Raw genomic sequence first — 124,297 nt, forward strand, 5'->3', positions numbered from 1 at the left:
ACAATGCATCAGCCTTGATGTTAGTAGATCCGGGTCGAAAAGAAATGAGAAAATTAAATCTGGTAAAAAATAGTGCCCATCGTGCTTGCCTGGAGTTAAGCCTCTTGGCCGATTCAATGAATGCCAAATTTTTGTGGTTGGTGAGGACAGAGATCCGGTGTTTGGCTCCTTCAAGCCAATGTCTCCAATCCTCAAAAGCTAACTTAATGGCAAGCAGCTCCCTGTTCCCAACGTCATAATTACACTTGGCTGAAGAAAATTTACGTGAAAAAAATGCACATGGATGGAGTTTGCCATCCAACGGATTATTCTGAGAGAGAATAGCTCCTGCCCCAATCTCAGAGGCGTCCACCTCAACCACAAATGGCAGATCTGGATCCGAATGTTTGAGAACAGGGGTGCTGGTGAAAGCAAGTTTGAGACTAGGCCAGTTAGAAGCATCCGCACCTTTCTTGGTTAACTCTACTATGGGGGCACCAATGGAGGAAAACGAGCCAATAAATCTCCAATAGTAATTGGAAAAACCAAGGAAACGTTGAATGCCTATCAATGTAGTAGGCTGAACCCAGTCAAATACTGCTTTAACCTTTCCAGGATTCATGGAGAAGCCATGAGGAGAAATAATATATCCAAGAAAAGATACTTGCTCCACATAAAACTCACACTTCTCCAACTTGGCAAATAATGAATTCTCTCTCCATTTAGATAGGACCTGACTGACATGCTGGACATGCTGGTGCATGGAGTGAGAGTAAATGAGGATGTCATCGAGATAAACAACCACAAAAATGACAAGAAACTCCCGGAGTACATCGTTCATAAAGTCTTGAAAGACTGCTGGAGCATTAGCCAATCCGAACGGCATAACTAGTGCCCCGTATGCATATTGAACGCCGTTTTCCATTCATCTCCGGTCTTGATCCGGATCAAATTATAAGCTCCACGGAGATCAATCTTGGAAAAAATGGAAGTTTGCTGGAGCTGATCAAAAAGTACCGAGATCAAGGGCAAAGGGTACGAGTATTTGATGGTGATTTTGTTCAATGCCCTAAAGTCAATGCAATGACGTAATGACCCATCCTTCTTCTGGACGAAGAAGAAACCAGCCCCAACCGGAGATTTAGAAGGACGGATGAATCCTTTAGCCAAGGCATCCGCAATATACTCCTCCATGGCCTTATTCTCAGGTATAGAAAGAGAATAGAGACGACCCTTGGGTAACTTGGCTCCTGGTAACAGCTGTATGGCGCAATCATATGGACGATGAGGTGGTAGAAAATTGGCCTTTGATTTAGAAAAAACATCTGCAAAAAGATGGTATTGAGCAGGAAGTCCTGGAAGAGACTCTGAGACAGCAGAGATAGCCGTCCGGATGGGTGTAGATAAACAGCAATTTTTACACGCTGGACTTCATTTGACAATATCCCCCGTAATCCAATCAATGACGGGATTATGGGTCATTAACCATGGAAACCCCAAAATGACGGAAGCAAAAGGACACTGGAGTAGCAAAAAAGAAATCATCTCCGAATGCAAAATTCCAACTGAGAGACGAAGAGGTGGTGTCTTGAACTTGATAAGACCATTAGCCACCAGACCACCATCTAACCCACAAATAGGAACCTCTTGAGGTAAAGGAACTGCAGCTAAACCTAAGGAATGAAAAAATGATAAGTCCATGAAGTTCCCAGCAGCACCGCTGTCCACAAACACCGATACGGAATGGATGGATTGCGACAGATGTACCACCGCAGGAACCAGCAACAAATTTTTTGAGGAAACAAATGCCAGGCCAAAATGTAACTCCTCTTTTACATTCAGACCCGATCTTTTACTGGCCTATGTGGGCAAGATTTCAGCAGATGACCTTTAGCTCCACAATATAGGCAGAGGCCTTGAGATCGTCGTCTTTGTCTCTCCATGGGCAATAGCCAGAAAGCTCCCAGTTGCATGTTCCTCAGAGTCCTCCGCCAGCAGCCAGGAAAGTGACTGAGGCGACTGTACAGAAAGACTGCATTCTCATTTGCGTTCTCGGAGGTGATGGTCAATACGGATGGCTGAAGAGATTAAGTCATCAAGGGACTCAGGTGATGGATGTTGGACCAAAATGTCCTTGATGGCATCCGAAAGACCCAAGCAGAATTGGCTACGCAATGCCAGGTCGTTCCATCCTGAATCCACTTCGCATCTCCGAAACTCTGAGGAATAATCCTCTGCGGGATTCTTTCCCTGCCGAAGAGCCCGCAGCTTGGATTCGGCCAAAGAACTACGGTCAGGATCTGCATATAATAATCCAAGAGCATTAAAAAAGGCATCTACTGATAAAAGCGCAGAATGTGTTGAAGCGAGACCAAATGCCCAAGTCTGTGGATCTCCTTGTAAGAGCGAGATCACTAATCCTACCCGCTGAGTCTCGGATCCAGAAGATAAAGGTCGGAGACGAAAATAGAGTTTACAACTCTCACGGAAACAACAACAAAAGAAAAATCCAAAGGCGCTACTATCTATAGACACAATAGGGGCCTAGTTTGAAACACACTCTATCTATTAACAGCTAGCCCTACCAATTTGGGAAAAACTGGATCACTCCCAAGAGAGAAATATCAAGAACAGAGAAAACGTAATCAATAGGTAATAAGTTTAATAGTTAAAACATGAAACATGCAGTGATCACGTTATCACTACAAGATCAGAAAACAACACAGAGTACATAAAATAAATGAAAATAAATAAATATGAAAAAAAAAATATATATATAAGTAATGACAGAGTAGAATATAGCTACCTAATTACATGAACACAGATATCACCATACATAATAAAAGCAGTATTAGATGGCATGAATATTGTATAGGCTCCTATGGAGCATAATTCAGTGCTGCTTATCAACATATATCATGAGAAAAACTGATGAATCCAGTTGTCATAACAGTGATTCCATCCTGAAGGAGATATAGACTAAATGTTATTTGAGAAAACTCGTATTCCGTAGTTCAACTCCCAAAAAAATGGTCAGTATGAAACCCAGAGACTCGTGGCCTTGTCAGCAGGTGAGCACTCGTGACGCATTTCTCCGCCTCAGGCTCATCGGCGGTTTCTTCAGACCGTCTGAAGAAACTGCCGATGAGCCTGAGGCGGAGAAACGCGTCACGAGTGCTCACCTGCTGACAAGGCCACGAGTCTCGGGTTTCCGTTTGCCATGAGTGTATCTCCCTGCTGCATTTGACAAAGATACAGCGAATGGTAACAATACTGCTGGCTTGTGCACCTGCCATGCAGCACCGCATTTGATATAAGGGATACCACTGTGGTGGTAAATAGAGTGGGATATGTATACAAAAAATATCCAACAAACATGCATGTTGTTTAAAATAACTATTGGAAACCTATCTTAAGACTCTGTAGCCTCACTAAACAGTGTTTCAACTGGACGTATACAAAGTTGTTTTTTTTCTTCTGCATGACAGTGGAATTGCTGCTCATTAGAAGAATAGGAGATTATATTCATACTGACCATTTTTTTGGGAGTTGAACTACGGAATACGGAGTTTTCTCAAATAACATTTAGTCTATATCTCCTTCGGGATGGAATCACTGTTATGACAACTGGATTCATCAGTTTTTCTCATGATATATGTTGATAAGCAGCACTGAATTATGCTCCATAGCAACTCTCACGGAAGTTCAGGAACTGAGTACGGTCTCCAGAAAACCTATCAGGGAGATTCATTTTAGGTTCCTTGGGAACGGCTCCAGGAGTGGATGCCCGAACATCCTCAAATCTTATAGAGAGCTCCTGAACTTTTTGGGTAAGCACTTGGATCTGTGCGGCAAGGATTTGTGCAGGTTTTGAGCCTGCTCCATAATGAAGGACATGGAACGCACAGACTTAAATACAAAGTTGGCCGGTTATAATGTTATGGAAAAGTGTCTCACCAGATAAGGCAGGAAAACTTGGTTTGTAGAGTAGCCTGCGAGGAGGATAACTTGGTTAGATGAGTTGCCTGCCAGGAGAGCAGGATTTCTTGGCTAGATGAGTTGCCTGCCAGGAGGGCAGGATTTCTTGGCTAGATGAGTTGCCTGCCAGGAGGGCAGGATTTCTTGGCTAGATGAGTTGCCTGCCAGGAGGGCAGGATTTCTTGGCTAGATGAGTTGCCTGCCAGGAGGGCAGGATAACTTGGCTAGATGAGTTGCCTGCCAGGAGGGCAGGATTTCTTGGCTAGATGAGTTGCCTGCCAGGAGGGCAGGATTTCTTGGCTAGATGAGTTGCCTGCCAGGAGGGCAGGATAACACAGGCTGAAAATAGTTCAGGTGTAAATGTACAGTTTGATTACACACAGTAGGGCTGAGAAAACTGTAGCTGCTGATTATACAGAGGAAGCACGGACCCAAAGGCTTGGGCCTGCATACACTGAGCACAGCATGTGGATGGTGAATAGTTCAGGTGTAAATGTACAGTTTGATTACACACAGTAGGGCTGAGAAAGCTGTAGCTGTTGATTATACAGAGGAAGCATGGACCCAAAGGCTTGGGCCTGCATACATTGAGCACAGCATGTGGATGGTGAAAACAGACAGCAAGCTAACAGCATTCAGAGCAGAGTGGAACAACAGTCTTGAATAATTGAGCTACCTGCTGAAGCCTGGAAGGCAGCGTGGAGGGAGACGGAGAGTGGTAAAGAGAAGCAGCGGCTGAAGTGTAGACAATCACGGAGGATAGCTGGAACAACCAGACCGAGCTGTAGGAGGAAACTCTATAACCGGCGAGGGGGAATGAATCTGGAAGCTACAAATAGGAGGAGCAGCCAATCAGCAGCATATGGAGTATGAGTCACTCTCTGCAGCATCCCCGGTGCTTGGTAATCAGCGGAACCGGATTCTGACTCAGTGTAGGTCCCGAGCCGATGGGAAACAAGCCGCTGCCACGGCTTGTGACAACTATCTTTTGAATAAATAAATGTCTGTTGTTAATTTTCCTTCTTTGTGATAAATTTTATCTCTCTATTTTTGCTGAAGTAATATGTTAGATGGTTTAACGTGATGAAAACATCTTTCGAATGCAGTTCAACAAATTATGAATGTAGTTAAAGTTTTAAAAAACAGCACATTGAACACAGTACATATATAATAATAATAATAATAATAATAATAATAATAATAATAATTTCATATAATGCTTTTTTCAAATAGTATGAACATAATTCATGTTTTGCATTTTCATAAAATACAGAAACCATGCATACAGTAATGTATAATACAAGGCATGGCAGCCATTTTGGGTCATCAGTTCCAAGTATTATTCATCCTACCCACAAAGGATCCAAGTGAGGCAGCCATTTCAGGCGTATAGGATTACACTGGACACAATCTCTGCAAGAGATGACACATAATGGGGAGATCAAAATAATTTTGTAGAAATGATTCATCTACAGTATACACAGAGAAATACAGCATTTTACAGCAAGGAGACTCTGGGATTAGTAAATCATACGTTACTATGAGCAGTGTTATTGCACATTCCGGAGATGATGCTGGATGTATACTGTAGCTGTAATCTGACTCTGAAGTTAAATGGATATCTGTGCCAAGTCAAGTAAGGACAACTGTGTTCTGATTCAGGATGTTAGACTCTGGGGACATTGGGGGAAGCTGAGTGATATACAAGCTCCATGTATCATCAGTAATGGGAACAGCTGGGAGAGGAGGGTTTGTATTGATATACTGTAGTCACTCATGAAACTTATGTAAAGAGTCATGCTCACTCAAATCACATGTATTGTTCTATACCCAGTACACATTGACAGATACCACAGGCCTTGGCACACTGATCTCAGTTGGCATTGGAAAGAATGCGTATGAATGTATGGTATACATGCCCAGGTAAAAGAAAGAGCAATTGCAGTGGAAAGAGGACACAAATTGCATTTCTGCCCACCTCCACATGAAATACAAGGAAAAGAGTGATAGAGCCTGTACCACACAAGCATTTCATCCCTCGCTCATATTTAAAGCATTAATGTATTTCACTTACACATTTGTAAGGTTAAACATGATTTTAAATAACAATTTAAGAATAAAAAAAAATCCTGGTTCTTGTTAGGTATATAGGGCCTGATTCAGAGCCGCTCGTAAGCAGCAGTACGCTTGTTCCGAGCGATGTTTGCACATCTGCGCATGCGTACGGATTGTAATACACATGCGCGAACCAGTCAGTGCGGCCGAAAATCGTTTGTTCGCTATATAGCGGAAGCCTGCTATTTTGAGTGACAGGAGGAGGCGTATGTGGGTGGTAACAGGGGAAGGTGCTTGAAAACGGGGAGTGGAATTCAGAACGCAGGCGTGCTTAAAGGTCAAAGCGGGCCTTTTATGGGTGTGCATAATTAATACTGGAGCATCATTGACCATGTCACTTGCTTGTTTTATAGTCAGAACTGCTCGCAAGATTGCGGTAGGAAAAACCAACCACAAGAATAGCGAGCAGTTCAAACGCTGTTCGATGTACTCGATTAATCAAATAAATAGCGGACATGACGTATTATGCGAGCGGCCAGGGGGGCGTTTTTTTCAAAATTTCGACCGCAAGTTTTGTTCGCTTGTTCAGACTTATAGGCGTGAATAGACCGCAATGAGCGAACGGTTCATTTGAATAGCCACCCCTTTTTTTAGAACGAACGACCGCAAATAGCGTCCGGCTCTGAATCAGGCCCATAGTCTGATTTCAGTATTGAGTTTAAAAAAGAAAACTATCTATGAAAATTGTTTAAAAAAATTACTGGACTACCTTCATTATAATTGTAGTCACCGTAGAGAATAGGTCAATAACAATCCAAAGAGGCACCTGAATAGACTACATAGGAATTGTACACAAGCAGACAAAATGAGTCAAGATTTTGTTGCACATGGATATCGCAAAGTAATGGTTGAAAAAGTAACAGTAAATCATATGTTTCAAAACAGCATCGACAAACTATTTTGGCAACTACTAATATGATATGTAAGAAGTTTGATTTTAAACAGAATAAAAGAGTTACCAATACAAATGGATGCTGAGTTGAGCCAAATCAATAATAACTATGAGTTACTTATAGTAGACCTACTATTATGTAAGGTGATAGAAGATAAACCTACTGTAGTTTTCAAATGTAATCAAAATCTGAAGAACTTGCTGGCTCCTAAAGTCCTCAAACAAGAAAAAGACAGTACAGTACAACCCACTTGGTTACCTCCCAAAGCTATAGGGTATTTTGAATATCATAAGTATGTATGACTGTGCTTATGGGACGTCTTCAATTTTAAATGGAGCATGCAGGCTTCACTGTCTCAAGGCTGAGAGGTAAATATTGACATACCTTACCTACCACAGAGAACATTGCAGCGACCACAATATCATGAAGAGAACATCACAGTGACAGCCATATAGCGCAGAGACCATCACAGTGAACACTAAATAATACATAGAATATCATAGAGATAGTCATTTAATGCAGAGAACATCATAGTGAATGGCAGATAATGCAGATAACATCACTGTTGTATAATGTAGAGAACATCCTATTGACCGCCATATAATGTAGAGTAAATCACAGTAACTTCCATATAATGTAGAGTAAATCACAGTAACCGTCATATAATGCAAAGTACATCACTGTGACCGTCCATCATATAATGGAGAGAACATCACAGTAACCATCATATACTACAGATAACATCACAGTTACCACCATATAATGCCGAGAATACAGAACATCTCGGTGACTGCCATATAATGCAGAAAGAAACAGAAATATAAACTGTAACATAAAGTTTAGAATCTGTGCCAAAAACAGCTTTCAACTACATAATTGATGGCAATAAAAGCAGGCCAACTCCCTGTCTGGCAGATAAACATTAAGAAACATTATACATAGAAAGTCTGCCATTTTGTCTGCATACCAGCCAGATAGGAATTATCCAAATTACATATATATAAATAACGACAAACAAAATGAAAGGTTAGAGAGAGGAAATAAAGAGGGTGGCACAAAGACAGGGCAGTCAGTAAGAGATACCGTGGCTCACATGGAAATCAAACATCAAGGCAGGCAGAATGCAATACAAGAAGCCATAGGTCAGGAGTCAGAGCTTATAGATTTGGGAGACTGAGTACTCAGGAGGGCACAGAATAAAGCATAATTCGAGATGCAGGAGGCAGGAGTGTCACTGCGGTCGGTGACACCCAATGCGGCCAAAAGATATCCTGTGTGCACCTAAAAAGGGGTGTGGTCTTGCATGCAATAGGGTGTGGCCATGCAGCACACCCCCTTCTCATGACTCTGAGGGTGTGCCCAGTACTCCTAGAGATGCCGGGCTGCCCCCAGAGACTCTCCCTACACTGCAGGCTCCTCTTCAGTGATTAGAAGCCGGGCGCTGCACAATAACCTCAGAGTGCAGTGCCAGGATCCCGTTCACTGAGGAGGAACCGGGATTTGGGGGTCACCGTCTTCTAGGGTGACCCCCAGTGCGGTCTGCAACCCCCTTCTGACACCACTGACGGGAGGTTCTTATGAAGAGTGACATGTGTATTGGTCATCTGAAATAAATGGCAAACCCGTAGATATATTTTCACTCCTCAGTGGCAGGGACATCCCAGGTCACTTTCAAGGACACAAAGGAGAGTATACCGCTAGATTCCATCGAGTGTCCAATCCTGAACACCCCCATACCCAACCAATGCCGGAACACTCTAGCATCTAGACAAGGGGAAACAAGAGGGTTATAAAGAAACTATGTCAGATGTAAGACCAGTGATGAAACAGAGACTTGGGTGGCCCTAAGCGACATCTGACATGAGAGTGTGGGAGTAATAGTTGGGTGGTGGAGTGGGATGTCATGGAGCAATATTCACTTGGGTGCGCATTGCTCAAACCATAACCACTGATTGTGGACAATTCTATTAAGTAGTGTGGCCCAATAATACCTATGTATGTACAGGAGTTGGAGGCCCCCATGTTGCTTACTTTTATAGAGAATATCTAGTTTCAAACAGAGGCGTCTGCTGGCCCAGAGTAATTCCCTGATTACAGTGTGAACTTCTAGGAACCATCAAGTGGAATCTGAATTGGCTAGAGCCTGGAGCAGGTACAGTATCTTTGCATATCACATATAATAAATTAAAAACAGATTGCCAGTAACAAAATATATGACTGTAACCCTTACAATATGATATAGAAATGAAAATAGATACAAATTCAATACTGTGACAACTGAAACTCAGTAGAAGACCTTGTCAATACACATAACAACAGTGAAACCCACAAGAACTGTAATTTATTTAATGAATAGGTCAGGAATTAAAATACCCATACCATAAGTGACCATACACGTACACGGATAGACCAACGTTAGTATGGAAAGAGAATAATCTTTTGGAGAAGTAAAGATACTAGCTGTATAATTTTATTTTAAAATCACTATTATCAAACATAATTAATTTACTATATTTTAATAGTTCGCTGCACTTTTTTTAAAAAATGCTGATGTATTTTAATTAAGATTTATAAAAGTAAAACTTACTAACTCATAAGGGTTTACATCTCCCTTTACCCCAAAAATATGAGCTCTATGTGAGAAAATTCATATAATATAAATAGTTGTAAATTAAGTTAAAGGTTCATTTGCACTAAGTAAGTCACCTCCTTTTCCCTTCATTGTCTCTAAGTCAAATTTGGGTTCTTCATTAGCACTCCTATATATTTAATAGAAAATAGGACACATTTCAGAAATCTCCATTAAGAGATCAGACAAAAGGAAGAATTTGGGAACCATTCCTTAGTACCCACTAGAGATCTATCTAGCCCATTTGGATGAACTATTGGTGCAGAAACACAACCCTTTTTTTTTTTAGAAATATGACAAATTAAACAATGTTTTTAACAAAAACATTCTGCAACAGAAATACCTATTAGATAATATCTTAGGTAATGCATTCTGAGACTCCCTTTGCACAGTCATGTGTGCATTAGCAGATGCTTTTGCAAGTTATCTCCATAACGCGGCCAGATTTAAACCTTATTTGTTGTCATAGTGCACAATGGACACCATTGGAGTTGAACAATAGATTTACTAGTCAAAATCGGCTGCAGAGATACAGTAGATACCAATATGCTGGTTAACTTAACCTATGCAAAAGTTATGCGGGCGGCATAGTCAAAGCAGTGGTGAACTTACGCCTATCTGCAAGCCAATGAGCAACCTGAAGGCATTTGTATTGGTCAGACTTTGGAAGGTCTTATGCAGTCTGGAGCTGGGCGAAGGGAGAAAGGGATCTAAAGGAAAGGACATCAGCTAGCGGAGAAGGACCACTAATCCGCCAGGAAGAGCGCTATCAAACAACTAAGGGCCTTCAAAGATAGGATAATTGTAGGCAAAGACCGTTCAGAACCCTATTATCACACACTCGCAGGACATCAGAAAGTGCAGTGATGTGAAAAGTGTCCGAAGCTGCTTTGGGGTCCACAGAACGTCTTGCAGAGGAAATTCTAACATTACAGCTCCTTTTAGGTCAACCCAGGGTTTTGAGGAAGGAGGAAAAAACCTAACCTACAAAGACAACTGGAGTAAACTTAAAATACTGTTTTTAAATGATCATTTTATATATTGAAGGAAAAAAACTTATCCAAGACCTATATCACTATTGTGAAAAAATATTTGCCACCCTAAACTTAATAACTGGTTTTGCCATCTTTAGCAGCAACAACTATATTCAAATGCTTTTGATAACTGGAGATCAGTCTTTCACATCGCTGCAGAGGAATTTTAGCCCATTCTTCTTTGCAGAATTGCTTTAATTCAGCCACACTGGAGGGTTACCAAGCACGATCTGCTTGTTTAAGGTCTTTCCACAGCATCTCATTTGGTTTCAAGACAGAACTTTGACTAGGCCCCTCCAAAACCTTAATTTTGTTTCTTTTGAGTCATTTAGAGGTGGACTTGCCCTTGTGCTGCATAACCCAATGATCACGGACTGATGATTGGACATTCTCTCTCAGAATTTTCTGGTAGATAGCAGAATTCATGATTCCAAGGGCTTTGCTATAGTGGGTGCAGGGGGTGCCATTGCTATGGGGCCCAGAAGCTTAGGGGCCCCTGGAACCAGTTTATATAGTTGTCTACCAAGTTCATGAATAGTCTGCTAAAAGTTTGGGGCCAGCCTATTGCCCAGTCCTGAAAGAGGGACTTGCAAGTGGCAATCACTGTCTCTCTTTCTCAGTAAAGCTCCACATTGATATGGTCCAACTCCCATACGCCTGTTTCACACTTGCATACACAGCTGAGCTAGTCAGTAAGCCCAGCACTGTCAGAGAGTAGGATTCACCTTGTCTACATCTTTTGTGAAGCTGGGGAGTGGTTATTGAGCTCTGAGATTAGGACTGTTCCAGAAAGGAACAGTATGCCTAACTTATGAAGATCTCCACTCAAAAGGGAATGTCCTGCATTAGGAAGTATCCCCCTCACATAGGAGCCGGTTGCTCCATGCCTCCTGTGTGACATAATGTGACTTGGAGGTACTGTGTGGCATATTGTGTACTGGCAGCACCACAATATGGCATATTGTGAACTGAGGGCAATACAATGTGGCATAATATGAACTGGTGGTACTGTGTAGTATAATGGAACTTTTATGGGGCATAAAATTAACTAGGGCACTCTTAGTTATCAATTGTTTTCACCTTGCAACTCTCCCATGGATAGAATTTACTGTATGCCCAGTCTTTTTCTTATGCAGGAATAATGAACACTGACATTAGCTGAGGCAAGACCAGTCTGCAGTTCCTGTTTTGTGACTTATTGGATGAGTCGATACACTCTTTTGGGTAGACTGGCCTTTCTGTGAAGATTCACCATTGTTTCTAGTTTTCTCCATTTGAAGATGATAACTCTCACTGTTCGCTGGAGTCCCAGAGCCTTAGAGATGGCTTTGCAACCCTTTCCAGACTCAATAGCTTTCTTTTTCATCTGTTCTGGAATTTCTTTTGATTGCGACATACTGTGTTGTTGACTGTGACCTTTTAGCCAATTTTACATTGCTGGAGAGATTTAAGTGATGTTTAGATTCAACAGGGTTGGCAGTAATCAAACCTCATAGTGTCTAGTCTAATTGAACCCAATTATCAATTCCATTTAGTTCATTGGTAGGATGAGTTTTTAAGGGGGAAATTACTATTTCACACAATTTAAGGGGGCAATTACTATTTCACACAGGGCCAGTTGGTGTTGGATAACCTCTTTCCTTAAATAAATAAAATTATTTTTTTTAAACTGTATTTTGTGTTTACACGGGTTGTCTTTGTCTTATATTCTGTTTTATTTGAAGATCTGAAACAATAAAGTGTGACAAACATGCAAAAATAAAAGGATCAGGAAGGGAGAAAAAACATTTCACATCACTATACCTCTATGACAGAGGTTCCCAAACTTCCTCATTACAGTCCACATTTTAAGAATATTCATGCTTGAGCACAGGTGACTTAATTAGTACTTCAGTCAATTTGATTTAACCATTTGGAATCAAGCATGGATATCTTTAAAACCTGGACAATAATGGTGGAGTTTGGGAGCCTCTGCTCTATGATATTGATCACAATGTGAGTCTGGCCCTGCAAGGGCATAGTTTTATCGGATGAATGAATTAATTAATCTTATGGTCTTAAATCTCATTACTTAGCTACAAGATTCCATGCTTGTTACACCCTACTGTAACTAATAAATCCAGCTGAACCATATATCATACAACCCAAGTGCATATGATTACATCTTCCATCTGAACAAATCAGGAATAGAGATAATATCATTGCCCATGATATGTGTGATAAAAATAAAGGGAATTGTTTATTAAAAGAATATGCAAAGTACATAGCAATGGAAATGCATATTACTTTGGTAGACACAGAGTGAGACTTCCAATAACCCATGTTTAACAAGTAAGCAGGACAATAACTGTGACATTGCCCAGAACGCCTAGTCCTGGGGGCGGCACCGCCTCTTCCCCAGACCATCTGCATGTGGCTGCAGGGTGGCAGGAACCACACCCTGCAGCCAGTAGATCTACTGCATAGCTGCTCGGAGCATATTTTGGAGATTTAAAGTTACCTACTGTTTTATGTTTAGATAGCAATGATTCATCTTTATGAATGTTTTATATTTTGCTTGATAATGTGAGAAAGGAATAAGTCACGTAAATAAATCAGTGATTAAAATACAGCAGCTGATTTAACAACTTTTGATTGGCTACACAGACTTTAAAAGGGACTCACAAGGGGCGGGATGTACTAAACGCAAAATGCGGTGAAAACCCTGTTTTCAGGATTTTACCACATTTTCCGTATGTATCATCACCTGGCTGCCAGGTCTCAGATGCGGAGGGTAATGCCAGCTATTGCTGGCTTTGCCCTATAGAAGACTATGGGCTTCTACCGCATCGTGCTGCTATGAGGGATCCGATTGGACCCCTCCCAGCATGCCCCATGGCCACTGCAACACACTGTCACGTCTGACTTTGGGACATCCCCTAGCTGAGGTCCTGGGGTGAGGGAGGAATCGGAGGCGTGGGACCTGTATATAAGATCTCCTCATCCACGAATATCGGATGTTGATGAGACCTGACCAAGGGTGCGGAATCTAACCTGCTGGGAGGTGTTTTCGAGTGACCCCTCCAAGCAGGATATGGGTTTAAGCTGCTCCCAGCAGGCAGGCTGCGGTCTCTTGGTCAGGTATCCGATACCCATGGGAATAGAGAAAATACAACAATGGCCCAAGAGGAATACTTCAGGAAGAAGTACAGCTGCACCAGGAGTTAGTATTTATACACAGATGATGGATTTTAGGTGCACTGCTGCACCAAGAGGTGGCACTAGTAACTGCACGCAGGCACTATGTCTTTGATGCACTGCTGCGCCAAGAGGTGGTACTTGTAACTGCACGCAGGCAAGGTGTTTGGACGCACTGCTGCACGAGGAGGAAGGTACTTGTATGGCACACAAGCAAGGTGTTCGGATGCATTGTTGCACAAGGAGATGGTACTTGTATGGCACACAGGCAAGGTATTCGGACGCACTGTTGCACAAGGAGATGGTACTTGTATTGCACACAGGCAAGGTGTTCTGATGCAATGTTGCAGAAGGAGATGGCACTTGTATGGCACACAGGCAAGGTGTTCGGACGCACATTGCACAAGGAGATGGCACATATGGACTCAATGGTATCACAATACGGGAACCTGGAACGAGGTGACGGCAAGTATACACAAGGTAGCGACAACGTTCCTGTTGTCCAGAGACTGACTTCATACCCTGTGGTGGCAGATCATTGGTGGACAGCGCCAGCTGACCACCGCCATGCTACCATTGGGTAAAGGGTAGTCAGGTGATGCAGAAAACAACAGTAACAACCACAGAGTCTAAAAGGCTGGTTAAATTTCACTCAAAACAGTTGAAGATTTAGAATACTGTAAATCAATTATTTAATAAAAAGCAATAATAAATGAAAAGCATGTATCAAACAAATAAAATCAGCTGTGTAATGCAAAACCATAGTAAGTTACAAACATATCAGCAAATAATAACAGAAGTTACAATTTAAAATGTCTGGAGTCTAGACCACTGCAATATACAGACAGGTTTATAATGTTACTTGATAGTAAGTAGTTCCAAGCTGGAAAAGTTATTAAAAGTACATGTACTTAATCAGCAGCATTTGTTGGACACATGTAGATGATCATTGTAATGACATGAGTATTACCTGCAGCTCAGGTGAAAATGTCCCGTAAAGAGCTGAGTGGGAGTCCGGCAGTAGCGGTGATGGCAGACCGCATATACGGATGGCTGGCTTCAGTGCTCAACCCATCCAGCGGGGAACACATTGGTGGTGAGTTGACAAGCCGCTCTGGTGTTTCCGTGTAGCTGGAAGAGTCTGGAAGGTCTTGAAGGTAAAGCCCGCAGATGGATTGTGTGGCTCATATAGGCTGTGGAGCCATGCAGGATAGGGGATAGGGGCAATTAAATCTGTCCCGGTTTCAATGGAGAGAGTGTGACCATTTGCAGTGGGTTCTCACAGGATGTAGTAAAACTGGATATAGCACCTACGCGTTTCGACGTCCTCCTGACATATTTTTCAAGGTGAGTGCACAGGCAACTTCCTGTTGTCCAAAGACTGGCTTTATACCCTGTGGTAGCAGATCATTGGTGGTAAAGGGTAGTCAGGTGATGCAGACTGTCATGGCTGCGTCCATGACGGCGTCCGCAGTAACCAAAGCATGGCACAGCTCATGGATGTCCATATGGCTCTAGATATAATGCTCAGCACGTCACTTGCCGCCGCACCTGATATCTGACCATCTGAGGGATCAGGGAAAGCCGGCGCTAGGGTGAGCTGATACTAGGCCGCAACCTGACACTATCTTTTGATACTAACAGATCATAAATAGTGGTACTTATTATTCCTTGTAGCAACAGGAGCTCCAAAACATATGAATGCCTTGCATTAATTCAGTGTCCATCAGCCAGACTGTGTGTGAAGCAAGTGCTATCTCTAGTTAGACACATGGAGCTAGCTTGCATACAGAGTAACTGCGGTTCCGGGTAAGATATATTGCCAGCTGTAGGCATCATGGTACTGTGCAGAGCCAGATTACAGACAATGCAGTACAGGCAGATGCCTAGGGCCAGTGGTCCCAGAGGGCATGGTGCCCACATGGACCTCTTTCCCATCAAGTCCTAACTTCCTTTCCAAACCCACCTGCTCCCTCCCCATTATTTGTATTTTCATGAGTCTCCTTTTGTGCCTACTTTTCTCCCCTCTGTAGTCTCCTCTCTTGCACTTCTCCTCTTCCTTCCATAATCTCCTTTCTTGTACCTCCTTCTTTCCTTAGTATTCTCTCTCGTTCCTCTTCCTCTCCTCCCATGAGACTCTTCTCTCATGTCGCCTCTCCCCTCCTAAGTCGCCTGCCTTGTGCCTACTTTTCTCCCCTCTGTAGTCTCCTCCTGCTCTCCCCTCCATAATCTCCTTTCTTGTACCTCCTTCTTTCCTTAGTATTCTCTCTCATTCCTCTACCTCTCCTCCCATGAGACTCCTCTCTCATGTCTCCTGTCCCCTCCTTAGTCTCCTGTCTTGTGCCTACTTTTCTCCCCTCTGTAGTCTCCTCCTGCTCTCCCCTCCATAATCTCCTTTCTTGTGCCTCCTCATCTCCCCTCTGTAGTCTCCTCCTTTGAACCTCCTCCTTTTCCCTCCATAATCTCCTCTCTCATACCTGCTCCTCTCCTTAGTATTCTCTATTGTGCCTCTTGCTCTCCCCTGCTTAGTCTCCCTACTCATGATTCCTCTCAGCTCTCCTTGATTGTTGTCCTATGGTTTCCTACATTGTGGCTGTAAGCTCCTCTTCACTGTTAGTATGCAAGATGTCATGCAGTGGAGAGCGCCGGGAGGCGGAGCTGCTCAGCCTTTTATTATGCATCCTGCAAGTATGAGGTATCTAAGGAGGAAGGAGGGCTGGAAACTGGCATCAGCAGAGGCAGCAGCCTGGTGGCCACTGCCAGTGATAATTAAGATGTATATATATATATATATATATATATATACATGTACAAAAAAAATGCAAATCCTGAGAGTTGGAACATGTTTTTCTTGTAAAAATAAGTAAAATTATTTATTTGGGCCTTAATTGAACGCATATCAGTAAATGTAGCTTTTTGATTCATGCCATATATAAGTAATTCAGATTAAACACACACACACACAAAGCAACTTAACTAGTAATTTGTACTTAGGGCCCGATCGATTCAGCTTTGGGAATAGAGTAAGTTATAACAAGAAACTGATCATCTTGGTAAAACCATGCTGCACTGCAGGTGGGGCAGATTTAACATGTGCAGAGAGAGTTACATTTGGCAGGGGTTTGTCCAAACTGACATCTAAATTGCAGTGTAAAAATAAAACTGTGCAGTATTTGTGGGCTACATGCAAAAGCAGCCAGTATTTACCCTACGTGCAATTTTTTTAAATGTATTTGCACCCCTTGCATTGCAACGTGGTTTGTCCAGGGTCACAGTTACTTGCTTTATCTAATACCCCTTTTATACCCGTTTTACACCAGAGCAAATACATGGGTTTTTGCTGGGTCTACCCAGGTCGCAGCTAATACCCCTTTTACACCGGAGCTAAAACCCGGGTTTTTGAAGGGTTAACCCGGGCAGCTCCCTGGTGTAAAAGGGTAGAGGGTTGGATCGCCAGGTCGAGTGACCCGGCAATCCAACCCAGGTAACTAGCAGGGTTTAACACGGGCGTGAGAACAGCGCACTCCGGGTCACGATGATCTGGAGTGCGCTACTAGCCGGCCGATTGGTCCGACTTCAGTGGTGCTTGGAGACGACGTCATCTCCAAGTGACCACTTTCACTCCGGAAAAGCCGGGTCTATGCAGACCCGACTCCGGTGTGCGGCGCCGACTTGGGAATATCCCGAGTCGGCGCCGGCAAAATTCCGGGTCTGATCCGGATAGTAACTTTGTTCCAACTCCGGGTCAGACCCGAAATTTAGGCGGAAAAGGGGTATCAGTGTAAAAGGGTCCCTGATAAATAACCCGGGTCAAGTGACCCGGCAATCCAACCCAGGTAGTTACCAGGGTCGGACCTCGGTAATGGTGCAGTGTAAATGGCGCAACCCGGGTTATCCGACCTGGGTCATGCCTAAAATTAGCTGATTGGTGGTTGTGGAGCAGTCACCTCCCACTTTTTATGACCTCACAAGTTTAGGAGGGCATACCCAGGTTCAGTGTGAATGGGGCTGACCTGAGAATAACCCAAATTGATGGTGCTGTGTAAACGGTGTCTGACCTGGGTTTGAACCGTGACTGGAAACCCAGGTCTGACCCGGTTTTTTGGTGGAAAGAGGTATTACTCTATTCCCTTAAAACCAGCTGCTGAAACACTGAATGCACAAATTGCAAGTGTCCACAAGATTAGACACTTACAGCAATTACTTGCTACAGGTTCATATTGCACCTTCTATTTCTCTCTCAATAATCTCAGATTAAATTTCAATTTGTGTGTGATATCTACATTTAGATAGAACAGGTGTTTCGAATATGTAGATAGCTCAACATACAGATATATAATTAGCTTTAGGAAGAGTATTTGAGTTTGCATATTGCTTGCTGTGTGTACAGACAATTTGCAAACTATAGCTTCACATGGGATTTTTAGGAAGTACTTGGTAAACAAATTAAATGTTAATACTGTAAAAGTCAAAAATGTTACTTATGTTAAAGTAGCAAGTATGAAAATGATGTCTGCATGCTGGCACCAGAGCTTAAATGTTTTCCCATATACAGAACATTATTATAGTAAATAATTGAGAAGTTATATATTTATTTATATTGTTAAAAAAGGTCATGTATTTTCTTTAATAAAACTTGCTAGTATTATTATTTGTTATACAGAAAGCTAATTTAATAGATAGATAGATAGATAGATAGATAGATAGATAGATAGATAGATAGATAGATAGATAGATAGATAGATAATATAACGTTAACATTGGATGATATACCTTATAGAGTGTGTTTGATACAAATATAGTGTGATTCTATATACATTTTCTGATTTTTGTTTTTCTTCTTTCACTTTACATATTTATTGCTATGCCCCAATTTTTTTATCTTTGTTTTATGCTTTTGGAATTTAGAAACGCAATGACAATGATAGTGATACAACAAGAGTAACTTACTGATATCTTCAGAGATATGCTGACAACCTTTTAATTGCATTTGACCATTAATTTCTACAGATACATAAAAAGTAAAATTTCAAAGTGTTTTACATGTTAGTGTATATGTTATTATGATGTTTTATCACTATAAGGGATAGGTGGAATAAATAAAAAAATGGACATAGGATAAGCTGTTGTCTTGTCGGGCCGGGACTCTACTGGAGAAGAGGACTGACCTGCACCAGGAGGTAGGTGAGTATTTTTTTTTTTAGGGATAACCATGGGTTTCTACTGGACAAGGGGACTGATCACCGTGGACAAGGTAAGTATGTATGTGTATGTTTCGTCTGTAATAAAATTTTACTTTCTACAGTGTGTGTGGACTATAATTTTTTTACTTTATTTTTTACTGTAGGGGTACCGGTGCCTGCCGCCTGCTGTCACTTGTAGTTCCATAAGTGCCAAAGGGCACTTTTCCCATATACAGTACATTATTATAGTATTATAGTAAATAATTGAGAAGTTATATATTTATTTATATTGTTAAAAAAAGGTCATGTATTTTCTTTAATAAAACTTGCTAGTATTATTATTTGTTATACAGAAAGCTCATTTAATAGATAGATAGATAGATAGATAGATAGATAGATAGATAGATAGATAGATAGATAGACAGATAATATAATGTTAACATTGGATGATATACCTTATAGAGTGCGTTTGATACAAATATAGTGTGATTCTATATACATTTTCTGATTTTTGTTTTTCTTCTTTCACTTTACATATTTATTGCTATGCCCCAATTTTTTTATCTTTGTTTTATGCTTTTGGAATTTAGAAACGCAATGACAATGATAGTGATACAACAAGAGTAACTTATTGATATCTTCAGAGATGCGCTGACAACCTTTTCATTGCATTTGACCATTAATTTCTACAGATACGTAAAAAGTAAAATTTCAAAGTGTTTTACATGTTAGTGTATATGTTATTATGATGTTTTATCACTATAAGGGATAGGTGGAATAAATAAAAAAATGGACATAGGATACGCTGTTGTCTTGTCGGGCCGGGACTCTACTGGAGAAGAGGACCGACCTGCGCCAGGAGGTAGGTGAGTTTTTTTTTTTTTAGGGATAAACATGGGTTTCTAATGGACAAGGGGACTGATCATCGTGGACAAGGTAAGTATGTATGTGTATGTTTCGTCTGTAATAAAATTTTACTTTCTACAGTGTGTATGGACTATAATTTTTTTACTTTATTTTTTACTGTAGGGGTACCGGTGCCTGCCGCCTGCTGTCACTTGTAGTTCCATAAGTGCCAAAGGGCAGGCACTCTGGCACCTGTAGTCCCACTGTAAAAAACACTATAGTAAACCTCTATTATTAACACTATTACCCCAGCACTCACTTGCCAGGGGTGCAGGGAAGAGCCCCGTGCTTTAGCCTATTCCTAGGGTGCTCAGGAGAGGGGAGACTCCTGTATTCTCTGGGATCCCCGGCCTTGGTTTACTAGATTGGGGTGTTAATGCTTTGGCCGGTGCTGGTTATAAAAATACGGGGTACCCAGGGGGCTTAGCTTGGTGCAGCATGGGGTAGGACCATCCCTGCCTGCTCTCCTGCTATAAATCTTGGTGGAAATCCTGAAGCTGCGGCATCCCAGGCTTCATACTTACCTTAAGCTCTGGTGAAAGTCCCCTGCTGTCGCTTTGACTGGAACCCTGGAGGTCTGCTGCGGTTTTTGGGCTGCTTGTGCCTCAGCAGCGCTACTCCCCTGCTTCCACGTGGGCAACTGCGGTCTCTGGGTCCTGGCTCTGCGGTGGTGGTGAAGTGCGCTACTTCTCCTATTGAGCTCTCCGGCTGTGGTGTCCTGCACTCGTCTTCCCCAGTGAGTCGGTTGCTGGGCTCTATTTTCTGCCTACTGAGAAGTGTGCTGCCTTTCACTCAACATTGACTGTCAGTGACCCCCAACTCTCCTTCACCCATGTTCTTAAAGCTACTGAAGCCTCAGAGAAGAGAGTTACAGATAAAATTGGTGAAGTTCAGGTTGACATTTCCTTAATCCGCCATGATCTTCAAAAAATAAGGGAGCAAGTGGGTGAGGTTGAACATCACCTTTCTGCTGTTGAGGATCTTACGGCACCCTTACCTGGTCAGATCACAGCCCTCTCGGCCGAGGTGGCCGTTTGTCGCTCTAAGCTCTCAGACCTGGAGGGTCACCTTTTTCTTTTCTTTTCTTTTCTTTATATGTTTAATTGTATGACATTCACTATTTGGGTGCATTTATTCTGCTATGTTATAATTGTTGATGGGAAAGTAATAGTGTGGTAGATTGAATGCTATTTTACCGTATGGGGTTGCCGCTCCATTAAGAACAAGTTTGGAGGGCCTTGCTAGTAATAGCTTAATTTCTTTGCCATTTTTGTGAAAGTTTTTATTTATTTATGTTATTGCTGGTGTTTTTAGGTGGTGTGGTGGTATTACAGCTAGATTGGCTGCTATTGCACTATCTGGGGAGCCTAGCAATCTTGTTTGATGTAGTTTAGAATAGGGTTTTTTCCTTACTACATTTTGGGATTAATGTATACCTTAGGTTTTATAGGGTATACAGGGTGGGATGTGGGTGTGGGTTAGTTTATTATTTTTTTTACATTGTTATTGTTTGGTTTATTGTCATGTATGGTGCCATTTTTTTTATTTTGCTGATATTGAGGTTTTTCTACCAGCCTATGTAGTACTTGCAAATGGAGGTGTCCTTATTTTTTTTTCTGTGTATTCTATTTTTTTCATCCTTTGTTTTTTGTATGTGATTTGTTAGTATGGCTTTAGGGGTTAATTCTGGGGGACTCCGTTTGCTCACCAGGAATGTTTGTGGCCTTGGTAATAGGGTTAAAAGAGCTTTGGTCTTGTCACAGGTCAAGACATTTAATGTGGATATTGCTTGTCTTCAGGAGACTCACCTTTTTGGTAGTCGTATAATGGCTTTGAAAAAGCCATGGTTGTAGTGGATGTACCACTCAATTTTCTCTCATAATTCTAGAGGTGTCACAATACTTGTTCACAAGTGTCTTCACTTTAATCTTGACACAGTTCAAATTGACCCATGGGGTAGATATATTTTCCTAAGAGCATTTATTAATTCCCTGTCAGTTCATATACTTGCAGTCTATATCCCTCCACCGTATTCTAATGAGGCTTTAAGCAAAGCTGCTGCTCTTATTGCATTTTCTCCTTCTGCCCCTGTTATTTGTTTAGGAGATGTTAACAATGTAATAGATCTATCATGAGACTGTTGGAGAGAGGCCATGTCTTCTGCACCCCATATCCCATCCCCTTTCTCTAAATTGATTACTGAATTGGGCTGGTTAGATGTCTGGCGTATTCGTTATCCTTTGGCCTCTGTCTTTTCGTGTCAGTCCTCCACTCATTGCACCTTTTTGCGTATTGACATGATTTTTCTTTCACTTGTTTTGATTCCCAGAGTTTCTGAAATTAATTATCTATCTAGGGGTGTCTCTGATCACTCTCCATTGTGCATTAGTATTGGTTCTTCCCTTTCTGAGGGTGGCCATTTTTGGAAGCTTAATCCATTTTGATTAGATCTTATGGGTGCCGGTTCTGAATTAGAGGCTGCTTGGGTGTCCTATTTTGCAGATAACGCCACATGTACTGATGTCTATCTCTTCTGGGACTCTATTTAGGCATTTCTTTATTAAACGTATTGCTGATATTAAATTGTATCATAGGAAATGGGAGACTGAATTGGAAACTGTTTATAGAGATACTGAGGCCCAATTTCTTAGATCCAGGGAGAACTCAGATTGGGAGACTATGCTCCATGCCCAGCGGGAGTAGTTGGATCATTTGTTTGATAAGCATACTGTAGATTGTTATTTTCCCGTCATATGCAATACTCACAAGCTGATGTTGGGATGGAGTTATTTGGCCTTTCTGGCAAAAGAGGATGGTGCTTCCTGGGTGGTCTCGGGTATCCTTGACTCCTCTGGGACTTTGCACTCCTCTGCTCGATCTATAGCGGCGGTATTCTTGCAATATTACTCCTTTCTTTATGCTTCTAAGGTGTCATACTCTCCCTCCCAGCTTCAGGCTTACCTAGATCTCATTTGTTTTCCTCGTTTGGACGCTGATGCAGTGAAGTTTTTAAAGGCTCCTTTCACAGAAGAGGAACTGGTGGCTGCTTTCTCCTCTTTTCCACTTTTCCACATTGTAAAGCTCCTGGAGTCGATGGTGTCCCAATAGAAGTGTACCAGAAATATAGAGTTTTTTTATCCCACATCACCTTTAAATTTTTGATGCTCTCTTTATTGCAGGTTGTCTCCCACCATCCATGTCGGAGGCCTTGGTTGTTGTACTCCCAAAGCCAGGGAAGGACTCCCTTTACCCAGAGTCTTATAGACCTACTGTATCTCCCTCCTTACTACGGATATAAAAATATTGGCCAAGCTTTTAGCTGTTCATCTTAATTTTGTTATCAGCTCCATTATACATTCTGATAAAAAACGGCTTTATGCTGGATAAATCCATTACCCAAAATCTTAGACGTCTCTACCATATGCAGATGTCCCATAGGGATGTCCCTGGAGCTGTGGTGGCTTCCCTAGATGCAGCCAGGGCCTTCAACTCGGTGGAATGGGAATATTTGTGGGAAGTCCTGGTTAGGTTTGGTTTTCAGTTTGATCTGGCTGATTTTGTGGAACTTAATGTGATGCCTATCACCATAGCATTTAAACAAAAAATTCATGTGTGGAAGAAACTTCCACTTACAGTCACTGGTTGCAATAATTTATTTAAAATGGTTATTTAGCATAAATATATTACAGCACTCCCCTGTATTTATCCCCAAAAAGATTTTTTCCCATATTGACTATTCTTTACTTTTTTGTGTGGGGGGAAAAGACTTCTGTTTGCACTTCGAACTCTATGCAGACCTAAACTTGTAGGTGGCCTGGCTCTTTCTAATTTAAGATTCTATTATATGGCCTCACAACTTTTGCATCTAGTTACCTGGTTGACAGCTGATACTTATACCACTTTGGCGGGATTCCTTTGTAAGCAGACGGGGACCAATTTGGCTCCCTTACAAGTTTTGCTTTCCGATAAAATGCCAGGTAGATCTCCTCCTTTCCTCCGACAGGCCCGACTGTTCTCGCGTTTTGCACAGGAGTTATTTGGGGATGAGGGTTTGGATCCTGATGTCCCACTTTGGTTTAATGGGGGTCTCTCTGATGGGATCAGAGACCTTTTGGATTTCTCATGGTATCAAAACACTTGGACATCTGTTTCAAAACGTGTCCTCCATTCCTTTGAATATTTTCATGTGGAGTTTGGCCTTCCTCATTAAGCCTTCTATCAATATCTCCTGCTCCATCATGCCCTGCATGCCCAGTTTGGATCTGACCCTATATTGTTATCCCGTTCTCTTCTTAAATTGGCACTCCTTCAAGTACCTTCTTGTAAGACACTCTCCTACCTCTACAGTGATCTCATCTCTCGCAATTTGCCGAATGCAAATCTCCCCTTTCAAAATAAATGGGAATTCAATTTGGGTCCTCTCCACGATGAGCAATGGACTTAAATGCTGGGCTCAATAAGGTACACCTCCCCCTGTGTCCATTTTCAACAAATCCATTACTTTATTATGAATAGGTCCTACCGTTTTCCTGTTTCTAATGTGCATATTGATAGTAATGCCCCAATTAATTGTCCCAAATGTCATGCATCTGGCTGTGATTTTTGGCATCTGTTATGGGAATGCCCTATGGTCAGTGATTTTTGGAAGTTAGTCTGGACGGATATTCAGTCTACACTTTCGTCATTACCATCATCAGAAGTTAATCATTGTTTGTTTGCTTTAGATTTGGAAGAATTGTTTAATGTTACTATTTATCGTTATGTTTTAGACTTATCTACCTTGGCTAAAGTGATTATTGCTTGTTCCTGGTGTGCCCCGGACCCTCCAAATATACACAAATGGGTGAGCGCTGGTGAATAATACAATTGACCATAAAAGCTATGTCTATACTAGCCGTAAGGCTCTTCCGAAATATCATAAACTATGGGAACATTGGGCTCTTTCTCCCTTGGGCCTTTGTAGACCAGTTGGAGATCCTCCCCTGTAATGTGTCTTCTTTTATTTGCAAACAAATACTTTTCTCTCTTGTGCTCCATTATAATTTTCTTCTGTGTTTGTTTTGTTCTTTGTTGTTTTTGTTTTGTTTTAACTGTGCTCCATTATAATTTTCTTCTGTTTGTTTTGTTCTTTGTTGTTTTTGTTTTGTTTTAACTCCATGCTCAGGTTGGGTATATGTTCCTGAATTGGTCCCAGGCCTGGCTTACTCAGGATATTCTTCTGTATGTGTATTTTGTCATTTTATGATGTGTTCTTTGTCTGCACCACATGTATGTTAACTATTTTATTGTGTACATATACATATTTTTTATGTTATTTATAATTTGTGAAATATTTTAATAAAAATTACTTGATTTAAAAAAAAAATATGGGGTACCCCACAACATTTTTTCCCCATATTTTTAAAACCAGGACTGGCTCACAGAACACAGTGCTGGTTCATAAAATACGGTGGACCCCTACATGTTTTGTCCCTTGTATTTTTAGAACCAGGACTGGCTCCTGGAGCCCAGGGCTGGTTATGCTTTTTGGGTGAAAACCCCACGTGCTTTTAAAAAAAATAATTAACCCTTTCTTTAAAAATTATTACACACAAGCAGCCTGCATGTATTTTATATGTGCAGGCTGCTTGTTCGGGAGGGCAAGACAGGCAGGTGATAACGCGATGTGTTCTAGATTACTTATAAACCTTACCCATCACAAAGAGAAATGAAATAATTCACACAAATACAGATTCTAAAATAAATGACAATGCTTTTACTTAAAGATAGCTTAATTATGCATGTATCTTGCCAGTGCAGACTCACAACAAAAACATAAATTATATTAACAACAGTAGGGAATCCTTGTAAAATAAATTTGTGACACCCAGTGCAGCATACCAGTCAGCCAATTTCATACATATGTACAGCACCAGCACCCCCAGATCCTCATTGTCTGCCCTCTCTCCTTTGTCCTCCGACTGCTCTCTCTCCCTCTCTCTCTGTTAAGTTTTATACTATCATTTTGGCTATACTTCCAGTTAACCCAATGGGGAATATTAATTTATTTAATATTCGTACGTGCTAGGCCTTAATTGGTTATGGGTGTCTTAACCATAATATTGACACTATTTGGTGTTATCATTCTGTTCACATGTAGCCTTCAGCTCCTGCTTCTTGCAGTCCAAGGCTATCTTGATTTAACTCTTTTTATTTATAAAATCTGAGACTTGCTGTCTACTAGTCTGTACATGCTAAAACTGACATTTTAAACCTACAATTCTTATGAATCCATAAAGTAGTTTTCACACTGCACCACAAAATTAGATGAAATTGAGCATCTCCTCGTTCTGTCCAATTCCTCCCACTGGCCAGTGCAAACTTCTTTTTTTTGCAGTTGTCACCATCTTGTTCTGTTACCCATACTTTTTGGTGTAAATCTAGGTGCACTTATGCAAATCAAGGAGCATGATGCTGCCAAAAAGTATTTGTGCTGGGTCTTGGTAGTTTTGTCATAAAGAGGCATTCTACTAGTCGTATACATTTTAGCAATCTGTAGCTCTTTTCTGTATGTGAGTGCCAAGGTTTAGTGAAATCTAGTACCTTGCTTTAGGTAGATTGTTCTGTGTTTACAAAACAGCAAATGCCCACAGGTTTCTACTTATTTAGTTATTCAGCAGTAGCATCCTTTTGTTCTGTGGTTGTTCTCTGCTATAGTAGAAGAACTTTTACATCTTATATATAAAATTAATTGGTCTGTTTGTTTGTTTGTTTGTGTGTCTATCTGTCCGGTTATGCATTCGGATACCCCCTGCACCGATTTGGATAAAACCAACACAAGGTGGTCCAGTTGGATCCTGGACAGATATTTCAGGTGGGTTAGGGTCCTTGTTGGACCTCCCATTTGTTTCGAGGTATCGATTCCTACCTATCAATTCCTACCTACCTATACCTTCTAAAATTGTCGTTATGAGTCGCACAAGAAATAAATGCTTTCAGACTTTGAGTGTGGTTCCAAAGCACAAAAAGTTATTATTCAATATAAAAACAGATGGTTACATGCTGTGAGCTAAATACAATTAGCGCAAATAAATTATACAGACCCAAGGTACAGTCGTTACATACACACGCGCTCTGGACCCAGATACCAGCATCAAAGTAGAAACCTCCATCAACAACAAAGCAAGCAGACTGGCATCCAGGTTTAGAGAGCCCACATATATACACTAGCAGAGATAGGCAATACAATAGAACAGTTTGGCATGATTCCATTGGTTCTTCTTCCTGGTTCTTCTATTATAGTACAGTTCATAGGTCAATTCGTATGGACACAATCCAGCCTCCAACAGCTCTTTGTGTCCTGTTTCCCGCTGCATAATAAATCTAAGCTGGCTACATTACAGAGTACATTTTAATGTTTAACTCTCTATAGTCCATAGTTTGCAGACACATGTTGCGGCCAGTCGCAAAATGGCGTCTCATGGCCATTCGAAAATGGCCTCGTGCAGATTTAATTTTAAACCGATCCTGTCTCAGCCAATTATCCGCCTTCAACAGTCCAACCTTTGATAGTAAACAACATGCTATCATACTCTGATTTTAAAATTAATTTAGGCTTGCATTATGACATATTTTTTTTATGTTCATTTATGGGATGACACAAGATGGTTCTTAATCCATCAATAATTTGTCTCTAGGAGGGGACATAAAACTACCCTTATACGCACACCGCGGATCTTGGGAGATCATGGGAAAGATGTGGGGATGCACCAATCGTATAAAGGAAGTCTTGAGGGGGGATAGGGACTTACATTATTTAAGATGTTTTAAAATAACATTTTAATAACACATTTTATGCATGTTTAAATCTTATACATTATACGATGGTACCTTCTAGTTCAGGGTTGTAATGCATTCCTACATTTACCTTGGTATTCATATTGTTACTACTGACCACCATCATAATTTCATTCCTTTGATTCACCTTATCTTTAAATTTTCCACATTTCAACACAGTAGGAACACACCTGACACATAAGCCAATTACTATGATGACAACCAGTATGAGGATCAGGAGTTTACCTATGCTCGCAATCATTTCCTGGACTCACTCTCCTAGACCTGAGAACCATTTCAATGGGTTCAACCAAGAAACCCATTCCTCTACCTTCTCCTCTACTTCAGCCACTGAAGCATTATGGTTCTTTCAAAATTCCCATTTAAGCTGCAGAATTTCATCCATCTTCTGGTCTATCACCTCCTTGGGATCGCTGGTATCGTTTGTAATGTAAGTGCAACATTTTACACCAAATTGGGTGGCCAAAGTTATGTAATACACTCCAGTGACAGCTGTTAATAATTTAACACTAATCTATGTTGCACAAGTTCTTTCTTGTAAGCTTGCAACTCCCTACCTGTATATCTGAATGTGTCATCATACATCTCGGTGATATTATCTATTAATTTAGCAAGATCTTGGATATATCTAAAATTTAGTGTACCCCGAGTGATCCTGGTGGGATCCAATGTTACCAAAACTTGAAAGCCAGTTGTCTCACTAATTAACTGTGTGGCTTTATGCATGTCACCAGGTATCATATTTGTTTTGTCTCTGTGTTCATACTGTGTATGAAGATATGGTGATGGTGTGATTTTATGAATACCAAGCATTTCATCATGTGTAAAGGTCATAACTTCTGGAACTACTCTTCCCAAGTAACACAAACCTACGGAACTCGGAGAGAGCCACTTCTACATATAAAATATACATCATCGGGCAGACCTTAAGGAATAGAATGCACCATGATCATCCAACACATTTCCCTCACAAATGATTCTATCTCGGGTTCTCCCATCTGGCTAATACATGTTTCTGGTTGTATAACCCTAGCACAGTACCCTTCTGGTATTCTGCCAACCATTTCTTTGGTGTTACTCAATGTATATTTATATTCCATCTGACCTAATTGTGCGTAACAGTTCATAATTCATAGGCTCACGATCAGCTCTTAGTGAGAAGGTCATCGTCTGGTTATTCCCAGTCACCTCCCAACTTCCTGGTTCATTGGAGTTGGTGATGTTTAAACATAAAAGTGTTTTATCTACCTGGTACTGGTGGAGTTTAAAATGGGGTGGTTTGGTGTTATGAAATTTTCCATCCAGTGTCTTCCCTTTTTGTAATTCTAAAATTTCAGAGACATTTATTGGGAATGGCACTAATCCTACATTACGCTGTCCTTGGGGCACGTGAGAGCACACCCAACAGTCGGTTTGGTTTAAAATTTTGCCCACCATGGTATGATAATCCTCTAAAGGATACCCACCCCAATACTAATTATACCTAGGTTATACTTAGGTTGACATCTTTGGATGCATCTCTCATCAATTACGGACCCACAGAACTCACACATACAATAATCCTCAGACGATAAACCTTCACACTGTCTCCGAGTATCCAGAATAGCAGATCTCTTAACAATTACTGTACTGGGTTTGGTCAGATACTGCCCTTGTGACTGTATTGCTCCTTCTCCCAACTCCACTCCATTGATATCACCATCAGTTCCCCTCTCCATCCTCTGTCCTCCATCACAGAATCCAGAGATCCTGAAACAAGCCAAAATAATGAGGACTCTGGGAGAAAACACAAAGATAACCACAGCAGACCAATCCATTGCTGAAAACACTGATCTACAAATTTCTTTAGCTCAGGTATCTCACTGTAACCTTTAACCTTCCCAAACAGACTCGCAATTGACAGGTCTACGTTATCTGTCTTGATTCCGCCTTGTTTCTCCACCGGTTGGTAGACCTTCTTACAGTGAGTGGAATGGACCCAGGTATCTCTCTCCGCCACCTTCAGTGAAGTTGTACTCATCAGCAACACCTGATACGGACCTTCCCACCGATCAGTCAAACAACCTGAATGCAAGAAATTTCTGATCATAACAAATTCTCCAGGTTCAACATCATGACAGTTTGTTTCAGGCATATCATGTGACAACAATTTCAGTTTCTGCTGTTGCTGTTTTATCTGTTTACTTATTGTTATAAGATACCTTACAGTTATCTCGTTGTTACCTTTTAAATCTTCCTGCGGACTTATAATCAAATGAGGTTGTCTACCAAACAGTATTTCAAAGGGGGACAGATTGAGAGGGGGTCTAGGATTTGTCTTGATACCATGAAGGACAAGTGGTAGTGCTTCTTGCCAACCCAGTCCAGTTTCCGACATGATTTTTCTTAATTTGTTTTAAAATAATCCCGTTCATCCTCTCCACCTTGGCACTGGCTTGCGGTCGGTAGGGGGTATGAAGTCGACTATTAATGCCCATCAACTTAAACATATTTTGGAAAACATCACCTGTGAAATGAGCACCCCTATCACTCTCAATAATTTTAGGGATACTGTATCTGCATACAAACTCCTGAACAATTTTCTTGGCAGTAAACGCAGCAGTATTAGTGGCAACTGGGTATGCCTTAACCCAATTAGAAAACACATCAGTGCACACTAATACATACTTGTGATTCCTGCAGGGTGGTAATTGGATTAAATCAATTTGTATTACCTGAAAATATCCGTCAGTCGGAGGAATGTGGGATGGCTCAGTAGGGATTGTTTTCCCAATGTTTTTCCTCAAGCAGGTCAGACAGGACATTGCTCTCTTCTCCACTTGAGAAGAATAACCCAGTGCACACCAGTATGCTCTCACCAATTTGCACATACCTTGCTTTCCCAGGTGAGTCAGACCGTGCGCTGCCTCAGCCAGGCTTGGGTAGTATGCCTTGGGAGCCACTGGCTTACCTTGTCCATCTCTCCAGTCCAGAGGACTTTTGCCCACATCCCTTGGACTTCCAGACTGCCTTCTCCTGAATGGAACACAAATTTTGCATCTCAATTAATTTCAGCCTATCAATCGTTTGAAAAGTCATCATTTGTTCAGTTGGTACATTCATTTTTAACCCTGCTGCCCATTTTGCAGCTTCGTCTGCCCTGTTGTTGCCCAGTGACACCGGATCATCCTCACATGTATGGGCTTTACCCTTAATTACCAACACTTCCTTAGGCATTGGGATTGCTGTCAATAGTCCTTTTATATGTCTGAAATGTGCAAGTGGTGTGCCTGCTGCTGTCATAAACTTTCTCAGATGCCATAGGGCACCAAAATTGTGTACTACCCCGAAGGCAAACCTAAAGTCAGTGTAGATATTATCAGATTTTCTTTCTGCTAATTCACACGCTCTCTTTAGTGCCGCTAGTTCCGCCACTTGAGCCAAGTGTGGTGGGCCTAAAGGTTCGGCTTCTATAACGTCCTCGTCATTTACCATAGCATAACCTGTATATAACTCTCCAGTGTCAGTTTGTCTATGACAACTCCCATCCGTGTAAAATGTCACATCTACATTTTCTAAAGGTGTATCCCGTATGTCAGGTCTTGCAGTAAAGGTTTGATTCAGAAACTTCATACAATCATATGCATCAATATACCTGCAGAACTCATTTTTCGCCAGCGACTCACCTCTCTCCACCCTTTGTGCATCATGTTGCACATATGGTAAATACGTAGCTGGATTTAACGTACTGCACCTTTTGATGGTGATGTTTGCAGGTGCTATTAAGGCTAGTTCCCATTTTGTGAATCTAGCTGAGGAGACATGTCTGGTTTGGGCAGAGTTTAGCAAAGCAGATACAGCATGAGGAGTATAGACAATCATATCATGGCCTAGTACAGTGTTGGCTAACCTTGACACTCCAGCTGTTATGGAACTACATAACCCAGCATGCACTGCTACAGTTTTGCTATTAGGGCATGCTAAAACTGTGGCAGGGCATGCTGGGATATATAGTTCCACAACAGCTGGAGTGTCAAGGTTAGCCAACACTGGCCTTCTACCACATCCTCACTCTTACTGACCAATAGAGCAGTTGCTGCTACACTTCTTAAACACGTTGGGAGTGATCTTGCCACAGTGTCCAATTGTGCACTGTAGTATGCTAAGGGCCTACTGGCATCACCATGTTTTTGTGTGTGGACACCTGCTGCACAACCATCAGCCTCTGTACAATATAAATCAAAAGGTTTTTTATAATCAGGTATTCCCACTGCAGGTGCTCTTGTCAGACTATCCTTAAGATTAAGGAAAGCCTGCTCTGATTCCTCTGTGTGTATGACACAATTGGGCTTTGAGAATGAGGCTAAGGACCTCATTCAGAGTTGGTGGTAAGCGGCTGCTCGGTCGTACCCAGCGATGTTCACTAAACTGCGCATGCGTAAGATTCGCAATGCGCGTGCGCAAACTAGCTGTTGCGATCAGAAATATCTCTCTCCTTGAACACAGCCATGTCGTTAGTTTGAGTTACAGAATGAGCCATTTGAGGGAGGTAACAGGGGAAGGTGCTTGTGAATGGGGGAGTGGAGATCCGAACGTAGGCATGCCTGACTATGCAAACTGAGTTTAATGGGAGTGCATAATTAAAAAAGTAGTGTCATGGCACACCTGACATGGGTGGTTTTTACAGTGGCTAGATCGTAGTGCTTGAGTGAGGGTATGGTCAGCCTTAAGCTCCGGAGCAGCTCCGATGGGTCCCGATGGTCTCAATTAATCCTTATATCCCCGGAGATGATGTGTGTTGCAATCACAAAGGGGGCTTGTTTTTAGTCTTACGTCTGCAACTTACCCTTGCTCGTTCAGCTAGCGAGCCCATCTTAGCGACGCATCTTGCGATCGCTTCATTTGCATATGCGGCCCCTTTTCCCTTACAATAGAGCAGACCTAACGACCAACTCTGAATGAGGTCCTAATGGCAAGGCCAAAATAGAAAAACCTGGGATCCACATTCTGCAGTTTCCAGACATTCCCAAGAAGGTACGAATTTGCTGTTGATTCTGCGGCAGTGTCATGGTCTGTATGGCTTGGATTCTGTCATTTGTCAGATGTCGTTAGGCAATGTCCCAAGTATTTACCCCTGGACTGGCATGGCTGTAGTTTGTCCTTAGCAACCTTGTGTCCTGTTTGCGAGAGATGAAGCAATAAAAGTTTAGTATCATTTAAACATGACATAAACAAATCAGGACATAACAATAAAACATCCACATATTGTATTAGAACAAATCCATTGGCAGGTTGAAAAGATTGTAAACAGTTGTGTAAGGCCTGGGAGAAGATACTGGGGCTGTCTATGAAACCCTGGGGCAATCGTGTCCATGTGTATTGTACACCCCTGTTTGTAAAAGTGAATAGGTACTGACATTCAGGATGAAGAGGTACAGAGAAGAAAGCAGAACAGAGGTCAATGACACTGAAATGGGTTGCTTTTGGTGGGATCTGCATAAAAATGACAGCTGGATTTGGCACTATGGGAAATTGGCTCTCTACTACCTTATTAACCCCTCTAAGGTCTTGTACCAGCCTATAACCCCTCCCACCACTCTTTTCACAGGAAAGATGGGACTTTTGGCTTGCTGTATGGACTAAAATTCCCTGCTGTAATAATCGCTCAATTATGGGATAAACCCCTAACTCTACCTCCTGTTTTAATGGGTACTAGGGAATTTTTGGAGCTTGCCTAACGCTTTTTAGCTTTTTAGTCCTGAACAAGCTACTTCCCTGTACAATTCCTCCCTTACTTCTGCTCTTGATTCTGTTGCTCCAGGAGCTACATTTGCCATTAATCCAGTGTCCTGTCCATCCTTGGTCCAAAGTGAATCTGGAATTTGGGATAACATTTGATCTAGCTGAGATGGATTTTTACCTGAACCGGTAGAGTGATACATTATCCTTTGGGGAGTGTCCAACATATCCCTCACCTCATGTGCAACTCTCTCTGGGATATCTAGAAATATACCATCAGGGGTACAATATATGACACATCCTATCTTACGTAACAAATCCCTTCCCAGTAGGTTAGTAGGAGCCGCTGCTGCCAGGAGAAAAGAATGCCTGCTATGCAATGGCCCGATAGTGACCTCTGTGGATTTGGTTAAAGGATAATGTTGCACTTTATTCATTACACCCATTGCTGGTAGTGTCTCACTGGTCACCAGTAAATTAGCAGGAGATTTTATCACTGATCTGGTTGCCGCTGTGTCTACAAGAAAAAGATGTTTAGTTCAAGCTACATCAACCATCATTACCGGTTCTTTGCTACTACTTCCTGTTAAACTGACTATCTGTAGACTACAGGTATGACCTGACCCCTAGCATTGACTTTCACTCTCCAATACAGCATTTAAGGCCACAATTGGAGCTGGTAACTGTTGGAAATTTCCTGTACTCTGTGTATATCCCTTATGTGGATATCCAGGTAGAGGCTATTGACACTGTTGCTTTTTCCTCCCTGCTGGACTCTCTTCTCTCCCCTATCATTTCTCTCTCCTGTCCTGAACAAGCTACTTCCCTGTACAATTCCTCCCTTACTTCTGCTCTTGATTCTGTTGCTCCAGCAATAACCACTCACCCTCGCAGATCCACCCCACAACCCTGGCATTCCAAATGCACCAGATACCTACAAAAGTGTTCAAGAATTGCAGAGCGTCAGTGGAGAAAGTCACGCTCTAAGGCTGACTTCCTCCATTTCAAATTTATTCTCTCTTCCTACAGTGCTGCCCTGTCTCTCTCCAAACAAACATATTTCAAGAATATCATCTCCTCCCAGTCCTCAAACCCCCGGCGTCTCTTTGCCACTTTCAACTCCCTACTCTGCCCTTCCCCTCCTTGCCTTCCCTCCTCGCTCTCTGCCCTCGACTTTGCCACCTACTTTACATCTAAAATTGACTCCATACGTGAGGACATCATATCCCATCAGACCCTCAGCACTCCTCCCCCTCCTTGCCCTTACCACCCCTCCCCTTCTGTCTCACCAACTCTGACATCCTTCTCCCCTGCTTCTGGAGAGGAAGTCATGGCCCTCATCCGGTCCTCCCCTCCTTCCACCTCCCCTCTTGACCCTATCCCTTCCCGTCTCCTCTCCCACCTGTCTGCCTGTTCCCATCTGGCTCACCTCAATAAACTCTCCCTATCATCTGGCATTGTCCCTTCTGCATTCAAACATGCTCTTGTCTCCCCCATTCTTAAAAAACTTACCCTTGATCCTAACATACTTTCCAACTATCGACCCATCTCTCTTCTCCCTTTTGCTTCCAAACTCCTTGAGCGTATTGTCTACAACCGCCTTACCACCTTTCTTTCCTCCCACTCCCTCCTTGACTCATTTCAATCTGGCTTCCGATCTCTCCACTCCACTGAAACTGCCCTCACGAAAGTCAGCAACGACCTCCTTGCTGCCAAATCCAAGGGCCACTACTCTCTGCTCATTCTCCTTGACCTCTCTGCTGCATTTGACACTGTAGACCACCCTCTCCTCCTGCAAATCCTTTACTCTATCGGTCTACGTGACACTGCCCTCTCCTGGCTTTCCTCCTACCTCTCTGATCGTTCCTTCGCTGTGTCCTCTCATGACTCCTCTTCCCCTCCACTTCCACTAAAGGTAGGAGTTCCCCAAGGTTCTGTTCTTGGACCTCTCCTTTTCTCCCTATATACATCCTCTTTAGGTGAACTCATTAACTCCTTTGACCTCCAATATCATCTCTATGCAGATGATACTCAAATTTACCTTTCCACCCCTGAGCTCACCCCTGAGCTCCTTACCCGTATCTCCAACTGTCTCTCTGCTGTCTCTTTGTGGATGTCCCAGCGCTTTCTTAAACTTAACATGTCTAAGACTGAGCTGATCATCTTCCCACCCTCTTCCACTTCATCACTTTCCACAATTTCATTATCTATTGATGGCACAACTATCTCCTCTAGCCCCAAAGTGCGCTGTCTTGGAGTTATCCTAGACTCCTCCCTCTCCTTTAAACCACACATTCAGCACCTCTCGCAGTCCTGCCGTTTTCACCTAAAAAATATCTCCAGGATTAGACCCTTCCTCACCCAGGATGCCACTAAAACCCTCATCCACTCACTAGTCATATCCAGATTGGACTACTGTAACCTTCTCCTAGCTGGCCTCCCAGTCTCTCACCTCTCTCCACTACAATCTGTTCTTAATGCTGCTGCTCGGCTCATCTTCCTCTCCAGACATTCTACATCTGCTTCCCCTCTCCTTCAAGCCCTACACTGGCTCCCCTTCCCCTTCAGATGCCAATTCAAGGTTCTTACATTCGCCTACAAAGCCCTCACCAAATCCTCTCCCGCATACATTTCTGACCTTCTCTCCCTTCACACTCCCGCCCGCCCACTTCGCTCATCTAATGCATGCCGCTTCTCTTGCCAACTGATTACTCCCTCCCACTCCCGCATCCGAGATTTTGCCCGTGCTGCTCCCTACCTTTGGAACGCTATCCCTCTCCCCATCAGACTCTCCACCTCTCTACAAATCTTCAAACGGGCTCTCAAGACCCACTACTTCATCAAGGCCTTCCAACACTCATCCTAACCCACCTCATGCTCTTTCCTTCCTATCTTCCCCTTCTGTGTCACGCCTGTCTGTCTGCCCCTCCCCTTAGAATGTAAGCTCTCACGAGCAGGGACTTCTTCCCTCATGTGCTTCTCTTTACATTTTCTTCTACTCTCTACTCCCCATTAGGGCACCTAACACGGGACCGCCAACTCCCGGCAGCTTATTGTGAGTGCTTTAATCACTATTTAAGCTATGTATATAAGTTGTGTCCTTGTCCTGCACTGTAATGTACTGTAAGTTACTTGTTTCTTGTTCACCTATTAGTTCTATGTACTATGAAAGGCACTGCAGAACACTTGTGGCACTATATAAATAAAGGATAATAATAATAATAATAATACTCCCTGGTTAGGGGGTCCTACCTTCTTCACCTTACAGTTCCTACTTACATGTCCCACTTGGTTGCAATTAAAGCACCTTCGTGAGTGGGGTGGGTGAAAGGGTTGCTGTGTGGGTTGAGTGGTAGAGTAAGATTGTGGGTGAGGGTAATATGGTGGTTGTGGATAGTATGGGTTTTGTGGCTGTGTGTGATAAGTGGGGTAGGGTTGTGTTTGCGGTGGTACAGGATTGGTGAGGATGTGTGGCTGTGCAGGTGCTGGTGTGTCTGGTGACTGTGATGTTACCGTCATTCCTTCTAGAGCTTGAATACTAACAGCCATTAGCTTCTTGCTCTGGGTCTCTCTCTTTTTGAGGATGTTTTTATCATGTTCAATAGCGGATTCTATGAGTGTGTCTACAGTAACTCCTCTCCAGACAGATAGTGAGGTCTGAACTCTGGTCTTTAGATTGTCTTTTAGATCATCCATAAGTACCGTGATGATCATTCCCCTGTGATGAGTGCTATCTTTAATATCCTCTATCCCAGTGTACTGGGTGATAGCCTGCAGAGCTCGGGTACAATAATGCTCTGCAGATTCACTCTCTTTTTGTTTTCTGATGAAAATTTTACACCAGTTAACTACTACTGGAAAATATACACCCAATTGAGTTATTATGCGGGTAATGTTACCTTGGTTACTCTCGTCTGTTAAGGGACCATCTCCATCCAATACGCAATCTGTGATAAACTTTTTGACGTCGATATTGTGTGGAAGACAAGCCCTTAACACCACTCACCAATCTTTATTGGTTGGCTCGTGATCACTACCCAAATTTTTAAAAAATCTTTGGCATTTGGCTAATTCCTTCTTAGGGTCAGGGAAATCATTCATTATGGAATTTAGCTCCGCTCTTGTCCAAGGACAATGCATTGCTACCTCCCTTGTGGGCACTACACCGTTTGCATCCGCATTCCCATTCGAAATGGGATGCAGATCGGCCGCACTGTTACTTTTGACCTTGTTACCTGGCTGGGGATTTAGTCTATTACTGCTACATATGTGGTTAACAACTTCCTCTACGGGTGTAGTGGATGTTAACACTTCCTGTAATATCACTGATGAAGATGGGGCCATCACTTGTGCTTGTTGTAATGGAGCATCTAACATGTGTACAGCATGGGAAATGGCAGACATAATGACAGGTTCATCATCCTCATCATAAACATTTTCTTTGTGATTACTCAAGAGAGGGTACAAGTTACTTGTTACATTTTTATGTGTTTTTACATTGACTGTACCTCCACCCCCATTCGCATAGGGCGGTGGTGGTGCACGTGAACCACTGGCAATACCTTCCGCAATGCTACCTTGCTGCACGTGCACGTTATTTCGCGGCGCGCACGCACCACAGTTTAGTGCTAGGTGCGCACTCTCCTGTAACGTGCTCACGACGCTAGTTTGCGTCGCGTGCACACCTTTAAGCCACGCATCCCCTTTTGCGTCCACAACTTTAAACACTCGTTATATTTTACCTTTTTCATTCGAGAATGCACCCTACAGATGCGGACATTGTTCAATACCTCCTTATCAAAGCTGCCATTTCTGGGGAAAGGTCAAACACTCTTCATCATCATTTTAAACCATATATCACAGTACTTAGTCGCATAAGCACCGTATTTAGTATACATAATATGCCGTGCCGACCCAAGAGGCGCTTCCAATGGCAGCAAATCATCTAACATCTCTACCATTTGCTTGTCTCCCATCTTGGGAGAACCCTAAGCTTTTCAATAGAGATTTATACTGGTGAAAGAAAGTCAAGATACTTTCACTTTATCTGTGGACGATATTAACAGGATGCGTCCACACACCTATGGAAGAATAACCAGGCTGCTTCCACGCACCTAATCCCTTTTTGACTACCTTTCAACTGCTAGCATGTAGGCATTCCAATAACACCTACCCTTTTCAGTGATTTCGTCCACCCTCTACTCAGTTCACAATCACAATTTTGCCACAACTGTGTGGTTCAATTACAATGCTCAAATAACCCTAACTGATCACTGAATACTGTAATCACACTGAGAGCCAAAACTACAACAAAGACAACAACTACACCTGCTTATGTTTATAGACTGCGGTATCTACTACCGAGCCACTAGGCCGACACCAGGCGCCTAGCACTTAAGGGTCCTACGATACCCTTAACTAGGGAACATGTTACCCCTACCAACAATATTCACTGTTACACACCCTTTTCCTGCGCAGAAAAATACACGTTTTCCCAGACTATGGCAACACTGACCAAGATATTTACAACAATGCTATCTATCAATGCAATCTCAATGGCTTTGTTTGAAACACATGGCAGCAATACAGGAAATATGTGTACGCTATTGTGCGACTAGTCGCATACACGATAATGCTACTACTACACAAATGTATTATTACCCTTACGCTATTGTGCGACTTCCTCTTTTTAACATAAAAATCTATCAATGAAGGAAAACAAACTTTTTCCTCCCTTGTCCCTGGATTCTAATCAGCGCTCCTTAAGCCACAATAATAACGGGTAGCGGACTCTCAGCAACAAAGTGGTAGCAGATTTTTGAAGGCACAATGCGTTCTCCTACTATGGCACATCCACCATTTTGCTGAGAGATTGCTGACTGAGTGTTACCAAGTGACCGGTAGCATGATTCACACTGCGAGCCCCAACTATCGATTCCTACCTATCAATTCTTACCTACCTATACCTTCTAAAATTTAAGCTATTTAGCGTTATGAGTCGCACAAGAAATAAATGCTTTCAGACTTTGAGTGTGGTTCCAAAGCACAAAAAGTTATTATTCAATATAAAAACAGATGGTTACACGCTGTGATCTAAATACAATTAGCGCAAATAAATTATACAGACCCAAGGTGCAGTCGTTACATACCTACACGTTCTGGACACAGATACCAGCATCAAAGTAGAAACCTCCGTCAACAGCAAAGCAAGCAGACTGGCATCCAGGTTTAGAGAGCCCACATATATACACTAGCAGAGATAGGCAATACAATAGAACAGTTTGGCATGATTCCATTGGTTCTGCTTATCATGTACTAAACCTTAGATATCAAATTACATTTATTTCACAACATTAATAATACTGAATAAACCTTGAATATTACACTTTAATGTTAGGGAACCTTTTTATGTAAGTGTGCAGTGTGTAAGTATTGGGGAATTGAGAAAAGACGGTAGTTAGCGTTGTGCGACTGCGTGTTTGTGGAGTACACCATGGTACGTGTTTTGCAGGGTTGATCATTTTAGATGTTTTAGTGACTGTCTGTATTTACTGTATATGGTGAGGACTTTTAACTTCTTTCTATTGCGTGGGAATCGCACGACGCTAAATAATAGCTTCGCCGTATGTACTTATAATGGGCGAGATTCACTAAAATGGCATTGGCAGCCAGTCGCAAAATGGCTTCTCATGGCCATTCACAAAATGGCGTTGTGCAGATTTAATTTTAAACCGATCCTGTCTCAGCCAATTATCCGTCTTCGACAGAGGAGCCTGTTCTGAGCTTTCCACTGGATTGATTTGGATGAAAACTTCACAGAGTGGTAACTTTGGATCCCAGAAGACACACTAGGGGGTTCAGGTCCCAGTCAGATCTCCTGTTGTTGCACGTTGGACAGAACTTTGACCAGGGACGCTGGGCAGAATGTTGAATGTTGACCCGGGGAGCCTATTCTGGGCCTTCCACTGGATGTATTTGGATGAAAGCTTCACAGAGGGTGGTGATTGGTCTAGGATGCCTAATTGGGTGATTGGGGTCCCAGTCGGACCACACACTAGAGTGTGCCAGGCAGAACTTTGACTCAGGGAGCCTGTTCTGGGCCTTCCACTGGATGGATTTGGACAACGTCACATAATGAAACTTTATAACTTAAAGATACACCCCTGCACCAATCGGGATGAAACCAACATGAGGTGGTCCAGTTGGATCCTGGCCATGTTTCAGAGGGGTTACGGTCCCGGTCGGACCTTTCCGTTGGTGTACGCTGGGCAGAACTTTGACCCGGGGAGCCTGTTCTGAGCCTTCCACTGGATGGATTTGGATGAAAACTCCACAGAGTGGTAACATTTGAATCTCAGAAGACATACTAGAGAGTTGAGGTTCCAGTCGGACCTCCTGTTGGTGTATGCTGGACAGATTTTTGACACGGGGAGCCTGTTTTGGGCCTTCCACTGGATGGATTTGGATGACAACTTCATAGAGGGGTGGCAATTGGTTTTGGATACCTCATGGAGTGGTTGGGGTCCAGGTCGAACCTCACGGCGGAGTGCGCCGGGTAGAACTTTTAACCAGGGAGCCTGTTCTGGGCCTTCCACTGGATGGATTGGATGACATTACATAATAAAAGTAATGACTTGAAGATTTAAACCCAGGCAATGCCAGATACTTCAGCTAGTTTTATATACACTTGATAGCCACACCCAAGGTGAAGGAGTTGCTCTCCACTATATTATTTAGTATGTGCTAAAATTAATTTGTTAAACAAAAAAAGTGGAAAACAAATGCCATTTTATGATGTTATGGGCCTATTAGTGCTCAATTGCACACATTTTACTAGAATGCATTTGGGTTTGGAGACCAAGTTGGCAGTGTGTGTGTGTGTGTGTGTGTGTGTGTGTGTGTGTGTGTGTGTGTGTGTGTGTGTGTGTGTGTGTGTGTGTGTGTGTGTGTGTGTGTGTGTGTGTGTGAAGAGGGGGGGGGGGTACAAGATTTTGCTTTGTTTTCCACATGCAAAAATCTAATTAGATTCCAGGACTTTGGTTACATTAGATCCAGGGGATGAAGAAGAAACATTTAAGTAAATGGCTACATTTATTTCCTGAAATTATTTAAGCACACAAATGTGACACATGTAAGAAACCTAGTGTCGTGTTACCCACACCCTCATGACCAAATTAAGATAATATTAAGTTCAATTGAATGAAGGGGATTGTCGAAAAGTATTAGTAGGATGGACTTTAAAGTCACATTTTCCATTTCACTCCTTGCATCTTTCTAGTTAGACCCACAAGCTCTCAAATGTTTTTCTGTTATAGCACTAGACAGGGATTTTGGTCTATTAACATATCAGCAATTGGCCTATCATCAATGAAGTACACTTAAATTGCTTAGTGGTAGGACTGTGATACTTAGGCTTTCACGCAGCTATTTTATAAAGTTTAATGAAAAACTTGATTAGCACCAAATTGGTTGTTCTAACTGCAACGATCTCAATGCCATTGTAGGGCAACAATTTGAAAGTCGAACTTGAATTTCAGACTACAGTATAACTATAAATCCCATTGGTGGCTTTCCGATGTCCAGGAATGATGTCTCCAGTGAGGATGCAGCAGATTCTAAGGCAGATATGGGTCACTATAATATGAAACTCTCTGAAATGTAGATGCTTCCTTGGCAAATGTTCACCTGACCAACACTCAATTATTATGTTGACAACTACTGTAGGTGTGAAGTTGATATGTCATTTTTGTGTGTGGTACCATGGTCTGATATTAGTGGTGTGTGTCAGCTTGCTTGACAGTCTCCTAGCCCCAATAGGGTTTTGCAAGTTGTTCTGTGTGGATATTCGCTGACATTGTTGCTGTGGTTCCTCTCATTTTCCAAACTCCTTTTCCTATTCCCCTCTATCTGACATCTGACTTCTAGCCCTCCTGATGAAGCTCCTAATCTCACTTTCCCGAATTCCTTTTCCTATTTTATTCTCTGACTAATGCTGACCCTTACATATATCCTTAGTATTACATACGCGTTGTGTGTCAAGGTGGTATTTACTTTTAGTGGCTGCTAATGCTCCTATTCATGTAAGTATGCTGACTGCCAAACTGACAAATCATTAGCATATGACTACCAAACTGACAAATCATTAGCATATGACTACCAAACTGACAAATCATTAGCATCAGACTGCCAAACTGACAAATCATTAGCATCAGACTGCCAAACTGACAAATCATTAGCATATGACTGCCAAACTGACAAATCATTAGCATATGACTGCCAAACTGACAAATCATTAGCATCAGACTGCCAAACTGACAAATCATTAGCATATGACTGCCAAACTGACAAATCATTAGCATATGACTGCCAAACCGACAAATCATTAGCATATGACTGCCAAACTGACAAATCATTAGCATATGACTGCCAAACTGACAAATCATTAGCCTCTAATCAACAAAAATAGCGCAATTGATAAATGTCCATAATTTCATAAAAATTCCACTGCCATAACTTCACAAATAAATCTATATCAAAGATCCTTAACAAAGAAACTTCTGTGTCAAAACGTGTTGGTGAACATTTATTCTGTGACTGCTGGCTACTTACCTGTTTCTTGCTTTCCTTAAGTACCAGCAATCCGGATCTGGACCCTTGTTAACCCATGCTGATTATAACATCTATTTCTGGTATAGTAACAAAATGTTCACTGTTATGGATTGCAAAGTCCCAATTTGTTTATGTATTTTTTACATGTGTAAAAATAAAATGTCCAGTTAAAAAAGGTAATGCATAAGATTTCCTTTTCTTTTTTGCATTTTATTTATATGATACCTGCTATCTGCACTGATAGAGAAGGTGACAAAAAAAATACAAACTGAGAGAACTTTTCAAGTTTTCTAAAAGTAAGCAGTTTGCTATAGGGTTGCATATCCCATAATATTCCTATGTCTGCACCTTTATTAATTTTTATTTCTGATCATTGGGTAATGCCCAAAGATTGCTTTTCTCTCCATTTTCACATATTGGAGAAACGTTTCCAAGATAGGGTTCAATCCAATTAACGGGAGACCAAATTTGAATAAAAGTGCTCACAGCCCCATAGGGCGCCGAGCAAAATTATGCGAATTCGGGCTTTGAGTGGGCTGGAAGGGGTGCGAGATGAGGTGCCGTTGCCAGCATTTTAACGCCGTGGCAATGGCACATCGCACTCTTCACAAACACTTGGATTGAGCCCTTAGAATCATTCTTCTACATCAAGGCCATATAGGACTATCTTTGATATACATTAATTTGTGATTTTATGCAGGGCTGAATTAAGGCTAGTGGGGGCCCCAGGGCAATTAAATTGTGGGGGCCCCCTTTAAGTCACATGGCGCCTATCCTCCTAGCCAACCAGAGCCTACCGACCCCTTACCCCCAAGCCACATGACGCCTATTGCTCCGCCGCTGATTACTCACCAACGTCGTGAGTGACCTCCCAGCAGATCTTTTCCCTAGTCCCCTCATCAGGGTCACCGACGTAACGTGTCACTGACTGTGCTGCTACATACGGTAACACAGAGCCGTGGCAGTGAGCCTCAATCCGGGAACTGGTGCCACTGGACACCTGTTCTCAGCAGGATCACACTGACCCTGTGTGGGGGTCCCTCCATGTGTGGGGGCCCAGGGATGACCGCCTCTGTCGCCCCCCCCCCCCCCCCAAATCTGTCCCTGATTTTATGGCAGTAGACTTCTGAAATTGTGGACAGTTAACATTTGCACTTGTATATTGTAAATATTTTTGTTGATTTGTGATAATGAAGTTAATGTATAAAGCAGTGAAAAGAGTGGAGAAATGGACCAGCGGAGAAGTTGCCTATAGCAACCAATCAGTTCCTACTTATTATTTTATAGACTGTACTTGATAAATGCTACTTGGAACTGAATGGTTAGTATGGGCAACATCCTCTCTGGTCCACTTCACTCTTTTCACTGCTTGATACATTAACCCCTATATGAATCTGGTGATATTCTGCATTGTTTTAATCTGAGGCTGAAATAAGTTTTGGTTCGCATCAAACTGATGTTCTCTCTCTTTCTCACTCTCTTTCTCACTCTCTTTCTCACTTCCTTTCTCACTCTCTTTCTCTCTCTCTCTCTCTCTCTCTCTCTCTCTATATATATATATATATATATATATATACATATACATATGGTATACAGTATATTGCTTGTCCCCCCTCCCTCTGGGACACCCCTGTGCTGACTTCTGCGCTCACCTATGAGCTGACTGACTAACTAAAATGGTTTCAGTAAGTTGCCAAAAGTTATTACTTGATTGACTAATAGTCAAAATATTAACTAGCTAACTAAATGTTATTAATCTCATATTGACCAGCAGACTGACAAGTCATTAATGTCAGACTAATTGGCTTTCCCTTGTACTGTTCCTTCTGTTTCTTTCTTTGACAGCCTTTGAAGTATTTTGCTTTTTGTCTCTATTCTCTCCTAGTAAACACTATTTTCTCTTTCATTAATTCCTCATCTCTTATTCATATTTTCTCTACCTATTTTCTATTCATATTTTTCCAATTATATTTTTGCCTCCTTTCCTTGAAACCTGAATCTCTTTTTTCTTGTATTTATTGGCTTTATTTATTAGTTATTTTCTTTCCGTATTCTCTATTTACCCTGGCTCGTCTCAAATCACAGCTACAAGGCACAAATCTTCCAGAAAGCATCATATCAGCACTTTCCTTCTGTCCATGGCAGAAAATGTAGTGCAGTTATTCAGCAGCTCCTGATCGTACAACTGGTTCTCACTGTCATAGAGTTTATGAAATTATGAATAAAGCCTTCGAAAGAGTGAAGTGGATAAGTTACCCATAGCAACCAACCAGCTTCTAGCTATCATTTATCAAGTACTTTCTACAACATGATAGGTAGAAGCTTATTGGTTACTTTGGGCAACTTTTCTTCTACTCCACTTGTCCGCTCGTTATGAGGCTTAATACAATATATCTCCCCCATAGCTGCTACCTCCCTACTCACATAGTATGGAAAGTTTATCCCACACCACAAGTGATTGAATTTAAACAATAAATATTCTGCCTATTTAAAGCCATTCATGGTTCTGTACATGTTTTTAGTTCCTTAACCTGTTCAAATATAACACTTTTATAAAAATATACCTGCAGAGCCAAGCATTGTGTCATTTCAGAGTTATCTTAAGTCTCAGCATATACAGCTCTATACTTCTCGTTGATGGACATTAATATGATTACGTCTAGACAGCTGAGGCTGAGACTGTAGAAAGGATTATGCTTGAAATAATGACCCAATTATAACTTTTAGATGTACAATTAGACATACAATTTCACATTGTGCATATAGGCTATTTTATATTTACTATTCATGTTATGTATTTTATATATGGGCTAAGACACTCACTACTGTAAAATATAAAGACCATAGAAATCACAGAGACCTTCCATGAGCATAAAAAGAATGGAGCCATAGGGCACAGAACTCTGGGGTAACTCCTATTATCTTTATATCTCAGAGTAGTAAATTCATAACATATTAATGTTGTATACTGTAGGTCATTATATTATGTTTGCTGACTAATAATGTCAGAAGTTGACAAATATAAGTAAATCTTTCACAATTGTTTGCTCAAGTTGTCCATCTACTCATGCGTAATGCCTTACATTCTTACAGAGATTTACAGTCTACTATACATGGTATTTTCTAGGCACTTGTTGCATCACCTGAATCATATACTGTAGATGTGGTGTTTATTACTGTTGCATTTCTATGAACCCTTTTGACTTGGTTACTTGTTACTGATCTTTTGTTTTTGAACTTTTATTCTTTGATTTCCCTTTCAAATTTATTTTTTAGTTTTTCATTCTTTAAATGCCCACAGAATATCTCCAGATTTAACTCAATCACCACCGTTTAATACTTCCAACAAATACCCTTTCCCTCAGTTGCTTATTCCTCTTTTATTTACCCATTTTCCTATAACTCTTTGGGCATCTTTCTTTGTTCTCAATGTCATCAAAGTATTGTTTGTTTGTTTAGTTTAGTGTAGATTCAATTGATTTGCCTGAAACCACCAATAAAACTAAAATGTGCATATATAGCTTAACCCCTGTTAAGGTAATGGAACATCTGCATGTACATTTGTGAATGTTACATAATGTTTTAGCATAATGCATCTAGTAACCTTTAAATCTTTCATTTCTTCGGAAAGTGCCTTACAGTATATAATATCACTCTCCCAAATGTCTGTTATGTCACATCTTTGTAAATCCATGTAATAAATTTGAAGCCACATGCCAGAACGCTGTGCAGAAAATTTATTTGCATCTAGAGACCACAGATACTACAAAGCAGACCACACATTTACAAAACAGCTCATATTTTATGAACATCCTTGTAAATATATCCTCCTAGGTCCTTCTCTCTACTCTTCTGCTTTCTGTGGAAAAAGAGAAAGGAAAATGTATTTTAGTAATTGATTTCACATTTAATTGTTTACATCAAGGAGTTTTAGGTGTAATCTAAATTATTATCCTTCTTGTATTGGTAGTAAGTCTTAATATTCTGGTAATCAAACTTGTTCTAGTCAATATATAAACTTCTGATAATGAAAATCTTAAAGTCATATTTTTATATATTATGGATACTTCTTATCACACCAGTGAAAATTTTGGAAAAGACCAATATTACCTTGCCAATATCGCGGCTCTTGACTCTTAGTTTGTTGACCTGTGATTCTGCAATGTCAGCACGTTCCTCAGCCTCCTCCAGCTCATGTTGGGATTTTCTGAATCGGGACAGATGTACATTGGCTTGTTCCTCCTAGAATACAAAAATAGTTTGTTAGGAAAAAAATATATATATAAATATGTGTAATCTATTAAGATCTAACAAGACATGGACATATTATTTTGTCAAAGTAATATACATTATACTTACAGACTCTTCTGCTTGTCTCTTATAAGCTTTGACCTTCAGCTGCAATTTGTCCACTAAGTCCTGAAGCCTGAACACATTCTTTTTGTCTTCTTCGGTCTGTTAAATAGAGTAGCACTTTAATAAATTGGTTCTGAAGTGGATACCTTTAGTTTCCAGTGGTTGTATTACATGTCAGATACCTGGTAAGTCAATTCCTTGACTCTCCTCTCATATTTGCGCACTCCCTTAATGGCTTCAGAACCTCTCTTTTGTTCAGCATCAAGTTCATTCTCAAGTTCACGCACCTGCAAAACAGTATATTATATAAATGTGAACTGGTATTTATATTGCTAAATGCTTTATGATTCAGCAACACTTTTTACCCTGGTCTCCAGTTTCTGTAGTTGTTTCTTGCCACCTTTCATTGCCAGTTGCTCGGCTTCATCCAGGCGATGTTGCAAGTCCTTCACTGTCTGTTCAAGGTTCTTTTTCATTCTCTCCAGGTGAGCGCTGGTGTCCTGTTCCTTTTTCAGCTCTTCAGCCATCATAGCAGCCTAGGGCAATCAAGAAGAACCATGAGTGTTTAAATGTCTTGTCAAATGACAATGGTATTCCATACCATTGGCTGGAACATGCCACTTTTGGAAACTAATTTGAATATATGCTTTGGAAATTCTTGTCATATGATAATGGTATTCCACACCATCGGCTGGAACATGCCACTTTTGAAAACTAATTTGAATATATGCTTTGGAAATTCTAAGGCTCTAAAATGATAACATATATTTACCTGTTTTATTTAGTCATTTAGATTACTTTATATTAAGGGATATCAGTGCACATACAGTATACATAGATAATTATGTCAGTACAGTACTTACATCTGTGATTGCTTTCTTGGCTTTTTCATCTGCATTCCTTGCTTCTTGGACTGCTTCCTCCACTTCATTTTGAAGTTGAGCTACATCAGACTCAATCTTCTTCTTGGTATTAATCAGGCTGGTGTTCTTTGGGATACATTGAGAAATGTTAGTGCTTGATAAGGCTTATTGTCTAAAATATATCTCATTGTGTATAAAGAGAACTGTTCCTCACCTGGGAGTGGAGAAGCTGAACACGCTCAGTCACGTCGAGCAGTTCTTGTTCAGCCACTTTGCGACCACGCTCAGTTTGTTCCAGGGCTGACCTCATCTCTTCAATTTCTACTGTCATGAGATTGTTTCTCCTTTCCACAATAGCCAATTGCTCCTTCAGATCATCATTTCCTCTAACAGCATCATCAAGATGCAGCTGGGTATCCTAAATCATAATGAATGCAATGTCATCAGCATTTTCTGATTTCTATAAGCAGAAGAGTACACAGTATATCAATGCATGCAAAACATTTATTTTACCTTCAATTGTCCCTGTATGTTCCTAAGTTGTTTCTGAGATTCTGCTGCCTGTCGGTTAGCATGGCTAAGCTGGATCTCCATTTCATTAAGATCTCCCTCCATCTTCTTCTTCAGTCTCAGAGCGTCATTTCTGCTCCTGATCTCAGAGTCTAATGTGCTCTGCATAGATTCCAGAGCTCTCTGGCTGTTTCTCTTAAGCTGCTCAATCTCTTCATCCTTCTCAGCAACTTTTCTATCAACTTCAGACTTCACTTGATTCAACTCAAGCTGGATACGCAGGATCTTGGCCTCCTCATGTTCCAAGGATCCCTAGGTTTTACAGATTAGCAGGTTTAGGAAATAAATGTGGCATATATCAGTTAGGTTTAAAACATAACATTTTATAGTTTACTTACTTCTGCTTCTTCAAGTGCAGATTGAAGGTCTGACTTTTCCTGTTCAACCTGTTTTTTGGCTTTTTCTATTTCATGGATGCTCTTTCCAGATTCAGCAACTTGTTCTGTTAAGTCAGAGATCTCCTCTACAAGCAAAAGAAAAGAACAAGTAAATCAATCACTACCAAGGTAAAAGAACTTCCCACCTATGCTTTTAAGAACAAAAAATGTAGTTACAACAAAATATTAGTTCTGACAAATGCAATATAATTTTAAGGAACAGTTTAGAATGACTAAACAGTAAAGGAGCCCACTATAGAAAAATGTACCTTTAAATCCTAATAAGGCTAATAAGGAAGACTTACTGTGTGTCTCTTACCTACACTACATTGCAAAGAGAAACTTACGTTGTAGGTTCTTATTCTCTCGCTTTAGGGTTTCAAGTTGATCAAGTGCTTCCTCATATGAATTCTTCATCTTGAAAACCTCCGTGCTTAGAGATCTTGATTCCTTCTGTGAAGCTTCAAGTTCGGCCTGGGCTTCCTCAAATTTCTGTTTCCAGTCTGATAGTACCTATAGTGCACAAGATAACATAGTTATATTAATGACATGTTAGGGCAATGGAAACAAAAAACATTCATACTGTACAGTACATCTGGTATTTTACTTATCTCTTTCACTGTTTCTTAATTTTAATTTTCAGACCATTTTCAAATGTATCCAACACTTTTTGCAAATAATAATTTTATAAAAAAGTTCTCGCTAAGTACAATGTTATCTGTTTTTAAAAACAAACCTTATCAAAGTTCCTTTGCTTCTTATCAAGTGCAGCACAGGCTGAGTTTGAGCGTTCTACATCAACCATTAGGTCTTCAACTTCACCTTGAAGTCTCTGTTTGGTCTTCTCCAGAGAAGCGCATTTTGAGTTGACAGCCTCAATTTGCTCCTCAGCTTCTTGAAGGCGCTGGGCAAGTTTTTTCCTGTTAGTCAAGTAAATAAAATGTAGGACTTCAATAATTTGTGAACTGAAAGGCAAGCCCACGTCACTTTACATTTATGCTGTCCATAAAAGACACCGTTGTCTTTCTCTGCTGTATAAAAAGTTTCTATTATCTATACGAAACAATCTTAGGGATTTGATTTACTTATAGTAATAGGAAACATAAAACAAGATTGTGTAGGAAAAATTGGGAGATGTAATTAGTCTAATAAAATTTTATGTTTATTTTATGCAAAGCTTGTTGTAGTCAATTACTGGAAATGTATTTTAGATTGATACAAGTCATATTTTTGTGGAATGACAGGATAGTACTGACATAGACTGGAATCCATAGCCACCATTATTAGCCAACATTCAGTCAGTCTGTCAGTTCTTGATAAATAAGACAATCCCAAAGACATATATATTATTATAACTAAATTTGCTGCTTCATGATTCTTCTTCATATAATGAAATTAGGAGTTTTAGATCTACCCTTGAAATTACATAAACTTACTTGGCTTCTTCCAGTTCCTCTGTACGCTGAATAGCATCTGTCTCATACTTTGTCCTCCACTGAGAAACTTCACTGTTGGCCTTGGACAATGAACGCTGCAGCTCAGCCTTAGCCTCCTGCTCCTCTTCATATTGTTCCCTCAATAGATCACAATCATGGCGCGCAGATTGAAGTCCATGAGCAAGTGCATTCTTGGCCTTGATGTTGGTAATTTAATTCAAGTAAGTAATAATGACAATAAGGAGCAGCCATGATACAGGTAGAAGTATTATTAAGAAGGCAATAAGTTAATGATAGACAATTTTCATGGTACAAGGGTGGACATTTTTGGATGAAATAAATGGTTATTTGTGGGCTTATTGATACTGGTGAGTCAGTGCTGATTTTAGACTATTAAACTATGTGTCAAATAGACAATATAATGCCCATTATTTAATTATCAATTAAACAATCCAAGTGAATACCTTGGTTTCCTCTTCCAGATGCCTCTTCAACTCTTCAATTTGTTGGGTAAAAGCCTGTTTACCCCTGGAAAGCTGGGATATTAAAGATTCTTTTTCCTCCACTTGGCGACAAAATTCACCTAATTAACACAATGAAATTAAAGTGAAGACTTGAACTGTTTGTTTTAAATTTTTCTATATTATTTTCATAGTCAAAAATTACCATTTTCTGTCTGAAGACGTGCTTTCTGAGTGTTCAAGTCGTTAAGGACTCTTAGATGCTCATCCTCCTTTGTCTTAGTTTCACTATACTGGTCCTCTAGAGTTCGGCAAATTTTCTCCAAATTTGACTACAAATTCAAAAAAGTTTATAATTCTATTATTCAAGAGTATGTAAGTTACTATGAACATTTTAATTGTCACTAAAATTTTAGTGTGCTTACTTTGGCTTTAGAGACAGATTCCATGTTACTGGCCAGATCATCAATCTCCATCTTAAATTCACTTTTTTCTTTCTCCAGTTTCTGCTTGACCCTCTGGAGGTTATCAATTTGTTCTCCAAGCTCGGCTACACTATCAGCATGTTTCTTTCGGAGAGCAGCAGCAGTGGCTTCATGTTGTAAGGTGGCCTCTTCCAGATCACGTCGCATCTTCTGAAACTCTGCCTCACGCTTTTTGTTCATCTCAATCTGAGCAGAAGTTGCTCCACCGGCTTCTTCCAGGCGCTCACTGATCTCTTCAAGTTCCCTAGAAAGGTCGGCACGTTGCTTCTCTGCCTTGGCACGAGCTGCACGTTCTGCCTCAATTTCTTCTTCAAGCTCCTCAATGCGGGCCTAAAAATAGACAGAAACTAGTGTTATCCTGTAAGTATTTTGCTAATGAAAAAGCATTATTATATTAATTGATCTAAGCTACAGTACCTGGAGCTCTTTAATTTTCTTTTGCAGTTGAGCTGCCAGAGCCTGTTCATCTTCAATCTTACTCTGGAGTTGACTTACTTCAAACTCCTTCCTGTTAAATTAAATTTAATCATATTTTCATGTTACAGGCCATTGTGTTCAGAATTGCTAACAACAAACTATATATACATATATATATATATATATATATATATATATATATATTATTGTACTGTATCCTAAATGTAATGGATAACATTATTAGAATTTCTTACTTTTTATACTTTTCATCCAGCTGTTGCTTATCATTTTCCAAGTCCATTGTAGACTCCTGTACCAATTTCAGATCACCCTCCAGCTTCCTCTTTGATCGCTCCAAGTCCATGCGGAGCTTTTTCTCTTGTTCAAGAGATCCCTCAAGCTATGAAAATACAAAAATGGTTAACCATTGATTTTTGCTTTTGACCTTGATTGGAGTATAATTGTCTTAAGAGACATCATATATAAGTTGATGTGTTTTAAAGCTTGTACATACATCATCAACTTGTTGTTCCAACTTAGTCTTAGCCTTTGTCAGGGTATTGACTTTGTCCTCTTCTGCTTGCAGATCATCCAAAGTCTGCTGGTGAGCTTCTTGAAGTGCTTTCTTTTCTTTTGTAAGTTTGGCTATGCTCTCATCGAGGACAGCCATTTCTTCAGTTAGGTTCTTAACCTATAGTTTGACAAAATAAATTATTCACAATTATACACAGAAATGTACACTTTGGAAACAATAAGTGATGTATGATTTTCTTACTCAGGTATACATAATTGTATTACATGACAGTCAGTTTAATATGGTAAAAAAATTACTTTGTTTTCTGTGGCATGTTTCTCTTTTTCCACTTTAGCCAAAGTCAGCTCAAGATCATCAATGTCCTTTTTAAGTTCAGAGCACTCATCCTCCAGCTTCCTCTTCTTGGCTGTTAGCTCAGCATTTGACTCTTCTTCATCTTCAAGTCTCTCATTAACCTCCTTGATTTTGGCTTCCAGCTGAATCTTGGCTTTAATGAGACCTTCACATCTTTCCTCTGCATCTGACAGGTTCTCAGATTCCTGTGAGGTACATTTAAAGTATGTTATTCATTCTTAATTAAATTATATTTGTTTTATAAAATGTTTTCCAAACTATAATATTTATATGGTGGCTACAAATGGTCAATCACTTACAGATGTGACTTGAAGTTGCAGATCATTCTTTTCTTGCAGAATGGAGACCATTTTCTCCTCCAACTCCTTCCTCTTTGCTTCTGACTTGACCAGAGCCTCCTTTGTCTTATCAAACTCTTCCTTCATGTTGGCCATCTCTTTTTCAGATTCAGCACTCTTCAGAAGAGGCTTGATCTTGAAATATAGTTTCATCCATGGCCAATGTTTAACATTCATGAATGAGCGAACATTGTATTGAATGCAGAAGATAGACTCCCTAAATTAGAACATATTTAGATTTGTTACTTTGCCAATGACTACATGATATTTTGTAACTATGTTTAAATGTAAAAAATACTGTACCTCCTCTCCATCATCCTCTTGAACTCAACTCTCATCAGGTATCCTCTGCAAATAGCCTGTGTACGAGTGATCAACTGTGCAAGCTTCTCATCACGCATCTCTTCCAGGGTACCCAGAAGACCAGCCTTAAAGAATACCTATAAACAAAGCAAATTGGGATACAACTATTTTAAAAATGGAACTCATCTGAAAGTAATCAATAAAAAGTAAACAATAACTAATTAAGTAAATACCTTAGTGTGTCCAAATTTATATTGTGTGTGGTCCACATCAATGGATCCAAGAAGCTTCTCAGAAGCCTTCTTGCTGTCAATGAACTGACCTTCTGGGATGGCACTTGCATTGAGGACCTTGTAACTGTATTGAATATACAGGGTGATGTGGTAAATTGAATTGTACAAATTTGTTTTGACTTAATAGCAAATTTATTATACTATGATTTCTGACAGCATTTGTAAATATCTAATGACATAGTTTGAAGTAGAATCTGACACTACCCAACAGAAATTCGTTTTATTGCTGCATAGACTTTTTCATGTTAACAATTAAATAGTACAAAATAATTGACCCATACCGTTGTTTGAAATCAGCGTAGATGATTCTGCTGGGAAATCCTTTCCTGCAAATCCTGATGCCTTCAAGGACACCATTACACCTGAGCTGGTGCATGACCAGATAATGATCCATAGCACCTAAAGATATCAAACCATTACTAAGACACCATTCATACAGGAAATGTGTGTTTTTTAACTAGTAAATGTTTAGCTCATCTTACCTGGAGTTTTAGTTTCATTGGGGATCAGACAACGTACAAAGTGGGGGTGAGTGCTTCTCAAATTGGACATCAGCTTGTTCAAATTTTCCTGAAGATGAAAAAATAATAATAGATATCATATCAGCATCACCAAGACAAGACAGTTAAATAAATATAAATTTGAATTAAAGGCAATGGCATTTACCCTAAAAAGAGCAGACACGGTCTGGAAGGAGGAACCCTTCTTCTTACCACCCTTTTTGCCTCCAGCTTCTACAAAAAGGAATATAATATGTTAGTGTCATGTATGTCAGTTGTTATTTACACTGATAATATTTATGTGGATATCATACCTGGAATATACAATATGTAAGATTATTGTTTGTGGATTATTGTTCTGCCTTCAACACTGTTATACCAGCTGTGTTAATTGCCAAGGTCTGAGATACTGGTTATGATGTGCCAATATGTAACTGATTGCTGGATTTTGTTGTCTGACCATTCTCAGTCAGTCAGGATAGTTGACTCACTTTTGTCTGTACTGGTATTAAATATTGGAGACCACCAAGAATTTGTATTAAGCCCTTTTTATATTATTTTTATACATATGATTGTGACGAAAGCACAGAGTCTAATTTGATTATTACATTTGCAGCCGACACTACTATAGTGGGTCTGATTAGTAATGGGGATGAGGAAAGCTATGGAGAAGAGGTAAAGGAGCTTGTTAAGTGGGAGGGGAGGAGAACAATTTGCATTTAAATAGTAAGAAAACTAAGGAAGTTGTTATAGACTTTAAGAGGTCTAGAAAAGCTGTGCATCAGCCATTATTTTTAAATGGGTTAGGTAGAGCTGGTTAGTGGGTTTAAGTTCTTAGGTATAAATTTTACTGATGATCTATCGTGGTCTTCACATATCTCAGCTGTGGTGGGTAAGGCTCTGCAATGTCCATTTTTCCTAAGAAGACTTTGCGCGAAATGGTTACATGTGGTAATTTCTTGTAAACTTTTACCATTGCATAATTGAAAGTCTCCTAACTTACTCCATAACTGTGTGGTATGGGAATACTAAGTGTTCAGACCATAGATCCCTAGCTAGAGTAGTTAAATCATCGTGCAACCTCTGACAAAGCTGGAGAATATTTTTGTAGAAGGTGTTTATCAAAAGTAAATAGGATTATGGGCAATTTTAGCCATCCATGCCACTCTCTCTTCTCCTTATTGCCATCAAAGAAACGTTTTAGATGCCTTGGGTGCAGCACTAGCAGATTGCGGAATAGTTATTTATTACATCTGTAATTGTAACTTTTTAAGACTCTGGTATTTTAGTAATTTATTGGGTTGTGAGTTTGCATTGTAATTTCGCTGCTTCATTGCTTGTAATGTGGAAGTGATAATAAATAAAGAATTGAATTGATAGTGATGGATGACAATAACAAATGTAATACCTGCTTCTGTGGCAGAGTAGGCAGAATAGAGGAAAGACAAAAGCTTCACTGAAGACTTCTGGTAGAGCCCAATGACAGTTTCATTCAGTGGGTCCTTGTTCTTGTCAAGCCATCCACTGATGTTGTAATCTACTGTCCCAGCATAGTGGACCAGAGAGAAGTGGGCATCTGCTTTACCTTTGCCAGGTTTTGGTTTTTGGAAGTTGTTAGACTTGCCGAGATGTTGGTCATACAGTTTGTTTGTGAATGAAGTGTCTGTTGCCTTGGGGAACATGCACTCCTCTTCCAGGATGGAGAAGATGCCCATTGGCTGTATAACAGATGGAAACTCTCAATAAAATGAATACTATGGGCCAAATGTAATAGGGTGAGAGTTTAGAATATTGTGAGAGTTTAGCAGTAAACTCTCACATTGGTCGTGTTTTATCTCCAAAATGGGAAAACATCTGGATGAGGGTTTAAATCGTGAGAGTTTTTTTAGTCTAAAAACATGTAAGTTTCCATGTTCTCGGACTCTGTTACATTGTGCGAGTTAAATAGTGTGAGAGGTTACTGTTAAACTCCCACATTTTCTAAACTCTCACCCTATTACATTTGGCCCTTAATGAGAAACAAACACAAGTTTTGGGAGGGTTATGCAATAGGGTTAAAGTTTTCAGAAGCAGCGTGATTCCAGCTACCTTGGCTGCAGATATTAAGAGGCAGTAATTTAAAAGACAAAACCAGGTTTTGCCTTTTAAATTATTGCTGCCTTAAATCTGCAGCCAAGATCACCATAATGACTCCCACTGCTTTTGAATACTTGGACCCAATTACATTATACCCTTGCACTGTTAGATGAAAAGCACTAGTCCTTTTAAATGTTAACTATTATATTGCAGCAAAATATAACTACTTATTTAATCGAATGTGTAGTTACTTTAGATTGTAATTGTAAAATCCTTTTTCTCTGCTTTGTATACCTTCTCAATAAGCTCAATGCAGGCAGCCAAGTCCATGCCGAAGTCAATGAACTCCCAATCAATTCCTTCCTTCTTATACTCCTCTTGCTCAAGCACAAACATGTGATGGTTGAAGAACTGTTGCAGTTTCTCATTGGTGAAGTTGATGCAAAGCTGTTCCAAGCTGTTGAACTATTCACAAGAAAGCAATTTACTCAATTGATGTTACATAAATGGAACTCAATCATATTTAAAAATACCAATTACTGTATGTTACTTACATCAAAGATCTCAAAGCCGGCAATATCCAAGACACCAATGAAATGCTGTCTTGGCTGTTTAGTGTCCAGCTGCTGGTTGATACGGATGACCATCCACAAGAACATTTTCTCATAGACGGACTTGCCCAAGGCACCAACTGAGTTATAAACCTTTTCAGAAGAGATGACAATGTCATTGTCATGTTAAAGCATAAATTAAATTAGGTTTACATTAAAAGAAAACACATCACTAAAAGATTTTTACCTGTTGGACAGTTTGACCTTTGGTCACAAATTCATTTCCGACTTTGACTCTGGGGTAGCACAAAGCCTTGAGAAGATCAGCTGAGTTGAGACCCATCAGATAGGCGGTCTTGTCAGCCACTGTAGAACAATTTATAATACTTTTATTAAAAACAATTGTATATCTTATTGAAGACACACAAGGGAGTTGGGGATGTAGTTGTGAGATCGGCGGCCATGAGGCCGCTCGTCTAAATCCCGACGACTGAAGCCTGACAAGGGACTTAAGATAGACGTCGAAATACTGATGCCTATCTTAATCCTAACACCGGAACACAGAAGGACAGAAGGACTTAATCCTAACACCGGAACACAGAAATACTGATGCCTATCTTAATCCTAACACCAGAACACAGAAGTCCAGGGCAACCTTAGTGTTAGCCGGGGGAGGGGGGGGTAAGGTTTAGGTTACATAGAGGGGTTAGCATTAGGCACTTTAGGGGGGAGGGGTAGGGTTAGGCACCTCTGGGGATGGTTAAGCACTAAGGGTGGAGGGTTAGGTTTAGGCATGAAGGGGGGAGACTTAGGTTTAGGCACTAACGGTAAGGGTTAGGGTGCGGAGTTAGGGAGGGTTAGGATTATGCTACAAGAAGCAAGGGTTATGGTTAGGGGGAGAAAGGGGGAGGGTAAGTATACTTACCAGACCCCTATCGGGATACCAACCATCGGGATGCCACTGTAGGTTTTGTGACAGGAGGCATCCCGACAGCCGGCATTACAAACTGATTTCAGTAGTTGTATAGGAATATGTGTGTTGAATAGGTTTTAAGTCAGGTAAATAACTTGCCTTTCCAGTTAAAAGAGATTTAATACCTATACATTTTTTATTTTAAACAAGGTTAAAGGGGTATTGTAAGTTTTGATACAGAAGGTTTTTGTCCACCAACCTTCTGTGCCATCAGGCTCGGCCTGCTCCTCTCTCTGTTTCTGCTTAAACTTCATGTTACCATAGTGCATTACTGCGCCAGTCAGCTTGTATATACCGATCTTTTCATCTGAATTGAAACCCAGAATATCGATGGCACTCTGTAATCAAAGAAAACAGTCATGATGGAACTCCAATGGAAGGTCATAAATTATACTGAAAATAACAAATGAAACTTACATCAGTAGCCATCAGCTCTTCTTGATCATCAATACTGGCCACTGTGATTTCACCTTGGCTGATATATGGGAAGTCATATGGGTTTGTTGTTATCAGGAGCTGGTCTAAAACATGAAATGTTTTTGTGATCATACAGTAACTATGCAACCAATTGCAATCCTTTTAAATGCATATATTGTGGTAACTTACCAATAAGCTCTGGCTTCTTGTTGGACATGATCTGATAGAAGATGTGGTAGCTCCTTTCTGCAGACAGCTGGAATGTTACTCTGGATTTTTCCAGAAGATCTGAACAAATTGGCAAACTTTAGAAAGAGCCTGGCCTTAAAATTTTTTTTTACAAAATATGTATGTAGTTTATATATTTAAACTTACAGGTTTCAATGTCAGCAGAAGAAAGTTTTCCTGTGGTCCCGAAGTGGATTCTGATGAATTTGCCCTAAAAAATTTAACATTAACAGAAATTTGTTTACTGGTTATTTTCTTGACTAGAAAACATTAAACATTTGTGGGCATAGGATTTCTGAGCACTAAACAACACATTTACGTTACTGACAAGAATGTATTTGATGTTTGTTTGATAGTAACCTACAGTAATACATTTATAATTGATGCAAAAGTGCAAACTGATCGTGAAATTTGGATGCTATAGTCAATTTGTACACAATTTTAATATATAACAAGATAATGATATTAGGGCAAACTTACAAAACGGGATGAGTTGTCATTCCTCACGGTTTTGGCATTACCGAAGGCTTCCAGTAGAGGGTTGGCCTGGATGATCTGATCCTCCAGTGTCCCCTACACAAGTTAAATATGCAAATAAATGATATTAGACAAATGTTATTAGATAAACATGGTAATATACAACAATAACTGACACATGTTTCATAAAATACAAATATAACTGACAACTCCAATAAATAATACGTTCTTAACATGAAGGAAATTCCAACAAACCTGGATTTTCCCAGGCGTTTCCTCTTTCTTCTTTTCACCAACAGTTGCAATTGTTGCAAAGTACTGAATGACACGTTTCGTGTTTACAGTCTTCCCGGCTCCAGATTCTCCTCTGTGTATGCAAAGAAAAAAATTGTAGCTGTTGAAACTGAAAACAAGCTATAGAAGTAGTTCAATATTTTATAACATTTTCTGACCATATCGCAGCCACATGCAATTGTCTACAAGATGCTTTACTTAAATATAATTGATCTGGAAATTAAGCAATGTATTACACTTTTTAAGTTACTCTTCCAAATCCTCATTCTTTCATTGACCATTTGAAAAGAAAGTTTCTTAATGAGTCTAGTATCTAAGTGATAAGCTATGACTGATATTAAAGGGACAGATGTTTAGTTCCACATATTATTAGTTTTTCACATTTTTTTTTTTATGTCCATAAAGGCAATGAATAGACATTTACTAATAAAATCAGTACTGATGGCCCTATTGCTGGTAAACACAAGTTGAGATTGTGCACAGTAATGTCTATGTCATGTCACAAATGTCACAGATGTTTAAAGTTTGTTTTTTTATGGAATACATTTTAAACCATTAAAGTAAATAATGTCTAACACTTACGTAATCAGGACAGACTGATTTTCACGATCTGTTAGAAAAAAAGAAAATGGAAATATATATTGTGATATAAAATATATATTAGTAGTAATAACAGCACAGTCTTAGACAGGCATGCTTTTTTTTACGAAGATACGAGACAACTTCAGCTCACCATTCAAAAAATAACTGTAGGGAATTTTTCAAAGTTTACAATTAAAGTCTATAGGGTAATAAAATGCATGTGGAGCGGGGGTAGAACACAGCATCACCAGTCCCTATGGCACTATTTGCAGGACTGCTCCAGGCTTGCAGTCTCTGCTCTTATCGAGATGTGCAGGTCTAAATCGGGGCTTCATTGCAAATGTGCCCAACTGCTCCATGCTCAGAAGTGGTCCTTGCTCTAATCGTCTGGAGGGTAACCTGGCATTTTTGTCTTTCCTTCCCTTCTGGGATCTGTAGTTGCTATATCCCCTATAGTAGTTCTGCAACTGTGTAGCAGCTAATTTACTAATCAAATTGACATTAAGGGGTATGTTTACTAAGCTGCGGGTTTTTAGAAGTGGAGATGTTGCCCATAGCAACCAATCAGATTCTAGCTATTATCTTCTAGAAGGTGCTAAATAAATGTTAAGTAGAATCTGATTGGTTGCTATAGGCAATATCTCCACTTCTATAAACCAGCACTTTAGTAAATATACCCCTAAAAGTCCAAAGATTACTTATCGCCACCTTGGTAATTTCTTCAAATGTCTAAACATCCATATAAAAAAAATGTACTTTACAATCTTAGTGGGCACATACTTTTGTAATATTTAAGGCTATAAAAATGTAATTCCAGAGTCTTCACACAGTAGATTCTAAGTAGTGCTCACCAGTCAACATGAACTGATAGGCGTTGTCAGAGATAGAGAAGATGTGTGGTGGGGCCTCCACTCGCTTTTTGCCTCTGTAGGCATTGACCACCTCGGGGTTGTACACAGGCAGCCACTTGTATGGGTTGACTGTGGCACAAAATAGCCCTGAATAGGTCTGGAGAAAGTAGAAAAATATAGACATATATTAGCTAAAAGTCTAATTAATATATAACAAACATTCTTATAACTGTTGTATTTATTTGAAATACTTCTACTCATTTCGCTTTAAGGAAAATAAAGAAGTCTATGAGACTTACGTAGATCATCCAGGCTGCATAACGCTCTTTGAGGTTATACAGGACAGATGGTTCGTTCAAGTGGGTCATCATCGCCATGTCTTCAATTTTATCGTACTTTGGCGGGTTCATGGGGAAAACTTCATCATCCTTCACTGTTGCAGTCTGGAAGGAACAAGCATGTTTGATAAGATGTCAGTGCTCAACCAATACTGCATTATCCTTCTAAGAGAGTAATTTACTCCAAATGTAAACTTACGGTGTTGTCTTCCTTCTTTACCGTTACTTTTCCACCCTCTCTAGATTGAATTACTCCTTTTACATACATCTGCTTCGAGTCAATCACAAAGTAAGATGTTTTGGCATCAAAGGGCCGATTTTGTGCCTCAAGCCTCTCTTTATCTGACTTTCGGAGGTATTGGGCTGCCTCCCCAAAAGCAGCCATTTCACCGTCACCCATGGCTGATGATTTTCTATATGGAAAGATTAAGTCAAATTTAGACCCATAGACCTTCCATTGTAATGTGTACTGGGAAGTAGGGCTGATAAAATTTGAGAAATAAAGCAAACTGTAGATTTAACTTAGCTAATACGGCTGTTTTGAATAAATGATTTATAATATTCATATGTCTATTTAGATGATATGACACTTTTTGTATTATTTTTATTAACATGCTAGTTACATATCACACCACGGCTATTTTTCTAAAACAACCAGAAAATAATAATAAAAATAAAGAATGGCTGAGTGCTCTGAAGTTATATAAATTCAGATCAGTAAAGAGTGTAAATTGGGTCTCATACCTGTTATTATCCTTCTAAGATGGAAAAATAGTGGTCAAAGGATTTTAGCTGTGGAAAAAGAATATAAAAGCCATAATGGTTTAGTATGTACTTATTTTTTCTCTAGCTCTCCCTTTCACTCATTTTATCATTCTTTTCTCACCTTCTGTTCTCTCTGGTGGTCTTTCTCTGGTGGTCTTTCTCTCTCTCTTTTGCTATCTCTCTCACTCTTTGTTTCCCTCTCTTTCTTTCTCTTCCTTTTACCCTGTCCCTCTCTTTCTTTCTATCTCTTCCTCTGTCATCTTTCACTGTGTATTTTGCCTTCTACAAATTATCTGCAGGGAGCTCTAGTTTATATAAATCTATTTATCCATATAACATAAACATTCCTATTACACATATGGACTATAAGAACAGGAGACAATTAGTCATGGTGTTATTCTGCTAATACATTATATTAATCTGGCTACTAGGGCATACAGGCAACCAGTATGCAGACCCACTTATACTAATATAATTAATAGGCAAAGAATGTAGTTGTTGTACAGAAGTAAGTTACTAAGAATACACACTACTTATATACATCATAACTAATATAACAGTATAACAGAAAAGATGCACAATAAGTAAGTGCAATAATGTTACAGAAAAGATACAGTAGTGATGAAAACTCCTTACACACACACACACACACACACACACACACACATATATATATATATATATATATATATATATGTTTATATATATATATATATATATATAAAGAGATGGATATATATTGATATTATCTATATATTTTTGTTTTACTGGGCTGTGATGCTGGGTTGACTGTATAACACACATCCGTGGACCAGCTTACCTCTAGGTGCAGAGCAGAAGGATAGATTCACTCTACTTTCCTAATACTTTTATAGGCTGAGATTTGCCACTCCAGCGTTATTGCTCTCTATATTTGGAAATTAATATTAAGGGCTCCCAGCTGTAAATGTGTTGATGCTGTAGTTTTACTTCTGTTCACCACTGTGAGATACAAGATACGCCCGGTACACGAGGGTAAGCATATGGACAAGCCATTTTTTGTATAAAGTGTCCTCTGCAATGTGTTTATGTCCAAGCTGCCCTGATTCCCAATATAGAACAGTGATCTGAAACAGAACAGGGATATCTGTGTCACTATGGACCAGAACAAAATTCCATATATTTCTCAATGAAGTTTTATTTCAGATGCATTCATAGTACAGGCAGGGTATCGTTTTCAGTGAAACAGATGCTTTGTGATGACAGTTAATGCGTATAAACTATGTAGTTGTGAGGCAGAATGTGTAATATGTAGCTATTCCTTTATTGCAGCTGAAAAGACAAGTTACTAACTACTTTGGATGTGAGCACTCCCTGCCATATTCCAGTTTGCTTTTAAACTATGTATTTTTTCCATTTTATTTACAGATTATTTTTATTCTATTTTAGATTTAAAGTAACTCTCTATATAAAGAAAAATATCAACAATGAAAGGCGCTGTGGTTAAATGAAATAGTGTGAAGTATTGTTAATCTACCCGCTGCTCTCTAAAAGTGGTGACTAGTCACTCCGGTGGGGAACCCAAAAAATGCAGAAATGGATGAAAGCGCAATGAGATATAACAATTAAATAATAAATGGTAATTTATTCTTAATGAATGATGAATGATAAATTATATTAAAACTAGCAATGTATCACAATAAATAAATAAATGCACAAGATATAAAATACATTTAACACTGTTGGCATCGATACAGCATGTACATGTATTAAAATTCAATAAAACACAAAATACTAAATATTCAATATGATATTTATGTTATAGTGAATTGTTAATGCGCCTCTGTCTGTGGAACGAGGTAAAATAATAGTCTCGAATAATGCAGGTAAAACAGTAAAAATAATCCTGGTATAAGTATATTAGCGGTGGTATTGTGCACAATACAGGCTGACCTTAAAGTTGTGGCTCTCTATATAAAGGCTGATGGTCTGTAATTAATGTTACTAAGAGTGCCTTGTACGGCTGTTACATCTTACATCCAGTTGTCTTATCTTACCTATATTTTACTAGAATTCCTCACATACAGTATGCCAGATATAGTTACTGAGCTACAAAAAGCACTACTTTGTGGAACTACTGTACAGTCTCCTACAGGTAGTGGACAAAAGAAAGGAAACAGCAATATAAAGTCAAGTAATATGTCATTGGGAATTTAATGTGGCCCCGGAAAATATTCCTAAAGTGGCCTCATGTGCTAGGTGTGGCCAAATTGCCTGGATCAAATCAGTGTAAACAGCATGCAATGTTTGCAGCTATCGCTTTAGGCAGTGTGAGACTACCAATCAACTTTTTCTTGATAACACTGGCAATCCAGCACGCACCACTGTTAGATTCATGCAGATCCCCCTTCAAGCAGGGTGATGTGAAGAGAGACCTCTCACTTTAACTATTGTCCTGTCCAAGTCCTCTGCAGTGGATGATCCAGGGAGGGGGAAGGGGTGATCCCCTCCTCCCATAACACTTCTTTTCTGCCCACTACAGCTGGCCGCTATATAGGAAGAGAGTAGAGCAGGGATGGGGAACCTCCTGCCCGGGGGCGGTATAAGGCCCTCTGGAATCATTTGGTCTGGCCCTCTGAGCATTTTTCTGCTAGCCTCATCTGACTAGCAGGGTGCCTAGAATGGCACCCTGCAGCCAGAATCTGTGCTGCAGTGCCGCCTGGAGGGTCCTTTGACGGTCACACCACTGCCCTTACAGCTGCCCTTATAGCTCCCCCGAGCATCCTCGGGATGCTCCAGGCATTGCTGTAATCACTGGCAATTGTGGCCCTGCCACCATGTGACGTCACGCGGAGGGGCGTGGCCTACACCGGGCCTGCGAATAATGTTATATATATGAAAATGGCCCATGGCAGAAAAAAGGTTCCCCGCCCCTGGAGTAGAGAGTGCTGCTGCTCAGCGGCAGCAGCATTCCTCCCCTGCCCGGTCCAGCACACTCCCTGATCGCCTCCCCCACCCCTTCCTGGAACTGTCCCAATCTTTCTTTTACCTGGTCTTACAGATTTTACTACCTGCTTGTGTGTTAAACTCAGTTGCTGCTTGCCCTAAACTTGGAATGTTGGGGCCCTGTTTGGAAAAGGAATAGATACTAATCACCTCCTGGAAGCTGAGCAAATGATATGTTCTAAGCCCTCAACCAGCTCCAACATTAAGTAGATCACACTCCATAGTCCATACATGCTAATAGTTGTTAATTCCCCAGCAGGAAATGTTCTGTAAGGGAAACAGAGGAGGTTATTTTTGGAGGGGGGAGGAGGGGGGGTGCAGGGCTCTGCTGACAGGAATCGCTGAGAATATGGTCTTCACGCAATCCATCTCATCTATATTACTGGGATATGGGCAAGATCTGGAATCTTGTAGATGTCCCCAGACAGTTATTATAAGTATGTAGCATTCACATTTTAACAAACATAGGGCTTGATTCAGGTTGGATCGCAATGCTGCTTTCACATGCAGCCGGCCGATGTTTGCATTCTATGCATGCGTACAAGACACAGTGCGTGTGCGCGAACCAAGTGTTGCAATCAGGAATGCGATCACAGCCAGTATGCAGAGCCATTACTCAGTGATTGACAGGAAGTGGCGTTTGTGGGTTGTTACGAGGGGGTGGTCGTGCGAACGCAGGCATGTCAGTGCGTTCGATCGCTGTTGCAGGGGCGTGCATAAATTATTCACAGCGAACCCATATGCAGCCTGAGTACTCACTGTGTGCAGGAAGTTTAGCAACTACTGCGGCAGGGTCATGTCAACAACAAATGTGCATGCAGCTCCGGTGTTACTTGATGTTACAGATGATTTTGCATACTTTCACAATAGTACGGATGTGAGAAGAGGGTAACGGGGCGGCATTATGTAGTTCTGGACATCTGCATCTTGTGCTGCGACGGTAGTGCGAATGCATTCATTAGTATATTTTCACAGTGGCCGGTTGCGTGCGAACGCAGCATTGCGATCCAACCTGAATCAGGGCCATAGTCCTAGGTCACTTCTTGAACACTGTCAGGTTGGCAGCTAAGCAACTTACCACTTTCTTGTGTGGCTTAGCACATCAACAACACAGTCCAAATATTGCTGGAGGACCCTCCTCTTCTGCCCTTATCATATGCACTCTCTATGTCTCTGTCTTCAGAAAATACATGCTACAGTCTCTCAGTCTCTCTCAGGACTCGTCACAGGCCTCTCTGACACACAGTGGCATCACTGGGTGCTACTGAGCTCTTCTTAGCCACATGCAAGTCTGTGTAATGGCCTCTTAAATTCTGTGGACATTTTGCTCTAGAAAGATAGAGTTTATTGAAGCCAGTGTGGGGGAGATCTGGGCATTAGCCCCCTCATTCTCTGGACATCTTAACACATTTTGAAGTACAGGGGGCTCATAATTAAAAAAAGGAGAGTAAAATTAGTGCTAGCATTTGAAAGATAAGGCACATTTAGTGCCCCCCTCTTCCCCATAGCGTGGCTCTACTAGTATGTCCACAGTACAGGAGGATATTGTCTGTTAATCACAGGTGATTACCAGACAATAGCCACTAAGTGGTTATATCATTTTAAAGATGGCACTCCACTCATTCAAATGAGGGTGCCACTGAGTTTATTGATGCCAAAATCCTTCCCAACCCCTGGACTCAATGGTTTCTGTAGTGTAGGTGTTTTTGTCTGGTGACCCCACTGATCAACTAACTATATTAAAAAAGGGGCCAAATGTGTGAAAGAGGAGACTCCCCTACACCAAGTGTGTTTGTGAGAAGATGGGGAAGATCAGGCGCATTTAGATGAGGGGCAGTTAGTGACCTCCCCCATACGCTGGCTCTTCCAATATTTCTGCAGTGCTTGATGATATTGTCTGGTGACCTGTAGAAATAAAACATTGGCCGCTTGTTTCCAAAATCGACTATGGGTATCAAATACAAATGAAAGCTCAGGAAGTTTAGGTTTGCTCACCAATGTGCAATTTCTCTAGATGGATTCACTTCAAGTTTCAATAACTTATTAGAATTGTGATAACTGGCCTCTGCCTTCACACCATGTTCATATTATCCCACTCAGGGTCGGTTCTATACCAAACGGAGCTTAGGGCAAATATTTCCTTTGCCAAAAAACAATATGTGGTGCAAGGCATGGTGCGGGACACAGCACACTGCCCCCCCCTGGATGTGATCATTCACACTGCTGATACAGTGAGGTGCACAAGTGTGCACATATAAGTAGGTGCGCAAGTGTGCTGTGTGACTGGGTGTCCCCACTCACACAGCAACCTACTTCCACTCACCCACCCCCACGCACCAATTATCTCATTAGGCATGAACAGATGATCTTTCACAACACTGGCTGGTGACTGTCACATAAAATAAAATAAAAAAGACAGCTTTTGCTATTCATCGGACCTCTCATGGAATGTCTGCTCAGGTGAACAGGGAGAGACGGGAGGAATGGGAAAGAACAGGATGATTGGGAGGAACATGGGGAGGGGGGATAGAGGAACACAAGAGGGCAGGGGGAGACAGGAGAAAAACAAATGGAAAACAGAGATGAGAGTAAGACAGGGGGAAGAACAGGGGGAGATAATAGGAAGATAGGGGAAAGAACAGGGGGAGACGATAGGAAGACGGGGGGGAGAACAGGAATATATTATAGATATACAGAGGGGAGAACAGGAGGATATGATATGAAGACGGGGAGATTGGAGGGAGACAATGGGAAGACTAGAGAGAGATGGGGAAGTCAAGAGGGAGATGGGAGGAAGACAGGGGTAGAACAGGAGGAGATGGGAGGGAGATGGGGAAGAACAGGGGGAGATGGGAGGAAGACAGGGGAGACTGGAGACTCCTCCACAACAGTGGCTGGTGACTCATATAAATAAAAAGCTGCAGCCGCGCATCGGGTCCCACGTGGAATGTATGCTCAGATTAACAGGGAGAGCTGGGTGGAATGGCTAAGAACAGGAGGAGATGGAAGGCACACAGAGAGAGATGGGAAGAACACAGGGGGCGAAAGGAGGAACAAAGGGGGAATAACGGGGAGATAGGAGAAAAGGAAATGAAAAAGTCCAAAATACAGGCATACACAACATAATAGCAGTGCCAGATAACACTAGTGTGTGTCAAATATATATATATATATATATTTATATATATATATATATATATATAAAGAAACAGATATATAGTGGGTTTTTTTCAGCAGGAACAAGCAGGAACTCAGCTCCCTAACCCCTTATTAGCTATGACGTAATGTCCTGGGCCAAAATGTATTTTCCATAAGATAAGTTTTATTTTAAAGTCCCGTATTTGATAAGTACTATCATATATGTATATACATAATGTGTATAATATATATATATATAAAAAATTATTTTTCTATATCTCCACCCCCAGCAGCTCCACCCACAGTTACTATATATATTATATATATATATATATATATATATTTACTGGTCGAACCCCAGCACTCACACGGGTAGGTAGTAAACTTGCTCTGGAACCTTCCTAGAGGGATGATACCCTCAACATTCACAGAAAAGTTAAGCAGGCGTCGCTCTGAGACTATAACCAATAGTGTAAACCCCCAACTGAGGTGTGTTTATTCCACGTTTTGGGGATCAAACAAAGGTTCTGTATGCGTGTTTCTCGAGGAAGGGGATTCGATCCCCGAAACATTGAATAAACACACCCCAGTTGGGGGTTTACACTATTGGTTATAGTCTCCGAGTGACGCCGGCTTAACTTTTCCGTATATATATATATATATATATATATATGAATACATACATACATACACACATGTACATAAGGAACTGTGTTGTTAAACTTTACATGACTCATTATTTTGTGGATCTCGAGTTGTACTTGCATCAATACAACTTGCATGTGCACTACTCTATGATAGGGGCCCATGATTTTTTGCTGTGGGGGTGCTGATTTGGCTAGCCAAGTATATTAGTGTCATAGCTCTGCTTCCGGGACCAGCCACAAATGAGCTATGTAGCTTTGAAAGCTCGTCCATCCCCTTCTGCCTATTCGATTTCCAAACACCCCTCCCCTCATCTCTAAACGGCGCTGCCTGCAACAGAGCAGACTCTTAGTGCCACTGGATCCTCCTAGTGCCCGGCAGTAAACAGAGGCAGGCGGCGCTGGCTGGATGACTGCGGCTGCTCCTCCAGGGCCGCATCACCCCGGGCAATAGCCCTGCCAGCCCGCTTTTTGAACCACTCCCGATCCTGTTGTTGTCACCTTTTAAAAAGTGACCAGCATGTTTGATCTCCCAGGTACTACTAGAGAGAACTGTCAGAATTACACTGGCCACACATGTACAGTACTGGCCTTGCTACTCTAGAGCAGACCAATAGAATCTCTGTCTTATTCAGTAAGACCTGTGGCATTATTATAGAATTGCTTACAGCTGCACTCTTTGGGCCTGATTCTAAGTCACAAGCAATGCCAATATTGGTGATAATGACCTAGGTTTTTCAACTGCATATACATCTATGTCCCTAAAAAGTCGTACAGCACCCGTGTACCACAGTTATGTGCACACACAGGCGGAGTTGTGATTTAGACACATGGTAACAGAAATGTATAGGACATTCCCGGACGGTGAATTGGAGGTTGATATTCAGAGCATAAAGATGGTCCAACTTATGGGCGTGTTATGGGCATGTCGCGGCAGCATGTCATTCAGTATCAGCTCCTATAGTGAAAAGATTCCTGTTTGTATACTACTTTAAAAGGCGCTTAGCGTCTATTTTAACAGGGAATAGAACATGATATGCCTTTTGATAAATATAGATCGACACTGCTAGGTTTTATTAGAGGTACAGTACTGCACTTATCATATCTCTGAAAATAAATGATTCCTCCCTACAGCATTAGTCAGACAGCAGCTATTACTTTACATTCACAGACTTTAAGAATTTAATAAACTATTAAGTGTAACTAGTTTCATGAAGTTTATGAGGTTTATAAAATAAAATTTACATTGTAATGAAGGTATAGTTAGTAAATTCCACATATGTATCTACTAATTGCAGGATAATTTAAGTTTTCTATTCCTAGATGGCTATGTAGAACTCTGGGGCAAGATTATTTAAGTGCCAGTGTCACGTTTGACTTGTGGAAATCCCCTACTGAGGGGATGAAAGCTGAGGTCCCAGGTTGAGGGATTAATCGGAGGCGAGGGGCCTGTATGTAAGATCTCCTCATCCACGAATATTGGATGTTGGCGAGACCTGGCCAAGGGTGCGGAGTCTAACCTGCTGGGGGGTGTTCACCAGTGACCCCTCCAAGCGGGATATGGGTTTAAGCAGCACCCAGGAGGCAGGTCGTGGTTCCTTGGTCAGGTATCCGATATCCACGGGAACAGAGAAAATACACCAATGGCACAAGAGAAATACTTCAGAAAGAAGTATAGCTGCACCAGGAGTTGGTATTTGTAGTAGTACACAGGTATAGGGTTTAAGACGCACTGCTGCGCCAAGAGGTAGCACTTGTAACTGCATGCAGGTACTATGTACTTGATGTACTGCTGACCCAAGAGGTGGCACTTGTAACTCTACACATGTAAGGTGTTTTGATGCACTGCTGCACAAAGAGGATGTTACTTGTATGGCACACAGGCAAGGTGTTCTGATGCACTGATGCACAAGGAGATGGCACTTGTATAGCATACAGGCAAGGTGTTCGGACACACTGTTGCACAAGGTGATGGCACTTGTATAGCTCACAGGCAAGGTGTTTGGACGCAATGTTGCACAAGGAGATGGCACTTGTATAGCACACAAGCAAGGTGTTCGGACGCACTGTTGCACAAGGAGATGCCACTCCAGGTAAGTATTTAAAGTATTTACTAACCTAACCCCCCCAACCCTCCCTTTGGGGTGCCTAAACCTAACCCCCCCCTTCCCCGCAGCCTAAACCTAAGTCTCCCGTGGGGGGTTGCCTAACCCTAACCTCCCCCCGGGGATGACTAACCCTAACCCCCCCTTCCTCTAGACTGACCCTAACCCTCCCAGGGGGGTGCCTAACCCTAAGTTCCTCTGGGAGCCCCTAACCTAACCCTCCCCCCCTGCGGCTGTCTGCTCCCACCGCCCGACTTACCTTTGATCGGTATACCAGGCGTCGGGCTCCCGGCAAAGGTAAAATGATAGGCGTCGGGATTTCGATGCCTATCATTAGACCCCTGCCGGGATTGGGCAATCGGGAAGACGGCGGTTGGCATTTCGACCGTCGGCTTCCTGATTGCATCCCCTTCTTCCTTTTCAAACTAAGGATTATTTTCTAATTAAGACTGCTGACAGTCTGAAACAATACATATACTTTCCCTTTTGAACTAAGGAGTTTGTTTGAATTAATACTGCTGACAGTCTGAAACAACACACTGCCCAGAAATTGATTTAGGCAGTGGAGGTTAGATACTGTGTGTCAATGTGAATTTGAATACATGATTGCTACAATTGTATCTGTATAACTATACAAACAGTGGAGGTTTTTCTGCTGAAAGAACAGGTTTGTATCTAAGACAGATTCAAATGTTATGTGCACATTGGCCCTCATTCAGAGCCGCTCGTTAGCAGCAGTACGCTCGTTGCGTTCCGATGTTGAGAAACCGCGCATGCGTCGGTGTAACACTGCGCATGTGCGTACGGCAGTTTGCGAGCTTTTTTCCACCGCTCTGGGGGCGAGCTCATATATTTGCCGGCTATGGTTTCGAAAATTGTGGTCCTGTGTGGGATATTTCACAACATCGCCATAAGGAGTGGTGTCCCAATGCAGCCAGAGGATGCCTTGCCTGAGGATGGCCCCCCCGAGGTTGGTCGGAGGTCAGTATGTGGGGGGGCCATACGCGATGATGTGGTGGCCAGATTCTTTAGGTAATTATTGACACAAAATAAGTTATTTGACACAATGTAGAAAGGTAATTATTTTTTAAACAAATTAATCGGTTTTTTATTTCCCATCTTGTGTTTTATTTCATAATATTTTGGAATGAAACGATGACTACTTCCTGCTCCCAAAAAATGACTTCATGTGGCCACATTGGATATATCTTCTGGACCCAATTTTGCAACGCCACATTTGTTGAATCATGTTGGCATGCTAATTCGTCAACCAGTTCTTGATTGTTTTTTTCCTTTTTTATTATGGTGTAGGCTAGATTTTTGAGATTGTTTTCACTGTGTGTATTGATTGTGACCCAACACTTTGGGTTTATTATTTTTGTTTAATAAATTTTCGCTTATTTTAAAAACATCATTTCTTTTCGACATTACAAGCAAGTGTAAGCTGGTTCACCCAAGGAAAAGTTGCTTAATGGCTAATCCTGTAATGTGTAAAATTGCTCAGTATTTTACTATGCTTTGTGGGTTAAAACCAACACCAAAAGGTATTATGTAGAATCAGTATGTTTTATCATCTCGGCCTAAGCAGGTTTAAAATAATATTTACCGAACCCAACAAAAATTTAAAAACACAAATGCTGGTAACTCTCCAAACCTATTGTTAGTGTTAGGTGTTTCATGTGCCTGCTTAAAACAATCAGCTTTACACAATCTTAGTTACATTACTTTCAAATACTTGCTGCAATAGTCTACTTATGTAAGTTTAAACAATCTAAGATTTACAGACAAGGAATGAGACTGTATTCAAAATTTAAATGTTTATTGTTTTAAAATATTTAGCAAACAAAAAAAAAATAAAAAATTAGTGGCGCAGGATCCCCGTCATTTTATCCAGGACCACCAGCAGGCCGATAACATGCCCCCGCAACATCTGGACACACCCGGCTAGCTCCGCCAACCGCCTCTGGTCCTCTGTGGGTTATAAAATTGTGGTGCTTACTAAAATGAATCCTTAATTTATGATTCTAAAAAAGTTCAAAAGCAAAATCAACTTAGCAAAAAGTGACAATTGTTTTAAAAAAAAACAAAAAACACCAATTCATTTTTGAAATAAAAAACTAAACCCCCCCCCCAAAAAAAATAAAAATAAAAAAAAAACATTCTTGCCACCGTAAACAAGAGATACAAGTATGAGTGTTTGGACATGTGTGATATGTGTATGGGGAAAACATCTGAGAAATTTTTAAACAAAGATATATATAACCAACCTTTTAAAATGATAAAAAAAGGAAAAGACACAGACAAAGGATTACATCAACACATAAAAAAAAAAAAAAAAAAAAAAAAAATGGTTAAAAGGGAAACATACCGTTCAGAATGACGCCTGGACCAGGAACCACACCATCATCCTCCTCGGAGGTGGGACAACTGACTAAGGAGGTCGGCGGGGTAATTTCCGACAGTGGTGATGGGGTGTTCAAGAGAGGGGTGGGTTGAGGGGAGGGAGAATTTGGAGGGATGGGAATTCTCCAAGAGGGAGGGGCGTCAGGGTCTGGGCAGGCTGGGGTGGAGGGGGAATTTTGGGAATTTGGTGGAGAGGAGGTTTGGCTAGGAGTTGGGGAGAGGGGACGAGGGCGACGTCTTCGCAGGCGATGACGCCGTAGTCTTCGCTCGGCCCCTAAATGATGGATAACAAATTGAGGTTAGTTTTTAAATTCACCTTTCTAAACGCTAATTGGTTAACAAACAAAAAGGAAAACATGCACAAGCAGAAATGTTTTAAAAAAAGAAACAGGCCAAACAAGATAACATGCACACGCAGATATGTGTGAAAAAAAGAAACAGGCCAAGCAAGAAAACATGCACACGCAGATATGTGTGAAAAAAAGAAACAGGCCAAGCAAGAAAACATGCACATGCAGATATGTGTGAAAAAAAGAAACAGGCCAAGCAAGATAACATGCACACGCAGATATGTGTGAAAAAAAGATTTGATAATTTGATAATTGGATCAAACATGTATTTTGGATAAAGAAAACCATTGTTTAAACCGTACGTATTCTGCGGGTAAACAAAAACACGGACAAGAGTAAAGTTTATTGAAAATGAAAAAAAAAGGTTTTGAACACATGTGAAGAGCAATTAACCTAATTGATATATTGATTGGCATGATACGATTGAAGTAGGTAGGCAGAATGAACGAGCAGGTAATCAAAATCTGACAGGCCCACTTCCGGTTTGTACTTGTGCGAGCGTTCCCTGCAAGCCACATTGGGGATGTACGCTCACTATTTGGCTCGCTCGTTAGCTAGAGGAGGGGTTGGGAGACTTTGGGGAGGAAGTTTAGCTGCGTACGAAATTACGAGCGAGCGCTTAAATTAACATATTTCGGCACGTACGCCGAACGTACGAACGGCCACTTGCGTCCTGGTCTGAATCAGGGCCATTGTTTTATGCTACAGGTCCGATTAAGGTTTAAATTAATTCTAGTATTTTAATATGTGTTGTGAGCCCATTATTTTGTGATATATGTTGAATAGTGAATATATAATTGTCGGCTTATATCTGGTATATGGTTGTAATACCACTATATTTTTATTGAACAAATAGGGATATATTAAAATATAATAAAATATATAACTGATCCAGCGCTTTCTTTTATTTTATATATTTTTTTCTTGTGTCTGAAAGGGCAGTTTGAGTAGACTGCCTGTATAGAGAGCTGCAGTTTCAGTATACATTGTTAATAAGATCAGCGCCAGGTTAAACTATTTGCTTTTACTACCCTTGTATAGCACACAGGCAAGGTGTTCGGACTCACTGTTGCACAAGGAGATGGCACTAGAGGCTCAACGGTATCACGATATGGGAACCTGGAATGAGGTGACGGCAAGTATACACAAGGTAGCGACAATGTTGCACAGGCAACTTTCTGTTGTCCGGAGACAGGCTTTACACCCTGAGGTAGCAGATCATTGGTGGACAGCGTCAGCTGGCCACAACCATACTACCATTGGGTAAAGGGTAGTCAGGTGATGCAGACTGTCATGGCTGCGTCCATGACGGCAACCGCAGTAACCAAAGCATGGCATAGCTCATGGATGTTCACATGACTCTAGGCATAATGCTCAGCGCGTCACTCACCACCGCACCTGACGCCTTACCACCTGAGGGATCAGGGGAAGCCGGCGCTGGGGTGAGTAACGGACGATCCTATGCCGCAACCTGACAGCCAGTTTGCAAGAGGTTTTGAAACTGATGGGACCTGCTAATAGGTGGCACAGGGGGTGGACTATCCTGTCTCCCACTCTCTCTGGGACATACTAGACTCACCTGGCCGCCCAGGTGAGCAGTCTATGTTCCGGTGGGAGGGGGAGATGGGGTAGTCAATGACCCCCTGTGCCGACTTCTACACATGCCTATGACCTGCTGCGGACTGATGGCATGTTCTAATACTCAAATACAGCCTTTACTAAAGGTCGGTTTTACCTTCTAAACAGAACACATAATTTTCAAAACCCATATCCAGCTGCACAACCAACAACAATCCAATGATTTCTCACTGCTAACCTTGTGTTTTAAAAGTCTGCACAGATCAATAGGATTTGCGAAGGCTTCTATTTTTTTTTTAAATGTGGTACATTTCAAAAATGGGGAAAAAAAAGCAGTGTGAGACTTGGCAATAAAAGAAACAATCTTGTACGAAACTACTTGTCCTTTGTTGAAACCCTCTGCTAATGAAAGGTAATTTGTAGACACTCTCCATAAGAATGTATAAGGCTACATTGATTGGTCAGAGAGCGGCAATTCCCATGCTCTGACCAATCAAAATGGCCCTATGCTTTCTTATGGAGAGTGCCCATGAGTTACCCATTAGTGGTGGGGTCTCGAAAGGGACAAGCACTGTAGCATTGTCTATGATGGAGGTTTTTTGAGAAGTACCTTGAATACCTACATGGAATGAAGAGGACCTTTCACAATGGACTGAGTGAGTAATAAATGTGTACTGTAAATGAGGGGTATTTTGGAGTGTTTTAATGAAAGACTTTTTTCTACAGTGTGCATGTTCTGTCTTTATTTAAATTTTTTTGCAGCAGGACAACAGGTGCCAGTGGACTCTTGATGCCCAGGCATGCTGGCTCTTTTGGTTTTCCAAATGCCATTATGTCCTGGCAGCCTTGGTGGGATCAGCGGTCCACCTGTACAGAACAATATTATTAATAATATTACTTCAACAAAGACACCTTTCCCGTCCAAGCTCAGTTGACAGCTTCAATGTTTTTGCATTAAACCTTAGTTGTTAAAACGTTCTCCAGGAGATCACAGAGAATAGGCACAGGATATAGAGAAGAGCCCTGAGTTGTCCTTAGAGAGGGGAGACACCATTTTTTGAGGGGTCCCCACTTCTGCATGGATTCCAGCTCTGGGCTGACCATTCTAGGGCTGGTTGACATTATAGCAGGCAGACCCCAGGCTTAGTGTCTCCACTATGATCTGTGCAGCTTTGTATTTGAATAAAGTTTAGAAAGGGTTAAAAGTAGAGAAAAAACAGATTGAATGGGTCATTTTCATGTTACTCCAGTTTCTTATGAGCAGGATGGACAAATAAGAGTCCAATCAGGCCCAAATTATGCAGTGTTTCCAGACTAGTTCAGTGCATGGGTGCCACCCAGTCCCTCGTGGCTTCTCGTAAGCCAGCTACTCCTCTGGTACCAGTGCTTTGTCTCAACTTCACATTCCCAATCTCCTGAAGTTCAACAGGGACCAAAAACCTGCAGAGCATTCCTTAACCACTTGCTTGGGATGGTCGCATTAAATGTGACCACGCCAAGCAGGGCTTTCCCTGTAATGGACACTTCTGATGCGACTATCTCAAAAACGCCCACTGTTGGCCCCTGTAAGGTATTTTCCAACAGCTGCCAGTCTCAGGAGGCAGTGCTAGCCCCTCTGCTCCCTCAGATCCTCCAGAATCCTCCTGCAACTCAATAACACAGGTCCCAGGACAGGGAGGGTTGGTGTGTGGCAAGCACAGAGTTGGGTACCTATGGGAGTGGCGGCCCCCGGGGCTTCCTCAGTCTCTGGAGTTTCTGTTGGATTTGTTGCAGCACTCTCAGTTACATTATTATTATTATTCTTATTATTATTATTATTATTATTATCATAATCCTTTATTTATATGGTGCCACAAGGGTTCTGCAGCGCCTTACAGAGTACATAACCAACTGAGCACACAAGACAAGTACATAAACAAATGAGCACACAAAAACAGTAATTACCAGTAAAAACAATGCAGGACAAAAACATGATTTATACATTGCTGCATAATACTTAAATAAGCAGCATGGTGTCAGCAACCAAGGGTTAGGTGCAGTTGTAAATTAAAGTAGGAGTATTTTAAAGTAGGAGTAAGTGAAGGAGAAGCATGTGAGGGAAGAAGACCCTGCTCGTGAGAGCTTACATTCTAAAGGGGAAGGGGTAGACAAACAGGGGTAATACAGATGGGCTGGATTGTGAGGAAGGAACATGGATAGAGAAGTGGGTTAGGATGAGAGCTGGAAAGCTTTGAGGAAGAAAAGGGTCTTGAAAGCCCATTTGAAGATTAGGAGCCAAAATGTAAAGTTAACATTAAATTTTGAGTTAAGGCCAGGAGGAAGTAGAAAGGCAGCTACTCGAGGAAGTTGGAAAAGGCAACTGATATGAGATTGAATGCAAATAATGAAGTGGAGAGTTTAGAAGGTAAGAGTTGGTCCCCATCTACCATCGTAATGGACTCCTGGCCAATCAGGTCCCTAGGGGAACTGCTAAGCTGCTCTGCAAAGGGGCATAATGTGAATATTCCCCTCAGCAGCTGCATTACCATATGCGCATGGCTTACAGTTTAAAAAAAAAATCAAAACATTTTTACTTTATTAACTATATATATGATGAAAGTGCTGTCTCATTAAAAGCACTTCATGATGCTGCCTGAAAAGTGATATATGCCATGCTATGAGTGCCGCACCCTCTATGGTGTAAACTACTATTTTGTGAGGGCGCCTAGCGAAGTATGTATATATACATATATCTATCTATATATATATATATATACATATATATATATATATATATATATATATATAAATATATATATATATATACATACTGTATATATATATATATATATAGAGAGAGAGAGAGAGAGAGAGAGAGAGAGAGAGAGAGAGAGAGAGAAATCACAGGGACTCTGCACTCACCATAATAACTAACAATAATAATAATAAACATAATAAACAGTGGAGTTTTGGTTCATGAATTGATCAATGCATTTAAGCTTGCAGCCCCCGTCACGGGACCCCACTTTACTGCAAGTCCCTACTCTATTGCTCAGAATTATAACATGGACATAGCCATCACATTAGTGTTAAACTCAGGGTATGCTATCAAGGTTTAAAGCTCACAGCAACTTTTTTCTTTTAAATGTGAGACAGTTACCAAGCACACCTGTTGCTAAGCACCTAGGAAAACAGCTGACACAAGTTAGATAACTAGTTAAAAGGGGTGCATGAGAAAATGTGATCACAAAAATGATTAATTATAAAAATTAACCATAATAAACAAAAAGCACTAATCCACGGCACTCACCATTCCTAGATTTGGGGTGCAACATGGTATGTGACCACATTGTTTAAATAGAAATCACAGGGGCTCTGCACTCACCATAATAACTAACAATAATAATAATAAACATAATAAACAGTGGGGTTTTGGTTCATGAATTGATCAATGCATTTAATCTTGCAGCCCCCGTCACGGGACCCCACTTTACTGCAAGTCCCTACTCTATTGCTCAGAATTATAACATGGACATAGCCATCACATTAGTGTTAAACTCAGGGTATGCTATCAAGGTTTAAAGCTCACAGCAACTTTGCTTTTAAATGTGAGACAGTTACTAAGCACACCTGTTGCTAAGCACCTAGGAAAACAGCTGACACAAGTGTGACAGCTATGTGCTGGGTGGCCAGTCGCAAAATGGCGTCTCATTGCCATTCGCAAAATGGCGTAGCGCAGATTTAATTTTAAACCGATCCTGTCTCAGCCAATTATCCGGCTTCGACACAACCAGCAGCATAGTCAGACAGGGCAAACGCAGACTGGAGTCTGCTTCAGGTTAGAATAGGAACTATGCCATGAGGAGGAAAGGGACCTGGGTAGTGATTGGGGCTTTTATCTGAGGGAGGACAGGCACTAGTGACTGTATTTCAGGAGTATTGGGGCCTTCTGTTCAAAGTAATTTCTTTAATACAGCACTCCAAGACAACAGCATGGACGTCCCCGACATACAGGAAAGGAAATCTTATGTTTAGTCCCTGGGACAAAGTTTGACTCTCCATCTGACATCTTTGTTTAAAGATTCCAACTATGGGCCTGATTCAGCAAGGAACGCAGTTGCTTATACGCACGCAACAGGCTGATTGTTGCCTTCTGCGCAAGCGTATGCATCGCAATGTGCGTGTGCGAACAAACCACTGCGATCGGGACTGTGATTGCAGTGACTATGCAAACCCATTGCAGAGTGATTGACAGGAAGTGCCATTTGTGGGTGGTGACGGGCGGGGGGTGGTCGGCCGAATGCAGGTGTGCCAGTGCGTTTCAATGGCGTTGCAGAGGCATGCATAAATTAGCTATAGGTGATGGGAAGGGATGCGCTGATCTAAATTGCTTAAATGCATAAATGCATAAATTAGCCACTGCAATACCATAAACAGCCTGAAGCCTCATAGCGTGCACTGAAGTAAACAATTCCTGAGTAAGGTCTGACCTGCCTTAACAGTGCATGAGACTTCGATGGTACTCGATTGTATAGATATTTTTGCAGTCTTGCTAAACATTATGGATGTGCGTGTAGGTGAAGTGGGCGTTCTTATGTATTGATGCAGCGGCATAGCGATCGCTATGGATTAGCATAAATTAGTAATAAAACTGTGTGCATACACTATATCGCGATCCGTAGTCAATCAGGCCCTATGCTCCTAGACTAATTTAATCATTTTAAATCCTAAACACCATTGATGTAATAGCCTGCAGGTTGAAGCTTCCATCTACTTTCTGAATATGATCCATGTATCTCTACTCAAACCTCTGGTTATCCACCATATTTTATCAACTAGGTCTTCTCCACCAGAAGTGTTGGTAGATCTCCAAGAAGAATATGGAGTGAAACAAAATTTAGATTCCAGATTTTCCAAGTGTATTGTTCAGTTTTTGTCATGTGACTGCAGACAGCAGGCTGGTACTATTTTTTAATGACCCATCCTATTTATATCACTCTGACAATCGGTTTCACTGCCAGAGTAATAGGCTTCACACCTTGATCTCCAGCATTCCTTATGCTGCCTCCTGCCTAATTACATTGTTGTTACTGAAAACTGACCCAACCTGTTATGACTGTTCTCAAAAGTGTGCAGTTTTTCATCCTTTTCCTCCATTACATGCACCAGATATGAGCCTGTCGACTACTTAGCTAATTACCAGCTTGCCACACACATCTGGAGGCCACAGCAAAGCCCAAACCACTTTGCCGGGTATCCTAGCAAAATCCACCATTGCGTCAGACTCTGTGCCTCTGCTCCAAGTAACACCAATTCCAGTTGACAGTACCCAATTTATTATATTTTTGAGTTTTTGGTGCACATACCTAAGAGATGCCAATGAAGTTTCTTTGATATATACTTCGCACTGACTTATTGTACAGGACTTATTTTCAGTCTATAAACAGTCTGACTGTTATGTGCATGCCATACACTTCAGGTCAATGGTATTACTCTTGTTTTCCCATTTATGAAAAGAAACATTGTTACCTAGACCTGAATTTTTAAGTATCTCCAGGATTATTGTTACTTTCTAGTCTAATTCTATACTAGTTACAAGCTAACACCAGATTGTTTATACTCATTATCATCTTTGTTTGTATCGTCTTATTAGTGTCTGTGAATGTATATGGTTTTAAATGAGAGTCTGATCAACTCTAATTTATATCTATGTATTGTTCTATATGTATTATTTGTTAATGATTGATGTAGTGTGACTTACTTAGTCCTATGCAATAAATTTGTGATTTTTTATTCATGTGTGATAGACTGGTGTCCCACCATAGACATTAGAGCGCAGTCTTTCTTTGTCTAATTTGTTTTCATAAGGTTGGCAATTACCTTATCTTGACTGCCAGGCACGCTGAGAGCTGCGGCGGGCCTGGGTAATAGGGGGCATGGCCTAATCGCGGGAGGCGTGGCCACGCCCCCTTCCCGGGAAAAAAGAAAGATATGCAGCGCCACGAAGCGACACTGCGTGCTGGGGAGAGGGGGCGCTCTGAGCCCCCTCAGCCCGGCGCAAAGTCAAGGGGGGCGCGATCAGTGTGATCGTTCCCCCCACAGGCTTAGGAGACTGCTGTGGCTGCTGCTCAGCAGCCACGAGCAGTCTCCACTGCAGCTCAGCACACGCTGTGTGCTGGGCTGCTGTGAGGGAGGGGGAGCGGCGCCGGACCCGGGCCCCCGCCGGGCCCCTCAGGAAGCCCGGGCCCGGGTAATCTGTACCCGCTCCCCCCCCTCTTGGCGCCCCTGTTGACTGCTGAATTAGTGTTGATCCCTCTGCCTCACTAGCGCTGGGTTTTTACATATTCTTTCTGTATTTTGACATGTTCAACATTTTTACCAGGAGTATCAGGAGGGGTATTTGGTAACACCTGGTTAACAAACTACACATCAATTTACACAAAAACGTGAACTATGATTAAAGTAGCATATCGTCAATGCAAAATACAATATTTAAAATGCCATAAGAAGGACAAGGAGGAAGTCTAAGTTTAGTTGTACAATACATTTTAATACATCCATTACTGCAACAAAAAAAGTGACTGTTTCTCAAAAGTGGTTTCCTAAGTTCATGAAGACTCAAGGGCACCTAGCAAGAAAGAATTCTGATGATAATTATTATCTAATTATTCTAGAACAAATTATCACTCTGTATCTATTTTTGGCATATGATAATTGGAAAATCAGTTCCAGTATATGTCCTTGAGAAAGAAACTTGAGGAAGTACCATCGACAGCCAAGCACCTTGAGGAACATGCAATTTAAATTACATTCTCTCATTGTTGCTGAGAACAGAAAGTAATGTAATCAAAAAAATAATAGTAAAATAAATTACTGTTTTATGAGGGTGTTTTTTGTAAATTCAAAAGGAAATAATTCTCGGAAGACAGTGGTACCAGGAATAAGGTATCACTACTGCACTGCACTGTACTTTACTAACCTTGACAGTTCCAGAGCTTATTAAGGAGGATGGGGCTTCACTGACAAGGGAGTACAGTTTTAGATGTGGTTTGCATGGGTAAGGGGCTGGGCATTTTTATGTCTTCAAAAATGTTGTAAGTTATGCTAATGAAGATCAAAGCAGGTTAAAGCAATCAGGCCTAATTTTGAATAACAGGAACCTAAACACCTTATTAGGAAGAGATTACAGGTAAATATGAACAAATACATTTAACAAATGGTTCAAGGGCTGCAATATTAGGAAAACAATTAGTTTTTTACGGCCCCACTGATGAGATAAATACAGTATTTCCTAAGGCCTGCTCCATCACTGCCATATTCACTTACTAAAGCTAAATTGGAAAAATCTTAACCTGGCCAACTAATTCAATGACAACTTCAGCGAATTAAATGAATCAGGGCACAGATTCATTTTGCAGTAATTTAAATAGAACAGAAGCTGACCTCCTTTTTTTATATCACTCACACACTAGGCAATGTCCTGGGACTTTGACTCCTCTGGCATCTATGGCATCTCCTACACTCTGACAAATCAGAACAGCCCACTCATTCCCATGAGAGACACTACAATGTCAACATAACTGATTACACCCCAATGCTTCTTATCGCAGATGCAAAATAGACATGCAGCAATTTGGCCTCCTCGCTCAGCCCTTCAGCAACTTTCTACTTTAAATTAGCCAAGATGTTTTGTAAGGCGAGATTGTGCTTTTGCAATGCCCCTGCTTCCATCAGTGTATAGAAAAGTGTGCTGAATAGTGCATATACAAAATTACATGTTTATTAATTGATAAAACGGAACTACTGTATTGCAAATCAAAACATATCATGAGCATATAAGAGTCATGAAGGACACATATTATTCAAGAGCCAATCTAATGCAAAATTCTGCTGTGCCTTGATAAATAGATATTAATGTATCCACCTGGAAACTCCAATTGCTGGCAGAGCTCAATGGTAGATAAAGCACCAAGGGGTCTATGTACTAAGCAGTGATAAGTGACAGAGTGAAAACTGATAAGCCTGTGATAAATGCCAGCCAATCAGCTTCCAACTGTCATCTCACAGGCTGTGTTTGAAAAATTACAGTTGGGAGCTGATTGGCTGGCACTTATCACAGACTTATCACTTTTCACTCTGTCACTTATTAGTGCTTAGAACATAGACCCCCAAGTCCTATATAATATTAATGATTACCACCTTCTCAAATGTGGAGTTCATCTCTCATGCACACAGCATGCGAATAGTCCAGGTAAGTCCAGATTCAGAGTGTGGAAGCTGCAGATGTATATACTGTATATAACTGGTTCTGGGTTAACCAGAAAATCAATTGTGGAGTAGATATTGGTGATGTTGGTTATCAGCAGTACAGGATCCAAACAGGTCCAAGTAGGTACTGTACCTTTCATTCACCTTTGACAATTGCCACTTTCCTATGCGTTGTAAAATATTTTAGAATCAAGTTGCTCCCAGACAGGTTACTATTCTGCCGATGACAGTTCATTAAGGGGCTCATTTATTACCGGGTTTTTGACCCGATAATTATAATAATTTCTTATAACCGCTATTCCCAGGAATAAGAAATTAAGTACCACCAACATGCATTATTGTCCACTTGCAGGGACAGGAGTACATAATAAATTGATGTTAGTGTAGCAGAACCAGTCTTTGATAGGAACGAGCTTTAAGCCATCTATTATTGTTGTACATCAACAAGTGTATTGATTAATAGAAATGAAAGGATAAAAAGTTTTGCCAAAATCATATGGTGCTGTATTAATAATCCCTAATGATCACGGCATCCATCAATCTGGCAGCAACTCTGTGGATTTCACCCAAGAACCCTGCCTCCACTAGCTGTGACCATTATTGGCACTATTGTATATTATTGTGTAGGTGCTTATTACATTTTACATACCCTTTGTACTCCTTATTTGGTTTATTGCTAAAAACTGTGTTTTTAATTTGTGATTCCATTTTAATAAATATTTACAGTTTATATAATGTGTTAGTATCTCTCACATTAGAGGTTTTCTATACATCTGTACTTGATTGGTTTATGTCAGTGCATTGTTTTTTATTCTAGTGTTCGCAAATTACCTGTCATTTTGCGGTGACTGTGCCAGCATTCTGTCCATTGGGTTCCGTTTGGTTGGTTATTTTACCAAGACCCATGGATGCCTACTTGGAATGAAGAGAAGTTCATCCAAGGATTTTATATAAGTATTAATTTGGGGAAAAGAAGAAGGCATGGGGGTTGTCTTGTAATAAAGTATAATCTGACAGGTAACAATATCGATTTCAAATGGCAGTCAAAAACGATGAATAGCAAATGTTGTTTTTTTAGACTGCAATCCAACCTCCATACCCGTCCTTGACCATTGGTTTTGAAATAGACTCAAAACCAACCGTAAATTTACCCCATAGTTAATTTCAACCATCATGCCTCTTTGGCTGTTTCAGTCAAGGTCCTACTGTATATTTGGCCTTGGTGGTAGATAAGGTGACTGTCAGTTGCTTCCTACTTGCCCAACTGACTGTTGTACATACCACGATGGATACATATCCAGTGTAGGAACACGTATCATCCTCGTCTGCTCCTCAATCAGTGTCACAGAATGCCTGTAACTCTATTTTCTTGAACTGTAGTTATAGGGAGCTTGTCCCTTTCAGGTACCTGAACATGCACTTGACAGCTATCCAGTGCTCTTTTCCTGGATTATCTGCGTATTGGCTCATGTGGCTGACTACATGGGTTATAGCAGGCCGTGTACCAACACTTGCTTACATTAAGGCTCCTATGGCACTTTTATAAGGTAGCCATTTAATTTCCTCAATTTCTATATCTGTGGTAGTACACATAGCTTTTGAGTTTTTCATACTCCTATCGAAGGCGGTATTGACTGCTTTTGCATCCGTCATTACAAATTTCATAAGCATCACTTCAATGGAGCCCTGTTGATCCACAGTGACTTTTCCAGCACTCAGATCCTGTACGATCCTCATACCTAGCAGTTGGTGCGCAGGTCCAAGATATTTTAATTTTAATCTGTTACCCAACAATGACTTAGCGTTTGCTATTTCATCTTCTTGTCCCGCTAACAGTAAGTCATCCATGTAGATAATCCTAACAAACAGCTTCTACTCTTTCCTCTTAAAATGCAAACAATTGTCAGTTCTTGAACAAGTGAAACCTATTACCAATAGAACACTGTCATATTTTCTGTACCAGGAGCTACTACTTTGTTGGAGACCATATAGAGACTTTTGGCTGCCAGAATCGTGCACAGCGACAGCCTGGGTTCAGATCCCACTTGCGCTGGTTGCCTGTAACTGGATACATATTTAAGTGACAACTTGTCTGCTGCTTGGGGTGAGAGTGGTGATTGGGCCCATAACCTATCAGCAGAGTATTGCGCAGCAGGGGTAGGACACTGGGGTTTGCAACCTATTAACTTGTGGCTGCTGGATTGCATCTGTAGCCTGTTAGCAGTATGTCACAGTGGAAGACATGTCTGGGCTCAGCACACACTGTTATTATATTTGTCCAGTTGGAACATAATGCACTTGGCCAGAATGTATAATGGTGTTTAAAGCATGTTTCGCAGTATGTTGGTGCTGGTGGCAGTTAGTCCACACATGGTACATCTTAACCAGGTCTTAGGTTTATCTAACCAGGTAGAAACAACATGTAACATAGAGACACAGGGATAAACAGGTACAATACTGATAATGGTACAGTCTGGAGCATATAACTGCCCCCAAGAAATGTCAGCATGTATCCAATAATGTACTAGAGATTTTTCACACCATCAGTTTTCAGTTGCAATATTCTGTGTAGTTTGAATGTTTTCACAACTGACAAATATGCAAATCGGGAGCTGATCTTTCAAACTCCCCTACCTAGTAAGTCCGCATTGGCCACCTTTGGGCAGTACACACAAGAGTTACCGTACAACATTGTTTCTGACAAGAAAACTCACTTTTACCTCTGTCGACATCTAGTCCAATTTGATATTAAATGTATAAAAAAGGTACTGAGAAGTACACATTTTCTTTTTCCAGTCCTACTGTGCATTTAGTTTGGAAAACAATTAAGAAAAACAGTATGTAGATAAGTTTATTGATTAAATATCATGTGTCTTATTGAGTCATTGCGAAAACAGTATTAAACAAAACCTCGGTGTTTAATTATAGACTGACCATACAGTATAAGCAAAGCAATTTTTCCAACTTGAAGCTGATCTTACAATTAGCGATTAGAATGGCTATTGTGGTCATTTCGGGTCAAATTGGGCCAAAAACTACTCCCAGTGTTGTTCAACTTTGGCAGTAGATCTGGCATTTAAATGGCATAATCTGCCCTTATGTGCTGTAATCAGCAGACCTCATCTGACTGTTCTCCCTCACGGGTTGTGTACGGGATGTCGGCGCTTGGGATCCCAGCGTTCAGAATCCCAACACTGGCATCCCGATTGGGTCACAATACCGAAAGCCTAAACCCTCCCCCCACAGCATAAACCTCACCCCCCCCTCCCAGTGCCTAACCCTAACCTTTCCCCAAGTGCCTAACCCTAACCTTCCTCTTTATCCCAATACTTACTGTCGGGATGCCGACGCCAGGATTCTGACTGGTGTCGGGATTCCGGCGCCTCCTTTCTGAGCGTCAGCATCCCGTCAGCTGGGATAATGACTACATCCCTCCATCAGAGCCAAGTTACCTTATCTGCCTGTTTATGGGCGGCCTCAGAGTTTACATCAACATGCAATATCATTGAGATGATCTAAATTGCAGCAGAATTTCACAAAAAAACCTATTGTGCATTGTGCGCAGGCCTTTTGCAGAAGAAGAATGAGGTCCCAGATTTACTCCTGTATTCTGTAAATCGGCCATCCACCCTCTATTTGTAAGTTCCACATTTCATATTTTGTAGAATTTATAGTCTATAAATATAACTGAGTTGTCATTTTGCTCTGTGGTGGGTCTAGGTAGAAATCCATAACAAAAGTTATATTTTAAATCCAGGCAGATATAGGGATAGGGATAGTTCCATGAAAAGCACTTTAAGCCAAATTCATATAAAGAATGGTCTGAAATTCTACGCTAAAAAGTTGAATTAGGCAAATATTCAGAATACAATACACAAACCAATGTGGCTCTTACTTACGATATTCTGTCCTCACTTTATCACAAGTGTTGTTTGAAATATGTAAATCAATATCAATGCAGAAAATCTAAATATGATATATTATATATTATATCTAGTGCTTACTACAAGATGTATTATTGCATTCAATCTTCCAGAATCACATAATGTCCATAAACAATCACTCCTCTGAAATATTCCCTTAAATCAGTATTAAAAGTCTTATTTCCTCATTGTCAGAAATGTCATGTAAATTGCTGAATCCTCCTCTATATGGTTTATTCCACAAATACCAGTTCTTATCATAAATATTAGTCTCAAACTTATAACACAGTTCCAAAGTATTAATATTGTATTCCTCAAAGGTCTGTACATTTATGTTGCATAAATGGGGTCCACCAGTACCACTCCTCCTTTATGTGATCACCAGGAGCGGACCGACCCAATTACAATAGGCAAGTAGTACATCTCTTGGGTACACCTCCCCCCTCTCTCCTCCCCTCCCTCTCACCTCACTCCAAAGCTGCTGGGATGCAGGGCAGGTGGGAGGTGCTTTCTGTGCTGCTCTATACAGGCAGCACTGCGGGTGTTGCTGGCCAGGAGGCTCGGTGTAGGGAACATGGCACCTTCTTCTGGCTGGCGCACTACATGCCTGCGTACTATAACTAATGGACGGGTAGACCCTGGTGTTCACATGTTTCACACCATTTCCATAGCACCTCACAAAAAGGATATGAACAGTATTAGGTTGCAAAAGACACTATTATGCATAGAGGTAAATACTGTATGTGATTACTTACCGTCTCATTCCACCATGCAGGTCTCTCCTGTCCTTTGGCTGCAGTGTGAGTTGAGGTGAGTGGCCCTATATTGTAAATGCAAATTACCGCTATATACTATGTATGTTTTAGTAGATTTATTTCAAAGTTGATATAGACTTTACATCAATTATATACAATTAAAATAGAACAGATTATAAAAAACTGGACCTGATTTGCATTTTGTAATTTGTGTCCCCAACGTGTTTCATTCCATTGGCAGGACTATATCAATGGTATATAATATTCAGAATATGTAAATTGAATTAGGAAATGTAAAATGCTACTTATTTCTTGTTATTGCTAATTCACGTCACAGTATATGTCAATGTATCTTGGTTATTTACTGTTTTCTTAGTGACAGACAACATTTCTATCACTCCAGTAGAATTATACTGTAGTCTACAGGACTTATATCTACATAAACAGAGGTGCACTTATCCTTGAAATTAAAAAGTAGGAACAATTTCCTGTTTGTGTAATATACTGTATACAGTACAAGGTACATTATGATTATGGACTAATCAGGATAATTGTGAAAATAATATATAAATATGGTAATGATCATTCACAAAATATATAACTTGTTTTAGATATGGCTTTGAACAAATAATGTGTGGAAGTAGGCAAGGGTTTAATGTGTTGGTGTATATTTCAGAGGCCTGTTTTTTTAACTTGGCTTTCAGAGTTTAGTCAGTTAAATGATCAGTCAATCATGTGTTTATTTCCCCAATCCACAGATGCTAAGGGCAATATTCAATTGTTTACGCGGTCTGGATCTCCCGTCTAAAGAGACAGGAGATCGCGGGCTGCTATTCAATTGTTGCTATTATTCGCGCTTATCGTGCCCAAAGTGGTCGGGTTTAGGCACGTAAAGCAGTTACCCCCGACCAAAGTTCTGTACGACCGCAAAAAGTGATGTTTGGGCACCCAAACAGGTCACTTTTCGCACATTTCAGCTGATCGTGCCCGACAGGAGCAACAATTAAATAGCTCCGTCGGGCGCAAAGGGGGGTAGAAACAATTGAATACCGCCCAAAAAGATTGAGAACTTCTTTGGACAGAAAAGATCATATTTGGGGTATCTCCAAGTGCAGACATACTACCTGTGGGAAAAATAAAACTTTTCAACATCCTTTTTTAGGGAGACCTCTGTAGAAATTTGTGGAACCAGCCACATGAAATGTGTCATTGATAGATAACAGGGGATGCATTCGGGAAACCGGCTGTTTTAATCCCGACAGACGGCTTCCCGACTGCTTTATCCCGGCTAGGGTTAAATGACAGGCGTCTATATCTAGACGCCAGTTATTTTCCAGACGTTGGGAGACAGGCGCCCGGCATCCCGATCGAAGGGATGCCGGGCGCCGCAAGTGGACAGCTGCGGGGGGGGAGGGTTAGGTTTAGGGCACCCGGGGGGGACTTAGGGTTAGGCACCCCCCCGGAGGACTTAGGTTTAGGCAGCGGGGAAGGGGGGGGTTAGTTTTAGGCACTTGGGGGGAGGTTAGGGTCAGGCACTCCTAAGGAGGGTTAGGGGGTTAGGTTGGGTTAGTTTTTACTTACCTACGGACGATCGGGGTTTCCAGCACTGTCGGGCTTCTGCTGCCGGGATCTCTGCTTTTGTCGGCCTGCCGCGTACGGGATTCGAACTGCCGGCCAGAGGGACGGCGGTATTTCATACCGATTCCAGATAACAGCCCCCATAAGAAAGGTATATATCCCATGCATGTGTGGAATATATCATGTTTAGCTGATCTAATGTCTTATCTCTTCTATGTTTTAAAAGAAACTTAGAATGCATAGAATTCATAACTAGATATGAAATTTGGTCATATGCAATATAGCAATTGCAAAACAGATTAGCATACTGTATTAACACACTTCTTTCAGTAAATGGGGGTTGGCACATGGAAGAATGTTTAAAAGTAATAAAATGATTTTACAATTTGCCACAACATCTATCCTTACTCAGGCCGTAGATTATACAAAAATTACCTGAGTGTGCCATGCTTGCATTTATACATGCAGTACATTATATCTTCATTGCATAGTTGCTGACATTCTGGCTGTCCCCTCTGACAGGATGCAGCCAGATCATCACAGCAATGGGAAGCGTGGCGCTACATTGGGGGCAGTACAGGGGGCATGGTGTGGCATAGCAGGCAATGTGGGGGCATAGTGGCACGAACGCAACATCGTAGGTATGCCAACCACTATATAATGCATAGATTACCGGCATTGTACAGCGGGGAGTGAGGCTATAATGACATGATTAATTGCGAATTGCATCATCTGCCATCCGGACAACCTACGTCACCCGGTAAGTAGGAAGCTGGGGGGCAGGGGACGACCGGCTCTTGGATACTAGCCCACTTTTCTGGGTGACCAGGAGCGCAACCTGAGTTTTGGGAGCCTCCCAGTTGTTGCAGGAAAGTAGGCAAAAATTGTTCATTCATCATTTTTATGCATTGTGACTTTTTGACATATTAAACTCCATTTAATTACTTATGTCTTTGTATTCTTAAATAGATCACATGTCAGATAGGCTTGGGTTTTATAATGCTAGATTTATGCAGTTAATTGTTTAGTTTACCGTCCTTATGATTGCAGGATGAGATAAGTGAGTAACTGAAGACTTACAAAGAGTGTCAGCTTTTCATGTGAATCTTGGTGGCAGGACTTTGGGTTTAACTGTGAGTTTGAGTTATAATTTGGAGGATTTTAGTTTTGAATAACACTTTCCAGGGGTAGTGCGACCAGTGCCATGACACATGGCACCGCAGGGCAGGGGGCGCTGTTTGGGCCTGTCAATTTTCCGGTTTATTATCATTCTCACTTGTAGCTTTCTCTTCTTTTATCTCCAGCATCTCCTGGCCTCCCCTATCTCTTCTCTGGCCCTTCCCCAGGAGGCCATGGCCCTTTTTTATGTCCACTATCTTATGTCCCTATTTAAAAAATGTGGGGTGGGGGGGGGGCACCAATGCTCTCTCTGGCACAGGGCACCAAAAAGTCTAGTTACGGCTCTGACTCTTTCACACCCATTTCACACACTATTATTTTATGTAACACCAAGATGATTACTGTACATACTAATATATGTTTAATATGTGTTAAAATAAAATTCAGAACTGTAAATATCTATGAGAATTTTCTCTAAAATCATCTTCATTTAAATAGTCATAAACATTGAATTAACATTTAAATATTTATCTTAAAACATTACAGCAATATCTGTATATATATATATCTGAAATAGTGTCTGCCAAATTTTGCGTACACTGTAAGCAATGGAATGTGATCTAGGCAATGGTGGGGGCTATTCAAGGAAATCTTTGACCTGGGAAAACTTGAGATGATAGTTCAAATAAAAATGACTTGTCCATATGGTGTTATGTAACCATCAGCTAATCTTTTACTGGTGGTCAACACCAATAAAGTTACTACTGCATCAACACTTTTCCAGCTTCATGTCTCCAGCATTAATTACCAAATATAGATTTCAATTTGCTATAATTACAGATGAGAGTATATAAGAGATCTAGAAGCATAAAGTTAGTCCTCTGCGCTGCACTGAGTCAGTGTAAGCCAGGTTAAGCAAACTGATGGTGAGTTCCAAACATATTTTATTGGTCTTTGTAATTATTGTTGCTACAGTATTATTATATTTATTTATTTATTTGTCACAATGTGATTTTTTTTTAAGTGTGTGTGTGTGCGCGTGTGTTGCATTTTTGTGATGATCTGTACTGCTTAGCAACAGATTAGATAGAGTCATTTTTTAGAACAGGTTACACAATGAGAGATAAAAAATCTGATCGGTTACTTTGGGTAACACCACTTTTGTCTTTTGCACTGTGACCCTATGCACTAATTTACAGATAGCTCTAGTTTTCATTTCAAGGACTGACAATGTTGACATGTTCGGTCAAATGATCAAAATGTTTATAATGTTAATATTTAACATGTTGACATTCACAATGTCGATACTGACAAAATGTCGACATGTTCAAAATGTAAACATTATGAATGTTGACTTTATGAATGTCAACACTTGAACTAAGGGTTAGGGTTAGGCTGCCATTAGAGTTGGGGTTAGGCTGCTAATAGGGATAGGCTGTGGTCAGGGTTGGCTAAAGTAGGAGTGTTGATTCATAATGTCAGCATAATGAACAAGTTGATAGTATGTCAGTGTTGACATTGTGAATGTCAATGTCAAATGTCAACATACATGTCAAAATCCTGAATGTTGACATTCAGACCTTGCTGACATTATGGTGTTGACATTCTGAATGTCAAAATGTCATACGACATACTTAATCATGTTGAGGCTGATTCTGAGTTGGGAGCAAAGCAATAAATACGAAGTAGCTTTGCACCTTAGTAAAACCATGCTGCACTGCAGGTGGGAAAGAATTAAAATTAGCAGAGAGATTTATTTATGTCCAAACTGACAACTAAATTGTAGTGTAAAAATAAAGCTGTCCTGCATTTGTGGGCTACATGCAACATCAGCCAGTATGTACCCTGCATGCAAAAATATAAATATAATTGCACCTCTTGTCTGGTTTCAAGTGCAAAGTTTCCTGGGGTTTTTTTGCTTTGCCTCCAACCTAGAATCAGCCCTGTGGTGTTGATATGAGATAGATAGATAGATAGATAGATAGATAGATAGATAGATAGATAGATAGATAGATAGCACTGTGATATACAACTCTTATAGAGAATAAAAACATAAATAAATACAATCACAAATTTGTTATATCAGTGTAATCACGACAGTGAATAAAAAAGAAAATCAAAATGACCAGTGCCAAGTGTTATCCTCGTTACAGGATGGCAGTAACATTGTGAACCACACCAAATCCACAATCTGAAAAAAAAAGAAAACAAAGAAACAATGGCACCTTCTAGTGCAATAATGTATCAAAATGCACCACAAGTGCAATAATCATAGAATGTGGTCTATGATTATAGAGCTGGGTACACACTGGAGCGATATAGGCCCCATATATCGTTTGCGGCCGAATCGGAATGACATATTGGCCGGAATGTTTAGTGTATATGGCCAATCTGTGCTCCCACGGTCGTTAGCATTATATTCTGGTCAGTGGTGCTGCACAGCCAACCGGTCAATATCGCATGCGGTGTCGTGCAAGGTCGTGCAAGGCAATGGAGGACAGAGCGAGGGATCGTTCCGTCCTTCATTACATCGTTCTGATATGTACCGCGTATGAGATATGTTGGCCCATCTGCCATCATCGTACACATTGTACCCAGCTACCCAGTATCTGTAATCTCAAAGCAGTTTTGTAGACGTCTCTCCTTATATCAATTCTTCTTTAAAAATGCTCATAAGTAAAACATAAAATAGAACATACAGTAGTGTAATCCTTTTTCAATACATAGATTTAACAATAAAACAGGCATCACACGTACAGTACAATAGAAATCAAATAATAATTTGATTATCTCATTAGTAATTGTTAGACATGAGCCAATAATATTGTATTACTACTGAGATACTGTAAGCCTTATTATTTGATTTTAATTGTATGTGTGATTCCTATTCTATTGTTGAAATAGGATTACACTATAAGTGTAAGAATCCGAAGAGGCACACGGTGCAATAGTCTAGACAACAAAACAAAGCCCAACCTCCTCTTTCATTAATTCAAATTACAGTATGTCTCAGTTTTGTGTGTGTGAAACTTTGTTTTATACGGGGCAAAGGTTGTATCTACAAAATGTGATTTTCTGCCACAGTGCAAATGCTCAACATTTGTCCCCTTAAAAAATATATATATTTTTTTTATTTTCTATGGAATAGAATGAAACATTGCCTTCTCCAAGCATGGAAACATTAAGTTTACAGTATGTTTCATTTCATTTTGTATGTGCATTACGCTAAGTGTATCAAATTGTACTTGGCAAGGGACACCATCACTTTGCAAGAGGCTGAACTCAGACTGTTCAAACTTCTACTCCTCTGCAGATGTCTCATCTTGCTCAATAAACTAATGAGCTGTGGTAGAAATCTAAGAGCACAGCGCCACCAAAAGTTATGTTGTGCTACACCATTGCCAAGACCCTGTGCCTGCCTGCTGTCCTTATAGCACCGTACACATTGTATGGAGCCATTTTTTGATCAATTGTGACATTGCGAAGCTGTGTCTTTTGTCATCAATTGTGTATAATTGTTCGGACATTTGGTGATAGGAATTGTAGATTTTATATTCTGATGATTTATTCATTTTGATCATTTAGAATAGCTATTTATTACCCCTCTGTGTAACCCTCTAACGATCTATCTATCTATCTATCTATCTATCTATCTATCTATCTATCTATCTACAGTATCTATCTATCTATATCTCTATCTATCTACAGATGTGGAAAACTTAAAAATTACAATTTATACCTCTATTGATCTCAATCCATCTATCTAATCATCTCTCTCTCTCTCTCAATCTCTCTCTCTCTCATATTTATTATTCTATTTTATTTATTCTTTAATTTCATTCAAATATCTCTCTATTTATCAAATAAATGCTTGTCTTTCTATCTATCTATCTATCTATCATTTAGTTCTCTATTTATCTAATATTTATCAATCTATCTAATATTTATTATTCAATTTTTTTATTTAATTCTACTATTTCTCTATTTATCTAGTATATGTTTATCTATCTATCTATCTATATCTCTATCTATCTACAGATGTGGAAAACTTAAAAATTACAATTTATACCTCTATTGATCTCAATCCATCTATCTAATCATCTCTCTCTCTCTCTCACATTTATTAATCTATTTTATTTATTCTTTAATTTCATTCTAATATTTCTCTATTTATCAAATAAATGCTTGTCTATCTATCTATCTATCTATCTACAGTATCTATCTATATCTCTATCTATCTATCTACAGATGTGGAAAACTTAAAAATTAAAATTTATACCTCTATTGATCTCAATCCATCTATCTAATCATCTCTCTCTCTCAATCTCTCTCTCTCTCGTATTTATTATTCTATTTTATTTATTCTTTAATTTCATTCTAATATCTCTCTATTTATCAAATAAATGCTTGTCTATCTATCTATCTATCTATCTATCTATCATTTAGTTATCTATTTATCTAATATTTATCTATCTATCTAATATTTATTATTCTATTTTTTCATTTAATTCTACTATTTCTCTATTTATCTAGTATATGTTTATCTATCTATCTATCTATCTATCTACAGATGTGGAAAACTTAAAAATTACAATTTATACCTCTATTGATCTCAATCCATCTATCTAATCATCTCTCTCTCTCTCTCTCTCTCTCTCTCTCTCTCTCTCTCGTATTTATTATTCTATTTTATTTATTCTTTAATTTCATTCTAATATTTCTCTATTTATCAAATAAATGCTTGTCTATCTATCTATCTATCTATCTATCTATCTATCTGTCTATCTATAGATGTGGAATATCTATCTAATATTTATTATTCTATTTTATATATTTTTTATTTTATTTTAATATTTCTCTATTTATCTAATATATGTCTGTCTGTCTATCTATCTATCTATCTATCTATCTATTTAATATTTAGTAATCTATTTATCTAATATTTATCTATCTATCTATCTATCTATTTATCTATCTATGTCTGTCTGTCTGTCAATATTAATCTACAGCATCTAACATTTGTATTATCTACTTATCTAATATCTATCTATTATTTTATTTATATATCAAGCTATCTATGTAATACTATGGAAGTTGTGATCAATTACATTTGTTTTTACATTAGTCAAATGTTCTAAAATAAAACCTACCTAAAATGGGAGGGTTACTAATGACCTGTAAGTATCTCAGATGAAGTTGTAACTGCAGGGAAGATGTGTTTCTATGCAGAGCTTCTTGCCATTAAATCCAGGGAGACTAGGTAACATCTACGATATTTGGACATTTTGGTCCTATTTGGTTATTTGTAAGTTGATACTTAGCACTAAAATCAGAAAACTGAATGTGGGATGGAGTTTTATAGAATGTGGCAGTACTGAATGTGGGATTGGGTTTTATAGAATGTGACAGTACTGAATGTGGGATGGAGTTTTATAGAATGTGGCAGTACTGAATGTGGGATGGAGTTTTATAGAATGTGGCAGTACTGAATGTGGGATTGGGTTTTATAGAATGTGGCAGTACTGAATGTGGGATGGAGTTTTATAGAATGTGGCAGTACTGAATGTGGGATGGAGTTTTATAGAATGTGGCAGTACTGAATGTGGGATGGAGTTTTATAGAATGTGGCAGTACTGAATGTGGGATTGGGTTTTATAGAATGTGGCAGTACTGAATGTGGGATTGGGTTTTATAGAATGTGGCAGTACTGAATGTGGGATGGAGTTTTATAGAATGTGGCAGTACTGAATGTGGGATGGAGTTTTATAGAATGTGGCAGTACTGAATGTGGGATGGAGTTTTATAGAATGTGGCAGTACTGAATGTGGAATGGAGTTTTATAGAATGTGGCAGTACTTCATAAGCAACTTTATGGATGATTTTATAGATGAGTTGGTCAGTAAATAAGCTATTCCCAATGTCTCTTCAGCCAAAAGTGTACTAATTTAAAACATATTTTCTTAGATTAATTTCGATTGCATTTTTTGCAAGTCTTTAATATCTTTTGTATAGTTAGGCGACATAATTTTACATATATTCAGTTTACAATAGTTTTAAATATCTTTATCACAAAGATGATTCATTTTTTGGAACAATGAAGGAAGAATACATTGTTGAAGTTATAACCTGGCATTCCACTGCAGCTCTGTTAAAAAAAGTAATGTATTATCTCCCCACTCCATTCCTGACAGGCAAAACTGCAGCCATCTTTTTAGGACAGTTCCCTGATAGGATCTGATACAAGTCAAAAAGCTGGGACTGCCAGTATTTGAGCTACAGCACATCATTACACTTGTGTATGAATCCACAAATCCACATCATTTATTTCTGCAAAGCAATTCTGGCAAGTTATCAGTCACACTGTGTCTACTCTCCTGGTAGGTGCAGGAGGCTCCAGACTTTTTGGGTAGTCCCCTGCATCGCAGGAAGAGAGGCTCGATCTCCCGCATCCCGCAAACTTCCTATTGAAGTGAGCAGGATGAGGAGATAATATTGGGAATCACTGGCCCATATGGAGGGGGTGGGGCTAAACTGACAAGAAACTGTCAGGTGGGGCCAAATGACGTTGGAGTCCGTCCCCGTCACCTACAGTGGTATGCTGCATCTCCTCTTCGGGGCTTCTCCCAGATAAAGGACTTTCAAAATAGACAAGTATGGCTCTATTCACCTCTCTTCTAACATGGCAGCCCACAACAGAGGAGTGAGAAAGATGATGGACTATTTTTTGTTTAGTATAAACAAGAGATAAGCAATATTTTCAAACCTGTTCTGTTTTATGCTTCCCTTGTGGAATTTGGCCTTAAGCTATAAAGCTGAAGTCTATAGCTATGAATAACTTGATTGCCATTGTCCCAGCTCTGTTCATAGGCTATAAATTACACTACATGTGAAATGGCATTCTGCAGACATCAAAGCAAAAGTGTAACTAAGAGATTGTATAATTATAGGAACATTGCTCTGCCTTCACAACTCAATGTATGGCAAATCTCAATGCAATTGCACTCATCTCTAATATAAACACTCCTGTTACTATATTTCATGTATATTTATTATTGACTGGCTGGAAATATTCTGTTTGCATTACTGTATGCCTCCATAAATATTGTAATATAATTACAGAGAGAAAACACTTTTTTCTTTTGTATAATGTCATTTGAAATTTTGCAAAATTGGAGAGATAAATGTTACTGAAATATCCAGCACACATTTCCCTAATTACAGAGTTTTTTTTATAGTAATTGCATGAAAATTGCGAGAATACACAGAAAAGAATGGCTTCCTACTGTCATTATAGGCAATAAAAGCCTACTGTATCATATAATACCTATAATACTGAGGTATAATACTGAGTATTTCTATATAAACATAATACATCACACAAGCAATTTTTTTGTTTTATGGGTTTTTATTTGCACCTATATCTAAACATGAGAAATACATAACATTTAATTACATAAGAGTCCATATTATATGAACTTCTTCTGTAAATTGTCGCTTGTTCTTACTCTTCCGCTTTCTGCAATAAAAAAAAGTATAAATTTGTTATTTCATATACAACATTTTGCATATATTTTTTGTTGTTTCTATTGTTGTTAGGTTTGCTAACATTTATATTGTTGACAGTTCTGATTCACTGGTTGCTACTAGGTCTGTAAATATTCTAATGCTCTGGTTGGGTACAAGTTAGTTCTAGCCCTTTGAATGCTCTAATGCCCTGATCAGCTATAGGTTGGGTCTAACCTGTGAATGTTCGAATTGGCAATAAATTTGTTCTTGCACTGTAAATTTTTTAATGCACTGACTGGCTACAGGTGTGTTCCAGTACTGTTAATCAGGGCCGTAACTAGGGTAGTGGCTCAAGTCAGGGGGCGATGTTTGGGCCTGTCAATTTCGTGTTTATTATCATTCTCACTTGTAGCCTCCTCTTATTTTATCCCCATCATCTCCTATCTCTTCTCTGGCCCTTCCCCAGGAGGCCATGGCCCTTTTTTAGGTCCACTATCTTATGTCCCTATTTAAAAAATGGGGGGGCGCCAATGATCTCTCTGGCACAGGGCACCAAAAAGTCTAGTTACGGCTCTGCTGTTAATATACCTATGCTCTAATTGGCTACAGGTAGGTAGGTAATGGCTCTGGCTTATGCTGACTATTGGCTGTCCTTGTGGAACCATCAAAGTGCATGTTTTCCACATCATCTACTGTGCATGTTCACGGTTGGTCATTATTTACTAAAGCTGGTTACACACCTGGCCACGCTGACCTACACACTTACCAATCATTCAGCCGATGTGTCTGTGCTGACATCACAACTGGGAGGGCATTTAAATTGCCCACCCAGTTGAGATGTCTGTCACTGCTGAGTCCCTGCAGCTAGTGTACAGGCGGTCGGTGGGTCACCATATACACAGCCAGATGTGCCAATATATCTGCAAGATATATCATTATCGCTGGGCTGCAGGACAGATGTGATATGTCTGTTAACGACATCGTTCACACACACCCGCCATGCACTACAGATCGCCTGTTATATGAAATGGCCGATATATCTGTCACTGTGTTCCCAGCTTAACACAATTTAAAAGACAAGTGGTATTAAATATATTCTTTGTGATTTCTGTGGAGACTTTGAAAACACTTATAGGGGGTTCCATGAGCACCGTACTTGAGAAAAATGGTTTAGATCAGATTTTCTAAACTATTGCCCTTATGCACCACCAGCTCCTTCAGGATTTTTTTAAAATCATGCAGAGGTGACGAGTTTACTTGGCTGGTTCAGTAATTGAAGAGACGAATTGATGATGGTGTTATGTAATGTTTAGAAGAAACTGAGATATTTAAAGTTAAACATAAATGATTACACTAAACACTGATTTAGGAATTGTACATAGTACCAACACTTAAAATAACATTGTTACTATGATCTCTAAGTCATAAAACCTTCATCCATTAAAAAAAGTAATTTTTCAGAAAATTGTTACATAACACCATCATCCACTCGCCTCTTCAGTTATCCTACCTGTTTCCACAGACAGAAATCCTCAAATCGTGATGCTTGAGGACTGGAGTTAAGAAACACTGGTCTAAACCTATGAATGTTCTAATTCAGTGGTCGGCTTCAGATTGGTACTAGTCCTGTTCACTTCAAAATTGTGTAACTACAGATATAACTGAGGAACAATTTCAAATGTAAAATGCACCAATGCTCCAGGAAAAATACCATTATGTTATACAGAACACAATAAAACTTGATTGGCAAATTATGGCATGCCTAGGTGTGCAGTGGCACCAAGAGGGGGGTATGACATGTACTAATTAGCCGAGCTTGGGCTTGCTGGAGGGCCCGATGCCACCCACCCCCCTCCCTCTTACCTGTCAGCAGCCCAGCACGCTGCTGTGAGCTGGGCTGCAGTGGGAGACCAGGGAGACTGCTGCCACTGAGCAGAACAGCAGTCTCCTCTGCCTGTGGGATAGGGAGTGGGGGGGCAATCGAACTGATCACGCCCCCCCCCTGGATTTGCTCCTGGCTGAGTTCACAGTGCCTCCCCCCATCCCCCCATCCCCCCCGGCTGCAAATAAGGCTGTTTCTTTTTTTGTTTCCTAGGAGGGGGTGGCCACGCATACCACAATTAGGTTACACCCCCGCGCGAGTATTGAGGCCCAGGCCTGCTCTAAATGGCCCTGAAGGTGTGTTATGTTCAGAACATTAAAGAAACAATGATGGTGTGGCCCATTTACTCAGTAAATAACTATGTCTGAGTCTAAACTGTGGGCCTGATTCAGCTTTGGGAATCATCTTGGTAAAACCATGCTGCACTGCAGGTGGGACAGCTTTAAAATGTGCAGAGAGATTTAGATTTGGAAGGGGGTGTCCAAACTGACATCTAAATTGCAGTATAAATATGAAGCTGTGCAGTATTTGTGGGCTACATGCAAAAGCAGCTAGTATTTACCCTACATGCAAAATAAAATGTATGTATTTGCACCCCTTGCATTGCAACATGGTTTGTCCTGGTTCACAATCACTTGCTATATCTTACTCTATTCCCAAAGATGAATCAGGCCCTGTATTACCAGTTCATTCTAAAGTTTGAGAGAAAGTTTAACCTTGTTTAAAGTAAACCATGCTTTGCTTAATAATCACAAATCTATCCTTCAAGTAACATCACCAAATCCATATTTTAGGATTTTTGCATACTTCCTAACTAGTATAGTATAGTATAGTATAGTATATTATCTTTAAATTACACAGGATTGGCTGAAATAATAACGTCTTATTTTTAATTTTAACTCTGTGTTTTGAGGATTAAAAGTTCTGAAGTTCCCTGTGTATAATTTTATTCATTTTCTCCTAACTAACAAATATAAGATTGCATTCCTTTATAAAGATCTTTTACAGTCAGACACACACATGCAGCATGGACCATGTCTGTTTCACCTGCAGACTCCTCAGATTTCCTTACAAAGATTAATCCTAATTGTGTTAGATATGTACAATCGGCTTCTCTTCAGGAAGTACAAATTGAGGCCTGCAATAGGCCCTATATTTCTCACGCGCAGAGGAATCATTTTACAGGATCTTAACGATAATATATCATTCCATCATAAATATTGGGAGTGACCTTTGTTAATGTGCAATTGGCTTGCAATTGCAAAAGTATCCCATTCTAATGTTTTGTTTCAATTTCAAAGTATGGACTTCCCTTTGCCCTGCTCATCCTCTGTCAATCTTAAACCAATATTGAAGATTACATTAACTGTAGTCATAAAGGCAATTCTAAGGATATGGACATCATCTGCTTCTCCACTCCTATACAAGATCAAGGCCAAGTTATTACAAATCTTTTATTTTGACCTTACAAGACATTCAGAAGGAAGTGGAAAAGTTCTATAATGAATGGAGTCCTTACATCTCTACCTTACATGTGCAATTTCTGAGTCACATTATAAAACTGTTTGAATCAGCTACAGTACTTAATACCTTTACTGACAGCTGGGAGCAGATTAGATTGGTACCATCTTGTTACTTTTGCTTCTCTCTGTCTCCCTAATCTCAAACCTACTGTAAGTATCTGATTATTTAGCCAAGTTCTGTCAAACGCCTCCCTCTCCTACTTTCCTCCAATCATCACTTGCACCAATGGACTTATTTACCTTATTTAAGTTCTGACGCACCATAATTGTTAATTTTTCTGACTAAACTTCAGTCAGGTGGATATCTTTACTTTACATGTTATTCTATTTTACTTTTGCCATTTTGTTCTCCTTTTGTCATGTGTAGTTTGATATGACTTCTTGTAATTTCTTTGTTTTGTTTTGTGTCTGTATTGTTTAAACTTAGAAAAACAGATTTCTGAATACAAAAAAAGATGAAAAGTTTCTGGATTTGCTATTAATGTTCAAATTGAATCTAAAGGCGGGTATCCACTTATAGATATACAAACGAGAGCACGATTGCGACATTGCAGTCGTGCTCTCGTTTGTATATCTAGTGATGTGCCTAGACTGAACGTTCACTCGTTCAGTCCAGGCACATCCCTTATCCCCGCACATGCTGAATATGACTAGATCGTCAGGTTGACCAGCATGTACGGGCGATGTCGGATGTCGGAAGCGGCCAGCAAGCACGCGCATCGCTGGTCGCTTCCGACCAAAACATGCCCGATGCATGCACGATGCATGCATGATTTGCAAGAGATTGCACGATAACGACGTAGTTATCGTGCAATCGCTTGGTTAATCGCTAAATGGATACCCCCCTTAAGATACAAGGCATTTCTAATTATTGTTCATTATTCTTTTTTTACATACTGCCTTTATTTTTATTACTTATTTATGACTAATCATAACCATCATTCACATGAAATAGGACTTTAAAATATTTTCTACATTGTTATTTTTTTTATTTAATCTTAAATAAGATAAAAAAAATATATAGTTGAATTAGATTAACCCCAATATGCAATGAGAGGACACAACTTCAGTTGCTTTTTACATTTTTTCCATATCTTCCCCTGAATATACATTATTTACACTTATACCATTCCAAGCAGTGGGCACATTTGAGGGTAGAAAATAAATTTCACTATGACTTTATTTATATTATTAATATTAATGAGGCCAAAATAGTTTAAACTAAATTTCTGTAGTACAGAAAGCTTTTTTCAGCATAGATAGGCATGTGGACTCTACATTAAAAACTAAATGTACTTTTTCTGTGGATTTGAGTTCAAATTGGAAATAAAAATGTCCAGATAATTGTTTTGTAAATTGAGTGTATTATATGTCCATTGACTTGAAGATTCTTATTAGTATTTAAAGACTTCTATGCAAATTAAGTCCTCACCTTGCCAACATCACGGCTCTTGGCTCTTAACTTGTTGACCTGGGATTCTGCAATGTCAGCACGTTCCTCAGCCTCCTCCAGCTCATGCTGAGTCTTCCTGAATCTGGACAGATGCATGTTTGCTTGTTCCTCCTAAAAATATAGAATAGGTGTTATATATTACCTCTTTTGTGATTTGTGTTATTTGTGCAGTCGGAAATGCAAATAAACCCTCTAAAAAAATTATGACAGTATTAATGTAATAAGTTCTACTTACAATATCTTCTGTTTGTCTCTTGTAAGCTTTGACTTTTAGCTGCAATTTGTCAACTAAGTCCTGTAGCCTGATAACATTCTTCCTGTCTTCTTCTGACTGTGTAATGTGATAGTGAGACAGTGAAAAACAAAAAAAAATACTTTCCTGAATACAATAGACACATTTTTACACTGTAATTAAGAAAATTTACATGTATTAATTTGTACAGATTAGTCCTCTTTTGCAGCGTTTCCCAGTACATTTAGGGCAGTATCCAATTAGCCCCGAACATTGTTAGGGTTCTAATTGATCCCCACAATTGTCGAAAAACATGGATTTTTTGCAGATTGTCCCCATTTTTCACCAATGTTTTTTTTTACCCTATCCTATTAATTTGAATGAAATAATAGGATATATCTCATGAAAATACATATGGCCCGCGATAAGCTCACAGATCTATGTGTTTTCGCCTTTTTTGGGGTGAAAAAAACGGCACTTATCATGGATTCTTTTTCGGGACACATCAGGTCCTGAAAAATATCCAGGATAAATGTCGGCATCGGGTCGGCACTACGGGCTAATAGGATAGCCCTGCCACGATCAATTAGCAGTGCTACTTTAGCGCTGCTAATTGGATACCGCCCTTAATATCAATAATTTGCAGATTATTTACACTTACTTCTATCCAACCTTCAACAAAATTCCATGATAATCACATAAATTTACCAAATTCTCTTTAATAATATTCATTGGATGAGTTTGAATTTTGGCTCCTTAACTTATCAAGCAAATCTATGTAGCATAAATATTGTATATGTTTGTAAAATTAAGTTTCTGCAAATACTGTAGTATACTTTTCTAAATGTCTCATATAACTTAATAAATTTTTGGCAGTTTATCAAGCTAACCAAATTATCAAATTAACCTACCTGAAAAGTCAGCTCTTTAACTCTCCTTTCATACTTGCGCACACCTTTAATGGCATCAGAGCCTCTCCTTTGTTCTGCGTCAAGCTCATTTTCAAGTTCACGTACCTGCAATATCATATGAATATCTGAGACAAACATACTGTATATAGTGTATGTAGTTCTTCATTCATCACCTGTTCATAAATATCTAAATTGCCTTTAAGATATGGTAAATAGATTATGTTGTAATTATTTTCATTTGATATCCAACAGGAAATTTTTAAATAAAAAATATTTTTAGTGATTGCAGACTCACTCTAGCCTCCAGTTTCTGAAGTTGCTTTTTGCCACCTTTTAATGCCAGCTGCTCAGCCTCATCAAGGCGAAGTTGAAGGTCCTTCACTGTCTGCTCAAGGTTCTTTTTCATCCTCTCAAGGTGAGCACTGGTGTCCTGTTCCTTCTTCAGCTCTTCAGCCATCATGGCAGCCTTGTGAAATAGAAAAACATTTTATAGTAAAGAAAAATAATACAGTATTTTATTGGTGAATACATTGTTATTAAATATTACATCTGTAATGGCCTTCTTGGCTTTTTCTTCTGCATTTCTAGACTCTTGGATAGCCTCTTCTACTTCATTTTGCAGTTGAGAGACATCAGTTTCAAGCTTCTTCTTAGTGTTGATAAGGCTGGTATTCTGATGGACAAATAATGGCAATTTATGAGTTCCACAATTATGGACTCATACATGTCTCAAACAAAATCTATGAGAGCACAATTTCTCAATCTCACCTGGGAATGGAGCAGTTGAACACGCTCAGTGACATCAAGCAGCTCTTGTTCAGCCACCTTGCGTGCACGATCTGTCTGTTCAAGTGCGGACCTCATCTCTTCAATTTCTGCAGTCATGAGATTGTTTCTTCTTTCAGACATAGCCAGTTGTTCCTTAAGATCTTCATTTCCTCGCAGAGCATCATCAAGATGCAGTTGGGTATCCTAGTTAGGAAACATTTAAAAGAATACCCTAATCAGCAATACTTTATTAAATAAAATTAGTAACAACTAAGCATCTTCACATTATATACCTTGAGTTGTCCCTGTACGTTCCTGAGTTGTTTCTGTGACTCTGCAGCCTGGCGGTTGGCATGGCTCAGTTGGATCTCCATTTCATTAAGATCTCCCTCCATCTTCTTCTTCAGTCTTAGTGCATCATTCCTGCTTCTGATCTCAGCATCCAAGGTACTTTGCATTGATTCCAGGGCTCTCTGACTATTTCTCTTAATCTGGTCAATTTCTTCATCCTTTTCTGCCACCTTTCTCTCAATTTCAGCTTTGACTTGGGTCAATTCAAGCTGTACCCGGAGAATCTTAGCCTCTTCGTGCTCCAGGGATGCCTCAGCTTCTTCAAGGGCTGATTGCAGGTCAGACTTCTCCTGCTCAACCTGTTTCTTGGACTTTTCCAACTCATGAATGGTTTTTCCTGACTCTGATATCTGTTCTGTCAGGTCGGTGATCTCCACTAAAGAAATAGCAAGTTTAAAAATGCTTAAAGCAAATTGATTTCAACCAGTTTTAAATTTCTGAGAAATATTAGGTTAGAAATTGCAAATACAAGGTTAAAAAGTAATATTGTTATTACTATCTCACAAGATATTCTTCAGAATGATAAAGAAATTTACACTTACGTTGGAGATTCTTGTTTTCTCTCTTCAGGGTTTCCAGCTGGTCTAATGCCTCTTCATATGAGTTCTTCATCTTGAAAACCTCAGTGCTCAAAGATCTGGACTCCTTCAGAGAAGCTTCTAGTTCTGCCTGGGTTTCCTCATATTTCTGCTTCCATTCAGCCAGAACCTTAACAGTTAAAATACTAAAGTAAATTACTGTGCAACTACAGTATGAGCTTTGTGTCACATGCTCATATTTGGTTTCAAATATTGTATTCTTATAATAACTTTCAGGACATAGGAGTCATTTTCATTTCTCAAGCAGACAAGCAATATCAAAGATATGTTCAAAACAAACCTTATCAAAATTCTTCTGCTTCTTATCAAGTGCAGCACAGGCTGAGTTTGAACGCTCTACGTCAACCATGAGATCCTCAACTTCATTTTGCAGTCTCTGTTTGGTCTTCTCTAGAGAGGCACACTTAGAGTTGACCGCCTCAATTTGCTCCTCAGCTTCCTGGAGACGCTGAGCAAGCTTCTTCCTGTTATACAAGTAGTCCATTGTTGAAGAAGGCACTTAATTAACTTTTAAAGTTGTCATGTGTTTATCATTATTGTGTTATGGTATATTCTTTTAAATACAGTACTAACTATATTAAAAAGAAAAAAAGATAAATTTGGAGTCACCTGGCTATACTATGTCAACACTGAATAGAAATTCATGAAATATTCTATTGTATTTAGAACTCTGCTTATTTTATATATAAACTACCAAATTACTATTATGTAAAGCAAATATAAATAATTATTTAGGAGCTCAATAATATAAAAAGCAACTATTACATTCTATGTCCATTCAGTAACCAATGTGTTCAATGCAACACCTACTTAGCATCTTCCAGTTCCTCTGTGCGCTGGATGGCATCTGTTTCATATTTTGTTCTCCACTGAGCAACTTCACCATTGGCCTTGGACAGTGACCGTTGAAGTTCTGCTTTGGCTTCCAGCTCTTCTTCATATTGCTCCCTGAGTAGATCACAGTCATGGCGGGCAGATTGCAGGCCATGAGCCAGGGCATTCTTGGCCTTTAAAAGTATGACACAGAAAACTGTTAAAATGTCTTCAAAGTTAAAGCAAAGAGTTATTTGCTTTTACCTTTGTTTCTTCTTCAAGATGCCTCTTCAGTTCTTCAATTTGTTGGGTGAAAGCTTGCTTTCCTCTGGAGAGCTGAGAAATTAATGACTCTTTCTCCTCCAGCTGACGAGAGAATTCACCTTTGTGGAGAGATTAAAAAAGCACAAATAGTGAATTCAGTTTTACAAGTATGAAACAAACTAAATAGATATGGTCACCGTAGATAATCACCATTCTCTGTTTGAAGACGTGCTTTATGTGTATTTATGTCATTAATTACTCTCAAATGTTCTTCTTCTTTTGTTTTTATTTCACTATATTGGTCCTCTAGAGTCCTGCATATCTTTTCCAGGTTCGCCTATTAAATAAATACAGTAGTTATTTCTTATGCCATGGTAACATCTTTCTTCCTTTGATGACTATTTATTAAAGTAACATGAAGTAATCTCAGTGTATTGTCAGCTTCAAGGTACTGTAGTGGTATTTACTTCTCTTAATATGGTGTCCTCTGACAGATGAATGTACAATGTACTTACTTTGGCTTTAGAGACAGATTCTAAGTTACTGGCAAGATCATCAACCTCCATCTTAAGTTCACTCTTTTCTTTCTCCAGTTTCTGCTTGACACGTTGAAGGTTATCAATTTGTTCTCCAAACTCGGCTACACTATCCGCATGCTTTTTCCGCAGAGCAGCAGCAGTGGCTTCATGTTGTAAAGTGGCCTCTTCCAGGTCACGCCGCATTTTCTGGAAGTCAGTCTCACGCTTTTTGTTCATCTCAATCTGAGTAGAAGTTGCTCCACCGGCTTCTTCCAGACGCTCACTGATCTCCTCAAGTTCCCTGGAGAGATCTGAACGTTGCTTTTCTGCCTTGGCACGAGCTGCACGTTCTGCTTCAATTTCTTCCTCCAGTTCTTCAATGCGGGCCTTTAATGTTCAGATTGAAAAACAAACATACATTTTTAAAATAAAAAAGGTAATTTAGCTTATTGCAAGTTTAGGTTTTAGTTTGGAAGAATGCAAATTGTACCTGGAGCTCCTTAATTTTCTTCTGTAACTGAGCAGCTAATGCCTGCTCATCTTCAATTTTACTCTGCAGCTGGCTTATTTCAAAATCCTTCCTGTTTTAATGAAAACAGAATCTTGATAAGTAAATCTTCTTTCATCAATGGCCATCCACTGTCACTCAAGGTGACTCACTTTTTAACTTTTTCATCCAACTGCTGCCTGTCATTTTCTAAATCCATTGTAGACTCCTGGGCCAACTTCAAATCACCCTCCAGCTTTCTTTTGGCTCTCTCCATATCCATGCGGAGTTTCTTCTCTTGCTCCAAAGATCCCTCAAGCTGTAACAATACATGTATTGGATGGATGATTCTCATTGCAAAACTGCAACTAAAGTTATTTTATACATTACTTCTTCATTTTACTCACGTCATCCACTTGCTGCTCCAGCTTAGTCTTGGCTTTGGTTAAGGTATTAACTTTGTCTTCCTCAGCTTGCAGATCATCCAAGGTTTGCTGATGGGCTTCTTGTAGGGCTTTCTTCTCCTTGGTCAGTTTGGCTATGTTTTCATCAAGTACTGCCATCTCTTCCGTAAGATTTTTAACCTATATAATATGTGTATTAAACATTATTGTGCAGTACTTTTTTTGTGACAGGCACACAAAGATAATTTGATATATTTGTATCAGCTGAGTGCTGGATGTGCCTGGTAAAAGTATAATAAAATGAGTACATCTTACCTAACTGATATTAGTATATTGACTCTAACTGAATATGGTAAATCAACAAATTATATTGTGTGTATCAATAAAATACCTTGTTTTCTGTGGCATGTTTTTCCTTTTCTACTTTGGCCAAAGTCAGCTCAAGATCATCAATGTCTTTTTTCAGTTCAGAGCACTCATCCTCCAGCTTCCTCTTCTTGGCTGTTAGCTCAGCATTTGACTCTTCTTCATCTTCAAGCCTCTCATTAATCTCCTTGATTTTAGCTTCCAGCTGAATCTTGTTTTTGATAAGACCTTCACATCTTTCTTCTGCATCTGCCAGGTTCTCAGATTCCTGTGAAATAAATGTCATATATAAGCTAAATAGGGGTCTATTAATTATCACTTAATTTCTACAAAATCAGGTGAAAATTAACATTTTCACCTGCTTTTGAAGAAATTAAGTTATTGGGACATTCTTCAAAAAGGTAAATCTGTGATATCTCCTGTTTACCTTTCTCTCCCGGAATGGCCCGCTGTCCTCATACACTACTATAAGGGCAGAATTCATCAAATTCCGAAAATACAATATTTTTGGAGCTTGACTGCGGGAGCATTCGCCATCTGCAGATGGTGTTTGCTCCCACAACCCACTCCTTCCCTCTGGGTTGCAAAGAGGAATCCTTTCAGATCCCTCCGCCCCTGTCTGGCTCCTTCCGCTGGATGCTGGGGCTTTTGTGCACATGCGTGACCTGTAGGTCACACAGGCGCACTAGTTTCACTGTTCCAAAAGGAGCAGTAAAAAGTGTTTGAGCAGACAGCTGATTTTCAGATCAGCTGTCTCCGTGCCGGAGCAATGATGACTTACTCCAGTGTTCGGGTAAAGTTAGAATAATTAACATAATGAATAGAGTCTTAATTCACTAATATTTCTCATGTTTACCAACTGTAGTATTTATATGGGGACTATACTTACAGATGTGACTTGGAGGTGCAGATCATTCTTCTCCTGCAGAATGGAGACCATTTTTTCTTCTAGCTCTTTTCTCTTTGCTTCTGACTTGACCAGAGCCTCCTTTGTCTTCTCAAACTCTTCCTTCATGTTGGCCATCTCTTTTTCAGATTCAGCACTCTTCAGAAGAGGCTTGATCTTGAAGTACAGTTTCATCCATGGCCAATGTTTGACATTCATGAATGAACGAACATTGTATTGAATGCAGAAGATAGATTCCCTAATATCAAAACACATATAGATTTGCCACTTCTTCAACAATTACCACATACGTCACAACCATGTTAAAATGTAAAAGTACCTTCTCTGCATCATCTTCTGAAACTCAACTCTCATTAGATATCCTCTGCACATAGCCTGAGTACGTGTAATCAACTGTGCCAGCTTGTCATCTCGCATCTCTTCAAGGGTACCCAACAGACCGGCTTTGAAGAACACCTTAACAATAGAGGAATGTGTTTACCTAATGGTAACAACTTCAATGGCTTGCACAGGTAAAGTAAAAGTATACAAGTGATCCTCAAATTCTGTGTACCTTGGTGTGTCCAAACTTGTACTGGGTATGGTCAACATCGATAGATCCAAGAAGCTTCTCTGAAGCCTTCTTGCTGTCAATAAATTGGCCTTCTGGGATGGCACTTGCATTTAGAATCTTGTATCTGGAAAAATTTAAACACAAATAATGAATGTGTTTTTAAGCCTAACACAAAAATATTTTGTTCATTCCCAATAAATATTGTATAGGATTTATGTTTCATATTCAATCTACATTTTTCTAGTATACTGTACATACAATATACAAAGTATTTTTATAAAAGGCTAGTGATCATGGTTATGATTATCAGAAGTAAATTAAATTATATTACTAGAATAGACTCCTAGGAGAAGTAGTAGTGAACTAAATAGGCAAGTCATTCTGCTGAAAATTGGTATAAAATTATGTTATAATTCTAATAACTAATAGGGGTATTTTTTGTAGAAGAATTGGCATAAGTGACCCATACCGTTGTTTGAAATCACCATAGAGAATTCTGCTTGGAAATCCTTTCCTGCAAATCCGGATGCCTTCAAGTACACCATTACACCTGAGCTGGTGCATGACCAGATGATGGTCCATAATACCTAAAGATATACATTCACTAATCACCATTTAAACTAGAACTATTTCTCATGACTAGAACTTAAAACAGTTTAATTTGCTTACCTGGGGTCTTTGTTTCATTGGGGATCAAACAACGTACAAAGTGGGGGTGAGTGCTTCTTAGGTTGCTCATCAGTTTGTTCAGATTTTCCTGTACATAAATAATTATATGAAGTAATCAGTAAATACAAGATAAGACACTAAAATATGTAAATATTGGCATGAAACAAAACTTCATTTACCCTAAAAAGAGCAGACACAGTCTGGAAGGAGGAACCCTTCTTCTTGGCACCCTTCTTGCTTCCAGCATCTACCAAAGAAGGAAGTATGTTAAGCAAATTTTATATGACAAGATTAGCAATGGTAATATATGTGTGCTTGTCATGAGTGGAGTTTAGTGTACAATGACAAATTTGTAGTGGTACACCTGAAGAACAATATCACAATGTAATACCTGCATCTGTAGCAGAGTAGGAAGAATAGAGAAAAGACAAAAGCTTCACAGAAGACTTCTGGTAAAGCCCAATCACGGTTTCATTCAGTGGGTCCTTGTTTTTTTCAAGCCATCCAGTGATGTTGTAGTCTACTGTCCCAGCATAGTGGACCAGAGAGAAGTGGGCCTCGGCTTTACCTTTACCAGGTTTAGGTTTCTGAAAGTTGTTGGACTTGCCGAGATGTTGGTCATACAGCTTGTTCTTGAATGAAGTGTCTGTTGCCTTGGGGAACATGCACTCCTCTTCCAGGATGGAGAAGATGCCCATTGGCTGATTACAGAAAGGCAGTTATTAATTCATAATATTCTTGATTGTGTGTTGAATATTTGTTAATAGTGTCCATAAATTCATATAGTCGCCATGTTTTAATATATTTTACAATTATGTGTTTTGTCAGATTGATGTTGTTGCATATACAGTAAAGTCAGTTCCTAAACACATGAAACAAATACATACTTGATGTAAATCTAGAATGCTAACTTTACTCATTCACCAAATGTAATTTTTGTAATAATTGTAATTGTTAATGTCAGAAGACAATACCCCAAAACCTTGCTGACTACATGTGTCGTTTGTTGATGTGTTTTGGTTTGCACACATTTCAAGCACAAAAACTTCTCTTCTGTATCTTATCCTGCAATGCATTTTGAAATTAAATGATGTTATGCAATAGAAACTAACCTATATACTGAAACAATTGTGCTACTGGCAAAACACCTAATAGGAGGATCGAAATTCACATTGCTACATATGAAAAATGTGTTGAAACTGTAAGTAAATATGTAAAAGATATACGGTCTGATGCAGAATGAGACATATACAAGTTTACATATATTGTGCGTGAACTCTCTCTGCGCACATCCAGAAAAGTGGCTGCACGCATATGCGCCCGTGCAGATTTGTGTGCCTCTGCCAACGCTTACTTTCACCTGAGTAGGCGGGATGGTACATGTGCCATGTAACATAGACTGAGTACAGTAGGAGCGAGCTAGCACAACTGGATGATTCAGACTAGGATAAAGACACATATATCCCTGAAACAGTTGTATTATTTGCTGGTGGGCAGTTCCTACAGCGAAGACTGATGATGGTTGTCATCAGCTGTACAGAACCGCTTCTAATTGGATATATGTGTATACTCTTACTTTTTTACAAGAGATTAATTTATTAGAGATATTTTAGTATTTTTATTGATGCCTAATATTTGGTAAAAACATGGGTGCATGTAGGACAAAAATGTATGTGAAATATGCATTGCATGGTAAAAACCAGACACATATACTACTACTGCCAATCAGTAACCATATTAAGACAGTTACCACTTTGCATATAGCCACATTTGTGGCTATTTTAATGAATGCACATTGCACCTGTGATTTGCGTTGCAATCGCAGCCAACTTTGCATCAGTCCCATATTGTATACCTTCTCAATTAGCTCAATGCAGGCAGCCAAGTCCATGCCGAAGTCAATGAACTCCCAATCAATTCCTTCCTTCTTATACTCCTCTTGTTCAAGCACAAACATGTGATGGTTGAAGAACTGTTGCAGTTTCTCATTGGTGAAGTTGATGCAAAGTTGTTCTAAGCTGTTATACTGTCACAAGAAAGCAAATTACTCAATTAAAGTTACATAAATGTAACATATGCAGATGTCACACAGCAATCATGTTTCACTATGTAGTATATGATACTTACATCAAAGATCTCAAAGCCGGCAATATCCAAGACGCCAATGAAATGCTGTCTTGGCTGTTTAGTGTCCAGCTGCTGGTTGATACGGATGACCATCCACAGGAACATTTTCTCATAGACGGACTTGCCCAAGGCACCAACTGAGTTATAAACCTTTGCAGAAGTGATGACAATGTCATTGTCATGTTAAAGCATAAATGAAATTAGGTTTACATTAAAACAAAACACATCACTAAAGATATTTACCTGTTGGACAGTTTGACCTTTGGTCACAAATTCATTTCCGACTTTGACTCTGGGGTAACACAAAGCCTTCAGAAGATCAGCTGAGTTGAGACCCATCAGATAGGCGCATTTGTCAGCCACTGTGAAACAGGATTTGTAAATAAAGCAGCTATTATGAATACTTTTAGTAACTGTCTCAGGAAACAATTATTCTATTACCGCCCCAATACACACACCACAACTACATGATTTGCTACCTCCATCTATTACATGTATTAATTCCTTCTGATTCTGCTTTACCTAAATCACCAAACTTACATGATACCACAATTTTTTCATAACATTATATTAAGAAACATACATAAGAGCTAATTATGGTAATACTACTATAAAAATAGCATTCTATAATTTAAAGCAACTCCATCAGTGCATATTTCCGAATTTGTGAATTTTTTTAAAATCAAAGAAAAAAGTCAATGTCCTTTTTTTGTTTTTTGGAATCTATTTTAACATAATTTTTACAGATAATTGAAAAAAAATGTCTAGGCTATATTATGGTCAGTGTTAGTCTGCAAATGGAATCCATCATTTCCTTTTTATAACACATTCTAAATACATGAAAACAATGAATGGATATAGACTGAAGGGTCTCATGCATTGATGACTGGTGCTCTAGCAAGGAGTTCGTTTTGTGCTGCATTATTTGGATAGTTTTTAAAGTAGAAAGGGAAATAAAAGCCAGAGATGAGCTAACTAGAAAGTACTGTAATAGAGAAATACAGTGAATTGATGAAACAGGTAATAAAGACATAAGATTAAAAAATTATGTCTAAAAATTTTTCACCCAACGCGTTTCACTATGTCAGCATACACTAAATAATAACAGTATGAATAATGAGTGCACTGATGATACTAATGATACTAATCATCTAACTGGCTTTGACAGGTTCAATCACCTCAAATAAGAGCAACAATGTGAATATGTGAACAGCAAACCTTACTCACCTTCTGTGCCGTCAGGCTCGGCCTGCTCCTCTCTTTGCTTCTGCTTGAACTTCATGTTACCATAGTGCATTACAGCACCTGTCATTTTGTAGATGCCAACCTTCTCATCTGAATTGAAACCCAGGATGTCAATGGCACTCTGTAATCCCAAGCAGAGCAACTAAGTACCATAGTTTATCCACCACCTTCAAATACAGAGTGTGTGAATGTATTACAGTTTCATAAACATACATCCGTAGCCATAAGTTCCTCTTGGTCATCAATGCTGGGCACAGTTATCTCTCCTTGGCTTACAAAAGGGAAGTCATACGGGTTAGTTGTAATCAGAAGCATGTCTAAAGAAAAATAGAAATAGGAAAATTTGATACAGCAGACAGATATGTTATTTAATTTTTAAAAGCTAATAAAGATTCCTCCTAAATAGTAGGGGCTGTTCAATAAATATTTTCAGGGGAGGGCTACTTTAGCCTTGGGGCAAAAACAAGTAAGTAGTGAAGGGACTTGTAATAGCATGTGTGAACAAGGGAGAGAGCATAGCCAAGTGGATTTTGTTTGCCTAATTTGGGCATGATTTTACACAGCCAATGAAAAATATATAAAATATTGTTATATCAAAGTGCTATAATGAAAATTCATGCAGCCCTATTAGACTGATATTTAATGCGCTTTTATTCCAGTTACATCTATACAATATAGTGAATGACATTCAACATAGAGAGCATTATCACAAACACTATGCATAGTACATATTACCAGCCAAGGCTCCTGCCTTTGCCAGCTGGGGGTCTGTAATTGTGTGCATGCACAGGATCATGATTGAGCAGGCACACAAATTAACAAGCTGGCCTGCTTCTAGGGACTGCATTGTCTGCAGCCTCTAAAAGTTGGTAAGGGCTGCCATGATAGCAGGGGAGTGGTTTCCTATGAGAATCTTTCCTTGGGGGGGTTCGGAAACATGTCCCCCTAGGACTGCTTGTCGATCATATCATTAGCAACATTGCTTGCAATGGGAAGTCACTGCCACTGCTAGGCAGTCCCTGCAGGTGGCAGATTTTACTGGGGGGAACTGCAGCCTTGAAGATCCTGGGTAAAATCTGCCACTGCATACTACTGACTGCTATACAATGCAGACCACCAATTGTCTAGTGACAGTAGTGCAGCACCTAAAATAACTCTGGGTGTACTATGCAGACCATAGGCCTTTGGTGGAATTATAATGCAAAACCCCCGCTTCACCAATCTTCTCCAGGGGCACAATACAGAACCATAGGATTACTTGTCCCTCCTGCAGTGCCATGCTGTCTCATCAGGTAACTGGAGAAGTCTGGGTGCTCACAATTAGGTGTGATGAAAATCATCTAGTCTGCTGAGGGGGTCATAGACATTTTTATGGAAAAGTAATGCCCCCTTGCAACAAATATCAGCCTGCCTCTAGATATTATTATCCTTTTTTATATAGTACCAACAAATTCCACCTGACTTCATAATCAGATAAAAGTATCCCTATCCCGGTGTGGCATGCAATCTAACTTGCCTGCCATAGGAAAATCCTCACAACAGGACTAATTTAGTCAGAAGCCAATTAATACAATATCAGAAAACCCACACTAGCACGGGTAAAACATACAATCTCTATACAGAAATGACCCTGGGTCAGAACAGAACCCAAGACCCAAGTGCTGTGTGACAGCAATGCTAACCAATGTGCTTTTATGCACATTATGGGTATCACAATTACAGCTTTTTAACTATTTATAGGACTAAAGCATAAACTGTCCTTAAAGAAATTAGTTACCAATAAGCTCTGGCCTCTTGTTGGACATGATCTGATAGAAGATGTGGTAGCTCCTTTCTGCAGACAGCTGGAATGTTACTCTGGATTTTTCCAGGAGATCTAGAACAATCAAGTGAAGAGCCCATGAGAGAAGTCCAGAGCTTCTTATTATGACTAAACAATTAGCTTAATCACTCTTTAAACTTACATGTTTCAATATCGGCAGAGGAAAGCTTTCCCGTCGTGCCAAAATGGATTCTGATGAATTTACCCTGAATGTCATACAAGATGTGTTAATGTTGGATTGTGGGTTTAGGAGATGATAATGTGCTCCCAAAAACTGTAATATTAATGTGCCTTCTACAACTGCCCCCACCCCCGAGAGATGGCCGCAATAAATGAGTAACGAAAACTTTTTTCCTTCTTTTTCCATAAAACTAGTCGATACATATAGGTAACATTGTATTAATGCTTCTAGCATCTTCTGCAAAACTCATTTGTCTGTGGCAATCCACAGATTTAGAATTACTTACAAAACGTGAAGAGTTGTCATTCCTAACAGTCTTGGCGTTGCCAAAGGCCTCCAGCAAAGGGTTGGCTTGGATAATTTGATCCTCCAGATTGCCCTAAAATGGTTGAAATACAACTTATGAGTTATGACAGTTTTGCAGTTATTTACCTATTCTAACTTTCCATTCCAACTCCATTTTATTTTAATATATAGAAGAAACAGGACTTCACTTGCCACAAAGCAAAGTGAGGTAACAAAGTGTGGGGAATTGTTGAAAAATCTAACTTGTCTCCATTAAAGTAGCTAAATTAGGATGTTTTCCCCTGTTTATATATCTAATATGGGATAAAACTACAATATTTGTCTATTTTAATACAAGCTGCACTTTTGCTAGTATCACTGTACATTTGTGTGTTATATAAATTGTATATACTAGTATCAATGTGGTTGTAAGCTCTATAAATTGCCACATCGATGGGTAGAGCTTTAGGTCCACCCCTGTTTAAAAGACTTCTAATTAAGGGTAACTTTATATTTAATTCAAGTATTAATAGCATAACATTTCACAACACCACATTTTACAATATATGCAATGGTTAAATAAGACATATGCCACAAAGGGGTCTATTCATAATTACATAATTATCAGTTGTGAAAATTATGTTTTAAACTCACTGTGAGTTTAAAAAACTGTTTGGAGGCATTCATCATGCCTCATTAACAAAAGTATCACTCCCATAAAGCTGCTCTTTTTGCGGAGTCAGCTTTTAAGAAAAGTGATACCTTTCCCCCTACATCTGCAATGTTCCTATGGATTTCCCTGAAAACGGCAGCCTGTGAAGATTATCAGGGGCTGTACGCCATCTGAGGATGACGTACAGTAACATCACCAAGATCCCGAAAAAAAATGTTTTTTGGAACTTGATGAATAGCCCTGACACTTAATTTATACAAAAGTATGTGACAGTGTTAATTTTCACATGCTTTTGTATAAATTAAGTGATGATGAATAGAACTCAAAATCATATATGGTAATTAAACTTCAGATAAAAAGTTATAAAAAAGATTATATTTTAGTTGACTGGTAGCCTGATGCCACTGGCATTCTATGCCATTGAGAATGATAAGAGAGGTTCAGCAGAAGCAGTTTGAGCATAAGATCCTCTCTCCTTGTCGGGTAGACTTTTTGCAAACTGTTGTAGTATTATCAAGGATCTTGACAACACATGAGCAGGTTAAGAAAAGTCCACTGCAGACTGGAGAGGATCTTCTGATCAGATCTTAGAGACATCAGAAGACCCATTGGATCAGAGAATTTGGTGAGAGCGGGTAAATAAGATTTTTATTATTTTATTGACATTACTAACTCCATCCCAAACAAAAGTATACTTTAAATTTTGTAAGTATTTTTCACACAACTCTATCATTTGGTTTATTCAGGGAGTATTAAATTGTTTCAATATTCACCTGAATCTTTCCAGGAGTTTGCTCTTTCTTCTTTTCACCAATAGCTGCAATTGTAGCAAAGTACTGGATGACACGTTTCGTGTTCACAGTCTTCCCAGCACCAGACTCTCCTCTGGGGAACAAAGAGTGCATTATCCTCATATTCCACAGCTATTTTTCTAGATTTTCCCTGTTCCTGTACAATCTGATCAATTCACGTAACTGGACTTTAATTTGCCTTCCCGCTAGGCCTGTATTTAGATTTAGCCCTATCCAGTAATCGCATTCTAAACACAGAGCATTCTACAGTATATATTCAGCAGTTGTGGTATAGAACATGACATAATACTGCTACCCTACACAAATTATCTAACAATACAATATATAAATATGGGCATAATGGCAATCTTATTATTACAGATTGAGAAGGGGCTATTTTAGTTGCTACCTGACTATGTGAGCCAGGTGAGAGGATCAGTCCCCAATTTGTCCACATACTGTACATACAGCCACCAGAATGGACAAGATAAATCCACTAGAGAAGCACCTGAATAACTTCTCCACAACCGGGGTCTATTAGTGTGGTCTGGAGATAACTGCACACAGAGACCAATAGGCGTTATCAACATATACCTGACAGGTTGGGTATGATATCCCAATAGACTGACAGCGGCATCCCGATGGCTAAAATCCTCACAGGGGAACGGTAAGTACTGTACCCCTGCCCTATTTATCCCCTAACCCTAACCCTCCTTTCCAGCACCATAACACTAACACTCCCAGTATGTGCCTAAACCTAACCCTTCCCCCTTAGTGCCTAACCGTAACCTACCACCGGTGGTGCCTAACCCTAACCTCCCCTCTCTGGAGTCTAACCCTAACCCCCGCAGCAAACGCCTACCTGGCCCGGCTATACTTATGATCTGGATGCCGGCTGCTGGGATTAAGTCAACGGCATCTCCACTACTGGCAGGAGTCCAGCGCCAGCCTTCTGGCTGGCAGTGGGGATTCTGGTACCGGGATTTCGAGAGCCGGCATCCCTGGTGTAGGCATAGTAACTACATCTCATACCTGACAACAACTTTTGCCTCCCATTTGGATATTACAGCATATGACACTTCTTAAACTCTTAAGTGTTTTGTAAATATGGTTATTTTACTCACGTGATCAATATGGACTGGTTATCCCGATCTAAAATAAATTATACAAATAGTATATTTAATATTAGATAATAAACTACAGCAATGAATTTCTCAGCCCAATTACCACCACTAGTAAATATTTACCAATTGCATAAAAAAAAACTATTTTTTTTTAAATTATTGGTTTATGTTTAGAAGATCTTTACCTCTTATATGAAGCATTGTGGAGCTGCCGTTAATTTAAATGTTTGCATAAAAATAAAAGTCATCAATCTAAATATTTATTGAAACACTCCAGAAACAGAAATACTTGTCACTTAATTTACGTACATTGGGCCTGATTCATTACCGATCACAACTGCGATTATGCACGCAGACGGCCAATTGATGCATTCTGCGCATACGTATGCATTGCAGTGCCCTTGCAAGAAGGTCTCACTGCGATCGAACTGCGTTTGCAGTCACTACGCAGACCCATCGCACTGTGATCGACAGGAAGTGAACGTTTGGGGTGATGACGTGGAGGTGGTCGGCGAAACGCTTTTGAATACCGTTACAGGGGCATGCATAAATTAGCCACTATGATGGCATACGCAGCTTGAGCTACCACAGCGTGCAATGAGGTTAGCAATTTATGAGTAAGGTCAGACTTGTTGTAGTTGTGCGTGAGGCTCCGATGGTAATAAATGTTTCTGATGGTTTTGCAGACTTGCAAAATATTACGGATGTGAGTAAAGGGAAGTGGGCATCCTTATGTTGTACTGAGATTGCTTTGTGATTGCAAACATTAGCATATTTTCGCAGTGGCTCTGCGTGCAATTAAGGAGCTGCGATTGCAGTTGCGATCTGTAATGAATCAGGCCCATTGTAACATTACACAAAATGGCTGCAATAAAGATGTAGCCAATCTTATCTCAAAAGATAATAGATTACATAAGATTGCAAATTAGTAAATACAATAGTTTCACTGCTATGTCACTTTGGGATAACAATGACTTCAACTATACTTTGTTACTTTTTATAGCTTGCCAATCATTTTAGCCAATAGTTGTGGAATAATAAATGTATCCTTTCTTCCTTATGTTACCAATGTTTGAGAAAACTCACCAGTCAGCATGAACTGATAGGCGTTATCAGAGATGGAGAAGATGTGTGGTGGGGCCTCCTGACGCTTCTTCCCTCTGTACCCAGCCACCACCTCGGGGTTGTACACAGGCAGCCACTTATAGGGGTTGACTGTGGCACAAAAAAGGCCAGAGTAGGTCTGTCAGATACAAAGCATGTATAATTTAGAGAGCTATAAACCATTTTGACCCAGTAATACAAACATACGCCAAGAAGGAAGGAAGCGTAATTATAGTAGAGAAAGTATGATTGCTGTTACTGTGCCAAAGTAGTGATTTCATCATCCATAATATTTTCATGTTCCATTAGGAATTCTACATTAAACTGGGATACTATATTTAGGGTATTACAAACTCTTTTCCATTTATAAAAGCATGTAAGCATGTGTGAATTAACATAACATCAGATAGTTGCTATTATTATTATTATTATTATTATTATTATTATTATTATTATTATTATTATTATTATTATACAATTACAGGTTACATTAGAGAACGTCAAGGTAACTTGTGATATTAGGAACAGTGTGATCGACCTGTTACATATCATATATGGAGAGACAATGGTAACTGGAAGCACTGTTAGTGTGGCACACTTCCCCCTATTAGTGTGGCACACTTGTCACCTTGGTGGAGTTCTCCCTTATAAGATTACAGTAACTTTACAGTGCTCCTAATACAATGATTTTCATTCTTAATGAACATTTAAAGTGCAGATGAACTTACGTAGATCATCCAGGCTGCATAACGCTCTTTGAGGTTATACAGGACAGCTGGTTCATTCAAGTGGGTCATCATTGCCATGTCTTCAATTTTATCGTACTTTGGCGGGTTCATGGGGAAAACTTCATCTTCTTTCACTGTTACAGTCTGGAAAGAACAGGCATGTATGATAAGATGTCAGTGCTCAACCAATACTGCATTATCCTTCTAAGAGTGTCAATTACTCCAAATGTAAACTTACGGTGTTGTCTTCTTTCTTTACTGTTGCTTTTCCCCCCTCTCTAGCTGTGATTAGTCCTTTTACATACATCTCCTTGGGGTCAATCACAAAGTAAGATGTTTTGGCATCAAAGGGACGATTTTGTGCCTCAATCCTCTCTTTCTCTGGTTTTCGGAGGAATGGGGCTGCCACCCCAAAAATGGCCATCTCAGCGTCACTACTCATGGTTGCTGAGTTCCTGTAAACAAATTAAAATACCTGTTAATGAGTGACATTAAGGCACACCTATCTTCAGTGGCACTATCTTTAAATGCTTCTGACCATCTAATCTGATGAGAATTGTTTCCCAGTTAGGGATGGCCAAGCGGAGGTCTCATACCGATATTCTGAACGATACAGGATTGTTATATGTAAAATACTTCACATGCCCAGTTGCAGTCAAAACATGGTCCAAGGACCTGGTTTTGACTGTAACAAGTTTTTGGTGTCTTCTGATAAAGAATCTCAGGACAGCCTCAAACAACTGCAATAGGCAGCTAAGATGGGAAAAGCAGGTGGGTGTATCTGTAAAGTATATCAGTATAATCAATCCATACAATATATCATAAGGACAATGTCAACTAAAATATTCTGATACAGTATATTGGTCTGAAATACTGTTAAACCTAAAATGTTGGGTATTGATAACCATCCCTACTCTGAATACTTATCCTTAATTGAATCTAGCACTAAAATGTTTCTAAAGAATATAATTTGTATTGTGCCTAAAATTATCCCCAGCACCCTTATGTCTGTATTCCCAGCACCTGCACCCTGTGTGTCCCCCCAGCACCTTAATGTCTGTCTCCCCAGCACCCTCATTTCTGTATCCCCAACACCCTCTAGTTTTTATCCCCAGTTCCTGCACCCTGATGTCTGTGTCCCCTGTTCCTGCACCCTAATGTCTGTGTCCCCAGTTCCTGCACCCTAATGTCTGTGTCCCCAGTTCTTGTACCTGACTGTCTGTGTCCCCTGCGTGGTGGCAGGGGGAGGAGGAGCCACTGCGGGAGAGATATTGTGATGTCTCTCCCCACACACAGTGCAGGAACTGGGACAGTCACCGGTAGCCTGTGTGGAGCTCAGGAGTGACAGAAGGGCTGCCTGGGCGCACCGCTGTATAACATTCATCACAGCGGGTGCCTGGGAAATACAGATTGTGGTGGCAGCCGGTTCCGCCCCAGTGCATCCAGCGCTCTGTGTAATGGCATCGGCCGCACCACCCTAGTTACGGCCCTGACAGTGATTATGTTGAATTGAATGATTACAAATTTTAAATTCACTTTGGATGAGGAGGGAATTCCTACACTGGGCTTTAGCATTTCAGAAAAAAAGAAAACATTATACTGCTAATGTAACTAGTGACTCTTGCAACTCATTATGACCCTAGAGGCTTACATCTCATTAATGCGCACTGAGCAAGGTTGCTACAGGCACAGAAACATAGTAACACATCTACTAGGGGAAAATGGGAGGGCACTGTGTGCAATGATTAGTTTGATATTTCTAAATTTGCTAACACAAAATTAAAGGGAGACTACTAGAATATGTTAAAAGTTGAGAAAGTATTTGAAAAATGTTAAATCATGTTAAGACAGAGACCCCCTTTAATGACTTTACTGTGCATTCATTCTTGCTATGAACATTGCTGTCTTAGGCCTAATTACACAATACAATCCATAATAAAATAAATATACTTGTCACTCACCTCTAGCCCTCCTTCAAGAAGTAAAAATGAAGCCAGGGAAATGACCAGAACAAGAAGCTGAAAAGAAACGAGAGACATGAGTATAGATTCACACTTTAATCTGCCAGTGGGCTACATATTTCATCACATAGGTTGTCTTACAATAAATGAATGTTCTTACTCATTGGCAGTCAATAGAGTTTAGTAAAAATATCCAGCCTAAGGTTTTTAAATTCAGAGAGAACTTTTTCATCCTGTTGAGATCTCATTTTAGGCGCAGAGGACTGGCAGCTGGTTCCTCTCTATATGCTATTACTGTATTGATAATCAAATAACTTAATAGTACAAGGGGTCATTGCATGAATGCAGTATAGAAAGTAAGAAGAAAATGAAAGACAAAAACTGGCTCATTTAATGACATGTCATTGTGTAATTGTATTTTAACCCAAAGCAAGAAATCAGATTAGGGGTCTATATAGCAAAGGGGGAAGAGCCATTTTCATTGGAGATAGGGCTTCTCCCTATTATCAAGCCTCACACATTGCTGGTAGTAGCCATCACTGGTTCCACAGCTTCCCCATGCAAGGTAAGAAGAAGCTACTAATTGCATATTTAAGAAGGACAGCAAGCGGTCCTCCTATGCTATTGCCATCTATGATACAGAGGAAAAAAAAAAAAACTTTGTCTACAAATTTTTTTTTTTTATAAAACTGCACCTGAAAGACTAAGCCTGGGCTTCCAGCGTAGTGTGCGTGTGTGACCAGGCGATGGTAAGACATGCATGCGCAGAAGGGACCTCAACTGGTAAATCTCTGCTAACCACTGACTGACAGTATTGCAGGGCTCGGCTTAGCTCAGCTACCACAGCCAAGTTTTTTTTCTTTGTTAAATCGGCCTTATTATTCTTCAAAATAGTCCCCATACAATATTATTTCTCAAGCAATTTTTAGATCCAAATTGTAATGTCTGATTACCGTGGGTAATGGAAAAAAATCCCATAAACATCAATAAAGGATTTCTAACATTGTAATTGGTGCTTAACTTGCATTCTCGGAGATCAATATCATTCCTACATGACTAACAGAAGCTGAAAAACATCCGTCCAATAGTGGAATTTAATGGTAAAATTAGAAAAAAAAAATGCCTAAGATATTTCAGCATGGCAGAAGATAGAGATATAGATAGATAGATAGATAGATAGATAGATAGATAGATAGATAGATAGATAGATAGATAGATAGATGGATAGATAGATAGAGGTAGTGGACTTTGAGCTAATAAAAACAGTAAATAGCTCCATACAGACATAGGAGCCGGCTCTTTGGGTGCTGTGTATGCTTGAGCACCCC

General features: G+C 40.0%; 2 protein-coding genes across 2 annotated transcripts; both read right to left on the reverse strand.

Moving 5' to 3' along the window:
• Positions 1-46,832: 46,832 nt before the first annotated feature.
• On the reverse strand, positions 46,833-85,195 carry LOC148511904 (myosin-4-like). The gene is made up of 40 exons (XM_088482504.1): positions 84,867-85,195; positions 61,332-61,545; positions 61,094-61,237; positions 60,795-60,951; positions 59,944-59,971; positions 59,323-59,434; positions 59,071-59,163; positions 58,738-58,801; positions 58,552-58,650; positions 58,363-58,466; positions 58,145-58,283; positions 57,220-57,338; positions 56,976-57,125; positions 56,716-56,886; positions 55,754-56,063; positions 54,512-54,579; positions 54,328-54,415; positions 54,127-54,244; positions 53,786-53,909; positions 53,553-53,689; positions 53,211-53,466; positions 52,854-53,096; positions 52,537-52,713; positions 52,277-52,422; positions 52,023-52,113; positions 51,546-51,935; positions 51,326-51,452; positions 51,124-51,242; positions 50,660-50,856; positions 49,960-50,143; positions 49,571-49,736; positions 49,185-49,309; positions 48,790-49,098; positions 48,491-48,694; positions 48,277-48,402; positions 47,779-47,949; positions 47,596-47,700; positions 47,417-47,512; positions 47,168-47,299; positions 46,833-46,916 (listed from the first exon to the last, which is right to left on the reverse strand). Exons 1-40 carry the CDS (start codon positions 85,193-85,195, stop codon positions 46,902-46,904), a joined length of 6,147 nt encoding a protein of 2,048 aa, XP_088338630.1. The 3' UTR covers positions 46,833-46,901.
• Positions 85,196-98,203: 13,008 nt separating this feature from the next.
• LOC148511905 (myosin heavy chain, skeletal muscle, adult-like) lies at positions 98,204-121,450 on the reverse strand. Its single transcript, XM_088482675.1, has 38 exons — positions 121,247-121,450; positions 121,009-121,152; positions 120,263-120,419; positions 119,177-119,204; positions 118,035-118,146; positions 116,590-116,682; positions 116,265-116,328; positions 116,078-116,176; positions 114,514-114,617; positions 114,283-114,421; positions 113,299-113,417; positions 113,056-113,205; positions 112,784-112,954; positions 111,320-111,629; positions 111,108-111,175; positions 110,929-111,016; positions 110,729-110,846; positions 110,260-110,383; positions 110,026-110,162; positions 109,689-109,944; positions 108,825-109,067; positions 108,437-108,613; positions 108,203-108,348; positions 108,033-108,123; positions 107,540-107,929; positions 107,235-107,361; positions 107,025-107,143; positions 106,758-106,954; positions 106,228-106,411; positions 105,891-106,056; positions 105,291-105,724; positions 104,998-105,201; positions 104,777-104,902; positions 104,525-104,695; positions 104,230-104,334; positions 103,322-103,417; positions 103,066-103,197; positions 98,204-98,238 (listed from the first exon to the last, which is right to left on the reverse strand). Exons 1-38 carry the CDS (start codon positions 121,448-121,450, stop codon positions 98,224-98,226), a joined length of 5,808 nt encoding a protein of 1,935 aa, XP_088338801.1. The 3' UTR covers positions 98,204-98,223.
• Positions 121,451-124,297: the final 2,847 nt, after the last annotated feature.

The sequence above is a fragment of the Taudactylus pleione genome, unplaced genomic scaffold, assembly GCF_031769625.1.
Source record: "Taudactylus pleione unplaced genomic scaffold, aTauple2 ptg000290l, whole genome shotgun sequence".
Taxonomy (NCBI): domain Eukaryota; kingdom Metazoa; phylum Chordata; class Amphibia; order Anura; family Myobatrachidae; genus Taudactylus; species Taudactylus pleione.

Bases quoted from the DNA above. Each gene is read 5' to 3' on its own strand.
- LOC148511904 (XM_088482504.1), bottom strand. From the start codon at position 85,195: ATGGATGACTTACTGTTAGCGGGACAAGAAGATGAAATAGCAAACGCT. The intron at 58,802-59,070 runs GTAAGTTTGCCC...TAAATTTTTTAG, and splicing joins ATGACAACTCATCCCGTTTT to GGCAAATTCATCAGAATCCA. The intron at 49,099-49,184 runs GTAAGTAAACTA...TGTAAAACCTAG, and splicing joins CTGCACTTGAAGAAGCAGAA to GGATCCTTGGAACATGAGGA.
- LOC148511905 (XM_088482675.1), bottom strand. From the start codon at position 121,450: ATGAGTAGTGACGCTGAGATGGCCATTTTTGGGGTGGCAGCCCCATTC. The intron at 121,153-121,246 runs GTAAGTTTACAT...TGTTCTTTCCAG, and splicing joins TAAAGAAAGAAGACAACACC to ACTGTAACAGTGAAAGAAGA. The intron at 104,335-104,524 runs GTGAGTCTGCAA...ATGATATTGCAG, and splicing joins TTCAGAAACTGGAGGCTAGA to GTACGTGAACTTGAAAATGA.